This window comes from Xenopus tropicalis, chromosome 5, assembly GCF_000004195.4.
Source record: "Xenopus tropicalis strain Nigerian chromosome 5, UCB_Xtro_10.0, whole genome shotgun sequence".
Lineage (NCBI taxonomy): Eukaryota > Metazoa > Chordata > Amphibia > Anura > Pipidae > Xenopus > Xenopus tropicalis.
In genome coordinates, this window is record NC_030681.2 from 5,342,984 (window position 1) to 5,464,879 (window position 121,896).

A 121,896-nucleotide genomic window follows, 5' to 3' on the forward strand; every position below is an offset into this window, starting at 1 on the left:
TGCTGCTTACAATGGGGGGGATCAGATAGGATCTGTGCCACTGTGACAGAATGCTCTGTTATACAGATAGCTAGAATCTCAGCCATAAAGCAGGGCAGGACTGCTGCTTACAATGGGGGGGATCAGATAGGATCTGTGCCACTGTGACAGAATGCTCTGTTATACAGATAGCTAGAATCTCAGCCATAAAGCAGGGCAGGACTGCTGCTTACAATGGGGGGATCAGATAGGATCTGTGCCACTGTGACAGAATCTGTTATACAGATAGCTAGAATCTCAGCCATAAAGCAGGGCAGGACTGCTGCTTACAATGGGGGGATCAGATAGGATCTGTGCCACTGTGACAGAATGCTCTGTTATACAGATAGCTAGAATCTCAGCCATAAAGCAGGGCAGGACTGCTGCTTACAATGGGGGGATCAGATAGGATCTGTGCCACTGTGACAGAATGCTCACTGTAATAGAAAAATAATGAAAGAATTTGATGCTTCTAGTGTTTCTCATTAAAGTTCTCAGCTCTTTGCTGCATGGTAGCTTCTATTCGCCTTAATCCCCAATAACTTTGGGCCACTTTATAATTATCTCTGATAAACAGCGTGCCCTCTATAAGCTCGTTTAGATGGAATCCGTGAGCAATTTAATGTTGCCCAGACATCCGTCCCTAAAGTCTAGAAGTCAGAGTGAGACAATGGTGCGACGCAGAGCAGCGAGCCATTAGCCGGCTTGTTAGAGACCAGAGACTGCCCAACATCCAGGGAAACCATGGAACCGAGCTCTTATTAAACAAATATAATTACCTTTTAATGGGCTCTTATCATTAATGTACTGAAACAATCCTCTTGTGATGCAGCCCCCGAGTACTGGTTCTGACTGGAGACTGGAACACGGGTTTATTTAAAGGAAAACTAAATTGGAAATCATTAGAAATGCTGTATTTTGTGTACGAAACATAAATATAAAGATTATGAACTTACTGCACAAGCCCAGAGGTTGAGAAGCCTAATTAAACTAATGATTTATGCTTTCAAAGTTGCCCAGAGGGGGCCGCCATCTTGTTACTTTGTTAGACCATCTTTTGTAAGATTTAGGGCTTGCACATGCTCAGTGGGCTCTGGGCTGCTGTTGGGAGGCGGAGCTTAGGGAACGTAGTAAATGATCAAAACAGCACGTCAGGTAATATCTGCCATAATATCAAAATGGCTGGGAATCTAATCAGCGTTCTCATTGGTCAATTCTCTTGTGTATGTAATTTTTCCTTCAACCCCCATAGAGAACTAGGTGGAAGCTACAAATGATCCCATTGGCACAGAGACACAGGTGCATCATGGGTACAGGTACATATAAACTAGCGCTGCCCTATTACACACAGTTTATTACAGGATATCAATACAAACAAGCTTTAGCTCAGTATTTACACATAACTTGTTTACAACAGACTCCCAAATATTATCATATCTCCACCCCCCAAAATATCAGCTCAGGAGATAATTGGGGCTTTTTCCAACCAAAACACATACTGAATTCTCTCCTCCTACAAACAACTCTCTCTGACACTTGCATTACACTGCCCAAAGCAAAGGGTTGCTGAGCAGCCTGGGGGTTCCATACACAGCCTGTTTATAATAGTGAGACACAAACTCTGAGCTCAGTGTCAGTCACTTTGCATATGCAAATCAGCATGTCTGGGAAGGAACATAGTGTTTGTGCAGAGGGTGACAGTTTGGCCTCTCCCCGTGTGTAATGCACACAAACAACAACAACAACCAACAACACAGCCCAACCAACCCACAGCCCTAATTCTAATGCTAAAGCTAATAATACTCTGTACCTTAGCCCTGGGGGGGGGGGAGTGTAAGGGGCATATACAGTCACTGTGTTACATACAGAGAAACCTTTCCAATGGGGCAGTTTATTCCCAGAGGGGCTGTTTTGTAATAGCTGAAACATTTCCTCATAGCTTTTGCCTATGTTTCCAACCTTTGAAATTTATATTTTCAAGTATTTTACTATATCTTTACAAGGTGGAAAGAAAAGTCACACAATAAGGATTCAGCTAAAGTCTCGCCCCAAGCTCAAAGTGCCAGAGCAGGACTTCAGTTTTTTAGGGAGCAGCCAGACAGGCCTGTGATTGGTTGGCCTGAATGAATGTTTAATAGTGACCAGGCAGTGACTAGAGCAAGCAGGCAGGGGAAAGAAGAATATTGTGAGTCGCTCCCTAAGCTCAGTGACATCAGCCAAGAGCAGACTGAGCATGTGCAGTAGTTGGGCAAAAGATGGAGAGCTACTGTGGGCATCTTCAGGGGCATGGGGCTTTATTTCTATAATAATCCATTCCCCACCCATTCCCCATCCATGCCCCACCCATTTCCCTCCCATGCCCCCACCTATTTCCTCACCCATGTGTAAAAAAACACAAATAAAAAAAAATGATGTGAATGTGTGGTTGGTGCTTAGTGCACTACTATGAGCAGCACACCTGTCTCCAACACACACAGACGGAGCTGCAGTACACAATGAAAAGAAGAGTAACAGTAATCAGAAAATAAAAGCAGTCCTTACAAGGACTATTGGGTTACAGCAGATGGGATCAGCAGGACAGTTGCCCACAGCAGCTACATACAGAGCAGTAGAAAGTAGATTACTAGTCAGCAAAGCTACCTAAACTCTCCCTCAAACCCCTGCACAGCTCTCTCCCTATGCTAACTCATCAAGCACACACAGGCAGAATGTAAAATGGCTGCTGGGCTTCGGTTTATATATGGAAGGGAGTGGTCCGGGGGTGGTCCAGGAGGGAGAGCTGCCTGATTGGCTGCCATGTATCTGCTGGCTCTGGGGTGAGAGGTCAAAATTTGGCTCCAGCTAAGGCGAACCCAAAATTGCGAACATCGCTAAAAGTTTGCGAACTTTCGAACCCCCGATTTTCGTGCGAATTAGTTCTCCGGCGAACAGTTCGCTACATCTCTAAGTACCAACCCCGTGGGGCATTGGCTGAGTGGGACTTTGAGATTTAGCGCAAGGAATAACCGAAATGGTGAACGTTTCTTAATTTATGGGCAAAAGTGAGTTCAGCTCAGGCCTATTCATTGGGGGCACATTGCCCCTCTGGGTGTAAAATGAAGCATTTCTTCAGCAAAGGGGGGGGCAGTAATTCTGCTTTTATTCCTCATACAGAAATACCGACTGTTAGAGAGACATCACAATAACATTGGGCTTTTGTTCCTGCCTGATAAATCCCTGAAATAAAATGCTCTGTTTTATCTGCACATTACAGGGAGTATAGTGTTTTTATTTCTTTATTTAGAATTTTTGTTCTGTTATCATATAGGAATATCCATGGTTACGCTGATTCCATTTCTACTAAACATCCATTTCTCATGTCACTCATGTATTATAAGGGATAGTGTACCCCCTACTGTAAATGATAAGGATATTAGCAGTCACTGAGGGGTTCTGTGCCCCCCATATAAAGGCACAAGGCTGCAGGCTGAGTTATACAGGGAACTCTGAGTATCACTCATGTATTATAAGGGATAATGTACCCCCTACTGTAAATGATAAGGATATTAGCAGTCACTGAGGGGTTCTGTGCCCCCCATATAAAGGCACAAGGCTGCAGGCTGAGTTATACAGGGAACTCTGAGTATCACTCATGTATTATAAGGGATAATGTACCCCCTACTGTAAATGATAAGGATATTAGCAGTCACTGAGAAGTTCTGTGCCCCCCATATAAAGGCACAAGGCTGCAGGCTGAGTTATACAGGGAACTCTGAGTATCACTCATGTATTATAAGGGATAATGTACCCCCTACTGTAAATGATAAGGATATTAGCAGTCACTGAGGGGTTCTGTGCCCCCCATATAAAGGCACAAGGCTGCAGGCTGAGTTATACAGGGAACTCTGAGTATCACTCATGTATTATAAGGGATAATGTACCCCCTACTGTAAATGATAAGGATATTAGCAGTCACTGAGAAGTTCTGTGCCCCCCATATAAAGGCACAAGGCTGCAGGCTGAGTTATACAGGGAACTCTGAGTATCACTCATGTATTATAAGGGATAATGTACCCCCTACTGTAAATGATAAGGATATTAGCAGTCACTGAGGGGTTCTGTGCCCCCCATATAAAGGCACAAGGCTGCAGGCTGAGTTATACAGGGAACTCTGAGTATCACTCATGTATTATAAGGGATAATGTACCCCCTACTGTAAATGATAAGGATATTAGCAGTCATTGAGGGGTTCTGTGCCCCCCATATAAAGGCACAAGGCTGCAGGCTGAGTTATACAGGGAACTCTGAGTATCACTCATGTATTATAAGGGATAATGTACCCCCTACTGTAAATGATAAGGATATTAGCAGTCACTGAGGGGTTCTGTGCCCCCCATATAAAGGCACAAGGCTGCAGGCTGAGTTATACAGGGAACTCTGAGTATCACTCATGTATTATAAGGGATAATGTACCCCCTACTGTAAATGATAAGGATATTAGCAGTCATTGAGGGGTTCTGTGCCCCCCATATAAAGGCACAAGGCTGCAGGCTGAGTTATACAGGGAACTCTGAGTATCACTCATGTATTATAAGGGATAATGTACCCCCTACTGTAAATGATAAGGATATTAGCAGTCACTGAGGGGTTCTGTGCCCATATAAAGGCACAAGGCTGCAGGCTGAGTTATACAGGGAACTCTGAGTATCACTCATGTATTATAAGGGATAATGTACCCCCTACTGTAAATGATAAGGATATTAGCAGACACTGAGGGGTTCTGTGCCCATATAAAGGCACAAGGCTGCAGGCTGAGTTATACAGGGAACTCTGAGTATCACTCATGTATTATAAGGGATAATGTACCCCCTACTGTAAATGATAAGGATATTAGCAGTCATTGAGGGGTTCTGTGCCCCCCATATAAAGGCACAAGGCTGCAGGCTGAGTTATACAGGGAACTCTGAGTATCACTCATGTATTATAAGGGATAATGTACCCCCTACTGTAAATGATAAGGATATTAGCAGTCACTGAGGGGTTCTGTGCCCCCCATATAAAGGCACAAGGCTGCAGGCTGAGTTATACAGGGAACTCTGAGTATCACTCATGTATTATAAGGGATAATGTACCCCCTACTGTAAATGATAAGGATATTAGCAGTCATTGAGGGGTTCTGTGCCCCCCATATAAAGGCACAAGGCTGCAGGCTGAGTTATACAGGGAACTCTGAGTATCACTCATGTATTATAAGGGATAATGTACCCCCTACTGTAAATGATAAGGATATTAGCAGTCACTGAGGGGTTCTGTGCCCCCCATATAAAGGCACAAGGCTGCAGGCTGAGTTATACAGGGAACTCTGAGTATCACTCATGTATTATAAGGGATAATGTACCCCCTACTGTAAATGATAAGGATATTAGCAGTCACTGAGGGGTTCTGTGCCCCCCATATAAAGGCACAAGGCTGCAGGCTGAGTTATACAGGGAACTCTGAGTATCACTCATGTATTATAAGGATAATGTACCCCCTACTGTAAATGATAAGGATATTAGCAGACACTGAGGGGTTCTGTGCCCATATAAAGGCACAAGGCTGCAGGCTGAGTTATACAGGGAACTCTGAGTATCACTCATGTATTATAAGGGATAATGTACCCCCTACTGTAAATGATAAGGATATTAGCAGTCACTGAGAAGTTCTGTGCCCCCCATATAAAGGCACAAGGCTGCAGGCTGAGTTATACAGGGAACTCTGAGTATCACTCATGTATTATAAGGGATAATGTACCCCCTACTGTAAATGATAAGGATATTAGCAGTCACTGAGAAGTTCTGTGCCCCCCATATAAAGGCACAAGGCTGCAGGCTGAGTTATACAGGGAACTCTGAGTATCACTCATGTATTATAAGGGATAATGTACCCCCTACTGTAAATGATAAGGATATTAGCAGTCACTGAGGGGTTCTGTGCCCCCCATATAAAGGCACAAGGCTGCAGGCTGAGTTATACAGGGAACTCTGAGTATCACTCATGTATTATAAGGGATAATGTACCCCCTACTGTAAATGATAAGGATATTAGCAGTCACTGAGGGGTTCTGTGCCCATATAAAGGCACAAGGCTGCAGGCTGAGTTATACAGGGAACTCTGAGTATCACTCATGTATTATAAGGGATAATGTACCCCCTACTGTAAATGATAAGGATATTAGCAGACACTGAGGGGTTATGTGCCCATATAAAGGCACAAGGCTGTATCCCTCCAGGAACAGATTTAGTCTGAACTCAACACTCTTCCTATGCTGTTTATTATATGAAGAAATATAGGTAAAATACCCCCCTAGCCTCCTCTATTTTGTTATAACCCCCAATGGGAAATGCAAAGGCTTCATGTTCAACCCTAAAAATAATCAATGCCATCATTAGCTGTGGGCAGTTCTGGGCTGCTGTGATCTACTGGCCATGGGCCTGAGACTCCGTGCCGCTGAGCTCTTCTGATTTTTCTTTCTTTTAGTACAAACCCTGATAACTGTTATTTTCCTGTTAGTGACACTGACGGATCTCATACATTGTTTTCCTGACAGATCCTGCAGTTTCTTCTCTGCACTGGAACGTGTGCTTTTTTCTCTGCATGCTTATTATTTCTTTTTATATAATATACTGGCAGAAAAGTAAGCCAATTCTAGTATTCCTACATTCTGTAAATCAAAGTAGTATATCCTGTATCTCTCTGTACAGGCTATGGGCAAACTTAGGGGGCTGTTCCTGCTGAATTGTGCTTAGTACAGGGGAATCCCTATGTGCCATAGTTTTATGGTATCTCTCTGTACAGGCTATGAGCAAACTTAGGGGGCTGTTCCTGCTGAATTGTGCTTAGTACAGGGGAATCCCTATGTGCCATAGTTTTATGGTATCTCTCTGTACAGGCTATGAGCAAACTTAGGGGGCTGTTCCTGCTGAATTGTGCTTAGTACAGGGGAATCCCTATGTGTCATAGTTTTATAGTATCTCTCTGTACAGGCTATGAGCAAACTTAGGGGGCTGTTCCTGCTGAATTGTGCTTAGTACAGGGGAATCCCTATGTGCCATAGTTTTATGGTATCTCTCTGTACAGGCTATGGGCAAACTTAGGGGGCTGTTCCTGCTGAATTGTGCTTAGTACAGGGGAATCCCTATGTGCCATAGTTATATGGTATCTCTCTGTACAGGCTATGAGCAAACTTAGGGGGCTGTTCCTGCTGAATTGTGCTTAGTACAGGGGAATCCCTATGTGCCATAGTTTTATGGTATCTCTCTGTACAGGCTATGGGCAAACTTAGGGGGCTGTTCCTGCTGAATTGTGCTTAGTACAGGGGAATCGAAACCCTGTACCCTATAACTAAAAACTTAATTATATATGCAGAAGAAATGACCAATGAGAATGCTGCTTTTATCTTACATGGGGAAAATATTGTTCCATTTTGGGCCCATGATATGACACTGGAGTTGTTCTGTGGCAGAAACACTGGGTTTAATCCTCCAGCTCCAGTAATTAGCATAGAGACAGATTTACAGATTAGATGGCGTTCTCATTGGAGGTGTCCACCCCAGTTAAACATTCATGATATCAGTAGTGATAAACTGCTAATATCATGAAAACAACATCATTAATATAAATTGCAAAAGTGCTCAGAAGAGAACCCTGAGCAATTTTCCTTGATGGTGTAAGGGATGAGTATAGGTACAATTAAATAAATTAACAAAAATGAACAGTTTAATAGCCCCGCAATACTGGGCCTGAGCATCTGCATCCTGATTGGCTGTCCCCTCTCCCTCAGCAGATTATCTTCAACACTTTCCTACTGCAAAACCTTCTTGTTTCTTTTCATCTAATAAAACCCCAGTCTATTGTCATTTTTATTAACCCGGAAAAGTTCCATCTACATAAAGACTCGTTTATATGGCGCTAATGTAATAAGGGAGCGATAAATGAACTGATAAATCAGGGAATGAGAACGAGAGATAAAATCTGTCGCTTCTCTCCACCCCCAGCAGCCAATCAGCAGAACAATGGGAAGGGAGCAAGATAGCAGCTCCCAGTAGGTATCAGAATAGCACTCAATAGTAAGAAATCCAAGTCCGGCTTGGGACTCCTCCAGTTACATGGGAGTAGGAGAAACAATAGGTTAGCTGAAAGCAGTTCTAATGTGTAGCGCTGGCTGAAAGCTCAGACTCAGGCACACTTTACTGCTGCGCTGCAAGTTGGAGTGATATCCCCCCCCTCACCCCCAGCAGCCGATCAGCAGAACAATGGGAAGGGAGCAAGATAGCAGCTCCCAGTAGGTATCAGAATAGCACTCAATAGTAAGAAATCCAAGTCCGGCTTGGGACTCCTCCAGTTACATGGGAGTAGGAGAAACAATAGGTTAGCTGAAAGCAGTTCTAATGTGTAGCGCTGGCTGAAAGCTCAGACTCACACAATGCACTGAGTGACCCCCATTTGAAAGCTGAAAAAGAAAAATAAAGACCATTTGCAAAGTTGCTAGGAATAGGGCATTCTATAACATACTAAAAGTTAACTTGAAGTTGTTTATAGGGTTTGTGGGGCTCACATTATTTCTTCAGGACAAATTCTAGTGAACACCCAGGCACCCAGCACCTACAGAGAGTATATATATATAACATTTCTGAATGTCAGAACCGACCCAAGCTGCATTAAAATAGCCAAACCAGTACAATTTACAGACACCAGGAGAATCACTTGTCCTTTAGAATGAGATTTTGCAGCTGCAGCGACTGCTGAGTGATTACAGTAAATTCTCATGCTCCCTGGGGAACAGCCCTTCTTTATATTGAGTCCCACTGAGAGCAGCCTGCCCATTGTGACATTAACTGGGAATTGCACTGGTACAGCTGAGTCACAGCTCATTATAGGGAGATAACTATAGACCTGTGTGTCAGTGTGACCGTCAGCTTCCCTGGCATCTCTGTCTATTCAGCCCCTTATGTTGATGGGGCATTAACTAAAGCCAGGAGTGAGTAGCAGCCTTGTACTCTGGGAACAGCATGTAGAGCTACTGCTTTTTTTGGAGGTGTATTATAGTGACCAACTCTATCCCACTGCTACTATAGGCACCATCTCTCCCTACTATACCTGCTATCCCACAGCCCCAGTCCCTTCCCAGAGGCTATTATCCCCCCACTGCTACTATAGGCACCATCTCTCCCTACTATACCTGCCCCAGTCCCTTCCCAGAGGCTATTATCCCCCCACTGCTACTATAGGCACATCTCTCCCTACTATACCTGCTATCCCACAGCCCCAGTCCCTTCCCAGAGGCTATTATCCCCCACTGCTACTATAGGCACCATCTCTCCCTACTATACCTGCTATCCCACAGCCCCAGTCCCTTCCCAGAGCTATTATCCCCCCACTGCTACTATAGGCACCATCTCTCCCTACTATACCTGCTCCCACCCAGTCCCTTCCCAGAGGCTATTATCCCCCCACTGCTACTATAGGCACCATCTCTCCCTACTATACCTGCTATCCCACAGCCCCAGTCCCTTCCCAGAGGCTATTATCCCCCCACTGCTACTATAGGCACCATCTCTCCCTACTATACCTGCTGTTACACAGCCCCAGTCCCTTCCCAGAGGCTATTATCCCCCCACTGCTACTATAGCACCATCTCTCCCTACGGTATACCTGCTGCTTACACAGCCCCAGTCCGCTTCCAGAGGCATTATCCCCACTGCCCTACTATAGGCACCATCTCTCCCTACTATTACCTGCTACCCACAGCCCAGTCCTTCCCAGAGCGCTATTTATCCACTGCTACTTATAGGCACCCAATCTCTCCCTACTATACCTGCTGTTACACAGCCACCAGTCCCTTCCCAGAGGCTATTATCCCCCCCACTGCTACTATAGGCACCATCTCTCCCTACTATACCTGCTATCCCACAGCCCCAGTCCCTTCCCAGAGGCTATTATCCCCCCACTGCTACTATAGGCACCATCTCTCCCTACTATACCTGGCTATCCCACAGCCCCAGTCCCTTCCCAGAGGCTATTATCCCCCACTGCTACTATAGGCAACCATCTCTCCCTACTATACCTGCTATCCCACAGCCCCAGTCCCTTCCCAGAGGCTATTATCCCCCCACTGCTACTATAGGCACCATCTCTCCCTACTATACCTGCTATCCCACAGCCCCAGTCCCTTCCCAGAGGCTATTATCCCCCCACTGCTTCTATAGGCACCATCTCTCCCTACTATACCTGCTATCCCACAGCCCCAGTCCCTTCCCAGAGGCTATTATCCCCCCACTGCTACTATAGGCACCATCTCTCCCTACTATACCTGCTATCCCACAGCCCCAGTCCCTTCCCAGAGGCTATTATCCCCCCACTGCTACTATAGGCACCATCTCTCCCTACTATACCTGCTATCCCACAGCCCCAGTCCCTTCCCAGAGGCTATTATCCCCCCCACTGCTACTATAGGCACCATCTCTCCCTACTATACCTGCTATCCCACAGCCCCAGTCCCTTCCCAGAGGCTATTATCCCCCCACTGCTACTATAGGCACCATCTCTCCCTACTATACCTGCTATCCCACAGCCCCAGTCCCTTCCCAGAGGCTATTATCCCCCCACTGCTACTATAGGCACCATCTCTCCCTACTATACCTGCTATCCCACAGCCCCAGTCCCTTCCCAGAGGCTATTATCCCCCCACTGCTACTATAGGCACATCCCTCCTTACTATACCTGCTCTCTCACAGCCACAGGATAAACCTGATTATTTATTTCACAATAAAAGCAGTAGACAAGGAGTAAATGAGAGCTAGAAATCAGAAGTTTCCCCTGATATAAACATCGGCACTGACTGTGTCCCCTCGGCACTTATTTATCAGAATCTCCAGTATTCGGAGGCTCCCGGGGGAAATGGGCCGGAGACAACATTGGATTTTGCTCGGTTGACGGTAACAAGATCTCTGTGTCAGTAACACAAATACAACGAGGCAACGCACTCGCCATGTAACAAACATCAACACAACTTTGTCATGTCGCCGGTAACGATGATTCAGCAGCTCCAGCCAAGTGGCTTTGTTAGCGGCTCGTCTGGAGGCTCATTTTAATGAGAGCCGCGGTGGTGGACAGAGATCTCTCGGGGGGGGCGGAGGCGCAATGACAATTTGATGATCCTGCACATTGCGAGCAGCAGCCCCATAATAATAAACTGCTGTACAGGAGCCCGGCATTAATCATATTGTGCCCCGGCCCATCAGGTTTATTGTAACTGTTAGTGATGTGTGGCGCATAGGGACTGCCGTATGTATTATGTGTTGTACTGTAATTAATACTGTATTTCCCATACCCCCCAATATATCAGCGTTACAAGTGAGGCAATTTAGGCCCAGATATGTCCCAATCCGCCCAGACCAACACCCATGTGTTGGCAGGATTGGGTTCCGCAGTTTTGGACTGCCCCTATCTAAACTGCGAGATCACTTGTTGAAAGCAAACATGTGATTGGCTGGTAGGGCTTATTACATCTGGTGCAAGCACTGTACTCAAGGGTTAACTTGAATCTGTCTGTAGCCCCTAAATCCCGGCCATGAGTGAATCTCACAGTTTTTATTAGGTTGATGTCCTTTCAAAATGAAATATTACGGCTAGAGGATCTCTATGGGACAGCGGAGAAAATTGCCTATTACTCTCTTTTCTATTAATGAGAAGCCGAGTCCCTTCCCAGTAATAATACTCGCTGCCCGGCACATTAACATGAACTCACAGGACCTGTCCCCGACATTAAAATGTTATAAAGACAAGAGATTGGATTCACAAGAAGTAGGTTTGATAAAAAGAAAGAAAGGGACAAAATCTGATGTATCAGCTATTTCTCTGCCCCATTACTAAACCTATTACTAACAATCCAACCAGATTATTCCTTAGGGGCACTAAAGCATGGGGGAAAGTGCCTATAGTAACAGTGGGGGGATAATAGCCTCTGGGAAGGGACTGGGGCTGTGGGATAGCAGGTATAGTAGGGAGAGATGGTGCCTATAGTAGCAGTGGGGGGATAATAGCCTCTGGGAAGGGACTGGGGCTGTGGGATAGCAGGTATAGTAGGGAGAGATGGTGCCTATAGTAGCAGTGGGGGGATAATAGCCTCTGGGAAGGGACTGGGGCTGTGGGATAGCAGGTATAGTAGGGAGAGATGGTGCCTATAGTAGCAGTGGGGGGGGTAATAGCCTCTGGGAAGGGACTGGGGCTGTGGGATAGCAGGTATAGTAGGGAGAGATGGTGCCTATAGTAGCAGTGGGGGGATAATAGCCTCTGGGAAGGGACTGGGGCTGTTGGATAGCAGGTATAGTAGGGAGAGATGGTGCCTATAGTAACAGTGGGGGGATAATAGCCTCTGGGAAGGGACTGGGGCTGTGGGATAGCAGGTATAGTAGGGAGAGATGGTGCCTATAGTAACAGTGGGGGGATAATAATAGCCTCTGGGAAGGGACTGGGGCTGTGGGATAGCAGGTATAGTAGGGAGAGATGGTGCCTATAGTAGCAGTGGGGGGATAATAGCCTCTGGGAAGGGACTGGGGCTGTGGGATAGCAGGTATAGTAGGGAGAGATGGTGCCTATAGTAGCAGTGGGGGGACAATAGCCTCTGGGAAGGGACTGGGGCTGTGGGATAGCAGGTATAGGAGGGAGAGATGGTGCCTATAGTAACAGTGGGGGGATAATAATAGCCTCTGGGAAGGGACTGGGGCTGTGGGATAGCAGGTATAGTAGGGAGAGATGGTGCCTATAGTAGCAGTGGGGGGATAATAGCCTCCCACTGCATACAGGGAACTCTGAGTATCACTCATGTATTATAAGGGATAATTTACCCCCTACTGTAAATGATAAGGATATTAGCAGTCACTGAGGGGTTCTGTGCCCCCCATATAAAGGCACAAGGCTGCAGGCTGAGTTATACAGGGAACTCTGAGTATCACTCATGTATTATAAGGGATAATGTACCCCCTACTGTAAATGATAAGGATATTAGCAGTCACTGAGGGGTTCTGTGCCCCCCATATAAAGGCACAAGGCTGCAGGCTGAGTTATACAGGGAACTCTGAGTATCACTCATGTATTATAAGGGATAATGTCACTGTAGGCCAGAAACATTATTGCTATTTAGTAGCTATTTAACAAGTTACCATTATTTTTAAAATGTTTTATGAAATGCCCCCATTATTTATGTACAATAATCATGTTCTACCCCTGGAGGGGGTTCGACCCCATTTCTCAGAGCGGCTTCTTAATTGTCAAAGACAAAACCCCACCGCGGGGTGAGGAGTGTGGGGGTTCCAGAGGCAGGACGTTATGGAAGGCAGGGGCGCTGCTGCAATTAAGAAGGAAAAAAACATTGTAATTAAAATATATGATCTCTCTGCAATAGATTGGGCTGCGCGGAATTAGCCCAATTTATTCTCATTTGGCAGAACGCTCCACGAGGCTCATAGCGAGGGTGCACGAGGCATCCATCAGCAATTAATAGACTCGTTAGAGTAATTATGGGGTGAGGGGTAACACCGGCCCAGCACCCCCCGTGCCGACTCCTGAACAACAAATTCTCCTGTAATGAAATGCGTCTTAATAACCGATTCCCGCCGAACTCCAGTCACAATTTCCCTGATGTTTTTGTATTTGTCTGGCACCAGAACATTGTGGGGCTTATTCATAAACACCGGGCAAATTTGCACCTGGGCTGTAACCCATAGCAACCAATCAGTGATTAGTGGGTTTTTTCAGCCAGCTGCAAGTTAAATAATGAAACAAACATCTGATTGGTTGCCATGGGTTACTGCCCAGGTGCAAATTTGCCCGGTGTTTATAAATGACCCCCACGGGTGTTTGGGTCGGGATCCTTACCCCCAAACCAGTGCCTATAGGTCCCGTGCCCAACACAGCTTTATATACCTGCCGGCAACTGGACTCCTCTGTTGGCCTCAGGGTTGGACTGGGGGGTGAAGGGCCCATGTGAGCTGCCATACATTCCCCCCAGGCCCCGGTGCCCACCCAACCCACTCCCCCGAGCATCAGGAGGGGGGACCCCACGGGTTTTTTTCCCCAGTGTCCCGCCGGCCCATTCCAACCCTGATTGGTCTGAACCCCCCTCATCCCTTGGGTCCAATGGATCCCAAGGAAATCTGTACCCCCCACTGTAATCTTTAATAAATACATATAAAGAGAGCTAGCTCTTCAGCCGAATGTAGAATTATAATTTAACCATATGCAGGGCTGCATTGGCGCCAACTTTGGTGCAAGGGTTAAACGTGGGGGGGAAGAACGCACGACTAGAGGCCGCATTGAGAATAAGCAATTTACTCCTTGCACAAGCAATCTTGTTTTAATAAGAGAAGAGATACTCTCCCCGCTCTGAGCCAGTAATGTACTGTAACGGGAGGTGATACTGTCTGACTCCTAGTGTTTTATTAAACCGAGTATTAAACAGCAGCGCGGGGAGAATGGCACAAATGGGATTCAAACCTTATTGGGGTGGGGGGATAATAGCCTCTGGGAAGGGACTGGGGCTGTGGGATAGCAGGTATAGTAGGGAGAGATGGTGCCTATAGTAGCAGTGGGGGGATAATAGCCTCTGGGAAGGGACTGGGGCTGTGGGATAGCAGGTATAGTAGGGAGAGATGGTGCCTATAGTAACAGTGGGGGATAATAGCCTCTGGGAAGGGACTGGGGCTGTGGGATAGCAGGTATAGTAGGGAGAGATGGTGCCTATAGTAGCAGTGGGGGGATAATAGCCTCTGGGAAGGGACTGGGGCTGTGGGATAGCAGGTATAGTAGGGAGAGATGGTGCCTATAGTAGCAGTGGGGGGATAATAGCCTCTGGGAAGGGACTGGGGCTGTGGGATAGCAGGTATAGTAGGGAGAGATGGTGCCTATAGTAGCAGTGGGGGGATAATAGCCTCTGGGAAGGGACTGGGGCTGTGGGATAGCAGGTATAGTAGGGAGAGATGGTGCCTATAGTAGCAGTGGGGGATAATAGCCTCTGGGAAGGGACTGGGGCTGTGGGATAGCAGGTATAGTAGGGAGAGATGGTGCCTATAGTAGCAGTGGGGGGATAATAGCCTCTGGGAAGGGACTGGGGCTGTGGGATAGCAGGTATAGTAGGGAGAGATGGTGCCTATAGTAGCAGTGGGGGGATAATAGCCTCTGGGAAGGGACTGGGGCTGTGGGATAGCAGGTATAGTAGGGAGAGATGGTGCCTATAGTAGCAGTGGGATAATAGCCTCTGGGAAGGGACTGGGGCTGTGGGATAGCAGGTATAGTAGGGAGAGATGGTGCCTATAGTAGCAGTGGGGGGATAATAGCCTCTGGGAAGGGACTGGGGCTGTGGGATAGCAGGTATAGTGGGGAGAGATGGTGCCTATAGTAGCAGTGGGGGGATAATAGCCCCTGGGAAGGGACTGGGGCTGTGGGATAGCAGGTATAGTAGGGAGAGATGGTGCCTATAGTAGCAGTGGGATAATAGCCTCTGGGAAGGGACTGGGGCTGTGGGATAGCAGGTATAGTAGGGAGAGATGGTGCCTATAGTAGCAGTGGGGGGATAATAGCCTCTGGGAAGGGACTGGGGCTGTGTAACAGCAGGTATAGTAGGGAGAGATGGTGCCTATAGTAGCAGTGGGGGGATAATAGCCTCTGGGAAGGGACTGGGGCTGTGGGATAGCAGGTATAGTAAGGAGAGATGGTGCCTATAGTAGCAGTGGGGGGATAATAGCCTCTGGGAAGGGACTGGGGCTGTGGGATAGCAGGTATAGTAAGGAGAGATGGTGCCTATAGTAGCAGTGGGGGGATAATAGCCTCTGGGAAGGGACTGGGGCTGTGGGATAGCAGGTATAGTAGGGAGAGATGGTGCCTATAGTAGCAGTGGGGGGATAATAGCCTCTGGGAAGGGACTGGGGCTGTGGGATAGCAGGTATAGTAAGGAGAGATGGTGCCTATAGTAGCAGTGGGGGGATAATAGCCTCTGGGAAGGGACTGGGGCTGTGGGATAGCAGGTATAGTAGGAGAGATGGTGCCTATAGTAGCAGTGGGGGGATAATAGCCTCTGGGAAGGGACTGGGGCTGTGGGATAGCAGGTATAGTAGGGAGAGATGGTGCCTATAGTAGCAGTGGGGGGATAATAGCCTCTGGGAAGGGACTGGGGCTGTGGGATAGCAGGTATAGTAGGGAGAGATGGTGCCTATAGTAGCAGTGGGGGGATAATAGCCTCTGGGAAGGGACTGGGGCTGTGTAACAGCAGGTATAGTAGGGAGAGATGGTGCCTATAGTAGCAGTGGGGGGATAATAGCCTCTGGGAAGGGACTGGGGCTGTGTAACAGCAGGTATAGTAGGGAGAGATGGTGCCTATAGTAGCAGTGGGGGGATAATAGCCTCTGGGAAGGGACTGGGGCTGTGGGATAGCAGGTATAGTAGGGAGAGATGGTGCCTATAGTAGCAGTGGGGGGATAATAGCCTCTGGGAAGGGACTGGGGCTGTGGGATAGCAGGTATAGTAGGGAGAGATGGTGCCTATAGTAGCAGTGGGGGGATAATAGCCTCTGGGAAGGGACTGGGGCTGTGGGATAGCAGGTATAGTAGGGAGAGATGGTGCCTATAGTAGCAGTGGGGGGATAATAGCCTCTGGGAAGGGACTGGGGCTGTGGGATAGCAGGTATAGTAGGGAGAGATGGTGCCTATAGTAGCAGTGGGATAATAGCCTCTGGGAAGGGACTGGGGCTGTGGGATAGCAGGTATAGTAGGGAGAGATGGTGCCTATAGTAGCAGTGGAGGGATAATAGCCTCTGGGAAGGGACTGGGGCTGTGGGATAGCAGGTATAGTAGGGAGAGATGGTGCCTATAGTAGCAGTGGAGGGATAATAGCCTCTGGGAAGGGACTGGGGCTGTGGGATAGCAGGGGCCAGAACCAACAATGCAGAAACAGAAAGGGCCAAATAGAAATAGCAAATATATTTACAAATAACAGTAAATCCATTGATGATGTGTAGTAAATGCTTTGGGGAAACTGCCTTTGAACAGGCAAAAAATTTATGGGTGAAGTTTCCCTTTAAATATGAATTTCATGTTCTTCTACATATGGGGCACTTTCATGGCTCAGCCATTGGACTTCCAGGGGCCACACTGCGATTGTTCCGGTGCCCGACCCACACGGGGCAGAAGGCGACACAGAGGGAAACCCTTCCTATAGAGTCAGCGGAGAATGGAGGGGTTATTGTTGCACAGATCCCGGCACCTACTGACAGAAACAGGATAGCCTGGAACTGATTCTGCACTAACACCGCTCCCATAGAAAGGTTTATACCTAATCCCGAAACTGTGTCCGGTATTAACCCCCCCACACACACCTGCATTGGTGAAAATCCCCTTTTATTGCCCCAATATCAGAGATCCCTTTGTTACTTTCGAGCGTTTCCATAGAAACAAATGGAGGCAATGCTAATCTTCATTTGGAAATACCAACTGGAAAAGACTTTGGACTAAAAGAAAATGACTGTTGAGATCTTTTTGGGGCCAAAAATCAAACCAGTGGTTCAATACTGCCACCTAGTGGCACCCACATTGAACTGCAGCACATTCATCTTGTTCTTTCCATAAAATAAACTACACCCTCCGTCTCTTCTGACCATACAGGAAACATTATGGCAGCTCCTACCCACCGCCATTATAAATAACCTCCTGAAACAATGGAGCAGAAGCAGCAGAGAAGTCAGAGCCAGGGAACAGAAAGGGTCAATAGAAATTACATTTACACCCAGGCGTCTGTTTTATAGGAATTTACCTGGATTAGGATCAGCCCAATTCCAGGCATTATTCAAGGATTCAGATGATACACTGTCCCATTGCGCCCCCTAGTGTTGCTATAGAAGTTGTCAAAAAACATAATTACAGATGCAAGGAAATTAACCAATAAGAATTCTACTGAGCAACATGTGATTATAAGTGCAAGAGAAGTGACCAATGAGAATGCTGATTCCCAGCACTGTGTCAGGCCCCTTGCTGGTACCTTACATATAGAGATAATGATGGCATTTTCCCGTCATTATATGACACAGGAATCAGACATGGGGATAAAGGGACAGACTTGTTCAGTGCTGGGAAACTGTGCTTATTGCTCCCAACTCCAATTGCAGGAACAGAGAACAGGGAGCCGGATTTACTCACATCAGCTGGGATTCTCATTGGGGGATTTCTTGCATTTTAATGCAGTTTTATTGGGCAATATTGCTTTAAGAATACAGCCCTGATGTTGCTGGACTACAGCTCCCAGCATGCCTCACCCTTCATTATATGTTACATTATTCTGGGATTTGTAGTCCAGCAACAGCTGAGTAACGTTTGGTTGAGCCGCAGGGTTTAGTTCCCCTTTAAATGGGTGCAGGCAGCAAAATGTGTTCACCTTCTCATACCTTCAAACTCCAGTTCCCATATCATAATCATATTGCTGTATCTGCACCATGTGAGAAATAAAGGAAGTTTTATGATTATGAAATGGGAGCGCTGCAATTTTAATGAACTAGAATTGATTCTGAACCCTAAATATATCACACAACTATAGACTGCATGACAACTAAAGGGGATATGGTGCAAGGGGGCGGGGTTGGACTTGCTGCATCCCTACTCCTTATACCTTCCCATAGCTCTCCTATTGTGTTATACCCTTACTCAACAGCAGGGGGCGATATAAAGGATAATAATCCAGGATGCCTGAGAGGATATTTTCACTTCTTTTGATCTGAGGGACCCAGAAAAGGTCTGAGAACCCAACCCAAAACCCCATGGTTCATAACTGATTGTGCACATCATTGTAAAATCCATATTTTCCATTGTAGGAAGTGATAGGATTGGGGCGGCTGCCATTTCTAGTCCCCCACCCAAAGTATAAGAATCCCTGGACTGCGGGAATCTTTTTGAAACCCGAGGGAGGTCCCCAGTGCAAAGTGTGACACAAGTGCAAAGGAGCAAATGGACTTAGTCTTAAAAAAAAAAAAGACTAAATTCCCATAATAAAAACTTCGCCGGCCAAAAGGCAGGATACGCCAAGCCACTAAACCCTACGTGCCCCCGGAAACGTGTCAGGTAATAAGGCACCTCAGGCTTGGGCACTGCCACTCAGGCTTCATTAGCAGCCGGCCACTTGGCCAGAGGATCAATCTTTGCAACCTGCCCCATCAGCATATACTTCTTCTGCTCCCTGTCCCATCAGAATTCGCTCCCCTTGTATCAGAATTCACTCCCCCTCCCAACTGTGCTGTGTAATCTGAGCTACCAGCAGCCAGAGCTGCAGCAGGAAGCTACTGAGACCAAGCTAAAATGGCAGCCGACCACTTGGCCAGAGGATCAATCTTTGCAACCTGCCCCATCAGCATATACTTCTTCTGCTCCCTGTCCCATCAGAATTCGCTCCCCTTGTATCAGAATTCACTCCCCCTCCCAACTGTGCTGTGTAATCTGAGCTACCAGCAGCCAGAGCTGCAGCAGGAAGCTACTGAGACCAAGCTAAAATGGCAGCCAGCCACTTGCCAGAGGATCAATCTTTGCAACCTGCCCCATCAGAATATGCTTCTTCTGCTCCCTCTCCCTTCAGAATTTGCTCCCCTCCTATCAGAATTCACTCCCTCTCTCAACTGTGCTGTGTAATCTGAGCTACCAGCAGCCAGAGCTGCAGCAGGAAGCTACTGAGACCGAGCTAAAACGGCAGCTGCTATCTTAAACAAACAGAGGGAGCTTCTAGGGCTCCAGGTGGCACTAATGTGGCAAATCTATTGGCAGTAAAATGCCAAAATGCCTTTCCTTCCCCTTTAAATGGGAACTCCGGCTTCCGAACCAAAATTTGTTAGAGCCCCACGCAACCCAGAAACCCCTAATTTTATATGCTGAAATCCAGCTGCAAAACAGTTCTTCTCTTTCTGCATCATTTGAAATCCTGGCAGGGGAGGAGGGACTAAAACACTGATGTTACAAATTGTAACAACTTCTCCCCAGCTTACAGACAGCATGCAGGAACTACATACCCCACAATGCATTGCACTGGGATGTTCCTTTCCTTATTGACATCACATGTGCAGCAGGGGATTGTGGGATTGGGAGGAGGCAGGCTGAGGGACAGGCGACTACTGTTACATTTTGAGTCAGCCAGACCAGCAGGGGAACAGGGGCGGGGCTTAGGGAACTGCTCCAAACCATATTATTACATTAAACATCATGTAAACTGATATATATTGCAAAGTTTCTTAAAATTATGTTTACTTGTCAAAAAGCTTAAGTTGTGTTTGGGTGGAGTTCCCCTTTAAAAGTAGAGGTGACCCCCTTTTTTCATTTTTTTTAATACAAAACCAATTTATTTTCATCAGGATTTTTTTTTTTTTATCTACAAATATTTTTCAGCTGCACCAGTTCCCGGGGGGTAATTTGGCCTCCCAAACAGGAGGGGCAGCAGTGAGTCTTTGCCCAGAGCCAGAAGGACTCGCTTTACATTTTCCTCATCTTTTTCTTGGGTCGTTGGTTAAAGACGGGGGAGGAGCCCATGAGGCTGTCAGGGGAGTGGGAGGCGTAGCTGCCCTCCGACCCATTGGGGCTCCCCGGCATGGCGGAGTCACTCATACCCGACATGGCTTCCTCAAACACGTCATTGCCCAGAACGCTGTGTCCGTGTACAGTCCCCTCCTCGTTCTCCTGGGGCTCCATTTTAACCTGCGCCAGACTCCATAGCGGTGAGGTGTTAACATCAGATCCTGCAATTCAACAGAATTATTGTCAGATCCCATATGTATAAATACAAATATACAGAGAAGGAATGTTCTGGGCACACAATAAGCTGTACCCCCATACTGTACTGTCTAAGGGAAACTCTATGGCACCCCCTACCCATATGTATAAATACAAATATACAGAGAAGGAATGGTCTGGGCACACAATAAGCTGTACCCCCATACTGTACTGTCTAAGGGAAACACTATGGCACCCCCTACCCATATGTATAAATACAAATATACAGAGAGGGAATGTTCTGGGCACACAATAAGCTGTACCCCCATACTGTACTGTCTAAGGGAAACACTATGGCACCCCCTACCCATATGTATAAATACAAATATACAGAGAAGGAATGGTCTGGGCACACAATAAGCTGTACCCCCATACTGTACTGTCTAAGGGAAACACTATGGCACCCCCTACCCATATGTATAAATACAAATATACAGAGAGGGAATGTTCTGGGCACACAATAAGCTGTACCCCCATACTGTACTGTCTAAGGGAAACACTATGGCACCCCCTACCCATATGTATAAATACAAATATACAAAGAAGGAATGTTCTGGGCACACAATAAGCTGTACCCCCATACTGTACTGTCTAAGGGAAACACTATGTCACCCCCTACCCATATGTATAAATACAAATATACAGAGAAGGAATGTTCTGGGCACACAATAAGCTGTACCCCCATACTGTACTGTCTAAGGGAAACTCTATGGCACCCCCTACCCATATGTATAAATACAAATATACAGAGAAGGAATGTTCTGGGCACACAATAAGCTGTACCCCCATACTGTACTGTCTAAGGGAAACACTATGGCACCCCCTACCCATATGTATAAATACAAATATACAGAGAAGGAATGCTTTGGGCACACAATAAGCTGTACCCCCATACTGTACTGTCTAAGGGAAACACTATGGCACCTCCTACCCATATGTATAAATACAAATATACAGAGAAGGAATGTTCTGGGCACACAATAAGCTGTACCCCCATACTGTACTGTCTAAGGGAAACACTATGGCACCCCCTACCCATATGTATAAATACAAATATACAGAGAAGGAATGTTCTGGGCACACAATAAGCTGTACCCCCATACTGTACTGTCTAAGGGAAACACTATGGCACCCCCTACCCATATGTATAAATACAAATATACAGAGAAGGAATGTTCTGGGCACACAATAAGCTGTACCCCCATACTGTACTGTCTAAGGGAAACACTATGGCACCCCCTACCCATATGTATAAATACAAATATACAGAGAAGGAATGTTCTGGGCACACAATAAGCTGTACCCCCATACTGTACTGTCTAAGGGAAACACTATGGCACCCCCTACCCATATGTATAAATACAAATATACAGAGAAGGAATGTTCTGGGCACACAATAAGCTATAGCAATGCTGTTACACAATACCGTACATTCTTTGCTTTACCTTAGGGTGTATTTTCCCTTAAAGCCCAGTAAATAAACCCATTTCTGAGCAGCCTGCATCCAATAAACAGCAGGAGCCAGTGCCTTGTGAAATCAAAGCCTCTCAGAACATTCCGTGCAATCAATGATCAGCGGAGGGCCCCTACGTGCCGCTCAGTTCATTAGCCCGGCGAGGAGAGAATTTCGGAAACCAAAAAAAAAAAAAAAAACATTGCTTCTTGGAGCTGATTGAAAAGCAAATTGATTTCAACTCCAATCCACTTTAGCAGGCAAATAAGTGGGTTTGCATAGTAATTCCAGCTAAGCATCATTTCAGCTTAATAGCACGCTTCGTTCGGCCGCACAAGTATGGCAGCGCCTCTTCACATTTAATGGCGCTAATAGTAGGAACGGGGAGAATAATACTATACATGGCTGCTATTAAGTTAGATCATTTATAGATAAAGGCTCCGCCACTGATACAGGGGCTATTATGGGCCATATTATCCCTCGATCGGCACCGGCACAGAATAACAAGCGGGCGGCTCTGTGCAAGGACACGGCAACCCCCCAAAACTACTGGGGCAGAGATCCCAGCACCCACATATCACTCCAACTTGCAGCGCAGCAGTAAAGTGTGCCTGAGTCTGAGCTATCACCCAGCGCTACACATTAGAACTGCTTTCAGCTAACCTATTGTTTCTCCTACTCCCATGTAACTGGAGGAGTCCCAAGCCGGACTTGGATTTCTTACTATTGAGTGCTATTCTGATACCTACTGGGAGCTGCTATCTTGCTCCCTTCCCATTGTTCTGCTGATTGGCTGCTGGGGGTGAGGGGGGGGGGATATCACTCCAACTTGCAGCGCAGCAGTAAAGTGTGCCTGAGTCTGAGCTTTCAGAAGGAGCCAGCGCTACACATTAGAACTGCTTTCAGCTAACCTATTGTTTCTCCTACTCCCATGTAACTGGAGGAGTCCCAAGCCGGACTTGGATTTCTTACTATTGAGTGCTATTGTGATACCTACTGGGAGCTGCTATCTTGCTCCCTTCCCATTGTTCTGCTGATCAGCTGCCGGGGGGGGGGGCGGGGTGAGGGGGGGATATCACTCCAACTTGCAGCGCAGCAGTAAAGTGTGCCTGAGTCTGAGCTTTCAGCCAGCGCTACACATTAGAACTGCTTTCAGCTAACCTATTGTTTCTCCTACTCCCATGTAACTGGAGGAGTCCCAAGCCGGACTTGGATTTCTTACTATTGAGTGCTATTCTGATACCTACTGGGAGCTGCTATCTTGCTCCCTTCCCATTGTTCTGCTGATCGGCTGCTGGGGGTGAGGGGGGGGATATCACTCCAACTTGCAGCGCAGCAGTAAAGTGTGCCAGAGTCTGAGAACACAGTTTTGATGCTGTAGGACCACAGGTGATCCAACATGTTAGAAAGTGAGTCACGTTGGCAGATAAGTGAGGAGGAGCCAAAGCACAGCAGAACAGAACAATAGAAGGTGCTCATATGGTACCAGTACATTTGGCCCATAGGCTAATCTGTCAAACAACATAGAGTATTGGGCAGTGTATGGCCACCTTGCACGAGGGTGTTTCCTAATACTCAAGGGACTGTCTGCTTGAGTACAGCAGCTGTTTCTTGCTTTATGGCAGGGATCCTAGGGGCAATAGACTCATATGACTTCTCATTCTTTATGTAAAAGGCTCATTCATAGTCACAATAGTTTATATATATATATATATATATATATATATATATATATATACAGTGTATATATACAGTGGTGTGAAAAACTATTTGCCCCCTTCCTGATTTCTTATTCTTTTGCATGTTTGTCACACAAAATGTTTCTGATCATCAAACACATTTAACTATTAGTCAAAGATAACACAAGTAAACACAAAATGCAGTTTTTAAATGAGGGTTTTTATTATTTAGGGAGAAAAAAAATCCAAACCTACATGGCCCTGTGTGAAAAAGTAATTGCCCCCTGAACCTAATAACTGGTTGGGCCACCCTTAGCAGCAATAACTGCAATCAAGCGTTTGCGATAACTTGCAACGAGTCTTTTACAGCGCTCTGGAGGAATTTTGGCCCACTCATCTTTGCAGAATTGTTGTAATTCAGCTTTATTTGAGGGTTTTCTAGCATGAACCGCCTTTTTAAGGTCATGCCACAACATCTCAATAGGATTCAGGTCAGGACTTTGACTAGGCCACTCCAAAGTCTTCATTTTGTTTTTCTTCAGCCATTCAGAGGTGGATTTGCTGGTTTGTTTTGGGTCATTGTCCTGCTGCAGCACCCAAGATCGCTTCAGCTTGAGTTGACGAACAGATGGCCGGACATTCTCCTTTAGGATTTTTTGGTAGACAGTAGAATTCATGGTTCCATGTATCACAGTAAGCCTTCCAGGTCCTGAAGCAGCAAAACAACCCCAGACCATCACACTACCACCCCCATATTTTACTGTTGGTATGATGTTCTTTTTCTGAAATGCTGTGTTACTTTTACGCCAGATGTAACGGGACACGCACCTTCCAAAAAGTTCAACTTTTGTCTCGTCGGTCCACAAGGTATTTTCCCAAAAGTCTTGGCAATCATTGAGATGTTTTTTAGCAAAATTGAGACGAGCCATAATGTTCTTTTTGCTTAAAAGTGGTTTGCGCCTTGGAAATCTGCCATGCAGGCCGTTTTTGCCCAGTCTCTTTCTTATGGTGGAGTCGTGAACACTGACCTTAATTGAGGCAAGTGAGGCCTGCAGTTCTTTAGATGTTGTCCTGGGGTCTTTTGTGGCCTCTCGGATGAGTTTTCTCTGCGCTCTTGGGGTAATTTTGGTCGGCCGGCCACTCCTGGGAAGGTTCACCACTGTTCCATGTTTTTGCCATTTGTGGATAATGGCTCTCACTGTGGTTCGCTGGAGTCCCAAAGCTTTAGAAATGGCTTTATAACCTTTACCAGACTGATAGATCTCAGTTACTTTTGTTCTCATTTGTTCCTCAATTTCTTTTGATCTTGGCATGATGTCTAGCTTTTGAGGTGCTTTTGGGCTACTTCTCTGTGTCAGGTAGCTCCTATTTAAGTGATTTCTTGATTGAAACAGGTGTGGCAGTAATCAGGCCTGGGGGTGACTACACAAATTGAACTCAGGTGTGATAAACCACAGTTTAGTTATTTTTTAACAAGGGGGGCAATCACTTTTTCACACAGGGCCATGTAGATTTGGAGTTTTTTTTCTCCCTTAATAATGTAAACCTTCATTTAAAAACTGCATTTTGTGTTCAATTATGTTATCTTTGACGGTTTTTGATGAGCAGAAACATTTAAGTGTGACAAACATGCAAAAGAATAAGAAATCAGGAAGGGGGCAAATAGTTTTTCACACCACTGTATATGGGGTTATTTGTGCAACCTTTATACAATGACAAGTGAAGCAAAGAGCTAATCGCTCTAAGGGCAAACATTGTGGCATGGTGTCTTTTGGTACTGCTCGTTTGTCAGTCAAGTTTAAGTCCCGGTACAGCAGCACAGAGACTGGATGGGTGGAGTTTGAACTTCCACTCTAGCCCATCCAATCCCTACGCAGCTTTACTGGGACTTGAAGGGGTTGTTCACCTTTGAGTTTTTGCAAATTTGCAATTGGTCTCCATTTTTTATTATTTGTAGTTTTTTAATTATTTCAGTTTTTGTCCGGCAGCTCCCCAGCTTGGTGTTTCAGCAGCTGTTTGGTTCCTAGGATCCAAATTACTGTAGCAACAAGGGTGTGGTTTGAATGAAAGCCTGATATATGAATAGGAGAGGGGCTGAATAGAAAAATATAAAGTAATAGTAATATAAAGTAAATAGTATAAAAAGTAATAGTAATAAAAAGTAACCGTAACAATAAAACTGGAGCCTCACAGAGCAATAGGGTTTGGCTGCCGGGGTCAGTGACCCCCATTTGAAAGCTGCAAAGAGTTTGAAGGAGAAGCGGAATAATTCAAAAACTATGAAAAACAAATAATGAAGACCAATTGAAAAGTTGCTTAGTATTGGCCTTTCTATGACATACTAAAAGTTAACTATAAAGGTGAACCCCTTTGAACTTCACTGACAAATGAGTCCAGAGCAATTGCCCCCCCCCGATGGCAGCACAAAATACATGGAGGGGTAGATTATTCTTTACTGGAGTTTAGCTTGAAACCAAAGCTGCCAGCGTGACTCTGGTCCTACGGAGAAAACGTCCCTAAACGCCTTGATTTTCTGAAATAAATCACCGCTTTATTGCAGCAGATTTAACCACTTCCTTACCAGAGGGCTGAGGCGACGAATCGACTTCGATGTTAGCAGAGAACCTCTCGCTCTGAGCGCCTAGGACTCCGACAGGCAATGACTGGTCCCCGGGCGCTAGGTCCCCCTCCAGCTCCTCGTTGATGGGGAAGGTTATGTCGGTGAGGGGCTCCTCTTTGATCTTCACCGGTTTGGTGTCTTCAGAGGCCCTTTCGGGGTGCACGATGTTCTCATACTCCTCCGAGAGCTGCTTGCTGACCTGTAGCGCCAAATACACAATGGGGGTGTATTTATTTATTATAATATACAAGTTTCAGCGAGTCATGTGACAGAAATGACATCATAATTTACAGTTTGGTCCCATAGGGAAATGACCAAACTGTATACCGTATTTTCCGGCGTATAAGACGACTTTTTAACCCCGAAAAATCTGTGCCAAAGTCGGGGTTCGTCTTATACGCCGGGTACTTACCTGCACCTTGCTTCCTGGCAGGGCTGCCATCAGGGGGGCATGGGGGGGGGACCATCTTCCCGGGCCCTGCTTCCTCCGGCTCCGGTGGTGTCCTCCGCTATGTGCCGCGTAGCCACTCCTCCTGCCGCTCCGGTGGTGTCCCCCACTATGTGCCGCAGCTCCCCGCTACTTCTGCACTTTTATAAGGTTGCGGCCCGTGCGTACTGACGTCACACGCACGGGGTGCAACGTTATAAAAGCGCAGAAGTAGCGGGGAGCTGCGGCACATAGCGGGGGACACCACCGGAGCGGCAGGAGGCAGCTGGGAACTGAAAGATGCTTGGGGGCCCTGGGGGAAGCTGAAGGATGCTTTGGGGGGGCCCTGGGGGAAGCTGAAGGATGCTTTGGGGGGCCCTGGGGGAAGCTGAAGGATGCTTTGGGGGGGCCCTGGGGGAAGCTGAAGGATGCTTTGGGGGGCCCTGGGGGAAGCTGAAGGATGCTTTGGGGGGGCCCTGGGGGAAGCTGGAGGATGCTTTGGGGGGGCCCTGGGGGAAGCTGGAGGATGCTTTGGGGGGGCCCTGGGGGAAGCTGGAGGATGCCTTGGGGGGTGCCCTGGGGGAAGCTGGATGATGCTGGGGGGGCAGAAGGATGCTTGAGAGGGGCCTGGGGGGAGCCGGAGGATGCTGGGGGTGCCCTGGGGGAAGCAGGAGGATGCTGGGGGTGCCCTGGGGGAAGCAGTAGGATGCTGGGGGTGCCCTGGGGGAAGCAGGAGGATGCTGGGGGTGCCCTGGGGGAAGCAGGAGGATGCTGGGGGTGCCCTGGGGGAAGCAGGAGGATGCTGGGGGTGCCCTGGGGGAAGCAGGAGGATGCTGGGGGTGCCCTGGGGGAAGCAGGAGGATGCTGGGGGTGCCCTGGGGGAAGCAGTAGGATGCTGGGGGTGCCCTGGGGAAAGCAGGAGGATGCTGGGGGGGAGCGGAGGGTTCGGTTCTGCAAGCCACAGGGTGGTAGTATATTCCAAACTCTATATTTTAACTGGAAAAGTTGGGGGTCGTCTTATATGCCCAGTCGTCTTATACATATATGAGTATGGGTTACCTGCAACATGTATGTGTGATAATCCTTAATACGCTGCTGCCAAAACTTCTGTAGAGACAGGACACTCCCGATGCCCATTTCATGGAAGACTTGCTCCACGGCATCTTGGAACGGCGTCTGCCCCAGTCTCGCTTCTCGGTCCACGTTGAATCGCAGCATCTTGGTAAATTTCAGGCAGTACTCGTGGGCAATGTCGGTCAGGGTTTCCAGAACACTTTCATTCGCGGACTCGAAGCCGGCGTGGGCCAGTATGGTGGCTACGGACTGGTACATGAGCTGCCGGCAGGAATGGTAACCGAGCTCTGTGACAGGTTCCCCTTTCCCTCTGAGGAATGAAAAATATAAAAATATCAGTCTCCAGTCTTGTTACATAAAATGTCATCTCTTCACCCGACTGCCATGTAAGCTGCCATCAGTGTGTTCTGGTAGATACAGCTTAATAAGTTCCTTCCACTCCCCCCATAAGCTTCATTCAGAGTGTTCTAGTCCCACCCACTGCTGGAGTCACTGACTCCCTGCCACATTCCCAGTAAATTCCCATCAGTGTTCTAGTCCCACCCACTGCTTGAGTCACTGACTCCCTGCCACACTCCCATTATGTTTCCATTTGAGTGTTCTAGTCCACTCAATGTTTGAGTCACTGACTCCCTGCCATAGTCCCAGTAAATTTCCATTAGTGTTCTAGTCCCACCCACTGTTGAAATCACCGACTCCATGCCTCGCCCCCTGTAAACTTCCATAAGAGTGTTCTAGTCCCACCCACTGCTTGAGTCACTGACTCCATGCCTCACCCCCCTGTGAACTGCCATCAGAGTATCTGAGTCCCACCCACTGCTTGAGTTACAGACTCATTGCCCCATCCCCTGTAAGATGATATCAATGTTCTAGTCCCCCCCCCCCCACTTCTTGAATCACAAACTCCCTGCTCCTCCACTTAAAAAGCTGCCATTAGAAGGTTCAGGTACCTCCCACTGCGAGGCACAAAGACGTACCTTTAGGGGTATATTTATCATGCTTTGTAAAAAGTGGAGTGAAGCATTACTGGTGATGTTGCCCAGGGCAACCAATCAGCTATTAGATTTCAACAGCAAACAAATCATCTGATCTGATTGGCTGCTATGAGCAACATCACTGGTAATGTTTTACTTCACTTTTTACACAACATGATAAATATACACCTTAATGTACAGGGCTGCAGACACAAGAAGTACGATATAATACCTGTAGAATTCACTCTCAGGGTCGCTGTGCCGAATCTGGAATGGCAGCTTGGGGACCTTACAGTCCTGGGGCAGCAGATCCTCTGGGAGGGCAGGAGAGGTAGGCCTGAGGGGTAAAGGCTCGCTCTCCTCCACCTTCATACCCTCCACCTGCTGCTGGTTCTGAGCCTGAGCGCCGGCGATGAGGCCCCGCAGTCTGCGGTTATGCTGGATGAGCTGAATGGTGTGGATAGTCAGGCTGCAGGGTTCAGAGGGAATGTCCAGCATAGTGGTAGGCCGGGGCTTATTGGCCGATGGCTGGTGTAGGGGAGGCTCCTGCATTTCCACCGTTCGGAACTCGCGTTGCAGGAGATCAAAGGAGCTTCTATTGGCCTGCCCAGAGGAGACTGGGATCTCGCCCCAATAGCGCATCATCTTCCCTCTCTTTGTGTCAGTGATTATAGTCACACAATCAATGGACTCTCATTCAGCTATGATATCTCTGTCATTCTGGGCCTCTCTCTGCCGCATCAGCCGCTTCTCTTATATTAATCACCTGCATGGCGCAAAGTAACAAAAAGTACAGTGAGAAAATAGATATGGGATCCCTTATCCAGAAAGTTTAGAATCACGGAAAGGCCATCTCCCATAGACTCTATTATAAGCAAATAATGCTAATTTTTAAAAACGATTTCCTTTTTCTCTGTAATAATAAAACAGTACCTGTACTTGATCCCAACTAAGATATAATTACCCCTTATTGGGGCAGAACAGCCCTATTGGGTTTATTTAATGGTTAAATGATTCCCTTTTCTCTGTAATAATAAAACAGTACCTGTACTTGATCCCAACTAAGATATAATTACCCCTTATTGGGGGTAGAACAGCCCTATTGGGTTTATTTCATGGTTAAATGATTCCCTTTTCTCTGTAATAATAAAACAGTACCTGTACTTGATCCCAACTAAGATATAATTACCCCTTATTGGGGGCAGAACAGCCCTATTGGGTTTATTTAATGGTTAAATGATTCCCTTTTCTCTGTAATAATAAAACAGTACCTGTACTTGATCCCAACTAAGATATAATTACCCCTTATTGGGGCAGAACAGCCCTATTGGGTTTATTTAATGGTTAAATGATTCCCTTTTCTCTGTAATAATAAAACAGTACCTGTACTTGATCCCAACTAAGATATAATTACCCCTTATTGGGGCAGAACAGCCCTATTGGGTTTATTTAATGGTTAAATGATTCCCTTTTCTCTGTAATAATAAAACAGTACCTGTACTTGATCCCAACTAAGATATAATTACCCCTTATTGGGGGCAGAACAGCCCTATTGGGTTTATTTAATGGTTAAATGATTCCCTTTTCTCTGTAATAATAAAACAGTACCTGTACTTGATCCCAACTAAGATATAATTACCCCTTATTGGGGCAGAACAGCCCTATTGGGTTTATTTAATGGTTAAATGATTCCCTTTTCTCTGTAATAATAAAACAGTACCTGTACTTGATCCCAACTAAGATATAATTACCCCTTATTGGGGGCAGAACAGCCCTATTGGGTTTATTTAATGGTTAAATGATTCCCTTTTCTCTGTAATAATAAAACAGTACCTGTACTTGATCCCAACTAAGATATAATTACCCCTTATTGGGGGCAGAACAGCCCTATTGGGTTTATTTAATGGTTAAATGATTCCCTTTTCTCTGTAATAATAAAACAGTACCTGTACTTGATTCCAACTAAGATATAATTACCCCTTATTGGGGGCAGAACAGCCCTATTGGGTTTATTTCATGGTTAAATGATTCCCTTTTCTCTGTAATAATAAAACAGTACCTGTACTTGATCCCAACTAAGATATAATTACCCCTTATTGGGGGCAGAACAGCCCTATTGGGTTTATTTAATGGTTAAATGATTCCCTTTTCTCTGTAATAATAAAACAGTACCTGTACTTGATCCCAACTAAGATATAATTACCCCTTATTGGGGCAGAACAGCCCTATTGGGTTTATTTCATGGTTAAATGATTCCCTTTTCTCTGTAATAATAAAACAGTACCTGTACTTGATCCCAACTAAGATATAATTACCCCTTATTGGGGGCAGAACAGCCCTATTGGGTTTATTTCATGGTTAAATGATTCCCTTTTCTCTGTAATAATAAAACAGTACCTGTACTTGATCCCAACTAAGATATAATTACCCCTTATTGGGGGCAGAACAGCCCTATTGGGTTTATTTCATGGTTAAATGATTCCCTTTTCTCTGTAATAATAAAACAGTACCTGTACTTGATCCCAACTAAGATATAATTACCCCTTATTGGGGGCAGAACAGCCCTATTGGGTTTATTTCATGGTTAAATGATTCCCTTTTCTCTGTAATAATAAAACAGTACCTGTACTTGATCCCAACTAAGATATAATTACCCCTTATTGGGGCAGAACAGCCCCCCAGGAGCCCCCCATTACCTCACACAGTCAGTCCGGTTTCCCTGTGTCCCAGACTGGGGGGGGGGGGCACGCCGGAAGTGATCTCATCAACAGGCGCCTCCATGAGACCGGAAGCAGCTGCGGGCCGCTCTGTGGTGTTTGTAGCGGGATAACGTACCGTGGGTTCCGGATTCTCCTCCCGAACCGGTGAAAGTGGCGCTGGATACATGGAGGCCCTTGCACATGACCCGGATGGCAGGGAACGGGCCAGTTATCCCGGGGCCGCTGCCTTGGAAGCCGGGGATACGGGGGCCCCTGGGGCCGGGGATAATGGGCAAGGGGGGAGCGCTGCCGGGGAACCTCCCAGTACCGGGGGCCCGACCGATACTGCCAATGGGGCCCCCACTCCAGGGCCCGGGGTTGCTGAGAGGGGTGGGGGTGAGGGGGCCGGGGGCAGCGAGGGCCCCAAGAATGTTTGTTCCAGGGGGGTCAGGGATAGCCATGAGGGGCTTGGGGGCCACAGGCATGAGAGTTCCTCTTGTACAGGGACCAGTGCAGAAACCCAACGGGATTCCAGGCCCACCCAGGGGCCCAATGATAGCCAGTCCCAGGGGCCCAATGATAGCCAGTCCCAGGGGCCCAATGATAGCCAGTCCCAGGGGCCCAATGATAGCCAGTCCCAGGGGCCCAATGATAGCCAGTCCCAGGGGCCCAATCATGCCCAATCTGAGGGGTCCCATGTTACCCAATGCAAGGGGCCCAATGATAGCCAATGCCAGGGGCCCAATCATGCCCAATGCCAGGGGCCCAATCATGCCCAATGCCAGGGGCCCAATCATGCCCAATCTGAGGGGTCCCATGTTACCCAATGCCAGGGGCCCAATAATACCCAATCCCGGGGGGCCAATAATGCCCAATCCCAGGGGTCCCATGTTACCCCCAAGGGGCCCGATAATAGCCAATCCCAGGGGCCCCATGTTACCCAATCCCATGGGGAGGGGCAGTCCAGCTCCTGGACCAATGAGGATGAACACTCCAATGCTTCTGGGGCCAGCACCCCCAAGGAATCCAGTTCACCCAGGGGCATCAGTTCCACGGGCCCCGATTCTGCAGGGGCCACTCCAGAGAAACAACCTAGTCCCAGGCCCAGTTATGGGGAGATTGCCTCAAGGACTCCCAGTAAGGATGGAGGCTCTGGCTGCAGTGCGCCCAGGGACAGTCCCATGGAGGGGCCCGATGATGCCAGGACCACAGAATCCTTTAAGAAACCCATCTTTGCTGCCCGCCCGAGTGGCACTGAAAAGGCAGCTCAGCCAAGGGACAAACCAGTCGTCCATTCACAGCCTTCGGCCCCAACTTGCAGCAGGACCCCCAGCGCTGAAACGCCCACGGATGGCAATGCCAGGCTTCCCTCTGATGCCTACCGAACCTGCCCTGCCATTCCCTATAGGGAACCTCCATGGTCAGGCCTGCCCGAGGCCCTTTACTGCTTGGAGATCCTGAAAGGGGGGAGCATTGTGTCGACTAAGAACCTCGGCAATGTGAGCTGGACTGTCTTTGGCAGACTCCCTTCCTGCCACGTCTCCCTGGAGCACCCTTCTGTTTCCCGCTACCATGCTGTTCTGCAGTACCGTCACGTTCAAGGTTCTGGCCCAGATGAAGAACCGGGATTTTATGTTTATGACTTGGGCAGCACTCATGGAACCTTCCTGAACAAGCAGAGGATTCAGGCGAAAACGTATTGTCGTATTCGGGTGGGACACGTGCTGAAATTTGGGGGAAGTACGCGCCTCTTTATACTGCAGGTAATTCATTTCAGCATGGGATTTCCACGATTAAAGGGTAACTAAACCCTGCAACACAGCGTGGCTCAAGCAAACGTTACTCAGCTGTTGCCGGACTACAAATCCCAGAATAATGTAACATATAATGAAGGGTGAGGCATGCTGGGAGCTGTAGTCCAGCAACATCGGGGCTGTATTCTTAAAGCAATATTGCACAATAAAACTTCCCCCAAATATCCAGGGCCAGCGGCTGCATTAAAATGCAAGAAATTGATTTATTGTGTCAGACTGGGCCCCCCACCCAGAGGGGGGAGCACAGGCTCACAGGCGGGGGGAGCAGGCCAGCGAGGGCTGTGTAGCAAGCAGAGCCTGGGGGGGGCCTTGGCCCTGTTTTTTTCGCCGGCCCAGTCCAACCCTGTTTAGTGTTACTGTTATCTTTCTGTTCAGTCTCTCTCCTAGTCATCTTCCAGTCTCTGGTTGCTAGGGTAAGTTGGACTCTAGCAATTAGATAGCAGCACAAACTGGAGAACTGCTAAACAGAAACCTAAATGATAATCAAAAAAGATCATTTGCAAATTATCTGGCAGTCACTGTCTACATCAAAGTAACTTTTCATTTAGAAGTGAGCTACCCCTTTATGTGCCAAATGTTAGGAAATTGCTTACCTGGAACCCCCAGCTGGTGCTCCTGTAAGGAGAAAACTGCACCGGCCAGGGGTTTCCTTTCCTTCCCCTTTAAAGCTTAGTGCGCCATATTATCTACAGGTCAACCCACACTGTCCCCAATATTCTCATGTCTAACCCCAAACTAGTACCCCCCCCAAACCCACCTTATCCTTTATACACCCGTGCCAGCTTTGCCCGTGTCTGATATCACCAAAGGGGGTGGGGGTCAGCCAGGGGTGCGCCTCACTACCGTGTAGGTATGTTTTGTTTATGCTGCTAAACGTGGCCCCCAGATATATTGTGTCTCACTGTCTGTACCTGCCAGGGCCCCGAGGAGGATCAGGAGGAGGAGTCAGATCTCACAGTCACTCAGATAAAAGAAGCACGGCGGCAGAGGGAGAGCCTGCAGAAGAGGATGCTGGGAGATGATTCTGATGAAGAAGAAAGTTCAGAAGACGGCAAGAACGTGAAGGAACCGGGGAGCCTGGGGGATGATGGGGGCTGTATGTGGGGAATGGGTAAGGGTTATTCTGCAACGTTCCTGTGCCTTATTCTCCCGGGTCTTTTCAATAGAAAGTACAATCTAAATACATTGACATATCTCTAGTAATGTTTATTGTATCTACATTATCTGCTTATTTGTGTTATTGCTAATGCCCCTGTGCTCCCCCCATGTACAGTATCGGAGCTGAACAGTTTTGTAGCTTGCACCCAGGTATATCACTTGGGGCCATTCTGATTGGCCTGGTTACTCGCCTACTCGTGTGGCCCTTGCCCAAGGCTTGTGTGCATGTTGGAGTAGCCACATATAGTCCAGCTACATGTACATAGAGCAGTTTATAATAAGGTTCTGTGTATGCTAGAATGGGCCGCCCAATAGTGCATTTATATACTTGGGGTACAGGGAAGGGGGGGGTTCTGCATTCCATTTAGGGGGGCACTGATGGCTTCTTTGTTGCAGGCGAGGATGCGCTCCAAGAGGATAATGAGGAAAACCCAATTGCAGCTGAGTTTCAGGAAGAGAAGGAAACTCTGTACTTAAAGAATCCCAAAAAAGCTCTCCAGGGCTTCTTCGACAGAGAAGGTAATTTATCCCTCTTTGCCTTTCCCTTACAGGCTTTGGGAATGAAGGAGTTAATGCACTCTCAGCTAAAGGTGGCCATACACGCTCAGATCCGCTCACTTGGCGAGGTCGCCAAGCAAGCGGATCTTCTCCCGATATCCCCACCTACGCGTGAGTGATATCGGGCTAATGCAGGTTCGAATTAGACCAACGAGTATAGGCGCAGTCGGTTTGGGGTCCGCATCTACGAGCCGATGCGGCCCCTGATCCGACTGCGACATCGAGATCTGGCTGATTTCAGGCCAGATATCGGTCGGACAGGCCCATCGTTTGTGCCCCTACACAGGCCGATAAGCTGCCGAATCAGTCTAAGGGGCCAATATCGGCCGCTACAATTGGCCATCTTAAGACTCTACCTTGACCATTTCCGCAAAAGCTAGCAAGCTAAGAAAAATAATGCACAGACTTATCAGTTATTTAGTACTGATACAAAGCTTTATGTAGGTCCGAATCCTGATGGTACTGAATCCCTGCAGGTTCCATGCTTTTAACAGAGCCCACCCCCCATTCAGTCTGAGAGGGGCTCACACATAACCTATAGCGATTGCTCACACCTCTGCTTGAGACCCACATACATACTGTAGAAAGTGAAAGTACCAAATAGAAGATCATTTAGATTGTTGTATTGAAGTAAAATGTTAAGAAATTGCCTGTGCTGTCAGTTTAAAGGGGAAGTATAACTTGAAATTTACTGTGTATTTGGCTGTGATATTCTGAGACCATTCCCAACTGGTCTTGATTTGTATTATGTGGGGTGTCTGTACTATTTCCCTTTTTACTCTCCTGTCTAAAATGCACAATACTATCTGTCCGCGGCATCACCAGGTAACCCTAATATTTCTTTTTATGTTTTTGCAGGGGAAGAGCTGGAATATGAGTATGAGGAGCAGGGCCCCAGCACGTGGCTGTGCAGAGTCAAGTAGGTAGTCACACACTTTGCCTTTGTTCATAGTACAGGTATAGGACCCGTTATCCAGAATGCTTGGGACCAAGGGTATTCCAGATAAGGGGTCTTTCTGTAATTTGGATCTTCATACCATAAGTCTAATAAAAAATCAATAAACCATTAATTGAAGGCGATAGGATTGTTTTGCATCCAATAAGGTTTATTTATATCTTAGTTGGGATCAAGTACAGGTACTGTTTTATTATTACAGAGAAAAGGGAATCATTTAACCATTAAATAAACCCAATAGGGCTGTTCTGCCCCAATAAGGGGTAATTATATCTTAGTTGGGATCAAGTACAGGTACTGTTTTATTATTACAGAGAAAAGGGAATCATTTAACCATTAAATAAACCCAATAGGGCTGTTCTGCCCCCAATAAGGGGTAATTATATCTTAGTTGGGATCAAGTACAGGTACTGTTTTATTATTACAGAGAAAAGGGAATCATTTAACCATTAAATAAACCCTATAGGGCTGTTCTGCCCCAATAAGGGGTAATTATATCTTAGTTGGGATCAAGTACAGGTACTGTTTTATTATTACAGAGAAAAGGGAATCATTTAACCATTAAATAAACCCAATAGGGCTGTTCTGCCCCCAATAAGGGGTAATTATATCTTCGTTGGGATCAAGTACAGGTACTGTTTTATTATTACAGAGAAAAGGGAATCATTTAACCATTAAATAAACCCTATAGGGCTGTTCTGCCCCAATAAGGGGTAATTATATCTTAGTTGGGATCAAGTACAGGTACTGTTTTATTATTACAGAGAAAAGGGAATCATTTAACCATTAAATAAACCCTATAGGGCTGTTCTGCCCCAATAAGGGGTAATTATATCTTAGTTGGGATCAAGTACAGGTACTGTTTTATTATTACAGAGAAAAGGGAATCATTTAACCATTAAATAAACCCAATAGGGCTGTTCTGCCCCAATAAGGGGTAATTATATCTTAGTTGGGATCAAGTACAGGTACTGTTTTATTATTACAGAGAAAAGGGAATCATTTAACCATTAAATAAACCCAATAGGGCTGTTCTGCCCCCAATAAGGGGTAATTATATCTTAGTTGGGATCAAGTACAGGTACTGTTTTATTATTACAGAGAAAAGGGAATCATTTAACCATTAAATAAACCCTATAGGGCTGTTCTGCCCCAATAAGGGGTAATTATATCTTAGTTGGGATCAAGTACAGGTACTGTTTTATTATTACAGAGAAAAGGGAATCATTTAACCATGAAATAAACCCAATAGGGCTGTTCTGCCCCCAATAAGGGGTAATTATATCTTAGTTGGGATCAAGTTTTAAGATTCTGAATTATTCGATTAAAATGGAGTCTATGGGAGACAGGCTTTCCGTAATGCAGAGCTTTCTGGATAACGGGTTTTCAGATAAGGTATCCCAAATGTGCAAGTGTCAGTCTATTGCTCTTTGTTGTATTCTCATATTGTTTATACGATTTGGCTTCAGGCTCTACTGGGTGTATTTCAGAATTTACTTCAGAACTGTGCCTGGCATATGCCCTAGATGGGGGCGGGAAGGGGGGTCGCCATGTGGCTTAACTGTTTCTGGGGTAGTTCCATCTCCATCGGTTCTGCCCTCTGCTTCATTGTTGGTTCTGAAGATTTGTGTTTCCTGTTTGCAGGTTGCCTGCAGATGATGCTTCAGGGAAGCAGTTAGTGGCAGAGGCTGTGCATTCTGGGAAGAAGAAGGAAGCGTCAGTGGTGTGTGCGCTGGAAGCCTGTCGTATGCTGGAGATGAGAGGGCTGCTGCGCCAAGAGGCAGGTAAATGCTCATGGGAAACATGTTTGTTACAAACCCATCAGTTAATAGAGCTTCTCCAGCAGAATCCTGCATTGTAATCTGTTTTTCCCATGGGGCTAGCCATATTCTTCATTTCCCAGGGTGCCACAGCCATGTGACCTGTGCTCTGATAAATTTCACTCACACTTTACTGCTGCGCTGCAAGTTGGAGTGATATCCCCCCCCTCACCCCCAGCAGCCGATCAGCAGAACAATGGGAAGGGAGCAAGATAGCAGCTCCCAGTAGGTATCAGAATAGCACTCAATAGTAAGAAATCCAAGTCCGGCTGGGGACTCCTCCAGTTACATGGGAGTAGGAGAAACAATAGGTTAGCTGAAAGCAGTTCTAATGTGTAGCGCTGACTGAAAGCTCAGACTCAGGCACACTTTACTGCTGCGCTGCAAGTTGGAGTGATATCCCCCCCCCCCTCCCCCAGCAGCCGATCAGCAGAACAATGGGAAGGGAGCAAGATAGCAGCTCCCAGTAGGTATCAGAATAGCACTCAATAGTAAGAAATCCAAGTCCGGCTTGGGACTCCTCCAGTTACATGGGAGTAGGAGAAACAATAGGTTAGCTGAAAGCAGTTCTAATGTGTAGCGCTGGCTGAAAGCTCAGACTCAGGCACAAGGCACTGAGATGGCGCCTACACACCAATATTACAGCTACAAATACATTTGTTGGGACAAGAATAAAAGGTTAAATGGCAGAGGGAATTATTTGCTGTGTAACAGTGTCATTTAGAGATAAAAAGTGACCCCGCCCTCACCCCAAGGCTGGGCCCACTATCCTCATCCTTGCTGCCCTGCTAGGGGCAGTTAAAGAAACGTATCCTTACCAAAGCAGGCTAGGACTTAGATTCTGTGGGTAAATCCTTAACATGATTGCCGGCCCGCCGTTTGTTTTATTCAGTGGCTCGCAAGCGGAAAGCCAAAAATTGGGAGGATGAGGATTTCTATGACAGCGACGACGACACCTTCCTCGACCGCACAGGGCTGGTAGAAAAAAAGAGGCTGAACCGCATGAAAAAGGCCGGGAAGATTGAAGATAAACCAGAAACTTATGACTCCCTGGTAGGTGATCTGTTTTTATTATAGCAAACCAATCAGCATACAGAAGCTGCAACTGTGTAACCTTGGGATCTTCTCCATTGGCTGGCTGGGGAGGCTGGGTGGGGCTTGTAGTGCCCAAGAGAAAGCCCTATGCCCTCATTGTGTTGATATAAGGGGCAAGTAACGGAAACAGAACCCCACTGTGTAATTAGGGCTGTCGTCATAAATTACCACTTAAAGGGAAAATATACCCTCCTTTTTGACATAGCCTCATTTAGTAGGATTGTGTAGAAAAAGTTCATAGACACCATAATAAAAGGAAACCATAATAGTTTGCCTGTGCTGCAGAGTCTGTAGCTCGTAGTGACCCAACCCTGCCCGTTCCTTGCTGAAGTGATGGATTCTGGGACATGAAGTCCCTTCTTTCCAGACAATCTCTGCACCACCCACTATAGGAAACAGAGGGACTTCAGCTCCCAGAATCCTTCACTTCACAATGAAACAAGGGGTTGCATTACACTGCAAGCCTAAGGGATGTTGGGAATAGGTTTGTCATAGTATCAAGGTTTCCTGTCAGTCTATGGAATCCTGTATGTCTGTGTAAAAATATATATATTTGTGGAAGTCTAGATATTGTCTATGCACCTTTTCTACATCACCCCAACTGAAGGAACTCATGTTGCAAAAAGGAGGTATATTTTCTCTTTAAATAGTTCCTATTCCAGCAGGAACTAAACTTCCCACCCACAGATAACCTTTAACCCATACACACATACGGAAAAGTGCTATTAAAGTGGTGGTTCAATAGAACGGCCAATTCTAAGCAACTTTTCAATTGGTCTTCATTATTTATTTGTTATACTATTTGCCGCCTTCTTTCAACTCCCCCACAGCAGCGACAAAATTGCTTCTATTTTATTGTTGCTTTTTGTAATTTACTTTTCTATTCAGGCCCTTCTCCTATTCATCCAAACTCTCTCTCATCCAAATCTCTCCCTGGTTGCTAAGGTAACTGGGACCCTAGCAACCATATAGCTGCTGAAACTCCAAACTGGAAAGCTCCTAAAATAACTAAAAAACTACAGAGAATAAAAAATGAAGACCAATTGTAAAATATCTCAGAATATCACTCTCTTCATCATACTAAAAGTTAACTCTACACTGAACATCCCCTGTAGCTTAAACGTTTTAATCATTGTTTTTTTTTCTTTTAAGGTTGTCAAGTTAAACGCTGTTGAAAAGGAGCTTTGTGACATTGCCGCCAAGCTGCAGACATCCCACGCAGGTAACCGCTGTCCCTCTCCGGGGGGAATAGCAATTTGCCGCTCTATCGCCTGATTTCCCTTATGATAATGATCGGCCAATCACACTGCAGCATTAGGAATGGTCTCTGGGTAGGACAGACTTGGGGTGTTGGTCTTCACAGGTCTCGCTGCCGCTTAGTTCAGGGGTTCCCGATATGGCCCCCCCCCAGGGATACGGCCCACCCAAGGTCATTTACCCGGCCCCCGGGCTACTACCTGTCTGCCTCGGCATGGTCCTCTGCATGTATTATGGGTAAACTTGTCCTTTCTCCCCACTTTGGAATATACATTTTCTGATTTGTTCCCATTCTCTCTCCCTCACAGCTGAATCGCAGGGCTCGGCTCAGGACTCCCTCGATGCCTTCATGACAGAAATAAAATCGGGGGCTGCACTCGATGGCGTCGCCCGCAAAAAGCTCCACTTGCACTCTTTTGAGCTGAAGAAGGAGCAGCAGAGACTGAAAGGGCTGATAAAGATTGTTCAGCCGACAAAACTTCCGGAACTCAGGTCAGCAAAGGGCAAATAAACCTGTACGGATCTACTTAATGCAGGGTCATAAGGTGCAGCCCTTACAGACATGAAACATTATTCCCATCAGTCCCTGCCCCAGTGAGCTCACAATCTTAGGTCCCTATCCCATTCCCATCAGTCCCTGCCCCAGTGAGCTTACAATCTAAGGTCCCTATCCCATTTCCATCAGCCCCTGCCCCAGTGAGCTCACAATCTTAGGTCCCTATCACATTCCCATCAGTCCCTGCCCCAGTGAGCTTACAATCTAAGGTCCCTATCCCATTCCCATCAGTCCCTGCCCCAGTGAGCTTACAATCTTAGGTCCCTATCACATTCCCATCAGTCCCTGCCCCAGTGAGCTTACAATCTAAGGTTCCTATCCCATTCCCATCAGTCCCTGCCCCAGTGAGCTTACAATCTAAGGTTCCTATCCCATTCCCATCAGTCCCTGCCCCAGTGAGCTTACAATCTAAGGTCCCTATCACATTCCCATCAGTCCCTGCCCCAGTGAGCTTACAATCTAAGGTCCCTATCACATTCCCATCAGTCCCTGCCTCAGTGATCTTACAATCTAAGGTCCCTATCACATTCCCATCAGTCCCTGCCCCAGTGAGCTTACAATCTAAGGTCCCTATCCCATTCCCATCAGTCCCTGCCCCAGTGAGCTTACAATCTAAGGTCCCTATCCCATTCCCATCAGTCCCTGCCCCAATGAGATTACAATCTAAGGCCCCTATCACATTCCCCTCAGTCCCTGCCCCAGTGACCTTACACTCTAAGGTCCCTATCACATTCCCATCAGTCCCTGCCCTAGTGAGCTTACAATCTAAGGTCCCCACATTGATGGGTGCGCTTGCAATATGAGTCTTTCTGTTCTCATTTCTCTCTGCCAGTCCCATCCTATGCCCCCGATACTGAATTTTCCATTTCCTGTTTCAGTCTGGCTGCATCAGACTCCAAGACCAAGAAACCTGCTTTGCCCATGTTTGGAGCTATGAAAGGAGGAAGCAAATTTAAACTGAAAACTGGAACAGTTGGGGTAAGTTTTTTCTTTTTGTTTTAGAATGAAAGCGGCATTAGCCTAATGTTACAGCCTGTGGGACTGTGTGTATATGGGAAGTGTTGCAATATATTCCCTTTTTCCCTCAGAAACCGGCTCCCAAGCGAACAGACCTTCCCGAAAGCTTTTTTAATATGAAAGGCGATGAGAACGAGGTGGAAGAAGAAGATGAGGAGGAAGAAATGCAGGTGGAAAGTAAAGAGGAGACTGCAAAGGGGGATTCTAGGGAGAAAACTGACCAAGGATCCCCTATAAAACCTTCCTGCTCACCCCCTTCCTCTGCTGTAGCTAAGCCTGGTAGGTAGCCATGTCTGTCGTGGAAATGTCTATTATGGAAACTGAAGCATCTGCCTGGAGCAAGGGCACGCCTACTTTTAGGCCACACCCATTTAAGGGCTCCGCCATTCTTTCTTTCATCTATGTATTTCCCCATAAAGGCTGCAATATAATTTAATAGTATGTATATTACCCCACTTATAATAGTAGTACAGCCCAGTGTGTCTTAAAGTAACTGCTCTCAAATATGTCTTTGTGGCCCATGTACACACCAAATATATAGCTGTATAAATACAGTGCCAACCGCATGTTTAAAGGGGATATAAACCCAACCATAATGCTGCCCCACGGCGCCCCCTAGTTTTGCTATAGAAGTTGTTAAAAACCCTAATTATAGATGCAAAGAAATTCCCCAATGAGCCTTCTACTGAGCAACATGTGATTATAAGTGCAAGAGAAGTGACCAATGAGAATGCTGATTCCCAGCACTGTGTCAGGCCCCTTGCTGGTACCTTACATATAGAGATAATGATGGCATTTTCCCGTCATTATATGGCACAGGAATCAGACATGGGGATAAAGGGACAGACTTGTTCAGTGCTGGGAAACTGTGCTTATTGCTCCCAACTCCAATTGCAGGAACAGAGAACAGGGAGCCGGATTTACTCACATCAGCTGGGATTCTCATTGGGGGATTTCTTGCATTTTAATGCAGGGGGAAAGTTTTATTGGGCAATATTGCTTTAAGAATACAACTCTGATGTTGCTGGACTACAGCTCCCAGCATGCCTCACCCTTCATTATATGTTACATTATTCTGGGATTTGTAGTCCGGCAACAGCTGAGTAACGTTTGGTTGAGCCGCGCTGTCCCGCAGGGTTTAGTTCCCCTTTAATGCTCCCAGATAAGAGCAGTTCCAACTTCATGTATATATTGCATTCAGTTCCAGATATGGAAGAAGAACTTCCCCATTCGGCACCAAAGAACCCCGAAGGTTCAGAGCCAGACGATGAGTCTCCAGCCCCCTGCAAAAGCAAAGCCCAAGGTGAGCAGCTCAACCAATCATTTCACTACTGAGTATAAAGTGACATTAATGATGAACTGCCCCTTTAAGGATTTTGTCTTTCTGCAGTGTCCCAGAAGGAAGCCAGCAAACACAAAGAGGGGGCAGTTAAGCAGAAGAAGATGCATGGCCCAAGCAGGGTAAGTAAGGCTTCCCAGAATGCTGCTGGGGCTCTGGCTGCCTGGTCTCTTATTTGCGCTCACTGATGCACCAATCGGGGCTGTGGTAAAAGCACAGAAACTTCAGCCAGGGAACAGTATCCAACATCTGTTTATTGCCCCTTCAGCCAGGGGACTGTCACCGACATCTGCTTATTGCCCCTTCAGCCAGGGGACTGTCACCGACATCTGCTTATTGCCCCTTCAGCCAGGGGACTGTCACCGACATCTGCTTATTGCCCCTTCAGCCAGGGGACTGTCACCGACTTCTGTTTATTGCCCCTTCAGCCAGGGGACTGTCACCGACATCTGTTTATTGCCCCTTCAGCCAGGGAACTGTCACCGACATCTGTTTATTGCCCCTTCAGCCAGGGGACTGTCACCGACATCTGTTTATTGCCCCTTCAGCCAGGGGACTGTCACCGACATCTGTTTATTGCCCCTTCAGCCAGGGGACTGTCACCGACATCTGTTTATTGCCCCTTCAGCCAGGGGACTGTCACCGACATCTGCTTATTGCCCCTTCAGCCAGGGGACTGTCACCGACATCTGCTTATTGCCCCTTCAGCCAGGGAACTGTCACCGACATCTGTTTATTGCCCCTTCAGCCAGGGAACTGTCACCGACATCTGTTTATTGCCCCTTCAGCCAGGGAACTGTCACCGACATCTGTTTATTGCCCCTTCAGCCAGGGAACTGTCACCGACATCTGTTTATTGCCCCTTCAGCCAGGGAACTGTCACCGACATCTGTTTATTGCCCCTTCAGCCAGGGAACTGTCACCGACATCTGTTTATTGCCCCTTTGCTGGAGACACAATAGAGCCTGTAGTCAGTAAGTGACATTAAAGGGGTTGTTCACCTTCAAGTAAACTTATAGTATGTTATAGAATGAGCTATTCTTAGCAACCTTTCAGGTGGTCTTCATTTTTTTATTGTTTTTTATTATTTACCTTCCTTTTCTGATTCCTTTCAGCTTTCAAATGGGGGTCACTGACCCCGGCAGCCAAACCCTATTGCTCTGTGAGGCTCTAGTTTTATTGTTATTGTTACTTTTTATTCCTTATCTTTCTATTTAGGCCCCTCCTCTATATTCCTATTTCTCTTTCAAACCACTGTCTGGTTACTAGATTAATTTAAGCCCTAGCAACCAGATAGCTGCTGAAATTCCAACATGGAGTGTCACAGCACAGAAAACGAAATAATTCAAAAATGGCAAATAATAAAAAATGAAGACCAATTGCAAATGGTCTGTGTCTGTGTTTAACCCTTGTACTGCCAGACCAGAACAGAAAGGGATGTGGGAGTCCGATATGTACTGAATTGCACACTAAATATTGATTTCTGTTTGTAGCCCCCTGTAGGCGCCCAGCCCACCCGCTACCCGGAGGATGACCCGGATTACAGCGTATGGATGCCTCCTACAGGTATATTCGGGTTCTGGTACTGTTCTAGAATAGAGAAACGGGCTAATAGACTTTGTATAATATTCTCTGTCTGTACTTCATGCAGCTTTTATTTACAGCAGTGCTGCGAATTCCCAGGGAAATCCTTTGTATTGAGATAATGGGGCACCAGTGATGGATGCGGAAGAAATAATGACATTTTTGGTGGGTTTCGTTCTTGTTTTTGTTAACGAGTATTTATTTAATTTTCTCCCAGGTCAAACAGGTGATGGGAAAACGCATCTAAACGAGAAATATGGCTACTGACCCCCCCCCCCGGCCGAAATATCATCGTAACGGTGGGATTCGCCCGTTTGTTGGTGGCAGAGCAAGGACAGGGGGGCGGCTGGGGGCTTCCTACACCCTTAGTCTAATAATACACGGGCCCTGGGGGAGCTGTAACCATGTCTCCCGTGTCTGTAGCCGCATAGTTGCCCGTGTCTAGATCCGCCCATTGGCCGCGTGCAGCTGAAGTGCAAGCTCTGTGGCCTTCACCCTGCGTATTGTGGTGCCTTCAGCCCCACGGGGCACAGAATATTTCTGCATAAGCACCCAGGCTGTTCTGTTATCTGCGTGGGCCCATTCGCTGGGAGAGAACCAGTAACGTATAGACGGGAAGCGCTTACTTAGAGTTAAGAAGAAAATCCATGTTTTTGGGGATATTTCTCACCCTTGTGTCTTCCCTAAATTCACTTTCTTTGTTTTATGCTTTTCCAACCTCAAACCCGGGCCCTAATTAACTCAGGGTTAAACATAAAGACCTTTGGCCTGGCCTACAGCAGCCAATCAGATAGCGGTGTCCGTTTCCTGGCTGCTGCTAACCAGTAAAAGTTAACTGCTTTTTGATAGGTTGCTATGGGTTACAAGGACCCCAGGCAGTTTGGGTTTAAGCATGACCCTGCAAGAAGTCAATGAGACCCTGCATACAATGCTGCTATGGAAACCGGGGTCAGAATGAGCCAATAGCAGTAGTTTCGCAGGTATTTGGGGGGAGGGGGAATGTAACCCATGGCTTTTATATTAGGGTGTAGTTTATATTCCCCACAGACCCCCCCGTTATACGTTGGTGTGAATATTAACGTTTGTGATGTTTGGGGCTTTTTTTATTATAATTATTATTATTTTCACCCCCCCTTGTACAATTCAGAAGCTGTAAATACCAAATAGTTTGTAGTCTGGTTTATAAAATAACATTAAAAAAAAACCTTGCGAAGTTGCACGTCTGGTTGTTCTGCTGCGGCTGCCCCTCCGGCCTTCCCTGATTCAGTGGGAAACCAATGAGCTTCTATACGTTGCTATGGGGCTGCCCCTCCGGCCTTCCCTGATTCAGTGGGAAACCAATGAGCTTCTATACGTTGCTATGGGGCTGCCCCTCCGGCCTTCCCTGATTCAGTGGGAAACCAATGAGCTTCTATATGTTGCTATGGGGCTGCCCCTCCGGCCTTCCCTGATTCAGTGGGAAACCAATGAGCTTCTATACGTTGCTATGGGGCTGCCCCTCCGGCCTTCACTGATTCAGTGGGAAACCAATGAGCTTCTATACGTTGCTATGGGGCTGCCCCTCCGGCCTTCCCTGATTCAGTGGGAAACCAATGAGCTTCTATACGTTGCTATGGGGCTGCCCCTCCGGCCTTCACTGATTCAGTGGGAAACCAATGAGCTTCTATACGTTGCTATGGGGCTGCCCCTCCGGCCTTCCCTGATTCAGTGGGAAACCAATGAGCTTCTATACGTTGCTATGGGGCTGCCCCTCCGGCCTTCCCTGATTCAGTGGGAAACCAATGAGCTTCTATACGTTGCTATGGGGCTGCCCCTCCGGCCTTCACTGATTCAGTGGGAAACCAATGAGCTTCTATACGTTGCTATGGGGCTGCCCCTCCGGCCTTCCCTGATTCAGTGGGAAACCAATGAGCTTCTATACGTTGCTATGGGGCTGCCCCTCCGGCCTTCACTGATTCAGTGGGAAACCAATGAGCTTCTATACGTTGCTATGGGGCTGCCCCTCCGGCCTTCACTGATTCAGTGGGAAACCAATGAGCTTCTATACGTTGCTATGGGGCTGCCCCTCCGGCCTTCACTGATTCAGTGGGAAACCAATGAGCTTCTATACGTTGTTATGGGGCTGCCCCTCCGGCCTTCCCTGATTCAGTGGGAAACCAATGAGCTGCTATACGTTGCTATGGGGCTGCCCCTCCGGCCTTCCCTGATTCAGTGGGAAACCAATGCGCTTCTATGCATCGCTGTGGGGCTGCCCCTAGGTGGCGCTGCATGACCACAGTTGTATTAAGCCCATGCTACGCTCTATCTCATCTCTTAAAAAGGGGAGATTCACCTTTAAGTTAACTTTAATATGTAATAGAATGGCCTATTCCTAGCAACTTTGCAATTGGTCTTCATTATTATTTTTTCATAGTTTTTTAATGATTTACCTTTCTCTTTCCAGCTCTGTGAGGCTACAATTTTATCCTTATTGTTCCTTTTTATAACTTATCTTTCTATGCAGGCCCTCAGTTATTCATATTCCCATCTCTTGTTTAAACCACTGCCTGGTTGCTAGGGTAAATACGACCCTAGCAACCAGAGAGCTGCTGGATAAAAGGCTTAATCACTGAAAAGCCATAAAAAATTGCAATTAGGAATATTTGATATCATTAAAATTGCATTCAGAGCTCTGGAGTCACATGACTTTGGAAGGGTTCGGATGATATTTCTTTAACACTGCGTCCGGCTGTGCATCGGGGTTGGCTCCCTTCCACGGAACCCTGGGAAAATCTGTTCTGTCCCAGTTCTATCGGCGTGACACCAGTACCGCAGGGAAATGGCTTCTCCGTGACCCTTTCATGATGTAGAGCAGAACAGTGTGACTTGCCCTTTACTCCATATAACATTTAGCGCTCAATATAAATAACAGGCGGTGCCAGACGGGGGCTTTTGGGGCAAAGTATTTTTGGGTTAAAAAGAGCTTAAAGAGCCCAAAACGGAGAACCCGATGGAACCTCGGATTCTGGATTCCATTGTTTCAACTGTTCTGGGACTTTTGTTCTTAGCTACTTTTTAGTCTCTCTATGTCTGGAAATCCAGGGGCCACTGTATTCCACCAGGGGCCCCTGAACACTTTTGGGGCAAAGTATTTTGGGGTTAAAGAGCCCAAAACAGCTCAGTAAAGCGTCAAGATCTTCCCCTGAACGGAGAACCAGATAGAACCTCGGATTCTGGATTTCATTGTTTCAACTGTTCTGGGACTTTTGTTCTTAGCTACTTTTTAGTCTCTCTATGTCTGGAAATCCAAGGGCCACTGCATTCCACTAGGGGCCCCTGAACACTTTTGGGGCAAAGTATTTTGGGTTTGCGCTTAAAGAGCCCAAAACAGCTCAGTAAAGAACCCTTAAAGTCATAGCGTCAAGCTCTTCCTCTGAACAGAGAACCCAGTAGAACCTCAAATTCTGTATTCCGTTGTTTCAGCTGTTTATGTTATTTTTTAGTCTCTCTATGTCTGGAAATCCAGGGGCCACTGCATTCCACTAGGGGCCCATGATCACTTTTGGGGCAAAGTATTTTTGGGTTTGCGCTTAAAGAGCCCAAAGAACCCTTAGTCAAAGCGTCAGGCTCTTCCCCTGAATGGAGAACCCAGTAGAACCTCGGATTCTGGATTCCATTGTTTCAGCTATTCTGGGACTTTTGTTCTTAGCTACTTTTTTAGTCTCTCTATGTCTGGAAATCCAGGGGCCACTGCATTCCACTAGGGGCCCCTGATCACTGTTAGGGTTAAGTAGGAACCAAGAAGGAAGCTGGGAACCAGGCAGGACGGGTGCTTGGCAAAGTGGGAGCAACTTTATTAAAGGCGCAGGCAGGTATAATATATAGACAGATGGTAGGCCCTGGCACAGGTAGGGTTAAAGGGGACCTGGAATCCTAAGAAAAAATTCTAGATCTTTGTTTGCGATGATAGTTGGGCAAAATAAACTTTACTTGCACTGTATAAATGATTTCAATTTTATCCCTTTGAATCATGAAAGTTAAAATAACAGCAGGCAGGGAGACGCCATTTTGTGGACACTGTTATCAAGATAAGCCTCATCCTAAAGTCTATGCACCAGAATAGGGGAACCGATGCCGACGCCCATGCACAATTATACACCACGAGGAGGGCAGTGACATCTATGAAGCACTGAATGGAAAGTGAAAGTAATTTACTGCCCCGCCTCTATGCCCGAGGGTGGGGCAGGCAACATATGATTGACAGCTCTGAAGTAAGTCTTTAATGCGTACGGGTGTTTTAATTGTAAAAGAGTTTGGGTTTTATGTTTAATTTGCAAAGGACTTTTATTATACAGCTTTTTATGTGTGGGGGGATGGGTCCCCTTTAACTTGCAGTACCAGGATCGGACCAATATTCACAATAGCAGGGGGACCTCCCTTGGTAGCGGCACAACCCAATAAACTGGCAAGGTACGTTGGCATCGCATCTGGTGATGATAAATCCCTGGTGGCTATTGGCCATGTATTAGCCCTCTGCCCAACGTTACTGATCCGCACCAACTTAGCGACACCACCATCACTGGCCCAGTAGGAAACCCTGCTCACAATGAGATGTCATGGCAAGCACTGCAGCTTGGATACCGGTTGATCTATTGAGTCAAAACTTGCCTTCAGCCAACCAGCATCTTCTAGGGAGGCCTCATTCACAGAAGGCTTGTGTCAGGAAATAGTAGTATAGGCTCATCACGGCATAACGCTTTACTGCACCCTCAACATGTGGTGTATTGATCTGCTGACACACGTTGAGGTTGGTTCTCTGTTCTCCCAAGTTATTGGTTTGTTTCTATGAGATGTGCAAAGGTATGGGCATCCCATTCCTATGGTCTACTAGCTGGAGATGCAAAAAGGACCTGCTCCACCTCACTATGTTGATGCTACAAGAGAAACTTCAACATATATGGTCTTTCTTTTGTTCTATCACATGGACATTCAGGCATGGATGAGATATGGTCATCCCCAAGTCTACAGACTGCATGGTCTGCCAGCTGAAGATGCAAAAATGACCTGCTCCACCTCTCTATGTTGATGCGACCAGAGAAACTTCAACATATATGGTCTATCTTTAGTTCTATTCCATGGACATTAAGGCATGGATGAGATATGGTCATCCCCAAGTCTACAGACTGCATGGTCTACCAGCTGAAGATGCAAAAAGGACCTGCTCCACCTCTCTATGTTGATACTACCAGAGAAACATCAACATGGTCTACCAGCTGAAGATACAAAACAGACCTTTATGGACCGCTCCATGTCAAAGATGAACTACAATATGTATAAGTAAATATATATAGTCTTATGTTTCATCCAATGAACATTCAGGTGTCCTAGAGCTGCTCCAAGTGACTCCCATGAGCAATCTGCACCAGAGACCAAGGGAAGGAATCGCCTCTGTGATGGGAAACCCATTGACTCCCTGAAACCCATTGACCATTGAGTTCTGAGTAGAACATCAGATATCATGAAAGAAGAAACTATCTTCTGAAGAACAAAGTTCTGCAGATGATGACCTGGTCCATCACTGCTCGAAGACTTCAATAAGTAGTTGATTCCCTTCTGCATGAAGATTAGGGGTTGTTCCTCACAACTAAAGTAGGTTTTCTTGATCTACTCTTGGTCAGTCTCCACTTCTTAACCTTGAGAAGTTCTCCAGAGTCCATCCTAAATCTGAACTACATTGTAAAGGTTTCCCTATCATCATTTCTTTTTGAATGATCAAGTCCAAATAATCAAGGCTCCAGAGTGACCTAGAACAGGAGGAGAACTGATCTTCTGGACCAGTTATGGTCCTCATTGGTTCTCCAGTAAGAAGCTGGAATTCTCTTGTACTTACTGGGGATTTTTGTTGCGCTTCCATTGGCTTTTCCCTTAGTCGCAGCCCCTGGCACCGAAAGTGACGTCTCATTCTCCCCGGCCAAGTTTGGTTTTATTCTTAGGAGCTTAAAATACTTTGTGTGTGTTCTGCGGCCAATTTCATTCTGATGTCGTTTATAAAAGTCATAAAAGGCCTGAGATCATTCCTCCTGGTTATTAGGAGATATAAACATATCTTTTCTATGTACCATCTGTGCCTTCCTACTGTGAGGGCCACACTGTGATTCCAGCAATAGGGATTCCCTTGTACTAAGCACAATTCAGCAGGAACAGCCCCCTAAGTTTGCTCATAGCCTGTACAGAGAGATGCCATAAAACTATGGCACATAGGGATTCCCCTGTACTAAGCACAATTCAGCAGGAACAGCCCCCTAAGTTTGCCCATAGCCTGTACAGAGAGATACCATAAAACTATGGCACATAGGGATTCCCCTGTACTAAGGGGGCTGTTCCTGCTGAATTGTGCTTAGTACAGGGGAATCCCTATGTGCCATAGTTTTATGGCATCTCTCTGTACAGGCTATGAGCAAACTTAGGGGGCTGTTCCTGCTGAATTGTGCTAAGTTTGCTCATAGCCTGTACAGAGAGATGCCATAAAACTATGGCACATAGGGATTCCCCTGTACTAAGCACAATTCAGCAGGAACAGCCCCCTAAGTTTGCTCATAGCCTGTACAGAGAGATACCATAAAACTATGGCACATAGGGATTCCCCTGTACTAAGCACAATTCAGCAGGAACAGCCTCCTAAGTTTGCACATAGCCTGTACAGAGAGATACCATAAAACTATGGCAAATATTTTTCCTAATAAATATGCTGGCAGTTGTACAATACAGTTGGTCCCCATTCATGCAGGACGCCAGATATTAAATATAAAAACATGCCGTGTGAATGACAAACATGTGAGTCTGGAAGAGACTGGAATGGAGGGAGAGGGGCCTGTGTCAAACCCAGTTATAATGACCTGCAGGTGAGGGAGTGGAAGGAGCAGGAATAGGGGAATAAATGCAGAAATAAATGGAATTGCAATGGTTCCCCAAGTACTGGGAGACTGAAATGTCAATTAGAAAATAAAGTAAAGAGTGATTGTTGCAACATCTGCTCCGTGGAACAATAAATCCCCTGTATTCATGTGTCGGAACTCGCCAGGAATTCTACTGTGTTACATCCAATTCATCCCATCCTGGGTACCCCCACAACTATAGCCACTGTTACCCCAATGTTTCTATATATCTGTAACCTTGTTATTGGCTAAGGGGGCCCAGTCTGAAGGCCAGTTAGGGGGGATTTGGGGTGAGTGCTTATTTGTGCCCTGGGTACCCCTGGAACTATAGCGGGGTGACTGTTACCCCAATGTTTCTATATATCTGTAACCTTGTTATGGGCTAAGGGGGCCCAGTCTGAAGGCCAGTTAGGGGGGATTTGGGGTGAGTGCTTATTTGTGCCCTGGGTACCCCTGGAACTATAGCGGGGTGACTGTTACCCCAATGTTTCTATATATCTGTAACCTTGTTATGGGCTAAGGGGGCCCAGCCTGAAGGCCAGTTAGGGGGGGATTTGGGGTGAGTGCTTATTTGTGCCCTGGGTACCCCTGGAACTATAGCGGGGTGACTGTTACCCCAATGTTTCTATATATCTGTAACCTTGTTATGGGCTAAGGGGGCCCAGCCTGAAGGCCAGTTAGGGGGGGATTTGGGGTGAGTGCTTATTTGTGCCCTGGGTACCCCTGGAACTATAGCGGGGTGACTGTTACCCCAATGTTTCTATATATCTGTAACCTTGTTATGGGCTAAGGGGGCCCAGCCTGAAGGCCAGTTAGGGGGGGATTTGGGGTGAGTGCTTATTTGTACCCTGGGTACCCCTGGAACTATAGCGGGGTGACTGTTACCCCAATGTTTCTATATATCTGTAACCTTGTTATGGGCTAAGGGGGCCCAGCCTGAAGGCCAGTTAGGGGGGGATTTGGGGTGAGTGCTTATTTGTGCCCTGGGTACCCCTGGAACTATAGCGGGGTGACTGTTACCCCAATGTTTCTATATATCTGTAACCTTGTTATGGGCTAAGGGGGCCCAGCCTGAAGGCCAGTTAGGGGGGGATTTGGGGTGAGTGCTTATTTGTGCCCTGGGTACCCCTGGAACTATAGCAGGGTGACTGTTACCCCAATGTTTCTATATATCTGTAACCTTGTTATGGGCTAAGGGGGCCCAGCCTGAAGGCCAGTTAGGGGGGGATTTGGGCTAAGGGGCCCAGGTTCTGTTGGATGATCCATAAGGGATATTTTGCCCCCAGTAGAACTATAAATCACAATTACAGAGCTTTGAAATCCTTGCCCCATTGCTTCTTTGTTTCCATGTTCTTCACACCCCACTATTCTCTCCACAGAATGATTATTCCTTTACCAGATGTCTCCAACATTGCTCCTTAGCCCCCCGATCCACCCCAAATCGCCCCCCTACAGTCTGTAACCAATAAAGCCTGGGATGGAGGTGAATGAGAACGACTCCATTCATTTCTCCTCCGATGAACAAACAAGGTTTCCAGGCTAATGAGGTGCAAGTGCTGTTTAGCAGATGGAGGGGGAGACGGCTGAGTGCGCCCCCCGCAGGGCGATACATATATTACTTATTTATAGGGTTAGTGATTCCTTAGCCATTTGCCGTTCTTATGAAGGAGCTTCATTTATTCTGGGAAACAAGCAGGTTAAGTGTAGAACCCGTACATTATATTACTCCATGTATTAAAGAAATTGGGTTTTTAAAGGAACTGGGGGGGAGGTCTCTCTCCTTGTTATACCCCTGTTAAATGGTTTGTCCCCTCATTATCCTGCCTGAGGCATAGTGGCAATAAAGGGCATTTTCCCTCCCAGTTTGCCTATAGGTGATACATTATTCCCTATATACAGTGAAGTAAGGGGTGCATTATCCCTTATAATCCCCTCAGTGACTGCTAATATCCTTATCATTTACAGTAGGGGGTACATTATCCCTTATAATACATGAGTGATACTCAGAGTTCCCTGTATAACTCAGCCTGCAGCCTTGTGCCTTTATATGGGCACAGAACCCCTCAGTGACTGCTAATATCCTTATCATTTACAGTAGGGGGTACATTATCCCTTATAATACATGAGTGATACTCAGAGTTCCCTGTATAACTCAGCCTGCAGCCTTGTGCCTTTATATGGGCACAGAACCCCTCAGTGACTGCTAATATCCTTATCATTTACAGTAGGGGTACATTATCCCTTATAATACATGAGTGATACTCAGAGTTCCCTGTATAACTCAGCCTGCAGCCTTGTGCCTTTATATGGGCACAGAACCCCTCAGTGACTGCTAATATCCTTATCATTTACAGTAGGGGGTACATTATCCCTTATAATACATGAGTGATACTCAGAGGTTCCCTGTATAACTCAGCCTGCAGCCTTGTGCCTTTATATGGGCACAGAACCCCTCAGTGACTGCTAATATCCTTATCATTTACAGTAGGGGGTACATTATCCCTTATAATAAATGAGTGATACTCAGAGTTCCCTGTATAACTCAGCCTGCAGCCTTGTGCCTTTATATGGGGGCACAGAACCCCTCAGTGACTGCTAATATCCTTATCATTTACAGTAGGGGGTACATTATCCCTTATAATACATGAGTGATACTCAGAGTTCCCTGTATAACTCAGCCTGCAGCCTTGTGCCTTTATATGGGCACAGAACCCCTCAGTGACTGCTAATATCCTTATCATTTACAGTAGGGGGTACATTATCCCTTATAATACACGAGTGATACTCAGAGTTCCCTGTATAACTCAGCCTGCAGCCTTGTGCCTTTATATGGGCACAGAACCCCTCAGTGACTGCTAATATCCTTATCATTTACAGTAGGGGGTACATTATCCCTTATAATACATGAGTGATACTCAGAGGTTCCCTGTATAACTCAGCCTGCAGCCTTGTGCCTTTATATGGGGGGCACAGAACCCCTCAGTGACTGCTAATATCCTTATCATTTACAGTAGGGGGTACATTATCCCTTATAATACATGAGTGATACTCAGAGTTCCCTGTATAACTCAGCCTGCAGCCTTGTGCCTTTATATGGGGGGCACAGAACCCCTCAGTGACTGCTAATATCCTTATCATTTACAGTAGGGGGTACATTATCCCTTATAATACTCAGAGTTCCCTGTATAACATTACTTTCCATTACAGCCAATCCCTGGCGCAGGGGGTGCCGCTGTTACAGTGAGTAGTGAGTATCTCAGAGAGGATTACCAGTTCCCAGTGGAATCTCCGGCGCAGAACAAGTAGAAATTGATTAGTTTTCCTGCTTATTCGGCTCATTATCTCTTGATGTTAAAATTATTTCTTTTTCTTAGAATTGAAGAATTCCGGCCAAGAGAGAAGAATCCTGGAAACTCGAGTTGAATAAATGAAAATCTAATAAGAATAATAAGAATTTACAGCTGCCTCTCTGTCCTCCTCTCCCCCGGCCCAGCTGGAAATACTTACTGGCTTGTACAGGGGAGAGACGTGGAGTTCAGCACTAATGCACCAAGCTGTATATATATATATATACCCATATACTGCAGCGCAGGGGGAGGATCCATGTGTATTCAGAGACGCCCAAATAATGGGGAGCAAGTGTTTAAAGGGTTGTGAATATTAATGGATGTGAATCCAACCACCAGCAAACTTAGGGGGCTGTTCCTGCTGAATTGTGCTTAGTACAGGGGAATCCCTATGTGCCATAGTTTTATGGTATCTCTCTGTACAGGCTATGAGCAAACTTAGGGGGCTGTTCCTGCTGAATTGTGCTTAGTACAGGGGAATCCCTATGTGCATTAGTTTTATGGTATCTCTCTGTACAGGCTATGAGCAAACTTAGGGGGCTGTTCCTGCTATTATCCCCCACTGCTACTATAGGCGCCATCTCTCCCTACTATACCTGCTATCCCACAGCCCCAGTCCCTTCCCAGAGGCTATTATCCCCCCACTGCTACTATAGGCACCATCTCTCCCTACTATACCTGCTATCCCACAGCCCCAGTCCCTTCCCAGAGGCTATTATCACCCCACTGCTACTATAGGCACCATCTCTCCCTACTATACCTGCTATCCCACAGCCCCAGTCCCTTCCCAGAGGCTATTATCCCCCCGCTGCTACTATAGGCACCATCTCTCCCTACTATACCTGCTATCCCACAGCCCCAGTCCCTTCCCAGAGGCTATTATCCCCCCACTGCTACTATAGGCACCATCTCTCCCTACTATACCTGCTATCCCACAGCCCCAGTCCCTTCCCAGAGGCTATTATCCCCCCATAGCTACTATAGGCACCATCTCTCCCTACTATACCTGCTATCCCACAGCCCCAGTCCCTTCCCAGAGGCAATTATCCCCCCACTGCTACTATAGGCACCATCTCTCCCTACTATACCTGCTATCCCACAGCCCCAGTCCCTTCCCAGAGGCTATTATCCCCCCATAGCTACTATAGGCACCATCTCTCCCTACTATACCTGCTATCCCACAGCCCCAGTCCCTTCCCAGAGGCTATTATCCCCCCCACTGCTACTATAGGCACCATCTCTCCCTACTATACCTGCTATCCCACAGCCCCAGTCCCTTCCCAGAGGCTATTATCCCCCACTGCTACTATAGGCACCATCTCTCCCTACTATACCTGCTATCCCACAGCCCCAGTCCCTTCCCAGAGGCTATTATCCCCCCACTGCTACTATAGGCACCATCTCTCCCTACTATACCTGCTATCCCACAGCCCCAGTCCCTTCCCAGAGGCTATTATCCCCCCCACTGTTACTATAGGCACCATCTCTCCCTACTATACCTGCTATCCCACAGCCCCAGTCCCTTCCCAGAGGCTATTATCCCCCCACTGCTACTATAGGCACCATCTCTCCCTACTATACCTGCTATCCCACAGCCCCAGTCCCTTCCCAGAGGCTATTATCCCCCCACTGCTACTATAGGCACCATCTCTCCCTACTATACCTGCTATCCCACAGCCCCAGTCCCTTCCCAGAGGCTATTATCCCCCCACTGCTACTATAGGCACCATCTCTCCCTACTATACCTGCTATCCCCAGGCTATTCGGAATATGGGATATATAGGAAGGTAAATCTGATAGGTGGGTAATATCCATCCAGCCGATGCTTTAATCCCGCCATGAACCCTTAACCCGACACTAAGTCAGTCTAAAACCACATGTAATTCTCCAAACCACAATCTATTAAAGGGCAAGTAAAATGCAGAAATCTGTCAGGCCACAAACCCATGGACCACCCTAGGTTTCTGCTGAATTGCGCAGCGTTAAGGTCCAATAACAATAATATCCCGGCTCTCAGCTTTCCCACAGTGCAGTGAGAGTCACAACAGGGGGGCAGGAATTCACTCGCTGTGCAGAATATGAAATATTTCGCTAAATTCGCTGTATGTCTGTGCCCCCCCCCCAGCACCACGGATTAGGGGACAACTGACCCCCAAACATACAGCTTTACGCCCCAACAGCAGCGCTTTCCAGCAAAGTTGCAAACCCTCGAGGCTGCTGCACTCCATACGCCAGCTGCACCCCAGCACAGAATTCAATGCTTTTATCTTCACTTTGGGTGTTTTGTTCCTGCTTTGCCTTTTATTGGGTTGCCGAGTGATGTGATGGAAACAATATCGGTGAATATTTCGAGCCTGTCACCAAGCGATTGCCCTCCCTGCGCCGAAATAGCTCGGATCTGATAGTCTGGCCGCTCAGGAAACCCATAAGCACCTCCAGATGTTGATTCTCCCACAGGAAGGGAGTAGTAGTTAGATACAATCAAAGGGGGTGGGGGGGGGGTAATAAAACCGGACCTTTAGCAGCTGTTAGAAATTGAATTGAAAATTTGGGGTTTCTGTTGCCATCGGTTGGGTCCCTTGTACCCCCACCCCCCCCCCGGGGTGTGACTGGGGCTGTTGTGTGTTAGTTACTCGCCCACCGCAAAGGAGAAAACCTCCCCCCCATGAAGTTAACTTTCAATATGTTATAGAATACCCTATTCCTAGCAGCTTTGCAATTGGTCTTCTTTATTAATTTTTTAAAGTTTTCAAATTATTTGCCTTCATCTTCTGCCTCTTTGCAGCTTTCAAATGGGGGTCACTGACCCCGGCAGCCAAACCCTATTGCTCCGTGAGGCTCCAGTTTTATTGTTATTGTTACTTTTTATTCCTTATCTTTCTATTCAGCCCCTCTCCCATTTATATTCTGGTCTGTCATTCAAACCACTGCCTGGTTGCTAAGGTAAACAAGACCCTAGCAACCAGATAGCTGCTGAAATTTAAAACTGGAAAAACTAAAAAACCACAAATAATAGAAAATGAAGACCAATTGCAAATTGTCTCAGAATATCATTGTCTACATCTTGCTAAAAGTTAATTTGAAGGTGGACAACCTGTTTACATTTTGGCTCAAGAAAACTTTTCAAAATAAGGGACGTAGTTGGTTCCAGAGTAGGGTCATCTTGGGCCTCAACCACCAGTGGGGCAGAATCAAAAAGGAAGAATGTTTAGGTCTCCACCATCAGAGAGGAGCCTTGTAGGGAAGAATCACTACGTCTCAAGCATCTCAAGGGTGCACCTTGGAGGAAATTACTCCTGGGCCTCAACAATCTGAGAGGTTTGAAGAACAAATGGGTCTCTACCATCAGAGGGGAGTCATAGGGGGAATAATATGGAGGCTACCTAGAGAACCGGTGGCATCGTTGGTTTAAGAGTATGGTCATCTTGGGCCTTAACCACCAGTGGGGCAGAATCAAAAAGGAAGAATGTTTGGGCCTCTACCATCAGAGAGGAGCCTTGTAGGGAAGAATTACTACGTCTCAAGCATCTCAAGGGTGCACCTTGGAGGAAATTACTCCTGGGCCTCAACAATCTGAGGGGTGAGAAGAACAAATGGGTCTCTACCAACAGAGGGGAGTCAGAGGGGGAATAATACTGAGGCTACCTAGAGAACCGGTGGCATTGTTGGTTTAAGCGAAGGGTCTTCTTGGGCCTCAACCGCCAGTGGGGCAGAATCAAAAAGGCGCCTTGAAAGGAAGAATGTTTGGGTCTCCACCATCAGAGAGGAGCCTTGTAGGGAAGAATCGCTATGTCTCAAGCATCTCAAGCACCTTGGAGGAAATAACTCCTGGGCCTCAACAAACTGAGGGGTGTGAAGAACAAATGGGTCTCTACCATCAGAGGGGAGCCATAGGGGGAATAATATAGAGGCTACCTAGAGAACCGGTGGCATCGTTGGTTTAAGAGTAGAGTAAAAGGGGACTTTGCAAGGTCAGAGGGGAACCTTGAAGGGAGGAATGTATAAGCATCAGCCATTAGAGGGGCACCATGGGGGAGTCATGGTAGAAAGACCACCTGGGCCTCAAATATCAGAGAGGTGCCAGAGAACCAGAGAGGTTCTGATGATAGAAGGCCATGTTTATCTTCATGATGAACCCCTTAGATATATGAGGTCCAACAAGTCTTCACTCCAAAGTGCCCCACTAATGGTTGAAGCTCAGATGTTCTTCCTTCCATATTTAAGAGCGGCTGAAGGTCGGCAGGTTGGGCAACACTGATACAAAGCTCCATTCTTACAATATGCCCTGATATAATATTTACTAAAGCCACCTCATGTGTTATGTATAATATGTTGTTGGTGCTTGAACCAGTATTTTCCATCCTAACCCCGGCGGGGAAGGTCCCTCCATAACCTTGGCTAGGACTTTGTTTACGTTCTTTGGGTGCTTTTAGCTGGGTCATGTGAGGCAATGTACTAACTATGTCACACTTGGTAAATACTGAATATTGTTGCCATTTCCCGTTGTTCCAGTATGTACAGTATCAGTACATTCACTTTGCCCCGGTTGCACCTTTACCTGGGGTAGGTCATCTGAGGTAGGTTCCCTGAGGTCTCTGCACCTTGATGATAGGTAGGGTGGTAGTATTTGCCCTTTAGCCGGGATTTGCCGCGTGATGTATATGATTCTATATCTGGTGTTGACTCACTAAGGACAAGGAAGGGCAGGCGAGGTTTCTGCAAACTGAATGGAGCAAAGGTCTGAGGGTGCTGGGTGCAAGGGCGGAGCCTCTGATAACCTACTGGGCCCTGCACCTATGGAATATATGGGTCTGTCTGGGACTTACTGATCCTGGGGGGCTCATTTATCAACACTGCCCGTGAGTAGTAACCCATAGCAACCGATCAGTGGCTTTTTTTCAGCCAGCTGCAGGTAGAACAATGAATGCAGTAGTCTGATTGGTTGCCGTGGGTTACTGCCCAGTTTTGATAATTGACCCTCTAATGTCTAACACTAAGGCTTCCTGGCATTGTACTCACTACCCATCTACAGTGCATTCATTGATCATATTCCTTGCGTCCCACTAGCAGGAATCATGGGGTGGGGCAGATGGAAATGAACCCCAAGCTACAGCCCCCCAAGCCACTGAGACGCTACGGGGACCAATAAATGCCAAGCGCAACGGTCAGCTGACTGGAGTCTAAGTGCCGTCTGCCAATAGGAAATGCGCAAATGAGTTTGGAAATTATCACCATGATTTGCGTAAGTTGAAGATGTTTTCCTTTCCCCTCACGTCTGTGTGCGTTCCAGGTCTCTCCAGCAGAGGGCGGCGTTTCCCTCACAGTCTGCTCCTTCCAGTAACTGTCACCCAGATGCACTTGGCTTCTCATTGCTCAAAGAACAAGAACAAATTACACATAAGTCGCAAATTACATTTATTTCAAAACGTTCGTAAAAAATGGAGAAGTGAGTGCAAACTTGCAATTCAGCAGGAACAGCCCCCTAAGTTTGCTCATAGCCTGTACAGAGAGATACCATAAAACTATGGCACATAGGGATTCCCCTGTACTAAGCACAATTCAGCAGGAACAGCCCCCTAAGTTTGCCCATAGCCTGTACAGAGAGATACCATAAAACTATGGCACATAGGGATTCCCCTGTACTAAGCACAATTCAGCAGGAACAGCCCCATAAGTTTGCTCATAGCCTGTACAGAGAGATACCATAAAACTATGGCACATAGGGATTCCCCTGTACTAAGCACAATTCAGCAGGAACAGCCCCCTAAGTTTGCCCATAGCCTGTACAGAGAGATACCATATAACTATGGCAGGATAGGTATGAATATATAGTACATAAGAGCAATATCCCATGGAATCAGGACTAGTTATAGTTCTGCTATGTATCAGGCCGGGTTCTCGCCGCGCTGCTGACAGCCAATCCCAGGGAAGAATTCTCTCCTTATTATCCGCAGTTCACGCTGGCAGGGCTGCCGGGGACACGGGGAAGCTGTGGATGTTGGCCGGGGGCCAGTCGGTTGCTGACACTGAGCCTGAGACTGGGATTTCATAACATTTCAAGGCTGCGCCCCCCCCCCCCCCCTCCCACTCGGGAACCTCAAGGCTTTGTACATTTACTGCTTCTCTCTTACCCCACAGAGTAATAATCCCAGAGACCAGAGACAGGGGTAACAGAGAGGTGGGAGATTACCCGGCGGGGGTACTGGGTGGGGTTGGTATTTCACAGGCGGCTCCCAGGGCTGTGCCTGGTGTTACCCCCAAGATGGCCAAGTACTGGGGCGCTGCCCAACTCCATGTGATCAGGGAGGGAATGCTGAGCGGCAGGGTAACGGCCTATGGATATGGCATTATTATGGGATATGGGCTCCAGCCTTTCTGCTTGAACTGTCTCCACTCACACTCCAGCACTCTCAGTGGTACCCTCTATTCCCCCAAACTCTCCACTCACACTCCAGCACTCTCAGCGGTACCCTCTATTCCCCCAAACTCTCCACTCACACTCCAGCACTCTCAGTGGTACCCTCTATTCCCCCAAACTCTCCACTCACACTCCAGCACTCTCAGTGGTACCCTCTATTCCCCCAAACTCTCCACTCACACTCCAGCACTCTCAGCGGTACCCTCTATTCCCCCAAACTCTCCACTCACACTCCAGCACTCTCAGTGGTACCCTCTATTCCCCCAAACTCTCCACTCACACTCCAGCACTCTCAGTGGTACCCTCTATTCCCCCAAACTCTCCACTCACACTCCAGCACTCTCAGCGGTACCCTCTATTCCCCCAAACTCTCCACTCACACTCCAGCACTCTCAGTGGTACCCTCTATTCCCCCAAACTCTCCACTCACACTCCAGCACTCTCAGCGGTACCCTCTATTCCCCAAACTCTCCACTCACACTCCAGCACTCTCAGCGGTACCCTCTATTCCCCCAAACTCTCCACTCACACTCCAGCACTCTCAGCGGTACCCTCTATTCCCCCAAACTCTCCACTCACACTCCAGCACTCTCAGTGGTACCCTCTATTCCCCCAAACTCTCCACTCACACTCCAGCACTCTCAGTGGTACCTCCCATCTCCTCTCTCTCTTCATTTGTATCCATCAGCCTCTCTCATGTTCCCACACTCCAACTGCTCAAACTCCCCACTGTCTCCACTCACACTCCAATTCCTCCCCACTCACACTCCAACTATGTCCATCTGCCTCATTGTTCTCCCCACTCACACTCACACTCGGCCATGTCTCTATCTCCCATGTAACAAGTGGCCAATCTTCTTGGTTATTTTCTTTGTTCCTTCTGTGTTTCCATCTTCCTTGTTGGTAACTAATTACTAATATGATTTCCAGGTGCTAATTGCCCTTTTATTATCCGGCCTCTAAATCATAAATGCCAGGCCTGTACAACTCCCAGCATGCCGGGCAGAGAGCTGTAGTTCCAGAGCAGCAGGTTGGGACCCACGAGCCGTTGGTTCGGTACAAAGTGATATTTGAAACCTGCAGCTCAGAGTTTCCTTCATTGTAATGCACCAGAACAGGTGAATTATGTAACGTTTCTTTATTTTCATGGAATGATTTGATTGGCTCGCTTGGCGCCCACATAACCCTGTGATGTCACCCTGTGATGTCAGCGCCCAGCAGGGAAGGTTTGTGTAAGTGCCGGCCCCTGGGATTATGTAAGCGCCCATGAATCCCTGCTTGACTTAAAGTCAGAACTGGCTCATACGTGACTGTAACAACTCAAATCAGGCAAAGGGCCTACTTAAAGGGCCAGCGCTGGTCTAGCGAGTCTGAGCTTTAGGTTTGCATTAAGTGAATACGGGTGAAGACACACAGAGCTACTAGAAGCAGCTACTTTTTCACGGCTACTAAATGCCAGAAAATCCCCCGTCATAGACAATACTGAGAATTGCCTCTGCTAAACACACAGAGACAATTATCAGTAAATGATCTGCATTGTCTGTTTTAGTAGCTGCTACTAGTACCCCTGGAACTATAGCGGGGTGACTGTTACCCCAATGTTTCTATATATCTGTAACCTTGTTATGGGCTAAGGGGGCCCAGCCTGAAGGCCAGTTAGGGGGGGATTTGGGGTGAGTGCTTATTTGTGCCCTGGGTACCCCTGGAACTATAGCGGGGTGACTGTTACCCCAATGTTTCTATATATCTGTAACCTTGTTATGGGCTAAGGGGGCCCAGCCTGAAGGCCAGTTAGGGGGGATTTGGGGTGAGTGCTTATTTGTGCCCTGGGTACCCCTGGAACTATAGCGGGGTGACTGTTACCCCAATGTTTCTATATATCTGTAACCTTGTTATGGGCTAAGGGGGCCCAGCCTGAAGGCCAGTTAGGGGGGATTTGGGGTGAGTGCTTATTTGTGCCCTGGGTACCCCTGGAACTATAGCGGGGTGACTGTTACCCCAATGTTTCTATATATCTGTAACCTTGTTATGGGCTAAGGGGGCCCAGCCTGAAGGCCAGTTAGGGGGGGATTTGGGGTGAGTGCTTATTTGTGCCCTGGGTACCCCTGGAACTATAGCGGGGTGACTGTTACCCCAATGTTTCTATATATCTGTAACCTTGTTATGGGCTAAGGGGTCCCAGCCTGAAGGCCAGTTAGGGGGGGATTTGGGGTGAGTGCTTATTTGTGCCCTGGGTACCCCTGGAACTATAGCGGGGTGACTGTTACCCCAATGTTTCTATATATCTGTAACCTTGTTATGGGCTAAGGGGGCCCAGCCTGAAGGCCAGTTAGGGGGGATTTGGGGTGAGTGCTTATTTGTGCCCTGGGTACCCCTGGAACTATAGCGGGGTGACTGTTACCTCAATGTTTCTATATATCTGTAACCTTGTTATGGGCTAAGGGGGCCCAGCCTGAAGGCCAGTTAGGGGGGATTTGGGGTGAGTGCTTATTTGTGCCCTGGGTACCCCTGGAACTATAGCGGGGTGACTGTTACCCCAATGTTTCTATATATCTGTAACCTTGTTATGGGCTAAGGGGGCCCAGCCTGAAGGCCAGTTAGGGGGGGATTTGGGGTGAGTGCTTATTTGTGCCCTGGGTACCCCTGGAACTATAGCGGGGTGACTGTTACCCCAATGTTTCTATATATCTGTAACCTTGTTATGGGCTAAGGGGGCCCAGCCTGAAGGCCAGTTAGGGGGGGATTTGGGGTGAGTGCTTATTTGTGCCCTGGGTACCCCTGGAACTATAGCGGGGTGACTGTTACCCCAATGTTTCTATATATCTGTAACCTTGTTATGGGCTAAGGGGGCCCAGCCTGAAGGCCCGTTAGGGGGGGATTTATAGTTAGATATAACAGATAAAGCCAATGAGAATATAAAAATAAATACAACAATGGGGGTACCGAGGCCATTACAGGGGTGAAGAGGACGACGGATACAGGAAAAACAACAAGAGCCGGAGAATACAGACACCATATTTATTAACCTGATCTCACAGTCGTTCTTACAACAAAGTCTGTAAACTTTCAGTGTCATTAAATCAGCCACTGGTTGTAGCGTTATCCATTGCCATCTGCCCCAATGCATTCCCACTCGGCTGCCATCTGCCCCAATGCATTCCCACTCGGCTGCCATCTGCCCCAATGCATTCCCACTCGGCTGCCATCTGCCCCAATGCATTCCCACTCGGCTGCCATCTGCCCCAGTGCATTCCCACTCGGCTGCCATCTGCCCCATTGCATTCCCACTCGGCTTCTATCTGCCCCAATGCATTCCCACTCGGCTGCCATCTGCCCCAGTGCATTCCCACTCGGCTGCCATCTGCCCCATTGCATTCCCACTCGGCTTCTATCTGCCCCATTGCATTCCCACTCGGCTTCTATCTGCCCCAGTGCATTCCCACTCGGCTGCCATCTGCCCCATTGCATTCCCACTCGGCTTCTATCTGCCCCATTGCATTCCCACTCGGCTGCCATCTGCCCCAATGCATTCCCACTCGGCTGCCATCTGCCCCAATGCATTCCCACTTGGCTTCTATCTGCCCCAATGCATTCCCACTCGGCTGCCATCTGCCCCAATGCATTCCCACTCGTCTTCTATCTGCCCCATTGCATTCCCACTCGGCTTCTATCTGCCCCATTGCATTCCCACTCGGCTCCTATCTGCCCCATTGCATTCCCACTCGGCTTGTATCTGCCCCATTGCATTCCCACTCGGCTCCTATCTGCCCCATTGCATTCCCACTCGGCTTCTATCTGCCCCATTGCATTCCCACTCGGCTTCTATCTGCCCCATTGCATTCCCACTCGGTTTCTATCTGCCCCATTGCATTCCCACTCGGTTTCTATCTGCCCCATTGCATTCCCACTCGGCTTCTGTCTGCCCCCAAGCATTCCCACTCGGCTGCTATCTGCCCCAATGCATTCACATAAGTCCAAGTTAGCATTTTGCATGTAGCCATGCAGGGCTGCCCAGGCTGGGGTGGGAAGGCATTGGCACATTTAGCCCATAATAAACAAATACAGTCAGTGATTTCAGTGGCCAATTGGGCCACACGTGTGCCTCTGTACAAGTGATAATATAGATGGAATTTTGCACTATTTGGTAGATGCGATGGGAAAAGTACATCTCACTGAGTTCACCTGTAGTTGAGCAGAGCAACTTGTGGGCCATAGTTATAGTACAACCCTACGGAGCCGGGTATAATAGAACCTGTGAGGGCAGATAATACCAACTATGATGGTCACATTGGCATTTGCACCATTGGTTGACGCCGTTCATCAATGTTTAGTCTTGATGCCACCAACCTTCTTCTAACTTCACTGTCAAGACCTTTCTTTTCTGCTTGACAAGATGGCGGCACTCATCCTCCAAGATCACATACTTTCATATCCTTAATAGCAAAGTCACACACAGAGCTAAGCGGCCTCCCCTCTACATGTGACCTAATAAGTGGCACTTGGTTTATTTTTTATTCTGAATTATCGTAGAGGCACAATGCAAGTGAGGAACGCGACGGAAGGCCTCTCAACGGAGCTCGTAATGAAGCCTTTCGCATAGAAGAAAGAAGTGGTTATCTACACTTTAGTCGCTGTTATACTAGAAAAAAAAGATGTAGCTCTTAGACAAATAATGTTCCTCTATTACAAAAATATGTGTATAAAAATAGTTTTTTGTAGCTATCCGATACATTCAAAAGATCAGATTTTTTTTCACATGAAACTTTTCCATTATGATGCGGGACGGTGGGGGGTTAGGGTCAAGCCCACCTATTACAAGTAGGTAATGAGGCCTAGCAAGACCATGTGCTTACTTATTAAAGGGTAAAAAGACAAGAACCTTGTCTTCATAAGTGAACTAAGATCTGAAGATATTAGAGAGTTTTTTGGGGGGGGACGGAGAATTGTCTCTTCAGTGTATATTGTGGTCTTGGACAAGACCAAGCGCAATAGCACAAAAGATGTGGTCATGAGTCATTAGTCTTGAGTACTACAAGAGTCTTGAAAAGAGACCTGGTCTTGAGTACTACAAGAGTCTTGAGAAGAGACCTGGTCTTGAGTACTACAAAAGTCTTGAGAAGAGACCTGGTCTTGAGTACTACAAGAGTCTTGAGAATAGACCTGGTCTTGGGTACTACAAGAGTCTTGAGAACAGACCTGGTCTTGGGTACTACAAGAGTCTTGAGAATAGACCTGGTCTTGGGTACTACAAGAGTCTTGAGAATAGACCTGGTCTTGAGTACTACAAGAGTCTTGAGAAGAGACCTGGTCTTGAGTACTACAAGAGTCTTGAGAAGAGACCTGGTCTTGAGTACTACAAGAGTCTTGAGAACAGACCTGGTCTTGGGTACTACAAGAGTCTTGAGAACAGACCTGGTCTTGGGTACTACAAGACTCTTGAAAATAGACCTGGTCTTGAGTACTACAAGAGTCTTGAGAATAGACCTGGTCTTGTGTACTACAAGAGTCTTGAGAACAGACCTGGTCTTGGGTACTACAAGAGTCTTGAGAATGGGGCTGGTCCTGAGTAGTTCAAAAGCCTTAACAATGGAACCGGTCTTGAGTACTACAAAAATCGAGGCTCTTTTGAATTGTAGCTTGCATATGTTGTAGGACAAGGCAACAACTGCATCTTGAAGAGCCTTAATACTTTGGTATGATCACTCTTGCTTATTCAGCAATGGGATTAAGGAACACAGAAGCAGCAATCTGTTTAATCCTCAACTTACAAACACAGAAGCCTGTAGTATTAAGGTTCTCTTTGTATCTGATATTGTGCTTTTAAGGGCATGGTCATACTTTGGGTTCAATTATCTCTTTGGTTTCAAAAGTAGTTGTTCAGGCAAGGCACTGACCAAACATGAAATCTCTTATACATTGCTGAGCATGAACTGATGGAAGACCAGTCCAATTCCTTACTGCTTGAAAATCAAGTCTGTTCCTCAGTATCACGGGTCCTTGATGAACCTAAGAATCTGTTTGCTTTCTAACTATGAAACCAACCAAGCATTATGTGTGGTTGGTGTTCCATAAAGCTTCATTGAAGAAGAATAAGTTGGAAGTATAAAGTGACCAGCACCTACTCCCAGCTTTGTCACTCCCCTAAATGAGCATTTATTCATGGCAGAATAGGGTTTGTGTATGTAGATAACCCCCTATTCCCAATCTACACTATAGAAACACCTCCCGTGCTACAATACTTATCTCTCTCTTGCTTCAACACGTGTTGCTTGGCTTTCTAGTCAGCAGTCTAGTCTAGTCCATGGTTGACGGACCACGAGGCCTTCATGAGGCTACTAATCAGCTAAGAATCCAAAGCAGATATCATAGGGCGACACCTACAAGTTGCTGAATAAGCAGAAATGTCATATCCAATCTTACCTCAAGACAGAATAATTAATACTTTTTGGGAAAAATCTAAGTAATAATAATTTGGGTATTTCCATCTGTTCTAGGCCAAGTTTATTGCATCATGGTAGATGTCTTTCTTTTGACTAGACTCTTACAAAGAGGGAACGAGTTCTAGCATGGTCTAGAACACTCCTCTTGAAAAAACGGAAAGATGTTTCTAAAAAGGCACATGGAGGAACTGGGGATCTAGAACCCCAGAATGGAAAGTCAACATCCCTTCCCATTGATCTATCTGAGCATCATAAGTTTTACTAAGCATGGTGTTATTCTAAGTGTCAGAATAAAGTGTTTCTCCAATTTAGGAGTACTTAGTAACTCTGAGGAGAAGCAGCTACTCATAACACTTACAATAAAATGTCACCCAGTCATTGGCCACTGTACATCTGGAGCATATGGATCATCTCCAGGCACATTGACCTGCTCTGAAGCCACAACTTCAAAAATACATCTCTCTTTAGTTTCCAACACTTACTTCAAAAGTGGACCCTCATCTTACAAACAAGGAGAACCATCAAATATATGTTTTCATTACGTTGTTGATCTCAGTTGGTTGTTGAAAAAATATATACTCCAACTAAGTAGAACTAGGTCTAAAATATGTCCTCCCACTACAATATGATGGAGAACCTCTTCCAAGCTCTACCTAAGGAGACCTCTGTTCTTCTACCTGAATCCCCTCGTTCCTCCTTCTTCTTCTGCTTCCTTGGCATCAATAAAAAAAGCATGCACGTTCTTGGTTCTACATGAACTATTTCCTTTTTCTCTTAGCAAAATACCAAGTGCTGGTATTGGGATAAAAACACAGAAAAAAAAGAGTCTGCAGAAAAGTCCTTATTGCTTCATAGCGGCAGGTTTTGTTTTTTTTGTTGCTGTTTTTTTTCTTTTTGTGCTGAAGGCGGACAGGTCAGTCTGTTACGGTCCTGAGTTTAGAACGTCATTCGTCGTTAGTAGGCACGTGATGGTTCTTCAATGGGGACTAATGGGCTGATGGGCTTCACGGTGCTGAGGGAGCGGAAAGCGAACATAGCCGGGTCGTAGACGTAATGTGGAGGCTGACGGCCACCGCCGATACTCTAGGAATCAAAAAGAAAATGGTGTTAAAATCTAATTCTGATCATGGTCATCCTTCTTAATGCTGTTTAGATTTATTATACGCTATACGCAATGGTTGGTATTGGGGTATTTCATTTGTAATTATTGATCTTATAGGACATTTGGTCCTATAACATCTTCAGCCAGAAGATAATTAAACAAAAATACCTATTGTTGATTTATTTGCGATACAACAGTGTGTAGTAGGGGGTTTATCCTTTGCTTGTTGTTGTTAGTTCCACATAAGGAGATGTGTAAAGGTGGCCCTGGGGCCAAACGATCGAATTATAATGACGGTGATGGGCGCAGTCAGCTTATCGGCAGCTTATCGGCCCGTGTAGGGGATCGGGGACCGCATCAACGAGCCGATGCGGTCCCCGATCCCCTACATGGGCCTATAAGCTGCCGAATCGGTCTAAGGGACCAATATCGGCAGCTACAATCGGCCCGTGTATGGCCACCTTAAGTATGGATAGGAGAAGTTGAAGCCCCACCCATGTTTACCCTAGGTGTACGGGTGTTGGGTTGGGATTCCCCTTAGTAATATAAAAAGTAATTGATATCATAATAGGTTTATTGGGGTCCCCTAAAGTAGGAACCTAGAGCAGGGAAGGCCCAAGCAAAGATGCTGGGATGAGAGAGGACCTCAGTAGAAATTGGTTGGTCTGAATCTCATCCAAGGAGTCCAGAGGGTTAACACGTTGGTTGTGTTTGGCCAGAGTAGGGACTTGTCCCTAATACTTGTCAGAGTAGTACACATGTCCTACAGTAGGTGCAGGTTGTGGGTCTTGGCACCTCCATTGTATCCGGATCCCCTACATTAATCACAGGGAACTTTCTTTGCAAGACCTGTTTTGTTGGCCGTTGGCGCGACTCCCTGGGTTAGGTGGGAAGGCTCGGTGTAGTAGGGGGTTTATCCTTTCCTTATTGTTGTTTGTTCCACATAAGGAGCTGTGTAAGTATGGATAGGAGAAGGTGAAGCCCCACCCATGTTTACCCTAGGTGTATGGGTTGGCTTAGTGATATAAAATGTAATTGATATCATAATAGTTTTCTTGGGCTCCCCTTAAGTAGGGACCTAGAGCAGGGAAGGCCCCAGCAAAGATAGAGCGCTGGGATGAGAGAGGACCTCAGTAGAAGTTGGTTGGTCTCAGAGGGTTAACACGTTGGTTGTGTTTGGCCAGAGTAGGGACTCAAGCGTGTAGACTTGTCCTATAGTAGGTGCAGGTTGTGGGTCTTGGCACCTCCATTGTATCCGGATCCCTTACATTAATCACAGGGAACTTTCTTTGCAAGACCTGTTTTGTTGGCCGTTGGCGCGACTCCCTGGGTTAGGTGGGAAGGCTCGGTGCCAGGCATTGTGGCAAATAGGAAGGCTTCTATAATGGTTTGTTTACCCTTGCTGGCCCTGGCATGTTGGAAGCAAGATCCAACCAATTATATGTGATCCACTGGGGGGGGATATTTTTTTCCTTTTTGACGTTATTTACAGAAAAGCTGCACAGTACGAAGCCATTGGGGTATTGCTCTGTGAGACTATAGTTTTATTGTTACTTGTTATTACTTATTTGTCTATTCAGCCCCTATTCATATACCAGTCTGTCATCCAAACCAGTCAGATTGGGCTTCTGTAGACCGTAGAGGGCTGACCTGAACTTGGGAGTGGAACAACCAGTGATTGTTGCCGCTACATTTGTAGTATCGACCCCCAACCTTGGCTGTTAAATTACCAGTTTGGCCGGTAAAATACGGGCCAAGTGGCAACCCCAGTCTCTAATATATGCAACAAGGCTACAGCTTAGTAGCACCCCAGAGTGACCACGGATAGTGTTCAAGGCGACAATCTTTTGGGATTTTAACCCACCCCTTATGCATTGACTCTCCCCAACAGGGTACCCCCAAAGGGGTGGGACTTATCAGGAACAAGGTGGGATTAGGGTGTTAGACCTGCAGCCAATCAGAAAACCTGGCCTTTGGCCCTTCATGACAAACACTCTTAGGGCCCACCACAGAACCTGGCATTCAGGGACCACAGTGCCAAAAGTATTAAGAAAGGAAAAGGCCGATGGCAATTGGCCCTGGCTGGGGCTCAGTTGCCCCGTCTATAGCCGAGGGGTAAAGCCAAATCAGACACAGATTTCCCATTGTTTGTTCCATTTCATCTTCAAAGCCTCGGGGGTGTAGTCCTGACAAGGTTGGTGTCTGGGCTCTCAGTACAAAGCTCTCCGTCCCGCAATACACAGGCTATCCCTATACAGAAGTCTCCCCGCGCTCAGTCAATGGGCTGCCATGAAAGCCTGCGTGCCGGTTTTGAAGTCCTTGCCATAAGCTGCTTGGCAGGGGTACAGCCGCAGAACAATTGCCCGGGAGTTTCCTGGGTGCCAGAATGTCACTGTTTGAAGTAAAAGGACAAACCTGTAATTTGAGGCTGGAAGGATCTCTGGGTAAGAGAATGAAACTGTGCAGCCGGCCGGGCCCCCCCTTCCCTCGCTCCTCTCATTCAACCGCATAAAATATGCTCAGCCGAGGGCAGAAATAACCCATTCCTGGTCTTCCTCCTAACCTGGTAGTGATACAGCCCTCCCTTACTGCCCCAACTCTTCTTGTAAGGTTCCCACTAGATGGTGGAACAGTGTTGCTGGGAGTTGCTCCCATTCAGCCACAAGAGCATTAGTGAGGTTGGGCAGTGATGTTGGGGATCAGGCTCACAGTTGGGGTTCCATCCCACAGGGGTTCAGTTGGGTTGCCCCTCCCCTTGCTGCTATAACTGCCCTTTCCCTTCTGGGAAGGTTCCCACTAGATGGTGGAACAGTGTTGCTGGGAGTTGGTCCCATTCAGCCACAAGGGCATTAGTGAGGTTGGGCAGTGATGTTGGGGTTCAGGCTCACAGTTGGGGTTCCATCCCACAGGGGTTCAGTTGGGTTGCCCCTCCCCTTGCTGCTATAACTGCCCCTGCCCTTCTGGGAAGGTTCCCACTAGATGTTGGAACAGTGTTGCTGGGAGTTGCTCCCATTCAGCCACAAGGGCATTAGTGAGGTTGGGCAGTGATGTTGGGGATCAGGCTCACAGTCGGGGTTCCATCCCACAGGGGTTCAGTTGGGTTGGGGGTCAGGGCTCTGTGCAGTCAGGTGCTTCCCATCTCAGTAACCCCATTCTGTAGGACCTGGACCTGTATTGTGCTGAAACAGGAAAGGTCCCCCAAACTGTTCCACAAAGTAGGGAGCACGGAATTGCCAGGAATGTCATTGTACCCTGTAGCCTTATGGTTTCACTGGAACCAGGGGCCCAAACCATGGAAACAGCCCCAGCTCAATATTTCTCTTCCACCAACCATCGCTGTTGGCATCATGTATTCAGGTAGTGTTCTCCTGGCATCTGCCCAGACATCGTCTTAATTATCCTCATCCTACTTGCACAGTGATGTTTGGCTTGTGTGTGGCTACTTGCCCACTGGAACCTTAAGAGCCAAAACATTGGCCCTCACTAGCCAAAGGAGCAAGAAAAATGATATCAAGAGTTGCTCGGTTGTATCACTTGGGGACAGAGCATCTCAGAGATACCCATTGAGTAGAAGGAGGAGAGTAAGGCAGGGTATTGTTTATGCTGAGAGCCTGGTAATTAGGGGAATGAGCTCAGCAGCTATAAATGGCCGCGGTGGAACCGAGATAATGTCACCATCACATGTCAGAGAGTAAAGGAAATGTTCCTCAGCTGGAGATGCACGGGCCGGTTCTCCCTCCAGATGGATTGCGTCGGTCAGAACCCAAGGGAGCTGCTTGTTTACAATGACACGGAGCAGAACGCGGCTCTGGTTTCCTGGCTGGGGACTGTAGGTAAGGGAAGCAGATGATTAGGGAACAACGGGCCAAGACCAACTTGTTATTTCCAGTTGTAAATATGAGGCTGGTGTGATTGGGAGACACAGGGACACCCAAGTAATGTCTCTGGGCTGGGTACCCAATGCCCCACGACTGGGGGCCTCCTTCTCATGAAATGGGGGTGTCCATGGAGCTCTGGACCATCCGGATCTCTAGAAGAGCCACATTCAGCTGGGCAACCCGATATGTTCTCTATCAGTAAATCAATAGAGTTTACTCAGTTGGTTTTAGATTGGTTGATATCCATGTAGGTCTTCTGGCTGTATGGCCATATGCAACGAGGGCCATGTAACGATACATTGGTCAATTTATGCCCTGCCAAGAGGTGGATGCAGTCATAAAGGGACACAAAGCCATGGATTTAGGGATTTATTGTTTCATTGATGTCCCCATTTCCCAGGGACACATGAAGCACAATTTTTAGAAGGTCCAGATAGTGGTGACTGCCCTGGGCCTTACGTATATTGGTGCCCTGATGGGTAATAGTGGGGCAATACGGTAACAAGAGAGCAAGAAAGGCACAACGGCACTGGCAGGGCAAGATAATGACATTTATGGAAACTGCTGATTGGTGGGATCTCATAGCAATATAATAGTAACAGTATAGTAATATACAGTAATAGTCTGAGTAACTGAGTAGGGCAAATGAACCAACAAGTAATTATAAGAAACAGGGATATTTGTGAACAGAGAACTGGCCAAAAGTAATAAAAAACATGTAAAACAAATAAAAGGGCAGTTGGTAAGTAGGTAGATACAGTAGGTTAGTAGGTAGATACAGTAGGTTAGTAGGTAGATACAGTAGGTTAGTAGGTAGATACAGCAGGTAAGTAGGTAGATATAGTAGGTATGTAGGTAAATACAGTAGGTTAGTAGGTAGATACAGTAAGTAGGTAGATACAGCAGGTAGGTAGATATAGAAGGTATGTAGGTAAATACAGTAGTTGGTATTTAGATACAGCAAGTAGGTAGAAACAGTAGGTAAGTAGGTAGGTAGATAGAGGAGGTAAGTAGGTAGATACAGTCGGTAGATAGAGGAGGTGAGTAGGTAGATACAGTCGGTAGATAGAGGAGGTGAGTAGGTAGATACAGTCGGTAGATAGAGGAGGTGAGTAGGTAGATACAGTCGGTAGATAGAGGAGGTGAGTAGGTAGATACAGGAGGTAGATAGAGGAGGTGAGTAGGTAGATACAGTCGGTAGATAGAGGAGGTAAGTAGGTAGATACAGGAGGTAGATAGAGGAGGTAAGTATGTAGATACAGGAGGTAGATAGAGGAGGTAAGTAGGTAGATACAGTCAGTAGATAGAGGAGGTAAGTAGGTAGATACAGGAGGTAGATAGAGGAGGTAAGTAGGTAGATACAGGAGGTAGATAGAGGAGGTGAGTAGGTAGATACAGGAGGTAGGTAGGTAGAAGAGCACCCCAAGCAGTGTCAGGTAAACACATTTGCTCTTGGAAAATGGTTTCTAAATGTTTACTGCAAACATGTAGGGATTTGTGGGCAGGTCAGTCCGGCAGCCCCGCGGGGCAATTAATCCCCAGTAATACAAGTCTGTGGGAATTTACCAGCTTCAATGGGGAATTGTCCCGCAATCAGTTGGGCAGCAATAACTGCAGCAAATGTTTATTCCCAACATCTGTATCTTTTATATTTATATAGGGACGGGGCAACAAAACCTGCGCTACTGAGCAGCGGCCTGGGGGGGCCGGGAGTTGTAAGTAAACTGAAATCAGCTATTTATCTCTATCCAGTCTGACTGCAAACCCTTCCCATGCAACTGGGCTCCTCGCCCACACTGTCTGCAACAACTGCATGTAAAGATTGGCTCATTCAGAGAAACCAGTGTATAACTCCCCCCATTGGCACGAACTGCTGTATCATATGTCTTACTCTCCAAATATACTGTCTATGGGAATCGGTATGGCAGCTTCCACCATTATGTACAAATACAAAGAGAATAGGGGTTGGTAGCACTAGGTAGGTACCTAATATATAGGGGCAGAGACAGGGGAAAGTGTTGGAAGGGTTACTGCCTGCCCTGCTCTCATTTCCCTACAGAAATAGGGGTTGGTAGCACTAGGTAGGTACCTAATATATAGGGGCAGAGACAGGGGAAAGTGTTGGAAGGGTTACTGCCTGCCCTGCTCTCATTTCCCTACAGAAATAGGGGTTGGTAGCACTAGGTAGGTACCTAATATATAGGGACAGAGATAAGGGAAAGTGTTGGAAGGGTTACTGCCTGCCCTGCTCTCATTTCCCTACAGAAATAGGGGTTGGTAGCACTAGGTAGGTACCTAATATATAGGGGCAGAGACAGGGGAAAGTGTTGGAAGGGTTACTGCCTGCCCTGCTCTCATTTCCCTACAGAAATAGGAATGACTGACTCCTTATTGCTAGAAGTTACTCAGACAAAGTTAGAATTTTTGTTCCTAAAAAGTGATGGGTTAAACAAGCCGATGGCTACAAGAGCCTCTGAGGGTTTAAGGGAGGGTTAGAGACAGGAGATAAGCCTGGGGAAACCATTCCAGTGGGTCTGGCTCCGGCCCAGACAGAGTACATTTCATTTATAGATAAGAGGAACACAAAGGTTTCCCTTTTCTCTTATATAACGTTACAAAACCAACTTTCGGGCTGCCAACTGGGTCTCTGATAAACCAAAGGCAACAATATGGGGGAAGAGTCTTCACTTACAAAATTCCCCCCTAACACCTACAGTATAATATGTGTAACTGTCACTGTGTCTGTCCCTTTCCCTTCCCTGCACTGCTGGTTCTGACTCCTGATACAACTCCCCAATATCCATTCATCCCTCATTCTCACTGGGTTTATAGTTATGTGTAACTGTCACTGTGTCTGTCCCTTTCCCTTCTCTGCACTGCTGGTTCTGACTCCTGATACAACTCCCCAATATCCATTCATTCCTCATTCTCACTAGGTTTATAGTTATGTGTAACTGTCACTGTGTCTGTCCCTTTCCCTTCCCTGCACTGCTGGTTCTGACTCCAGATACAACTCCCCAATATCCATTCATTCCTCATTCTCACTGGGTTTATAGTTATGTGTAACTGTCACTGTGTCTGTCCCTTTCCCTTCCCTGCACTGCTGGTTCTGACTCCTGATACAACTCCCCAATATCCATTCATCCCTCATTCTCACTGGGTTTATAGTTATGTGTAACTGTCACTGTGTCTGTCCCTTTCCCTTCCCTGCACTGCTGGTTCTGACTCCAGATACAACTCCCCAATATCCATTCATTCCTCATTCTCACTGGGTTTATAGTTATGTGTAACTGTCACTGTGTCTGTCCCTTTCCCTTCCCTGCACTGCTGGTTCTGACTCCTGATACAACTCCCCAATATCCATTCATTCCTCATTCTCACTGGGTTTATAGTTATGTGTAACTGTCACTGTGTCTGTCCCTTTCCCTTCCCTGCACTGCTGGTTCTGACTCCTGATACAACTCCCCAATATCCATTCATTCCTCATTCTCACTGGGTTTATAGTTATGTGTAACTGTCACTGTGTCTGTCCCTTTCCCTTCCCTGCACTGCTGGTTCTGACTCCTGATACAACTCCCCAATATCCATTCATCCCTCATTCTCACTGGGTTTATAGTTATGTGTAACTGTCACTGTGTCTGTCCCTTTCCCTTCCCTGCACTGCTGGTTCTGACTCCTGATACAACTCCCCAATATCCATTCATCCCTCATTCTCACTGGGTTTATAGTTATGTGTAACTGTCACTGTGTCTGTCCCTTTCCCTTCCCTGCACTGCTGGTTCTGACTCCTGATACAACTCCCCAATACCCATTCATCCCTCATTCTCACTGGGTTTATAGTTATGTGTAACTGTCACTGTGTCTGTCCCTTTCCCTTCTCTGCACTGCTGGTTCTGACTCCTGATACAACTCCCCAATTCCCATTCATCCCTCATTCTCACTGGGTTTATAGTTATGTGTAACTGTCACTGTGTCTGTCCCTTTCCCTTCCCTGCACTGCTGGTTCTGACTCCTGATACAACTCCCCAATACCCATTCATTCCTCATTCTCACTGGGTTTATAGTTATGTGTAACTGTCACTGTGTCGGTCCCTTTCCCTTCTCTGCACTGCTGGTTCTGACTCCTGATACAACTCCCCAATATCCATTCATTCCTCATTCTCACTGGGTTTATAGTTATGTGTAACTGTCACTGTGTCTGTCCCTTTCCCTTCCCTGCACTGCTGGTTCTGACTCCTGATACAACTATAACAATACAGTTCTATTCACATGGATTACTTTGGGGCAGAAGGGGTTAATAGGAATACCTTGCGCTGGGAGAAGCCCATAAAGCAGTTATGATGGAGGCGACATTATGCGCTTGGGTGCCCGGCCATCTGCCACCCTCAGACTCAGCTTGAATTACACAGGCAATTATGTAACGACGAGACGCAGATTAACGAGCATTACAATAAAAGGGAAGGCTTCCCATAGGCTGAAGGGGACTCGTTAGCAGCCCAAGTAATCAGGTTAAAAATGGAAAGTCGGCTGTTTCTGATTAGGAGCCATAAACGGAGTTATGTGGCCAAACAAACCAGGTCACTGCATCTCCTACTCGGCATTTGGGACCCGATTGTGGATTCCTGGAAATGATTAGGGCCCCGCTACTCCCCATCCAATCCGGCCCCACAGGGAGCAGCCCTCCTGGATCAAGTGTACATATAAATATGTTGGGGGGGGGGTAATAGTCCAACAAAGAGAGGGGTAGCTGGTATTTATATTCATGCCAATGGCTGGGAGCTGCCATATTGTTTTGCTTATACAGTACAGTACGTGCTCAGGAAACCATTGCTTTCCCATTCAGACTCCATAAAGACCCTATGAATTGTCCTCTGTGTAACACTTACAACACGGCTATAACTTGCCCCGTCTGTACTTAAGCCCCTCCCTCCTGACTCCATTGGCTGAAACCAAAGGAACAGGTAGGTGAGCATTGCAGGAGGTACTTACCCGTATCTTTATAACTCTGCTCTTTGAGTTGCAGTTCCTCTTCAACAGCATTTTCTGCAAGACACAAGGTATATTGGGTCAGAGTAGGAACCGCTCCAATCAGTCTTAGGGTTTGTATAAGCTGCCTATGGGCACCGCAGGCCAGAAAATAAAGGTGGCCATACACCAGATGATAACATTTGCCAACTCACTCCAGGCCTATCAACATCCTACAGCTCCGATTGGCTACTTTCTGTACCTCTAGCAACATCCTACTGCTCCGATTGGCTACTTTCTGTACCTCTAGCAACATCCTACTGCTCCGATTGGCTACTTTCTGTACCTCTAGCAACATCCTACTGCTCCGATTGGCTACTTTCTGTAGAGCTATCAACATCCTACTGCTCCGATTGGCTACTTTCTGTACCTCTAGCAACATCCTACTGCTCCGATTGGCTACTTGTAGTGCTATCAACATCCTACTGCTCTGATTGGCTACTTTCTGTACCTCTAGCAACATCCTACTGCTCCGATTGGCTACTTGTAGTGCTATCAACATCCTACTGCTCTGATTGGCTACTTTGTAGCTCTATCAACATCCTACTGCTCCGATTGGCTACTTTCTGTACCTCTAGCAACATCCTACTGCTCCGATTGGCTACTTTCTGTAGAGCTATCAACATCCTACTGCTCCGATTGGCTACTTTCTGTAGAGCTATCAACATCCTACTGCTCCGATTGGCTACTTGTAGTGCTATCAACATCCTACTGCTCTGATTGGCTACTTTGTAGCTCTATCAACATCCTACTGCTCCGATTGGCTAATTTCTGTAGCTCTATCAACATCCTACTACTCCGATTGGCTACTTTCTGTAGCTCTATCAACATCCTACTGCTCCGATTGGCTAATTTCTGTAGCTCTATCAACATCCTACTGCTCCGATTGGCTACTTCCTGTAGTGCTATCAACATCCTACTGCTCCGATTGGCTACTTTCTGTAGCTCTATCAACATCCTACTGCTCCGATTGGCTACTTTCTGTAGCTCTATCAACAACCTACTGCCCCGATTGGCTACTTTCTGTAGCTCTATCAACATCCTCCTACTCCGATTGGCTACTTTCTGTAGCTCTATCAACATCCTCCTACTCCGATTGGCTACTTTCTGTAGCTCTATCAACATCCTCCTACTCCGATTGGCTACTTTCTGTAGCTCTATCAACATCCTCCTACTCCGATTGGCTACTTTCTGTAGCTCTATCAACATCCTACTGCTCCGATTGGCTACTTTCTGTAGCTCTATCAACATCCTACTGCTCCGATTGGCTACTTTCTGTAGCTCTATCAACATCCTACTGCTCCGATTGGCTACTTCCTGTAGCTCTATCAACATCCTACTGCTCCGATTGGCTACTTTCTGTAGCTCTATCAACATCCTACTGCTCCGATTGGCTACTTTCTGTAGCTCTATCAACATCCTCCTACTCCGATTGGCTACTTTCTGTAGCTCTATCAACATCCTACTGCTCCGATTGGCTACTTTCTGTAGCTCTATCAACATCCTCCTACTCCGATTGGCTACTTTCTGTAGCTCTATCAACATCCTCCTACTCCGATTGGCTACTTTCTGTAGCTCTATCAACATCCTCCTACTCCGATTGGCTACTTTCTGTAGCTCTATCAACATCCTCCTACTCCGATTGGCTACTTTCTGTAGCTCTATCAACATCCTCCTACTCCGATTGGCTACTTTCTGTAGCTCTATCAACATCCTACTGCTCCGATTGGCTACTTTCTGTAGTGCTATCAACATCCTACTGCCCCGATTGGCTACTTCCTGTAGCTCTACCAACATCCTACTACTCCGATTGGCTACTCGCTCTAGATCTCTCTACATACTACTTCTCTGACTGGCTTCTAGCTTTATCAATATAGTACTGCTCTGACTGGCTATTAGCTCTATCAGCATATTCCTGCTCTGATTGGCTGCTTGCTCTAAAAGACAAGATATTCTACTGTTTTGATTGGCTATGGTTTTACACTCCCAAGTAAAGATAAAAGTGAGTGTTCCCTGTACAAGGCAGCGAGCGGGTCAGTGTAACGGCCCAGACTTCATCCTCAGATATTTCCTGTTTATACAAGATGTGTTTGGAACAGGACGGAACGTTCCGTGCTGCCCAGACTAATGCCTCGCACATATACACAGAGTATAAGATATATCTATATATACATATAACATGTTCACTTCGGCCCATTCCAACGCAGAGAGCCTCTGCCTAAAATAAGCCACTTGACGAAGCCCAGGACACGACGGGAAAAACAAGTTCCAGAGCGGTTCTGTATTTCACCTGATGGAACCCCTTGTCTAGTTTATTCATACAAAGCAATGGTCTGGATCAGCAGTGGCTGCTGGGAAATCTATGCCCTTGCACAGCCTGAGATTAAATATTATCCAAAAAGGGGTCTGATGAAAAAGCTGTTTGTGAAGGGGGATGAGCCTGTCTATAAGCACAGCAGTTAGGTCTCGCTTTCCTGCATTCCCCTGCCATAGACTCCTACAGGTCAGAGTCAGACTTGAGAAAGGATAAAAATAGAAATATATATAAAACATCTAAACAAAAAATGAAGGGCGTGTAGAATGGGTCCATATGATTAATAGGGCTGGCATCCAGGGCAGCTGGGAGGCGGGTATATTATACACCTCTGTATAGAGACCGAGCACATCCCAGCCATAAAGCCTGGCACACAGCGCCCAGCTGCAGGAAAGGGAAATCTGCCCACATTCCACGGGTTTATTCTGCTTGGCAAATTCTGGGCTCTACCTATGGGCTGTGCTTTTATGTGCTGCCAACAATGCTTTGCAGTGTTTTATTATCCTGTGTGTGTCACGGAGCTTCCCTCTCTGTATATTATATGGGTAGGAGGTGCCATAGTGTTTCCCTTAGACAGTACAGTACGGGGGTACAGCTTATTGTGTGCCCAGAACATTCCTTCTCTGTATATTTGTATTTATACATATGGGTAGGGGGTGCCATAGTGTTTCCCTTAGACAGTACAGTATGGGGGTACAGCTTATTGTGTGCCCAGAACATTCCTTCTCTGTATATTTGTATTTATACATATGGGTAGGGGGTGCCATAGTGTTTCCCTTAGACAGTACAGTATGGGGGTACAGCTTATTGTGTGCCCAGAACATTCCTTCTCTGTATAATTGTATTTATACATATGGGTAGGGGGTGCCATAGTGTTTCCCTTAGACAGTACAGTATGGGGGTACAGCTTATTGTGTGCCCAGAACATTCCTTCTCTGTATATTTGTATTTATACATATGGGTAGGGGGTGCCATAGTGTTTCCCTTAGACAGTACAGTATGGGGGTACAGCTTATTGTGTGCCCAGAACATTCCTTCTCTGTATATTTGTATTTATACATATGGGTAGGAGGTGCCATAGTGTTTCCCTTAGACAGTACAGTATGGGGGTACAGCTTATTGTGTGCCCAGAACATTCCTTCTCTGTATATTTGTATTTATACATATGGGTAGGGGGTGCCATAGTGTTTCCCTTAGACAGTACAGTATGGGGGTACAGCTTATTGTGTGCCCAGAACATTCCTTCTCTGTATATTTGTATTTATACATATGGGTAGGAGGTGCCATAGTGTTTCCCTTAGACAGTACAGTATGGGGGTACAGCTTATTGTGTGCCCAGAACATTCCTTCTCTGTATATTTGTATTTATACATATGGGTAGGAGGTGCCATAGTGTTTCCCTTAGACAGTACAGTATGGGGGTACAGCTTATTGTGTGCCCAGAACATTCCTTCTCTGTATATTTGTATTTATACATATGGGTAGGGGGTGCCATAGTGTTTCCCTTAGACAGTACAGTATGGGGGTACAGCTTATTGTGTGCCCAGAACATTCCTTCTCTGTATATTTGTATTTATACATATGGGTAGGGGGTGCCATAGTGTTTCCCTTAGACAGTACAGTATGGGGGTACAGCTTATTGTGTGCCCAGAACATTCCTTCTCTGTATATTTGTATTTATACATATGGGTAGGAGGTGCCATAGTGTTTCCCTTAGACAGTACAGTTTGGGGGTACAGCTTATTGTGTGCCCAGAACATTCCTTCTCTGTAATATCTGGATATATATACGAATTCAAGTTCATGTACAGTAAAACAAGGCTTTCTGCCCCATCGGTTGCTAATATGGATCAGTGGCAGAAGGGTCACTAACCACAGCCCAAGGCTTGGCATAGCATTAATTACATAGCTGGAACCATTGGTTGTTACTGGTCAGGGTGCAGAAACAATGATTTCCAATGATGAATTAAAACATGACTCTAGATCTACGTTTTGAGCAGTCAGGTTATTATCGGGGTGGGGGGGGAGGGGTGTCACGTCAATAACAGACTAGGGCAATGAGATTCTTGTCTGTGTCCTGAGGGAGGTCATAGGGGTTGCACTGATCCCACTCCATCCCCTGAACCTCATCATTCATTTACTCTCCCCACACCCCCACTCTAATCCAAATCAAGCATTACTTTATATTATAGCAAGTAGCGCTGTCTTTAGAGGGTCCATAAAGGGCGAGTGCCCAGTGACCTCCAACAGGAGGCAGGAGATCAAGTAGGGTAAGATGGCTACAGTGTAGTAAGATGGAGGAAGGTCATGGTGGAAACTATATGTCAAGATGGATTGCTATAGGTCAAGATGGAGACTATAGGTCATGATGGAAACTATATGTGAAGATGGAGGACTGTAGGTCAAGATGGCGACTGTAGGTCAAGATGGAGACTGTAGGTCAAGATGGAGACTGTAGGTCAAGATGGAGACTGTAGGTCAAGATGGAGACTATAGGTCCAGATGGAGACTGTTGGTCCAGATGGAGACTGTAGGTCATAATGGAAACTATATGTCCAGATGGAGACTTTAGGTCCTGGTGGAAACTAGACTTTTGGGGGGTTTGAAGGCCCCTAAAGTGAATATGTTAACACTACTCATCAGTCAGGGCCACCAGTCTTTGAAAGGCTCCCTTGCAGACCAAAGGAACTTAGATACAATGCCAATAACAGATGAGACTGCTGGCTACGCCGGCTGAAGAAGACGCAACTTCAGAAGACGCAACTTCAGAAGACGCAACTTAAAACTAAAAAGTTTATAAAACACCCCCAATGGGGCAACAAGCAGCCCAGCTGGCCCAGGAACCATGGATGGGGGGGAATAATGCCTGGGATAGGGGGCCCCCCAAACAGGAAGTAAGATAGGACATTAATGTTCTAATTTTAGGCAGTTAGGCAATGGGCTGCCCAAATGGGCCAGTACCAACAGAAATATAGGCCCAAGAATAGAGAGGAAGCCTGGGTTCCATACAGGGACCCCCCAAGAATTAAGTTAGACGGGGCATTTTGGAGAAGTTTTTACCATTATGAATATTTGTGACCCCCGGGGACCCCCGGGGACCCCCAACGCCTTTGCTAAACTGCAATTTGAGACTTTTGGGGGGGGAGAATAGACTTTGGAACCATGCGTCAGCGAGTCCTTCGTTTGCTCCTCAATATTTTCCATGAAGAAAACAAATTGAAGGGCAGCCTGTCAGCCAATGTGCATATACTAACGAGGTGGGATTAGGTTACCTGTGTTTCGGCTCTTGGGTCACATAGGAGCCTATTATTCTGTCCCTGTTCAGCTGAACTACAACTCACACAAGAGGGGCGTGGCTGATCCAGGGATGATGGGCGGGGCCGCTGGGAGAGAATTCCCTTGTGATCAAAGCTTTCATCCTGGAATAATCTGCAATAACTCGGCTTCTACCCCACGGGCGCAGCACAATTATACCATAAACACCGGGCCACAGATGGTTTTATTGCCTGCGCTTTTATCATGCCTCTGAGATGAACTAATGAGACGTATTTATTGGGCATTATTCTGTTTATTTCATTCCCCATGGAATTCACACGCTGCTTTGCTATTCACAAATTTCAATATGATCTTTATAGAGAGTTTATTGTTTCTGTACTAGAAATGGCCAAATCATGGGTGTTGGCAAGTGGCCACCTCTTCTGTACAGGCTATGAGCAAACTAAGGGGGCTGTTCCTGCTGAATTGTGCTTAGTACAGGGGAATCCCTATGTGCCATAGTTTTATGGTATCTCTCTGTACAGGCTATGAGAAAACTTAGGGGGCTGTTCCTGCTGAATTTTGCTTAGTACAGGGGAATCCCTATGTGCCATAGTTTTATGGTATCTCTCTGTACAGGCTATGAGCAAACTTAGGGGGCTGTTCCTGCTGAATTGTGCTTAGTACAGGGGAATCCCTATGCTGCCATAGTTTTATGGTATCTCTCTGTACAGGCTATGAGCAAACTTAGGGGGCTGTTCCTGCTGAATTGTGTTTAGTACAGGGGAATCCCTATGTGCCATGGTTTTATGGTATCTCTCTGTACAGGCTATGAGCAAACTTAGGGGGCTGTTTCTGCTGAATTGTGCTTAGTACAGGGGAATCCCTATGTGCCATAGTTTTATGGTATCTCTCTGTACAGGCTATGAGCAAAGTTAGGGGGCTGTTCCTGCTGAATTGTGCTTAGTACAGGGGAATCCCTATGTGCCATAGTTTTATGGTATCTCTCTGTACAGGCTATGAGCAAAGTTAGGGGGCTGTTCCTGCTGAATTGTGCTTAGTATAGGGGAATCCCTATGTGCCATAGTTTTATGGTATCTCTCTGTACAGGCTATGAGCAAACTTAGGGGGCTGTTCCTGCTGAATTGTGCTTAGTACAAGGGAATCCCTATGTGCCATAGTTTTATGGTATCTCTCTGTACAGGCTATGAGCAAACTTAGGGGGCTGTTCCTGCTGAATTGTGCTTAGTACAGGGGAATCCCTATGCTGCCATAGTTTTATGGTATCTCTCTGCACAGGCTATGGGCAAACTTAGGGGGCTGTTCCTGCTGAATTGTGCTTAGTACCGGGGAATCCCTATGTGCCATAGTTTTATGGTATCTCTCTGTACAGGCTATGAGCAAACTTAGGGGGCTGTTCCTGCTGAATTGTGCTTAGTACAAGGGAATCCCTATGTGCCGTAGTTTTATGGTATCTCTCTGTACAGGCTATGAGCAAACTTAGGGGGCTGTTCCTGCTGGATTGTGCTTAGTACAGGGGAATCCCTATGCTTCCATAGCTTTATGGTATCTCTCTGTATAGGCTATGGGCAAACTTAGGGGGCTGTTCCTGCTGGATTGTGCTTAGTACAGGGGAATCCCTATGCTTCCATAGCTTTATGGTATCTCTCTGTACAGGCTATGAGCAAACTTAGGGGGCTGTTCCTGCTGAATTGTGCTTAGTACAGGGGAATCCCTATGTGCCATAGTTTTATGGTATCTCTCTGTACAGGCTATGGGCAAACTTAGGGGGCTGTTCCTGCTGGATTGTGCTTAGTACAGGGGAATCCCTATGCTTCCATAGCTTTATGGTATCTCTCTGTATAGGCTATGAGCAAACTTAGCAAACACTACAAGGTCCGAGTATCTGTTGCTTCTGATTTTCAGAAGGCCAGCTAAAGCTAAGCAGCTCCCTGTGCCAAGTCCAGTTGGCAGCGACCAGTTAAATGCCTCAGGAGGGAGGGTGACACGATAAAAATCTGACACTGTCCCTCAACAGCCGTAAACTTCCAACACGCACATAAACGGGGGCAGCTGAGATGGGCGACGCTTCGTTTCACTGCCATGAATTACACTCTATAAAGGCTGCCTGTGCTTTATTGTTCATAATCTCACTTGGCAATGCCAAGATGGCATCCAGTACAAATTAAAAAAAAAAAAATTCAAGAAGCACAAAATAACCTGAGAACCAATTGCTAATTGAAGCTATAATGCTAAGAATTAGTTTCATGTTGAACTTTCCCTTTAAAATGAAAGAAAGTTCAGCTGTAATGCTCAGTTTAACCAGTATGTGGCGCCACAAATTCTCACAGCACAAAGAGAATAAAATATGATTTTCCTGCCAAAGAAATGGGATTGAATTAATTGAATAAAGCACTTGGCACAGTGTAACACAAGGGCAATGGCATCCCCGCGGGGAGACCCGCTGCCCCAGCTGCCCCAGCGAGTGACCCTGGGGCAGTACATTCCTGGTACCGGGAGTGTTTCCCACGTAACTGGGCTCAAGATCACACCGTGGTACCTGTGTTTGCTAGAATAACGGGGCCCAGCTGCAACTTTTGCCCCAGGGCCTTGGGGTGTAGTTACGCCACTGGACAAAACCTAAGGGAAATAAAGTATAATGGCCCCTTATAATAAAAACTTATAACATTTTAGGCCCCCCCTAACATTATGTATTGGTCAGCTTCCCCTATACCTTGTGGGCCACCCAGAAGTTGCAGCATCGGCTTCTTCTATAGTTACAGCCCTGGATTGCACCGTAATTGATTACAGTAAATGTGTAAGAAATTCCATTGTTCTTTCCTTCCGTGGAAGCTTTGTCCCACCCCTGTCTGTCTAACCAGCCCCACAGATAACGGCCTTAGTTCCTGCATAATTGGGACTTTGTTAGGGGGGGGAGGAAAAGAAGGATCAGACGGGAAAGCAGCCGGTGACTTTGGTTTCACCTGGTAACCCAAGTCCAATTAGCGGTCCCACCACCCAAACTGTAAAAAGCTGCTGAAATTTCAAACCGGCCTAATGGAGTCTGAAACCAGGAACACGTGTTGTTGCAGCAGCGGCGGCGATTAAATATTAACAGCAGCAGGAGGGGTAAATCAAATTCGACTGCCAGGGGCTGAAAATGGCCCGATCCCTGGCAAAACCCAGAGTGGGAATGTACAGGGGTAAGGGGTACCCCCCAATGTGCTCTGGTGCAAAGGCACAAATCCGGGGGCAAGAAAAGGAACCTATAAACCTATAGGGAAACTGAGCCCCCTTTATCCGCCCCTCAGCCACTGGCCCGTGATCTACATTAGTTACTTGCTGGGAGAATAGAACACCATAGGCGGCTATAGGAAGAAATAAGGTTGTGGCCTGAGAACAATGAAAACATAGGTAAGACTGAAACTGCAAGCATAATAAATAATTCTGCCAACACATTGTTCATAAAATCAGATTCACCCCTTAAAAAACTCATTTATTCTTATATATTAACCTAAGGATACCTTACAAACAGTTATTAAAGGCAAAGTAAAGTATTTCCATAATCTTTGTGCCAGTAAAACCAAAGCCCCACCTTGCAATAAATGCTCCAAACGCAAGAAGAGAAGCTGCAATGGGCTATCTGCTATTCACCCCCACCCAGCTACTACCTTGAATATTCACCCCCACCCAGCTACTACCTTGAATATTCACCCCCACCCAGCTACTACCTTGAATATTCACCCCCAGCCTTCCTTTGCCCTAAGCTCAAAAAATACACACCGGCATAAATTTAGCCCCGCCTGCTGATGCTCAGTATGTACAGGGTGGACTGGGCCCCCACGGGCCCTCCTGGGACCCTGACATGGCGGCTCGTACAACCAATAGATGGGCAAATGGTACAGAGGTTGCACACAATTATAAACGCTGGGCACCTTTGCCCCTGGGCAGTAACTCATGGCAGTGTTCGACCTGCAGCTGGCTGGAAAGATCAAACCGCTGATCGGTTGCTACGGGTTACTGCCCAGGTGCTAATTTGCCCAGTGTTTATAAATGAGCCCCAAACAGAGCTACACTGTTACTGAGCAGTTACGGTAGGAGCATTCCCTTCATCTTGGCCATATACATAGTTAACAAAAAATGAGCAGCTGAAGAGATATTCCCCTCAGAATCCTCTCTATGCTGATCCTTAACTTCTGCACAGACCCTGTTCTGGGGGGGTCAGTGACCCCTATAAACACTACAATCGCTTTTTTACTTCCTTATATAATGTCTCACATAGTACTGGCAGCAGGCTTAACTCCTATTGGCTGTGCCTCCTGTCAGTCTGACACTGCTTCCTGTGCCTGGGACAGAGTGCATAACAGTATTAGATTAGGGATATGCCGAGTCTGTTTGCCTATGTCTGCAAGGGAGAAATTAACCAATGGCCTTTCACTTTATGCAACTGGTTACAGTGCACAAGCAACCAATGAATTGGCCCAATAGGAAAGAAGTAAGGGCAAAGCCTGGCAGTGATGATGTCACATACAGGAAGTTCTCAGTGTGTCAGGTTCTGACATCTTGCCCCGCTGCTGCCACCTTGCCCCCCTGTACCCCCTGCTGCTCTCACTTCCTACTGCTGCTGATAGGTGAATAAAGGGGCGAGTATGTGCCGCCCAACTGGAAATTGCTAGGGGACAGAAAACCATAAGCAATTGCCCCGTATGCCATTGCCCCGTATGCCATTGCCCCGTATGCCATTGCCCCGTATCCCATTGCCCTAAGAGTAATAACAGCCCCACTGGTTCCAATGCTGCACCCTCAATTCTCTGGAAACACAGTCAGTGGCCCCAGGGGTACATTATACAGCTGTGGCCCTTGTGTCAGTATTCGGAGCGGGTGTTTGTAGATTTGGATCAGCGCAGTAGGAATGACCCCCAAGCTGTTTTGCTCTGACAGAATAGAGAGGCAGTGACAGCCATGATGGATATACTGCTCAGGGCTCATAACCCGCTGTCCCTGCTACAGTTTGTTCAAATCTGCCTTCTGCACGGGGCCACAGCGACATTGGCCCTTTGGTTGCTTTTGTAATTCTGCTCAGTACAGGGGAATCCCTATGTGCCATAGTTTTATGGTATCTCTCTGTACAGGCTATGGGCAAACTTAGGGGGCTGTTCCTGCTGAATTGTGCTTAGTACAGGGGAATCCCTATGTGCCATAGTTTTATGGTATCTCTCTGTACAGGCTATGGGCAAACTTAGGGGGCTGTTCCTGCTGAATTGTGCTTAGTACAGGGGAATCCCTATGTGCCATAGTTTTATGGTATCTCTCTGTACAGGCTATGGGCAAACTTAGGGGGCTGTTCCTGCTGAATTGTGCTTAGTACAGGGGAATCCCTATGTGCCATAGTTTTATGGTATCTCTCTGTACAGGCTATGGGCAAACTTAGGGGGCTGTTCCTGCTTAATTGTGCTTAGTACAGGGGAATCCCTATGTGCCATAGTTTTATGGTATCTCTCTGTACAGGCTATGGGCAAACTTAGGGGGCTGTTCCTGCTGAATTGTGCTTAGTACAGAGGAATCCCTATGTGCCATAGTTTTATGGTATCTCTCTGTACAGGCTATGAGCAAACTTAGGGGGCTGTTCCTGCTGAATTGTGCTTAGTACAGGGGAATCCCTATGTGCCATAGTTTTATGGTATCTCTCTGTACAGGCTATGGGCAAACTTAGGGGGCTGTTCCTGCTGAATTGTGCTTAGTACAGGGGAATCCCTATGTGCCATAGTTTTATGGTATCTCTCTGTACAGGCTATGAGCAAACTTAGGGGGCTGTTCCTGCTGAATTGTGCTTAGTACAGGGGAATCCCTATGTGCCATAGTTTTATGGTATCTCTCTGTACAGGCTATGGGCAAACTTAGGGGGCTGTTCCTGCTGAATTGTGCTTAGTACAGTGGAATCCCTATGTGCCATAGTTTTATGGTATCTCTCTGTACAGGCTATGAGCAAACTTAGGGGGCTGTTCCTGCTGAATTGTGCTTAGTACAGGGGAATCCCTATGTGCCATAGTTTTATGGTATCTCTCTGTACAGGCTATGAGCAAACTTAGGGGGCTGTTCCTGCTGAATTGTGCTTAGTACAGGGGAATCCCTATGTGCCATAGTTTTATGGGATCTCTCTGTACAGGCTATGAGCAAACTTAGGGGGCTGTTCCTGCTGAATTGTGCTTAGTACAGGGGAATCCCTATGTGCCATAGTTTTATGGGATCTCTCTGTACAGGCTATGAGCAAACTTAGGGGGCTGTTCCTGCTGAATTGTGCTTAGTACAGGGGAATCCCTATGTGGCATAGTTTTATGGTATCTCTCTGTACAGGCTATGAGCAAACTTAGGGGGCTGTTCCTGCTGAATTGTGCTTAGTACAGGGGAATCCCTATGTGCCATAGTTTTATGGTATCTCTCTGTACAGGCTATGAGCAAACTTAGGGGGCTGTTCCTGCTGAATTGTGCTTAGTACAGGGGAATCCCTATGTGCCATAGTTTTATGGTATCTCTCTGTACAGGCTATGAGCAAACTTAGGGGGCTGTTCCTGCTGAATTGTGCTTAGTACAGGGGAATCCCTATGTGCCATAGTTTTATGGTATCTCTCTGTACAGGCTATGAGCAAACTTAGGAGGCTGTTCCTGCTGAATTGTGCTTAGTACAGGGGAATCCCTATGTGCCATAGTTTTATGGTATCTCTCTGTACAGGCTATGGGCAAACTTAGGGGGCTGTTCCTGCTGAATTGTGCTTAGTACAGGGGAATCCCTATGTGCCATAGTTTTATGGTATCTCTCTGTACAGGCTATGAGCAAACTTAGGAGGCTGTTCCTGCTGAATTGTGCTTAGTACAGGGGAATCCCTATGTGCCATAGTTTTATGGTATCTCTCTGTACAGGCTATGAGCAAACTTAGGGGGCTGTTCCTGCTGAATTGTGCTTAGTACAGGGGAATCCCTATGTGCCATAGTTTTATGGTATTTCTCTATGGGAGATCATGGGATGTAAATATAATTCTCAGTTAGAACCTATATAGGAACTTTAAATGATAAATTGGGAGTTTATACATGGCTTTTCCCAGGGCTTTCGAGGGACGTTGCTATTCAGGCTTCAGTCCAAATCAGGAACAAATCCAAGAAGAAACCAGTGAGCGCAGACAAACAGCCCGAGGGCCCGGGCACAAGACAGAGCCATTGAGCAGGGAACGGGGAATCAAATGAAAGATATAAACCTCGCAGATTCAGCCAAGCGGCACGGAGAGTTGGAAAATAGCAAATTAGAGGGTAAATGGGGATAAGTGGGCGGAGCACCTGCAATGGGCCCTCAGACTTAGAGGTGATTTGGGGCCACATTGTCAGTGGGAGTGAAACAAACACAAAGCTGTCTTTGGGGGGTACAAACAGGGGTAAGTGCCCCTTGTATCTATTGGTTCCTCTGATCATGGGAGGAGGGGCTTGATATGAACAGGCAGAGGGGGTTCTTTTGGGTGAAACCATAGAGGGTAACTATAGGGGCAATATGGAGGCAGCGGGCCCTGGGGCCACATTAACACTTAAGATACCCAATACACCCCAATTTTTGCACTTTGCATCTTACACACTAACTAAATTGCCACAGGTCTCTGTTCCCATGGATACAGGGATACCGGGCAGCTCTGTATTCATGAGGTGTAGGTGGGAAGGGCACACAAATGTACCCGCCTCTCCCCACCCACATTAGGGAGCCCCCCCAGGTGCCATGGAGCCTCCACTTCTCCACCAGTTGCACTTGCAGCAGGGGCAGTTGTGAATGACCCCCCATATTTTTCATCCATGGGCACAACGCCCAAGGGGAACCCTAAAACTACCATAAGGCTGGCAGCAGTTCTAGGGTTCCCCAACATACATCTGCTAGAATAAAGGGGTACAATGGCACTTTCTGGGTGCATCTGCACCCGTATGGACCCATTTATCTGTCTCTTAGATTGGGTTCCCTAGAACTGAGGGGTCTCCAGATAGGAGCCTACAAATCCCAGCAGCCCCCACTGACCAGTCTCGGCTGCAATAAAAAGCTGAAGTGTCCTATGGGCCTTGCAGCCCTGGGGGGGGGGGGGGGGTTAATTAACATGTTGTAATTAAATTACTGATCATTTTGTGAGGGTTGAACTTGATGCACTTTTTTGTGGCTTTTTCAGCCTGACGCACTATGTATATAGCCCCCCCCCCCCGGCGCTTGCGCCCCCCACACATAGCTGGGATTCTTGCAAAGAAAAGAATTGGGGAATGTTTGTACGGCGCACAAACCGGATTGGGCACATGTTTCCATGGTGACTCTCCTTTCTGCATGGGGGGTCTGGACTTGGGGGGGGGGCCCTATTATTTATATGAATTAGAAGCCCTGGATCTATGGGCCTTCAGCGTCTCTGTTCTACTGAATGGGAGTTTAATATCTCGGTTCCTAATATCTTGTGGAACCTTGGTGCCATTCACTTGCAATTCCATCTGTACAATTGCCCCCCTCGCATTCCTGCCTCCGCCGCCAGATAAAATAGTCCCTTCGCCGCCATCCTTCCACTTCCAAAAATATCAACTCTTTGCTCTAATGACCTAAAACCCTTGGGAACGTTGGGAGTTTAGTTCCCAGACTCCAGGTCATTTGCTTTAAAGGGGAAATAAACAAGAACATGTTCCCTGCAGTAAATCCAACCACTCGTTCCGATCAAAGAATAAGGGGTATTAGTAGGAGAGAACTAAACACCCCACCCTATAATTTTAACTCTTAGCACTCCTGCCCCCACCCCAACTGCAGCTGCAAACCCCCCAGTCTAACTCTGCAAGGAGATGAAATGTACTTGTAGCACTTGGGTTATCTTTAAACTGCTAGCAGTGCAGTGGGGAGGGGGCATGGGGCCCAATGTGGGGGTACTAATACACTAGAACCCCCATTTTAAGTTTTTCAGGGGACCAGAAAAAGATGGTGCAAAATCCCTAAACATTTTTCATTCTGATGTTTAAACAAATGCCTGGTTGCTAAGGTCAGGGTGCCTAGAAACCAGATCTTACTTTACAAAATAGGAGAACTGTAGGGGAAAAAAAGGTTAAATAAAAAAGTTTTTGCTAATTGAGGTGAATGTCCCTATGGTTGGAGCGGGGGCGGGGGGGCAGGAGTGAGTGGGGCAAGTAGAACCAATAGTGGAAGCGTATCCACCCCGGGACAGATCTGCTGAACAGATGGGAAAGCTCAGTTCTGTGAGAAAAGCAGCAGGGGCTCCCAAGTCCTTCCTGATCTGGGGTTTGGGGCCCCCCAGGATTCTAGCACTTCCCATCACTATAGTGGCCCCGTGGCCCTGACTGTAGGGAGCAGGGTAGTGACTGTATTATATACGTATATAGCACTGATTATGTACCCAGCACTGTACAGCGGGGCAATAAACAGAACAAACAGGGATCAGTACAGTAATACAGACAAATACAGACAAATACAGTTGCATTAAAGATTAAGAGCTAAATGTCAGAGGAGATTCCTGTCCTGTAGAGCTTGCAATCTAAACTTACTGACACAGATGGTTACAGTGGTTGACACTGACAATATAAAGTGACAGAACTGGACCAGGCATTATGTGAGATTGTATGAGGGGGGGCAAGTGTGACTGTATGGGGGGGCAAGTGTGACCGTATGGGGGTGATCAAGTGTGACAGTATGGGGGTGATCAAGTGTGACCGTATGGGGGGCAAGTGTATGGGGGGGGCAAGTGTGACCGTATGGGGGTGATCAAGTGTGACCGTATGGGAGGCGATCAAGTGTGACCGTATGGGGGGCAAGTGTGACCGTATGGGGGGCAAGTGTGACCGTATGGGGGGCAAGTGTGACCGTATGGGGGGCAAGTGTGACCGTATGGGGGCAAGTGTGACCGTATGGGGGGCAAGTGTGACAGTATGGGGGGCAAGTGTGACCGTATGGGGGGCAAGTGTGACCGTATGGGGGGCAAGTGTGACCGTATGGGGGGCAAGTGTGACCGTATGGGGGGCAAGTGTGACCGTATGGGGGGGCAAGTGTGACTATATGAGGGGGGCAAGTGTGACTGTATGGGGGGCAAGTGTGACTGTATGGGGGGGCAAGTGTGACTGTATGGGGGGGGGCAAGTGTGACTATATGGGGGGGGCAAGTGTGACTATATGGGGGGGGCAAGTGTGACTATATGGGGGGGCAAGTGTGACTATATGGGGGCAAGTGTGATTGTATGGGGGGGGCAAGTGTGACTGTATGGGAGGGCAAATGTGACTGTATGGGGGGCAAGTGTGACCGTATGGGGGGCAAGTGTGACCGTATGGGGGGCAAGTGTGACCGTATGGGGGGCAAGTGTGACCGTATGGGGGGCAAGTGTGACCGTATGGGGGGGCAAGTGTGACCGTATGGGGGGGCAAGTGTGACTATATGAGGGGGGCAAGTGTGACTGTATGGGGGGCAAGTGTGACTGTATGGGGGGGCAAGTGTGACTGTATGGGGGGGGGCAAGTGTGACTATATGGGGGGGGCAAGTGTGACTATATGGGGGGGCAAGTGTGACTATATGGGGGGCAAGTGTGACTATATGGGGGGGCAAGTGTGACTATATGGGGGCAAGTGTGATTGTATGGGGGGGGCAAGTGTGACTGTATGGGAGGGCAAATGTGACTGTATGGGGGGCAAGTGTGACCGTATGGGGGGGCAAGTGTGACTGTATGAGGGGCAACTGTAACTGCATGGGGCTGACCAAGTGTGACTGTATGGGACACAGGGAGTGCAACAGTATGGGGGGGGGAGTGCAACAGTATGGGGGGGGAGTGCAACAGTATGGGGGGGGAGTGCAACAGTATGGGGGGGGAGTGCAACAGTATATGGGGGGGTGCGACTGTATGGGGGGGGGTGCGACTGTATGGGGGGGGGTGCGACTGTATGGGAGGGGGGTGCGACTGTATGGGAGGGGGGTGCGACTGTATGGGAGGGGGGTGCGACTGTATGGGAGGGTGGTGTGGGGCAGTGCAACTTTATGGGGGATTGGTTCTTACCTGTTGCATCTTTTCCAAGTCCAGGCTGGGTCGGCCGATCTTGTCTCCGCAGCCCTGTCTGTGCCTTTTGCACGGCATCGCCTGCTCAAACCCGGAGCCCAGGCTGGTGAATATGAGGGGGCGAGGGGCCGGGTTCCGGGCGGGGGGCTGCAGTCTCTTGGGCGGGGAGGCGCTGAACAGGACCGGGCTGGAGGTGCCCCGCAGGGAGTCGGCCTGCTCCCCCGGCCGGAAGGCCACCCCGCACAGGTGCTTCACCTCCTCGTCGCTGGACGACGTGTTGTCCGTATGGCAGCTCAGCCTGCTCACCTGGGACCACTTGCGTTTCTCTGCGGCAAATTCCCTGCTGATCCGCTCCAGCTCCTCCTCCGAGCTGTGCCGGTCCAGTCCCGGGAATAACGCCCGCACCTTACAGCACTGGTTCTCCTGGTTCTGCAGCTGGTTTGTGGCCAATGGGGTCAGGATACAACTGCGTCTTCTCTCTGATGGGAACACACAAACAGCATCGTCAGATCGGGGCAATCGATCGCACCCCAATACATCTGTGTATGTGTGTGCTGCTCGGCCGATTCCTGGGTTAAAGGGGAAGTTACATTTTAAAAACTCCAAACTAAACAGATTCAGAACAAACACATGAAAAAGGCGAGGTTTGGGGGGGTGTGGGTGCAGGGTATGGCTCATATGCCTGGGTACGGCTCATATGCCTGGGTACGGCTCACATGCCTGGGTACGGCTCACATGCCTGGGTACGGCTCACATGCCTGGGTATCGCTCATATGCCTGGGTATCGCTCATATGCCTTGGTACGGCTCATATGCCTGGGTATCGCTCATATGCCTGGCTGGGTATGGCTCATATGCCTGGGTATCGCTCATATGCCTGGCTGGGTATGGCTCATATGCCTGGGTACGGCTCACATGCCTGGGTATCGCTCATATGCCTGGGTATCACTCATATGCCTTGGTACGGCTCATATGCCTGGGTATCGCTCATATGCCTGGCTGGGTATGGCTCATATGCCTGGGTATGGCTCATATGCCAGCTGGATGGGTCAGGGTGTGTGTCCTAATCACATACGATGCAGATATTGATGTTCTGAGACAATATGCAATTGGTCTTCATTTTTTATGTTTTGTCAGTAATTTAGCTTTTTGCTCAGCAGCTCTCCAGCTATCTGGTTGCTAGGGTCTTATTTACCCTAGTAGTCAGGCAGTGGTTTAAAGAGATAGGAATATGAATAGTAGAGGGCCTGCATAGACAGATAAGGAATAACAATTGTGGCTGTGGGATAGCAGGTATAGTAGGGAGAGATGGTGCCTATAGTAGCAGTGGGGGGGATAATAGCCTCTGGGAAGGGACTGGGGCTGTGGGATAGCAGGTATAGTAGGGAGAGATGGTGCCTATAGTAGCAGTGGGGGGATAATAGCCTCTGGGAAGGGACTGGGGCTGTGGGATAGCAGGTATAGTAGGGAGAGATGGTGCCTATAGTAGCAGTGGGGGGATAATAGCCTCTGGGAAGGGACTGGGGCTGTGGGATAGCAGGTATAGTAGGGAGAGATAAGATTGTAGCCTCACAGAGCAATAGTTGCTGGGTCAGTGACCCCCATTTGAAAGCTGGAAAGAGGCAGAAGAGGAAGGCAAAGAATTAAAAACTATAAAAAGAAAATAATGAAAACCAATTGCAAAGTTGCTAGGAATAGGCCATTCTATAACATATTAAAAGTTAACTCAAAAGTGAATAGCTCTGAAGAGTGCAAATGTAACACACTGAGTGGGTCAAAATATAAATTATTATTATACCCTGTCCACTCATTGTATCATATGTGTGTTACTGCCATCTTGTCATCTCTTCCTTTAGTTCCACAGAACAACCCCCCCCCCTTACCTTTGTCTATCTGAGCGAGTTCCTGATTTTCACCTTCAGAATCATCACTGTCGTCCTCATCACTGGGGGAATATGGGATCTAGGGAAACAAGGAGTTCTTACCATGTCTTATAGGATAGGCTCACCCCAAAACTAGTGCAAAAATATAACAAGGATTGCTACTATAGGCACCATCTCTCCCTACTATACCTGCTATCCCACAGCCCCAGTCCCTTCCCAGAGGCTATTATCCCCCCACTGCTACTATAGGCACCATCTCTCCCTACTATACCTGCTATCCCACAGCCCCAGTCCCTTCCCAGAGGCTATTATCCCTCTGCTACTATAGGCACCATCTCTCCCTACTATACCTGCTATCCCACAGCCCCAGTCCCTTCCCAGAGGCTATTATCCCCCCACTGCTACTATAGGCACCATCTCTCCCTACTATACCTGCTATCCCACAGCCCCAGTCCCTTCCCAGAGGCTATTATCCCCCCACTGCTACTATAGGCACCATCTCTCCCTACTATACCTGCTATCCCACAGCCCCAGTCCCTTCCCAGAGGCTATTATCCCACTGCTACTATAGGCACCATCTCTCCCTACTATACCTGCTATCCCACAGCCCCAGTCCCTTCCCAGAGGCTATTATCCCCCCACTGCTACTATAGGCACCATCTCTCCCTACTATACCTGCTATCCCACAGCCCCAGTCCCTTCCCAGAGGCTATTATCCCCCCACTGCTACTATAGGCACCATCTCTCCCTACTATACCTGCTATCCCACAGCCCCAGTCCCTTCCCAGAGGCTATTATCCCCCACTGCTACTATAGGCACCATCTCTCCCTACTATACCTGCTATCCCACAGCCCCAGTCCCTTCCCAGAGGCTATTATCCCCCCACTGCTACTATAGGCACCATCTCTCCCTACTATACCTGCTATCCCACAGCCCCAGTCCCTTCCCAGAGGCTATTATCCCCCCACTGCTACTATAGGCACCATCTCTCCCTACTATAGCTTTATGCAGAGCAGTGTTGTTCTTGCCAGGAAACATAACAGAGGAATCTATAGGGTTTAGTGAGAGCCACAATACCAAACTCACAGTCCTTTCGCCTACACTCGGTTCCATAAAACATAATCACTGAGTAACAGTGAAACCATGAGATTTACAGCTGAGAAACCATCAGCGAGTGTATTTGTGCCCCATCCTGCCGACTCTGCAGAAACGTAAGTACAGACTGAGCGCTGGGGGCCCGTATTTACCTGGTACAGGAACCCAGAGGTTGGTTTCGCTGCCGGAACAGTAATACCGAAACACAACTGTCATCTCTCCCACTCATTGCGGAACCCACAAAGCATAAATACGGCAGATACAACATAAGGTCAATACTAACTGCCCTAAATCTTACTAACTGCCCTAAATCAGTCTGTGCCATCTCCGGCTCCATTTATTGGCCACATTCTTTATTGGAGTCTCAGGGTGGTGAGGGCAGTTAGGGAATTGGTCTTATTTATTTTATTATTTTGCTCTTGAAACAGAAGGATTTGGTTTAGGATTTTGCTTTAGTTCAGCTACAGTATTGCTTATGTGCTACTATTCTTTTAATTATTTGTCTTCCTCTTCTGACTTTTTCCGACTTTCAAATGGGGGTCACTGACCCCGGCAGCCAAAACAACTATTGCTCTGTGGGGCTCCAATGTTATTGTTACTTTATATTACTCATCTTTCTATTTACACCCTTCCTTATTCATATTCTTGTCCCTGCCTTGTTGCTGGGTTAAATCGGACCCTAGCAACCAGATCGCTGGCGAAATTCCAAACTGGAGAGCTGCTGAACAAAAAAGCAAAATCATTCGAAAACTGCATGTAATAAAAAAAATAAAGACCAATTGCAAATTGTCTCCGAATACTAAAAGGTTAATTTGAAGGTGAACAACCCCTTTAAGACTGTCAAAAGTTCTTAGGTGATAGGGTGGGGGGGTTAAAGCACGGAGCAACTCTGTTTTTACTAAATTAACCCTTAGTATCCCTGTAAGGAAACAGTATAGGTGCCAGGAACCAGAGACTTGGAGGCTGGATCCTTTCCGTAAGTCAGAACCTCTCAGCATTGGACTCTGTTCTGCAGATCCTGACAGGTGACCCCCCCCCAGGCTCCTCCCCCCCCCCCCCCCCCCGCAGTAGGACAAGCTTGTGCAGCCCAGGAATGTTAGACAAGACTCAGGCATTTTAAGACCTGTGAATCTCAGGCTTTATGCACAGAAATACACTTCAGGTTATGGTCTTGCCCACAGGTGAATTGAAGGGAAACTTGACCCAAGTTATAAAAAAAAAAAATATTTTGGGGCCCACCAGGTTATTCCCAGTGCCCCACTGGCCCAGTCCTACCCTATTGTTGGGTGATGATGGGCAGGCTGCCATCAGAAGTTAAGGGGCCCCAGTTAGTAAAGACCTTCCCCCCAATTATTAAGCCGGCCATACACGCACCGATAATATCACATGAAACCTCGTTTCGTACGATATTCGTTGTGTTTATGGCGGCTTGACGAGGTGGCCAATATCGCAACAGCCTGTGGATATCGGTCGACTTATCGATTGGCCAGGTTAAAAGATTTTGATCAAAACCTACGTTCAGGGCTGAATCAGCAGAAGGAGGTAGAATTTCTATCGTTTCTACCCCCATATCTGACAATTCAGCCCTGAACGTCAGTGGAGGGTTTGAAATTGCTACGGGATTGAGATTGCTACGTGTATGGCTACCTTTAAGGTCAGGGTTGGACTGGGCCCGCGAGATACCGGGAGAAATCCTGGTGGCACAGACCCCACCCTTGCCGGCGCTCCCCCTGCCCGACCGCTCCTCCCCTGACGCATTAAATTACGCACTCGGGGGAGGACGTCAGGTGGGGGGCCCTGCGAGGGGGGGGGTTAGGGGACACGCCCGGCGGGAGCCCCGATGGACCCTTCACCCCCCCCCAGTCCGACCATGTTTAAGGTGGCCATACACGGGCCGATTCTAGCTGCCAATATCGGTCCCTTAGACCGACTCAGCAGCTTATTGGCTCGTTGATGCAGTTCCCGAACCGACTGCGCCTATACCCATAGTTCTAATTCGGTCGTTTGGCCCCAGGGCCAAATGACCAAATTAGCCTGAATTAACCCGATATTGCCCACCCATAGGTGGGGATATTGGTAGAAGATCTTAGCGTGTATGGCCAGCTTTAGTCTATTGGTTGAGTCCCTGGGCAGGGGGCCCTGCCAGCAAGTAGAACGGCACCCCAGAATATTAAAAATGCCCCTGATCCTGCCCAGCTATGGGTATAGTATCCTATACATGACTTGGGCTCAAGCCCTTGATGTTCAGCTCTTCAGGGGAATTTTAGTGTGACACTCGGTGGGGGGGTCAGACGAGGGGTGCCAGTGTGGCCCTGGTATAATACTCCCCCGGGTTCTGTTAATAAATCACTCATTGTACCTGGGAACAGTTTCCTGGAAATAAAAAAGCCTCTAGGAGAAATGAAAGCAATTCCATTGCGTTATAATTGGCACCGGACAATACGCCGCTCATTCCAGGAATGGAACGCCAGGGCTTCCCGAGAGAGGGATTGTGGGGCATAGAAGCCATTGTGCCCACTGAGCCGGAGTCAGACAGCGCCCCTGGCAATGCCACGTCCTTTCTACCACCGTTCATCCTTAATGGACCGGGGCAGATATCCCAGCCGTTGGGTTAGGGTAGTTATAAGGGTAACACAGGAATCTTAGGGTAAGTATATAACATACTGGGTTTGGATGATGCTGGCAGGACAAATTCTTTCACCCAAGTTATTGATGAGACCCCCGAAGGCAGCTTGGCTTTCCCATATTCTCAGTACATGTTCCATATACAGGTATCCTGATCTTCTAGCAATGCCAGAAGCCCACCCCCAGGCGACAGGTATTGAGCCTTCTTGAGCCCCATTGGGGCCTTCACCCATTGATTTGGTTATACTAACAGGTCCTAATACCTACAGTATCTGCCTTATGGGGATTATACTTACAGGTCCTAATACCTACAGTATCTGCCTTATGGGGGTTATACTTACAGGCCCTAATACCTACAGTATCTGCCTTATGGGGGTTATACTTACAGGCCCTAATACCTACAGTATCTGCCTTATTGGGGTTATACTTACAGGCCCTAATACCTACAGTATCTGCCTTATTGGGGTTATACTTACAGGCCCTAATACCTACAGCATCTGCCTTATGGGGGTTATACTAACAGGTCCTAATACCTACAGTATCTGCCCTATGGGGGTTATACTAACAGGTCCTAATACCTACAGTATCTGCCCTATGGGGGTTATACCGACTGTACAGGGGCCAATACCTACAGCATCTGCCCTATGGGGGTTATACCGACTGTACAGGGGCCAATACCTACAGTATCTGCCCTATGGGGGTTATACTTACAGGCCCTAATACCTACAGTATCTGCCTTATGGGGGTTATACTTACAGGCCCTAATACCTACAGTATCTGCCTTATGGGGGTTATACTTACAGGCCCTAATACCTACAGTATCTGCCTTATGGGGGTTATACTTACAGGCCCTAATACCTACAGTATCTGCCTTATGGGGGTTATACTTACAGGCCCTAATACCTACAGTATCTGCCTTATGGGGGTTATACTAACAGGTTCTAATACCTACAGTATCTGCCCTATGGGGGTTATACCAACTGTACAGGGGCCAATACCTACAGCATCTGCCCTATGGGGGTTATACTGACTGTACAGGGGCCAATACCTACAGTATCTGCCTTATGGGGGTTATACTAACAGGTCCTAATACCTACAGTATCTGCCTTATGGGGGTTATACTAACAGGTCCTAATACCTACAGCATCTGCCTTATGGGGGTTATACTAACAGGTCCTAATACCTACAGTATCTGCCTTATGGGGGTTATACTAACAGGTCCTAATACCTACAGTATCTGCCTTATGGGGGTTATACTAACAGGTCCTAATACCTACAGTATCTGCCTTATGGGGGTTATACTAACAGGTCCTAATACCTACAGTATCTGCCTTATGGGGGTTATACTAACAGGTCCTAATACCTACAGCATCTGCCTTATGGGGGTTATACTAACAGGTCCTAATACCTACAGTATCTGCCCTATGGGGGTTATACCGACTGCACAAGGGCCAATACCTATAATTATACAACATCTTTAACTTGGGGGTTAGTCTTATATATTGTAATGCATAAAACATCTTTAGATCCAACATCTGTGTAATCCAACAAACAAATGTGCAAACTGGTTTGGAGGGGTAATGCACAAAGCTGGGGGTCACACACAAATGAACCAACCTGCGCCAATCAGTTGTGCACAAAATATTAAAGGGGACCTGTCACCTTAAGAAATAACTCCAAATTATTTTCTGTTGTGTTGGTCAAGCAAAATAAACTTTATTTACACTATATAAATAATATACATCTTGTTTCCTTCAGTCTCGGAATTACACAATCAGAGCAAGCAGGCAGCCGCCATTTTGTGGCCACTGTTATTAAGGCAAAGCTTTGTATCACCCCAAAATCTTGTTTATGGGCCAAAATGGGGGCCCTGATGCCCATGCACTGACTATGCACTTCCAAAACATGCTGCCCATATATTAATATCCCACCTAAAGTGGGTGCTATTGGGCTGATCCAATCGTTTGGCCCCAGGGCCAGGACTGCATTAATGAGCCAGTCCTTGATCTGGCGGGAAAATCAAACCTGCCCAACCAACATCTGCCCCATTGGTCTGAAGGGGCCACAGGGGAAACAAAATGTCGCCTGTAGCATCTGAATTAAAGCTCTCCGAGACGTGAGACAGGGAAGCAGGGACTGAGGGACTGAATCCGTAACCGAGTCGGTATGAGATCCCTTTAATTCCTCCTTAATGGCAACAATCCCGGGGCTTCTGTAGTCGAGTCATAACGAGCAGCTCTGAATACCAAATAGGGCGAATGGATTCTGAAATATGGCACCGAGCGGAAGCGATTTACAGTCGGCAGCTCCAGTTTGGCACGGACTCAGCACATCTGCATGTGGCGTTTGGCAACTTGACTGCATTACATTTCCTTACGTAGCCTATAGCAGCCCATAACGGCCCATAACGGCCCATAACAGCCCGTAGCGGCCCATAGCAGCCCATAACAGCCCATAGCAGCCCATAACGGCCCATAACAGCCCGTAGCGGCCCATAGCAGCCCATAGCAGCCCATAGCAGCCCATAGCGGCCCGTAGCGGCCCGTAGCGGCCCGTAGCGGCCCATAGCAGCCCATAGCAGCCCATAGCAGCCCATAACGGCCCGTAGCGGCCCGTAGCGGCCCGTAGCGGCCCATAGCAGCCCATAGCAGCCCATAGCAGCCCATAACAGCCCATAGCAGCCCATAACAGCCCATAGCAGCCCATAGCAGCCCATAGCAGCCCATAACAGCCCATAGCAGCCCATAGCAGCCCGTAGCGGCCCATAGCAGCCCATAGCAGCCCATAGCAGCCCATAACAGCCCATAGCAGCCCATAACAGCCCATAGCAGCCCATAGCAGCCCATAGCGGCCCATAACAGCCCATAGCAGGCAAGCAAGGAGGTGTGTGCAGGGGGGCGGGGTTGCAAGCAAGGAGGTGTGTGCAGGGGGGCGGGGTTGCAAGCAAGGAGGTGTGTGCAGGGGGCGGGGTTGCAAGCAAGGAGGAGTGTGCAGGGGGGCGGGGTTGCAAGCAAGGAGGTGTGTGCAGGGGGCCCACCCTGGATTTTGAGCTGGGCAGTCCTGTTTTTACATGGGCTATCTGGTCCAGAACTGCCTGTCCGGGTTTCAGAGTTCTGAAACCCATTTAAAACTCTGCCAATATGATCCCCATATTGGGCCAATCACTGCTTTTAATGTCACTGCCCCACTCATTACTCAACAACCCGCCAAGAGAAGAGGAAAGATGGCACCCCTAGTCAGCAGCCAATGAGGGCCAGGCACCACACCTGTGTACCCACCAACCCTTTCTGTTGACCCACAGGTGCTTTTATAAAAAATACCGCCCTGCCTTTGGGCGACACTTGGCCATATCAGCCAACTGCCAGTCAGTTGGTCATCGGACAGGGGTCCCCCAACTCCTTAACATTGCGTATGAGGAGACATAGTGTAACGGTAAATTTGCCAAGAGCTGCAAGAGAAATAATGGAGTTTATTAGCCCCGCGCTGGGGCCGCTCCTGCACGAACGTATTAGCTCAGTTATATATTAAGAGTAATGAAACGCTCATTTTATCACCTGCCTCAGTCCTTGAATAAACCCACACACAGGGCCCTCATTCACCTGCAGTAAATATTTGTCTCCATGGCAGCCGGGGGCCCCACAGCCCAATAGCTAATCCCTGTAGCCGGCTCCTGGTTATTATACAAGGTTAATGATCCCAATTTAGTGAAGTGCGATGAGAGATTTCCTTAAAGAGAATCCCAGTTCCCACAGCATGGAAGCCGGCAGGTCGTGGGCACTGGGAGAGGGGGCTAGAGCGACGGCATCATGTTGGCGCGTTACTCGAGGGGAACACCTTGAGCGGAGCTGGGCACGACTACTCCCTGCCAACGCGGGGGCCCTAAATAACAAACTGTCACCGTGATTTTTCCATAGTTACATGGAAACGGCTAATAATTGTAATGTGTTTCCATTTCTGCCCTACCAGCTATCCGGGCCCTGCTACACGGCAAGCACATGTGGAATCTTATATGTTCCCTCTCACACGCTTATAGATCAACTGGATCCTAATGATAATGGCACCATATTGATGTGCAGTTCACAGGGAAACTAGATTGTAAGCTCTTGTGGTGCAGGGAGTGATGTGAATGGTTTAGGGTTTTAGTTCTCCATTAACAGCATCCTCTTGTACTATTCCTGACCCAAGGTTTCCAGCAGATCCTTATTCTCCTATCAGCCAATAGGAGAAGGTTGGAAAATCAGGAAGGTTGGAAAATTGGGTGAGGAGCATAAGGGGGGTTTTCAGCCTTCCCAGTTGATATCTGACCACACTTTTGTCAACGAGACCCTCGTGGGACAACATATAAATAGCTATAAGTTGAAAATTATGGTATAAAGGGTTACTGTTGTACTGGTACCATCTAGCCCTGCAGATACCATCTTGCCCTAATGAGCCTGTATAGCCAACCTGTACCATTGCCATCTTGACATACTGTCTTCACTCTTCCTTGCTGTCACCATCTTGCCCACTGTCTCTGACCTATCCTACTCTCACCAACTTGACCTTCTGCCGCCATCTTGCCCCTCTATCTCTGACCTATTCTACTCTCACCAACTTGACCTTCTGCCACCATCTTGCCCCTCTATCTCTGACCTATCCTACTCTCACCAACTTGACCTACTGCCGCCATCTTGCCCCTCTATCTCTGACCTATCCTACTCTCACCAACTTGACCTACTGCCGCCATCTTGCCCCTCTATCTCTGACCTATCCTACTCTTACCAACTTGACCTACTGCCGCCATCTTGCCCCTCTATCTCTGACCTATCCTACTCTCACCAACTTGACCTACTGCCGCCATCTTGCCCCTTTATCTCTGACCTATCCTACTCTCACCAACTTGACCTACTGCCGCCATCTTGCCCCTCTATCTCTGACCTATCCTACTCTCACCAACTTGACCTTCTGCCGCCATCTTGCCCCTCTATCTCTGACCTATCCTACTCTCACCAACTTGACCTACTGCCGCCATCCTGCCCGTCTATCTCTGACCTATCCTACTCTCACCAACTTGACCTACTGCCGCCATCTTGCCCCTCTATCTCTGACCTATCCTACTCTCACCAACTTGACCTACTGCCGCCATCTTGCCCCTCTATCTCTGACCTATCCTACTCTCACCAACTTGACCTACTTCCGCCATCTTGCCCCTCTATCTCTGACCTATCCTACTCTTACCAACTTGACCTACTGCCGCCATCTTGCCCCTCTATCTCTGACCTATCCTACTCTCACCAACTTGACCTCCTGCCGCCATCTTGCCCTTCTATCTCTGACCTATCCTACTCTCACCAACTTGACCTTCTGCCACCATCTTGCCCCTCTATCTCTGACCTATCCTACTCTCACCAACTTGACCTTCTGCCGCCATCTTGCCCCTCTATCTCTGACCTATCCTACTCTCACCAACTTGACCTACTGCCACCATCTTGCCCCTCTATATCTGACCTATCCTACTTTTACCAACTTGACCAACTGCCGCCATCTTGCCCTTCTATCTCTGACCTATCCTACTCTCACCAACTTGACCTACTGCCACCATCTTGCCCCTCTATATCTGACCTATCCTACTTTTACCAACTTGACCTTCTGCCACCATCTTGCCCTTCTATCTCTGACCTATCCTACTCTCACCAACTTGACCTTCTGCCACCATCTTGCCCCTCTATCTCTGACCTATCCTACTCTCACCAACTTGACCAACTGCCGCCATCTTGCCCTTCTATATCTGCATTCCTATCACCAAGTCCAGAGACCACTCTTCCTACCTTCAAAAATGTGTAGCCCATGGTAATTACCCTTATCTGCAACCCCTAAACACAACTCTAAAGCAAAGGCCAACTATCCAGACATATGTGAGCGGCAGACATGGGCTATAGCATTGTGCAGCGACCGTGCCAATATAAAAGCCCAGTGCCGTCTGTAGGGCAGCACCAATAAGCACAAGGAACAAGGGGGCATTGTTAGAAGCTGAAGAGACAATAGCGGGTCAGTAAAGGGTAACATTCTGTCATAGGCCAAGGTCAGTCACACGCTAGTGTATCTAATGAATACAGTGCTGTTTATGGCGGTTTGTTGGTTTTACCTTATTTAACTTTTTGATTTGCAGCTTTTACATTTTTAATCAGAGTGATTATGGGATGAGAGAAAAATAAACACTAACAAAGATCATTGGCAAAGTTGCATACATTTTCTTCAAACAAGTTTACAAAAATGTATATGTTTATCTTCCCCTTTAAATCATAAGCATAGCTATTCCCCAGGGGTTGTAGTATAAGGATATTGAATTTGCGTTGTTCATTGGAAATTTTGGGGTAATTTGATAAGAAAAACATATCCCATGGTTTGTCCTGTGAAACCTCCACTGAAGTCTATAGGAAAAATCTGTGTGAATTAGGAAATTAGTTTTCCTCATTAAATTAAATGTGGCTCCTCCATATCTGTATACAGAACAAACACTGAGCCCAGTCTGATGCTAAAATACTAAAATTACCCACGGGAGCTGCTATACTGCTTGCCTTGGCAACAGAGCTTGCATTTACAAGAAAACACCCCTGTGGTTATGAAGAAAGCTGTCTTTAATATAAGGCAAACAATATGGCAGCTCTCCCACACAGTATACATATATTTATATAAACTTGGAGTGAAAATTTTCCTGGAAATGATTTATTCCAGACAATGTTGCAGATGGAGCAGCCGACCCGTTAATATTCTGTTGGTTTTGGAGCTTATTTTGACCTCTGTCCTGTTTGACTTCAACCCAATAAACAAGGATCTGTTTGTGTAAAGCAGTGATTTAATAATATCTAAGCGCCCCTATAAACCTTTATCCTCTCCCCAACAGTCATTTCCTGAAAAGCAGCATCAGAATAAACAGGCACTTTGTAAAGCAGCGGGTCACATCCGGGGCCACAAATCATGGGAAAGTCTCTATATAAATAGATAGTGTTTTTATACAGGGAGCTGGGATCTAGGGGAGTTTCAGCTCCACTTTTATATCCATTTTGTTTAACTGCATATGTTTTATTATAATTCCAGGGGTACCCAGGGCACAAATAAGCACTCACCCCAAATCCCCCCCTAACTGGCCTTCAGGCTGGGCCCCCTTAGCCCATAACAAGGTTACAGATATATAGAAACATTGGGGTAACAGTCACCCCGCTATAGTTCCAGGGGTACCCAGGGGCAAAATAAGCACTCACCCCAAATCCCCCCCTAAATGGCCTTCAGGCTGGGCCCCCTTAGCCCATAACAAGGTTACAGATATATAGAAACATTGGGGTAACAGTCACCCCGCTTATAGTTCCAGGGGTACCCAGGGCACAAATAAGCACTCACCCCAAATCCCCCCCTAACTGGCCTTCAGGCTGGGCCCCCTTAGCCCATAACAAGGTTACAGATATATAGGGTAACATTGGGGTAACAGTCACCCTGCTATAGTTCCAGGGGTACCCAGGGCACAAATAAGCACTCACCCCAAATCCCCCCCTAAATGGCCTTCAGGCTGGGCCCCTTAGCCCATAACAAGGTTACAGATATATAGAAACATTGGGGTAACAGTCACCCCGCTATAGTTCCAGGGGTACCCAGGGCACAATAAGCACTCACCCCAAATCCCCCCCTAACTGGCCTTCAGGCTGGGCCCCTTAGTCCATAACAAGGTTACAGATATATAGGGTAACATTGGGGTAACAGTCACCCTGCTATAGTTCCAGGGGTACCCAGGGCACAAATAAGCACTCACCCCAAATCCCCCCCTAACTGGCCTTCAGTCTGGGCCCCCTTAGCCCATAACAAGGTTACAGATATATAGAAACATTGGGGTAACAGTCACCCCGCTATAGTTCCGGGGGTACCCAGGGTAAAAATAAGCACTCACCCCAAATCCCCCCCTAACTGGCCTTCAGGCTGGGCCCCCTTAGCCCATAACAAGGTTACAGATATATAGAAACATTGGGGTAACAGTCACCCCGCTATAGTTCCAGGGGTACCCAGGGCACAAATAAGCACTCACCCCAAAATCCCCCCCCTAACTGGCCTTCAGGCTGGGCCCCCTTAGCCCATAACAAGGTTACAGATATATAGAAACATTGGGGTAACAGTCACCCCGCTATAGTTCCAGGGGTACCCAGGGCACAAATAAGCACTCACCCCAAATCCCCCCCTAACTGGCCTTCAGGCTGGGCCCCCTTAGCCCATAACAAGCGTTACAGATATATAGAAACATTGGGGTAACAGTCACCCCGCTATAGTTCCAGGGGTACCCAGGGCACAAATAAGCACTCACCCCAAATCCCCCCCCTAACTGGCCTTCAGGCTGGGCCCCCTTAGCCCATAACAAGGTTACAGATATATAGAAACATTGGGGTAACAGTCACCCCGCTATAGTTCCGGGGGTACCCAGGGTAAAAATAAGCACTCACCCCAAATCCCCCCCTAACTGGCCTTCAGGCTGGGCCCCCTTAGCCCATAACAAGGTTACAGATATATAGAAACATTGGGGTAACAGTCACCCCGCTATAGTTCCAGGGGTACCCAGGGCACAAATAAGCACTCACCCCAATCCCCCCCCTAACTGGCCTTCAGGCTGGGCCCCCTTAGCCCATAACAAGGTTACAGATATATAGAAACATTGGGGTAACAGTCACCCCGCTATAGTTCCAGGGGTACCCAGGGCACAAATAAGCACTCACCCCAAATCCCCCCTAACTGGCCTTCAGGCTGGGCCCCCTTAGCCCATAACAAGGTTACAGATATATAGAAACATTGGGGTAACAGTCACCCCGCTATAGTTCCAGGGGTACCCAGGGCACAAATAAGCACTCACCCCAAATCCCCCCCCCTAACTGGCCTTCAGGCTGGGCCCCCTTAGCCCATAACAAGGTTACAGATATATAGAAACATTGGGGTAACAGTCACCCCGCTATAGTTCCAGGGGTACCCAGGGCACAAATAAGCACTCACCCCAAATCCCCCCCTAACTGGCCTTCAGGCTGGGCCCCCTTAGCCCATAACAAGGTTACAGATATATAGAAATATTGGGGTAATATCAGTGCCAATTCTGGGGCTTCATTTTTAATTTCTTATATTTTATTTGCCTTTTGCCTGTTTCCAGCTTTCAAAGGGGGTCACAGACCCCCGGAACATGCCAGCACTTGGGAGAGGGTGCTGCTAAAAACAAACCCTTTCTTTAACCCTTTGCCTGCCTTCTACCCTGTCAGCAAAGGGTTAACAGCCTGTTGAAAGAGCACAGCAGATTGCTAGACAGGGGAAGGGTTAATAACGCAGCAGGGCACGAGAGGAAACTCTCTAATACAGAGAGGCCGGCAGATCTTGGAGCAGCTCCTCAGTTTACTTTCCCTTGATGAATGAATTTCCTACTAAATGCAGCTGTATTTGCTTTCCGGCTCATCAAGGCGCCCTGTCATTAACAACAAAGTGCTTTTTCCACCTCTACTAAATACAGCTACTAAATAGCTATTTAGTTGCTATTGGACTCTAATACATTCAGAGATTGCCATGATATAACTATGGATATTGCACCACTGGAGCTTACAATCTAATGGCCCTACAATAGTGAAACATCTATAACTCAGCCTGCAGCCTTGTGCCTTTATATGGGCACAGAACCCCTCAGTGACTGCTAATATCCTTATCATTTACAGTAGGGGGTACATTATCCCTTATAATACATGAGTGATACTCAGAGTTCCCTGTATAACTCAGCCTGCAGCCTTGTGCCTTTATATGGGGGGCACAGAACCCCTCAGTGACTGCTAATATCCTTATCATTTACAGTAGGGGGTACATTATCCCTTATAATACATGAGTGATACTCAGAGTTCCCTGTATAACTCAGCCTGCAGCCTTGTGCCTTTATATGGGGGGCACAGAACCCCTCAGTGACTGCTAATATCCTTATCATTTACAGTAGGGGGTACATTATCCCTTATAATACATGAGTGATACTCAGAGTTCCCTGTATAACTCAGCCTGCAGCCTTGTGCTTTATATGGGGGCACAGAACCCCTCAGTGACTGCTAATATCCTTATCATTTACAGTAGGGGGTACATTATCCCTTATAATACATGAGTGATACTCAGAGTTCCCTGTATAACTCAGCCTGCAGCCTTGTGCCTTTATATGGGGGGCACAGAACCCCTCAGTGACTGCTAATATCCTTATCATTTACAGTAGGGGGTACATTATCCCTTATAATACATGAGTGATACTCAGAGTTCCCTGTATAACTCAGCCTGCAGCCTTGTGCCTTTATATGGGCACAGAACCCCTCAGTGACTGCTAATATCCTTATCATTTACAGTAGGGGGTACATTATCCCTTATAATACATGAGTGATACTCAGATAGTGCAGATTTGCTACTCAGGTACAATATTACTCTGACGTTTCCCATCTCTCAGGAGTCTGTCAGTTGCTGGGGAAAGTATCTGGGGTCCCTGAGTATCCAGAAGGGCCCCTGAGAGTCCCTGGTAAGTGCAAGAATGCAGAACCTCCCTAATCAGCAGTTCAGATCCTTTCAAAGGGCTCCAGTCAGCCACAAAGTCACGAGGTTCCTGCGCCAGTGCATTCAGCCTACCTGCACGTCTGTCTCTCACTAAAGCATTGCATTTAAAGGGATATTGGCAACTAAACTACACGTAAATGGAATTTAACATTTTATTCTTGAACCAACAAATGTATTTGTAGCTGTAATATTGGTGTGTAGGCGCCATCTCAGTGCCTTGTGCCTGAGTCTGAGCTTTCAGCCAGCGCTACCCATTAGAACTGCTTTCAGCTAACCTATTGTTTCTCCTACTCCCATGTAACTGGAGGAGTCCCAAGCCGGACTTGGATTTCTTACTATTGAGTGCTATTCTGATACCTACTGGGAGCTGCTATCTTGCTCCCTTCCCATTGTTCTGCTGATCGGCTGCTGGGGGTGAGAGGGGGGGGGATATCACTCCAACTTGCAGCGCAGCAGTAAAGTGTGCCTGAGTCTGAGCTTTCAGCCAGCGCTACACATTAGAACTGCTTTCAGCTAACCTATTGTTTCTCCTACTCCCATGTAAACTGGAGGAGTCCCAAGCCGGACTTGGATTTCTTACTATTGAGTGCTATTCTGATACCTACTGGGAGCTGCTATCTTGCTCCCTTCCCATTGTTCTGCTGATCGGCTGCTGGGGGTGAGAGGGGGGGGGATATCACTCCAACTTGCAGCGCAGCAGTAAAGTGTGCCTGAGTCTGAGCTTTCAGCCAGCGCTACACATTAGAACTGCTTTCAGCTAACCTATTGTTTCTCCTACTCCCATGTAACTGGAGGAGTCCCAAGCCGGACTTGGATTTCTTACTATTGAGTGCTATTCTGATACCTACTGGGAGCTGCTATCTTGCTCCCTTCCCATTGTTCTGCTGATCGGCTGCTGGGGGTGAGGGGGGGGGGTATCACTCCAACTTGCAGCGCAGCAGTAAAGTGTGCCTGAGTCTGAGCTTTCAGCCAGCGCTACACATTAGAACTGCTTTCAGCTAACCTATTGTTTCTCCTACTCCCATGTAACTGGAGGAGTCCCAAGCCGGACTTGGATTTCTTACTATTGAGTGCTATTCTGATACCTACTGGGAGCTGCTATCTTGCTCCCTTCCCATTGTTCTGCTGATCGGCTGCTGGGGGTGAGGGGGGGGGGTATCACTCCAACTTGCAGCGCAGCAGTAAAGTGTGAGTGAAGTTTATCAGAGCACAGGTCACGTTGCCTTAGCCGCCCCCTGACAGGCAGTCAGTATACCGGGTACAGTATATGGGAGGGGCAAGATGAGCTTTCGAGGCCAGGATATAACTGGAATCAACTTCCCTTAATAATTAATCCTGAGTAAAACAATAGAGAGATATTTTCTCTTTAATAATACATTAGGCTTTTGCTACATCTGCCCTTGGCTGCACTACTGCTGGAGACTGGAGCAAGGCTGACAGGGAGTGCTGGGAGTTGCAGTTTACCAGAAACACATGGGTTGGGCCGTCACATGACCATAAAAATGTAAATAAACTTGTATAAATACTAAACTATAATGAGCAAATTATTCTCCTACGCACTCATTATCCCTCTAATTACTTGTTTTTATTGGATTTGTAATGACTGCTATCCAACCTCCAACTCATACTCAAGTGCTTATTTGTGCCCTGGGTACCCCTGGAACTATAGCGGGGTGACTGTTACCCCAATGTTTCTATATATCTGTAACCTTGTTATGGGCTAAGGGGGCCCAGCCTGAAGGCCAGTTAGGGGGGGATTTGGGGTGAGTGCTTATTTGTGCCCTGGGTACCCCTGGAACTATAGCGGGGTGACTGTTACCCCAATGTTTCTATATATCTGTAACCTTGTTATGGGCTAAGGGGGCCCAGCCTGAAGGCCAGTTAGGGGGGATTTGGGGTGAGTGCTTTATTGTGCCCTGGGTACCCCTGGAACTATAGCGGGGTGACTGTTACCCCAATGTTTCTATATATCTGTAACCTTGTTATGGGCTAAGGGGGCCCAGCCTGAAGGCCAGTTAGGGGGATTTGGGGTGAGTGCTTATTTGTGCCCTGGGTACCCCTGGAACTATAGCGGGGTGACTGTTACCCCAATGTTTCTATATATCTGTAACCTTGTTATGGGCTAAGGGGGCCCATCCTGAAGGCCAGTTACGGGGGGATTTGGGGTGAGTGCTTATTTGTGCCCTGGGTACCCCTGGAACTATAGCGGGGTGACTGTTACCCCAATGTTTCTATATATCTATAACCTTGTTATGGGCTAAGGGGGCCCAGCCTGAAGGCCAGTTACGGGGGGATTTGGGGTGAGTGCTTATTTGTGCCCTGGGTACCCCTGGAACTATAGCGGGGTGACTGTTACCCCAATGTTTCTATATATCTGTAACCTTGTTATGGGCTAAGGGGGCCCAGCCTGAAGGCCAGTTAGGGGGGGATTAGGGGTGAGTGCTTATTTGTGCCCTGGGTACCCCTGGAACTATTGCAGGGTGACTGTTACCCCAGTGTTTCTATATTTATACAAAATGAGTTTGCCTAGTAACATATAGCTGTGCCCCTGCTCTTCTGGGACAGGAAAGCAGCATTTGCTAAAAGGAGACCAAAATGCTCTACCAAACCTGAGCTGCCAACCTGCACCCATGTTTCCTTTCCCCCCAAATCCAAGGCCCCACCCACTTACCCAATATTTTGTTAGAATGACGTGATATAACAATGAGTAAAGGCAAAGCACACACAGATCTGGGGGGCATTTCATACTCAGGCAGGGAATGTAGGGGGGCTGCAATACATACAGGGTGGGATTCGTTCCCAGGGAAGGGGGGGGGGGGCTATATACAGATACAGACAATACACTATCGTTATCATTCAGAGGTGAGAAATAGTAGGAAAACCAAAGGGTAAATGAGAAATCAGCCAATTAAGAAATGTGTTTATATGAATCCCTTCAGTGCCGCGTATTAGCCGGGGCCCCGTCACGGGCCGAGGGGTCAGCAAACGAGTTCAGGGAACAATAGGACTTTGTTTCAGATTCCAGATCATTCTCAGGCCACGGCCCAGATCTGAGAAATCCCCCCCCTTCCCCCCAGTCAGTACCAAGGAGAGGGCACTATGGGGCAATAACCTTACACATGGGGCCCATATGACTAACAGACTCCTGGCACAAAGCCCAATACACGGGCCCTGCAGACTGACTGCGAGACCCAAGGGCTCCTTGTAGTGACCGTCAGTCTTCCTTGGATACAACAAACACCCACAATGCCTTGCATGCTTGCTGCCTTCTGCTATATTTGTTTGACAGTCAGAACTGGCAGTGCAGAGAACAGGAAAGGGCAGATAGAACAATGTAATGTGCAATGAATGTATATTGGGAAGCTACTGATAACATTTGTCAATGATGTAATGTATACATTTTGGGTTTACTTCCCCTTTATTTTTCTTTGTTCTATTTTTGTTCGATAATGACTTCTAACGTCTGGAGATACTGAGAGTTCAAGTTAAACAACAGCTGCAAGTTGTGAACACTGGACGTCCCTGGCTTATTCTGTCTCTAGAGACTCCGCCCCTTTCTTCCTACTCGGTATTTATTGGCTCCTTTCCCTATTGTCTTTTCTACATGCGGCTCGGCTTTATAAATAAACAGTAATTATCAGACAATAAATAAAGGAGCAAATTCACAGGTACCAAAATAGCCTGGGGGCAAAGTTTGGGGATCCGGCGGGTCCCGGTTGCACTATGGGGGGAACTGAGCCCAAAAGAACAACAAGTAGAAACTGCATAAAGCTGAAAGCAAGATGGTTCCCTGGCTAACTTATCCCAAGGCTTGGCCACTTACATACAAATAAATAGGCAAGGGGTGTGGCTTACCAGAAAGTGGGATGTGGTTTGACTGATAGGGTGTGTGGCCAAAGGCAGGACTAGAGTGAATTGCAGTGAGGCCTAATATTAATATCTAGAATGCTGGAAGGTATGAAATGAGGAAATATCCAGGGAATGTTCTTTTCACATAATAAACTTCAATATGAAAATATGAAAAGGAGATACAAGCTCCGCCCACAACCTCCAGAGAAAAAGCAGAAGGTTGTAAAGGATTCGGGGTTAATTAAGAGCAGATATAATCCCTAATGTACATTGCTAAAGGCAAACTAATATAAATGTACATCATGAGATATAAATGATAAATACTATTAGAACTGATCTCAGGCTGCTTAGGCCTCGTCTGCCCTACCTACCCCTGGGGACTGGGGCTGTGGGATAGCAGGTATAGTAGGGAGAGATGGTGCCTATAGTAGCAGTGGGGGGATAATAGCCTCTGGGAAGGGACTGGGGCTGTGGGATAGCAGGTATAGTAGGGAGAGATGGTGCCTATAGTAGCAGTGGGGGGATAATAGCCTCTGGGAAGGGACTGGGGCTGTGGGATAGCAGGTATAGTAGGGAGAGATGGTGCCTATAGTAGCAGTGGGGGGATAATAGCCTCTGGGAAGGGACTGGGGCTGTGGATAGCAGGTATAGTAGGGAGAGATGGTGCCTATAGTAGCAGTGGGGGGATAATAGCCTCTGGGAAGGGACTGGGGGCTGTGGGGATATCAGGTATAGTAGGGAGAGATGGTGCCTATAGTAGCAGTGGGGGGATAATAGCCTCTGGGAAGGGACTGGGGCTGTGGGATAGCAGGTATAGTTGGGAGAGATGGTGCCTATAGTAGCAGTGGGGGATAATAGCCTCTGGGAAGGGACTGGGGCTGTGGGATAGCAGGTATAGTAGGGAGAGATGGTGCCTATAGTAGCAGTGGGGGGATAATAGCCTCTGGGAAGGGACTGGGGCTGTGGGATAGCAGGTATAGTAGGGAGAGATGGTGCCTATAGTAGCAGTGGGGGATAATAGCCTCTGGGAAGGGACTGGGGCTGTGGGATAGCAGGTATAGTAGGGAGAGATGGTGGCCTATAGTAGCAGTGGGGGGGGGATAATAGCCTCTGGGAAGGGACTGGGGCTGTGGGATAGCAGGTATAGTAGGGAGAGATGGTGCCTATAGTAGCAGTGGGGGGATAATAGCCTCTGGGAAGGGACTGGGCTGTGGATAGCAGGTATAAGTAGGGAGAGATGGTGCCTATAGTAGCAGTGGGGGGATAATAGCCTCTGGGAAGGGACTGGGGCTGTGGGATATCAGGTATAGTAGGGAGAGATGGTGCCTATAGTAGCAGGGGGGGATAATAGCCTCTGGGAAGGGACTGGGGCTGTGGGATAGCAGGTATAGTAGGGAGAGATGGTGCCTATAGTAGCAGTGGGGGGATAATAGCCTCTGGGAAGGGACTGGGGCTGTGGGATAGCAGGTATAGTAGGGAGAGATGGTGCCTATAGTAGCAGTGGGGGGATAATAGCCTCTGGGAAGGGACTGGGGCTGTGAGAGAGCAGGTATAGTAGGGAGAGATGGTGCCTATAGTAGCAGTGGGGGGATAATAGCCTCTGGGAAGGGACTGGGGCTGTGAGAGAGCAGGTATAGTAGGGAGAGATGGTGCCTATAGTAGCAGTGGGGGGATAATAGCCTCTGGGAAGGGACTGGGCTGTGGGATATTCAGGTATAGTAGGGAGAGATGGTGCCTATAGTAGCAGTGGGGGGATAATAGCCTCTGGGAAGGGACTGGGGCTGTGGGATAGCAGGTATAGTAGGGAGAGATGGTGCCTATAGTAGCAGTGGGGGGATAATAGCCTCTGGGAAGGGACTGGGGCTGTGGGATAGCAGGTATAGTAGGGAGAGATGGTGCCTATAGTAGCAGTGGGGAATAATAGCCTCTGGGAAGGACTGGGGCTGTGGGGATAGCAGGTATGTAGGGAGAGATGGTGCCTATAGTAGCAGTGGGGGGGGGGATAATAGCCTCTGGGAAGGGACTGGGGCTGTGGGATAGCAGGTATAGTAGGGAGAGATGGTGCCTATAGTAGCAGTGGGGGGATAATAGCCTCTGGGAAGGGACTGGGGCTGTGAGAGAGCAGGTATAGTAGGGAGAGATGGTGCCTATAGTAGCAGTGGGGGATAATAGCCTCTGGGAAGGACTGGGGCTGTGGGATATCAGGGTATAGTAGGGAGAGATGGTGCCTATAGTAGCAGTGGGGGGATAATAGCCTCTGGGAAGGGACTGGGGCTGTGGGATAGCAGGTATAGTAGGGAGAGATGGTGCCTATAGTAGCAGTGGGGGATAATAGCCTCTGGAAGGGACTGGGGCTGTGGGATAGCAGGTATAGTAGGGAGAGATGGTGCCTATAGTAGCAGTGGGGGATAATAGCCTCTGGGGAAGGGACTGGGGCTGTGGGGATAGCAGGTATAGTAGGGAGAGATGGTGCCTATAGTAGCAGTGGGGGGGGATAATAGCCTCTGGGAAGGGACTGGGGCTGTGGGATAGCAGGTATAGTAGGGAGAGATGGTGCTATAGTAGCAGTGGGATAATAGCCTCTGGGAAGGGACTGGGGCTGTGGGATAGCAGGTATAGTAGGGAGAGATGGTTGCCTATAGTAGCAGTGGGGGATAATAGCCTCTGGGAAGGGGACTGGGGCTGTGGGATAGCAGGTTATAGTAGGGAGAGATGGTGCCTATAGTAGCAGTGGGGGATAATAGCCTCTGGGAAGGGACTGGGGCTGTGGGATAGCAGGTATAGTAGGGAGAGATGGTGCCATAGTAGCAGTGGGGGGATAATAGCCTCTGGGAAGGGACTGGGGCTGTGGGGATAGCAGGTATAGTAGGGAGAGATGGTGCCTATAGTAGCAGTGGGGGATAATAGACTCTGGGAAGGGACTGGGGCTGTGGGATAGCAGGTATAGTAGGGAGAGATGGTGCCTATAGTAGCAGTGGGGGGATAATAGCCTCTGGGAAGGGACTGGGGGCTGTGGGATAGCAGGTATAGTAGGGAGAGATGGTGCCTATAGTAGCAGTGGGGGGATAATAGCCTCTGGGAAGGGACTGGGGCTGTGGGATAGCAGGTATAGTAGGGAGAGATGGTGCCTATAGTAGCAGTGGGGGGATAATAGCCTCTGGGAAGGGACTGGGGCTGTGGGATAGCAGGTATAGTAGGGAGAGATGGTGCCTATAGTAGCAGTGGGGGGATAATAGCCTCTGGGAAGGGACTGTATATAGTGGGGCCTATCAGAATGAAAGGGTAAATGTATTACTGGGGTTACTATTAAGGCACAGAATACAGAGTGTATAGTAAAGTCTTTTTATTTACATATATTATAGACTCCCAGTGGGGATACAGTAAGTACAGTAAGTACAGTAGGAAGTGCAAGTACAGTAGGTACAGAGATGCATTGTGGCAGTGATACAGGTCACACTGGGCAGTAACATATAAATGACTAAGCAGTATGGCACCACCGTTTGGTAACGAGGGGGGGGAGTTGCAGCAGACGAGGCCTATAGAGGAGGCTCCCGGCTCACAGTCCCCGGCCCTGTTCCTTCCCCTCTCAATGTGCCGTTCTGCCCTGAGCTTTCCATTCCCAGAAGCCTCTCTCCCCATTCCTAGTGCCACGAGCCAAAGGGCTAATTATAGCCCAGGCTGCAATAAACCCGGCGGGCACCCCCAGCCACGTAACCCCCCCCCCTCTCCCCGCACACCAGGCAAGAGCTGGGCCATACGGAAAGTTGCAGTTGGTCGTTACCTTTCGCTGGTAGGGCTGGATCTCGCTCAGGCTCTGGTTCTTCAGCTTCTTGGTCAGAACCTTCAGCATTGTATAAATCCCACCGGCAGTGAAAGGGTTAAACAGGCATTTGCACCAACACACGCGCACACTCACACTCACACTCGCACACAGACTCGGGTTGGAAAATGGGGCCGAATGACAGAATTTCAGGAGTTTTAGGCAAATCGAAGAAAATCAAAATAATAAAAATAAAAAAAAAAAAGCTCCTGTTAAAGGCAAAGCTGAGCCAAAATCTTGCAGAAATTTGTAAAGTTTCACTTTAAATCTGTTGTGGGGGGGGGGGGGCCAAGGGCTTATTCTCCGTTGCTAGGGATTGGTTGGGGTCCCAGGCTCCCGTCCCTGCACCCCCAAACTCACACACGCTCCCTCTCGCTCACACACACACTCACACACTGCTCTCTGCCTTGTAGCAAAGGGAAAGTTGTGCTGCACACACTCCGGCTTCCCATTGGCCGGCACACCAGAACTGTGTCAATTACAGGAGGCGGGGCTTTGGGTTAAAGGGAAACTGATAGCATGCACGTTGCCTTGTAAATCCTGCTCACAGCTCCTTCCCCCACCCTGCCAGGCTCTGGGGAGAGCGCTTTCCTCCCGGCAGCTGCTCCCAACACAAACCCATTGGCCGACCCGGAACTGCCCAAAACTGCCCAAACTGCCCAATACGTTGGTCCATCGCCTATAAGTCCCCATTTGGATGATTGTATTCTATATATCACACACATATATATATATATCACGCATAAACATCTTATATCTATACATATAAACCACCTCTTCCTTGTTGGATTAAAGGGCAACTTAACACAAACACCTTAGTTTGCCAGTTGAAAGAAAACTCAATTCTAAGCAACTTCCCCCCATTTATTCATTAGAACTTTCTAACGGATTTAAATCTAATTAGCAATGTATTTGCCATTGAAAGCAACGTCTGTCCGTCCATTTTTGTTCTCCCCCTAGGAACGATGTAACTGATATTCAGCCGCTTCTGATACAATGTTTCGGGCACAGAGATTGGAAACATTCGGATTGTTTCGGGGGAAAGAGAATATGAACAGCCGGAGGCGCTGCTTTCAGTAATTACTTTTACACCGGTCCTTAAATCCATTTTAGATTTTTTAATGAATATTGTTTAGAATTTCCCTCTACCTTAGGGTGAGCTTCCCCTTTAATGTGATAGTACATATATATATATATATATATATATATCTCATTTGCTGGTTTATAGTGGCCCAACATGGGTGTTATAAGGCCACTCAGCTTGGTTGGCTGATGTTCCCAGCAGGGGGCGGGGCTGAGACAGGGTACCCATGTGACTTACCCTGGGGCTGCTGTACAGGGAGAGCCATAGAGCAGCTCTATAATAAATGACTGTACGAGTAGGTAAATCCCAGGCTTCTAACATGCAGCCTCGATGGTGTTGTTGTTATTATGAATGTATGTCCTAAAATTGCCCATAAAGTCCTGGCCTATAGAGTGAGAAAACAATCAAAATCAATTGAAGCAGCTGCGCCATCTGCAGGCTACTTGTGGTATAGCAGAAATAAAAACTATAGATAAAAACAAGGTAAAATGGGGCCTCAGTGACATATTATGTAGTCACGCCCCTAATTTTTAGAGCCACGCCCAGTTATGCCAAAACCCAGCCCATTACCCAACCAAACTCACAACTCCAGGCCCCTTCCCAGCCTGCAAGTCGCACTTTCATATTTCTTGGGGTACCCCATTACCCCTCCGGAGCAGGGAGCGGGGGTGACTGGGCCCAATGGGGTCAGACCCAGTGGGCTAGTCCCACCATGACCCACTAACACGGGGGATATTGACTGGATTGCCCCCTGTACCCCTCTCATTGGTGGCCCTGCCTGTGACCATTATGTTTCAGGACTGTTAGAGGGAACTGAACCCTGAGGAAAATCCCACACAAACCCAGTACCTCAGCGCTGCAATGTGGGTCCCTGTGCCTCTGGGCAAACAGTATTTATCATTAAACCCGGGGCACATGGGGAAGTCTTAAATTGATTCTCCATTCCACCGACAGCAATATGGTCTCTTATGTACCCTGCTGCCACTACTATACCCATCAGGTGGCATCGTGCTCTAGTATCATCATCTTGTCCTACTGTCTCCATCTTGCCCTACTGTCTCCATCTTGTCCTACTGTCTCCATCTTGCCCTACTATCTCCATCTTGTCCTACTGTCTCCATCTTGTCCTACTATCTCCATCTTGTCCTACTATCTCCATCTTGTCCTACTGTCTCCATCTTGCCCTACTGTCTCCATCTTGTCCTACTGTCTCCATCTTGTCCTACTGCCTCCATCTTGCCCTACTGTCTCCATCTTGTCCTACTGTCTCCATCTTGCCTTACTATCTCCATCTTGTCCTACTGTCTCCATCTTGTCCTACTGTCTCCATCTTGTCCTACTATCTCCATCTTGTCCTACTGTCTCCATCTTGCCCTACTGTCTCCATCTTGTCCTACTGTCTCCATCTTGTCCTACTGTCTCCATCTTGCCCTACTGTCTCCATCTTGTCCTACTGTCTCCATCTTGCCCTACTGCCTCCATCTTGCCCTACTGTCTCCATCTTGCCCTACTGTCTCCATCTTGTCCTACTGTCTCCATCTTGCCCTACTGTCTCCATCTTGTCCTACTGTCTCCATCTTGTCCTACTATCTCCATCTTGCCCTACTGTCTCCATCTTGCCCTACTGTCTCCATATTGCCCTATTTCTCCATCTTGTCGTACTGTCTCCATCTTGCCCTACTGTCTCCATCTTGCCCTACTGTCTCCATCTTGCCCTACTGTCTCCATCTTGCCCTACTATCTCCATCTTGTCCTACTGTCTCCATCTTGCCCTATTGTCTCCATATTGCCCTACTGTATCCATCTTGCCCTACTGTCTCCATTTTCCCCTACTGTCTCCATCTTCCCCTACTGTCTCCATCTTGCCCTACTGTCTCCATCTTGCCCTACTGTCTCCATCTTGCCCTACTGTCTCCATCTTGTCCTACTGTCTCCATCTTGCCCTACTGTCTCCATCTTGCCCTACTGTCTCCATCTTGTCTTACTGTCTCCATCTTGCCATACTGTCTCCATCTTGTCCTACTGTCTCCATCTTGCCCTACTGTCTCCATCTTGTCCTACTGTCTCCATCTTGCCCTACTGTCTCCATCTTGCCCTACTGTCTCCATCTTGCCCTACTGTCTTCATCATGTCCTACTGTCTCCATCTTGCCCTATTGTTTCGATCTTGTCCCACTGTCTCCATCTTGTCCTACTGTCTCCATCTTGCCCTACTGTCTCCATCTTCCCCTACTGTCTCCATATTGCCCTACTGTCTCCATCTTCTCCTACTGTCTCCATTTTCCCCTACTGTCTCCATCTTCCCCTACTGTCTCCATCTTGCCCTACTGTCTC

At 47.5% G+C, this 121,896-nt stretch overlaps 3 protein-coding genes across 5 annotated transcripts; 1 reads left to right on the plus strand and 2 right to left on the minus strand.

Annotated features, from left to right (window-relative positions):
* Window positions 1–20,389: 20,389 nt before the first annotated feature.
* Window positions 20,390–31,765, minus strand: supt7l (SPT7 like, STAGA complex gamma subunit). The gene is made up of 5 exons (NM_203690.1): window positions 31,749–31,765; window positions 29,285–29,818; window positions 28,064–28,388; window positions 26,539–26,776; window positions 20,390–20,791 (listed from the first exon to the last, which is right to left on the minus strand). Exons 2-5 carry the CDS (start codon window positions 29,695–29,697, stop codon window positions 20,529–20,531), a joined length of 1,239 nt encoding a protein of 412 aa, NP_989021.1. The 5' UTR covers window positions 29,698–29,818; window positions 31,749–31,765; the 3' UTR covers window positions 20,390–20,528.
* Window positions 31,766–31,836: 71 nt separating this feature from the next.
* slc4a1ap (to solute carrier family 4 member 1 adaptor protein) lies at window positions 31,837–46,117 on the plus strand. Its single transcript, XM_002938421.4, has 14 exons — window positions 31,837–33,514; window positions 34,484–34,676; window positions 35,120–35,242; window positions 36,140–36,200; window positions 37,881–38,020; window positions 38,949–39,109; window positions 40,304–40,373; window positions 40,717–40,900; window positions 41,843–41,942; window positions 42,053–42,260; window positions 43,183–43,284; window positions 43,372–43,442; window positions 44,814–44,886; window positions 45,122–46,117. The coding sequence occupies exons 1-14, from the start codon at window positions 31,937–31,939 to the stop codon at window positions 45,169–45,171; spliced, it is 3,114 nt and encodes a 1,037-aa protein (XP_002938467.3). The 5' UTR covers window positions 31,837–31,936; the 3' UTR covers window positions 45,172–46,117.
* An 18,470-nt stretch (window positions 46,118–64,587) lies between these two features.
* On the minus strand, window positions 64,588–118,906 carry MGC86483 (uncharacterized protein). 3 transcript variants are annotated; one of them, XR_004222622.1, is made up of 6 exons: window positions 118,441–118,906; window positions 96,524–96,602; window positions 94,642–95,210; window positions 77,993–78,046; window positions 67,104–69,106; window positions 64,588–67,067 (listed from the first exon to the last, which is right to left on the minus strand). XR_004222622.1 is itself a non-coding variant. In XM_031901503.1 (5 exons), exons 1-5 carry the CDS (start codon window positions 118,507–118,509, stop codon window positions 68,978–68,980), a joined length of 900 nt encoding a protein of 299 aa, XP_031757363.1. In that variant the 5' UTR covers window positions 118,510–118,906; the 3' UTR covers window positions 64,588–68,977.
* Window positions 118,907–121,896: the final 2,990 nt, after the last annotated feature.

Coding starts and splice junctions, on each gene's coding strand:
- slc4a1ap (XM_002938421.4), top strand. CDS start 31,937: ATGGAGGCCCTTGCACATGACCCGGATGGCAGGGAACGGGCCAGTTAT. Junction 34,677..35,119: donor GGGCTGTATGTGGGGAATGG/GTAAGGGTTATT, acceptor TCTTTGTTGCAG/GCGAGGATGCGCTCCAAGAG. Junction 40,901..41,842: donor ACAAAACTTCCGGAACTCAG/GTCAGCAAAGGG, acceptor TTCCTGTTTCAG/TCTGGCTGCATCAGACTCCA.
- supt7l (NM_203690.1), bottom strand. CDS start 29,697: ATGATGCGCTATTGGGGCGAGATCCCAGTCTCCTCTGGGCAGGCCAAT. Junction 28,389..29,284: donor CCTGAGAGTGAATTCTACAG/GTATTATATCGT, acceptor TTCATTCCTCAG/AGGGAAAGGGGAACCTGTCA. Junction 26,777..28,063: donor ATCACACATACATGTTGCAG/GTAACCCATACT, acceptor TTGGCGCTACAG/GTCAGCAAGCAGCTCTCGGA.
- MGC86483 (XM_031901503.1), bottom strand. CDS start 118,509: ATGCTGAAGGTTCTGACCAAGAAGCTGAAGAACCAGAGCCTGAGCGAG. Junction 96,603..118,440: donor TCCAGCCCTACCAGCGAAAG/GTAACGACCAAC, acceptor TTGTTTCCCTAG/ATCCCATATTCCCCCAGTGA. Junction 95,211..96,523: donor ACTCGCTCAGATAGACAAAG/GTAAGGGGGGGG, acceptor CCTTTAACCCAG/GAATCGGCCGAGCAGCACAC.